Below are 144,179 nucleotides of genomic sequence, written 5' to 3' on the forward strand. Positions count from 1 at the left end.
CGGACTCCAACTGCAAGTACCCAGAGACCCACACACTGATGGGTTATAACAGGAGGGAGGTTACTGAAGCTGTGGCTGCCCCATCCCTGGCAGTGTTCAAGGCCAGGTTGGACACAGGGGCTTGGAGCAAGCTGCTCTAGTGGAAGGGGTCCCTGTCTGTGGCAGGGGCTGGAGCTGGAGGAGCTTTAAGGTCTCTTCCAACCCAAACCACTCTGGGCTCCTATGATTCTCTATATGCAATAATCTCTTCTTCCTGAAATTTCCAGTGTGGTTGTTGAGGCAAAGAAGTCAGTTCTTGTCCGTGCTCCAGCGAATCAGAGATGCTGCATAAATTATCACTTACCTCAGTGCTTAATGCCATGTTGGAGCTAAGCACATATTAAAAACTAGACAGGTGCTAAATGCAGCTTTCATGTTCACACTGATACGATGATCGTCCTTCTCCTCTGATCTCTTCCCTCTCCTATGTCGAGTGAGGAAAGAAGACTTGCTGAAGTGCCTCAGTCACTACTGTCGTTGTTGAAAATCCCCCCTTTGCCTTCCAGGTTAGAGAATAACAGAACCACAGAACAGCTGGGGTTGGAAGGGACCTCTGGAGATCATCCAGTACAACCCCCTGCCAAAGCAGGGCCACCCAAAGCAGGTTACCCAGGAACGTGCCCAGGCATGCCTGAAGACAAAGGGGATGCATTCTGACTAGCATCAATCACCTTTTGACTTCTAATCCTGCATATCCTACATTTTCTACCAAGAAATGGATGCAAACCATGTGCAGCTTGGTATCTCGGATGGGAACAGTTGCTCTTTGCATGCAGAAGAGAGATGGGCTGAAAAATCAATGTGAATTCAGGTTTATGGGTTAGGCTTCTGCTTTTATCCAGCTGGATAAAAGAGGGGCTCTTCATCAGGGACTGGGGCGATAGGACAAGGGGTGATGGGTTCAAACTGAAAGGGGGAAGTTCAGGATGTAAGGTAGATATAAGAAGATCTAAGGAAGAAGCTCTTTACTGTGAGGGTGCTGAGGTGCTGGCACAGGGTGCCCAGAGAAGCTGTGGCTGCCCCATCCCTGGCAGTGTTCAAGGCCAGGTTGGACACAGGGGCTTGGAGCAAGCTGCTCTAGTGGAAGGTGTCCCTGCCCGTGGCAGGGGTTGGAGCTGGAGGAGCTTTAAGCTCCCTTCCAACACAAACCAGGCTGTGGCTCTGTAATAAGGGAGCCCAGAGAACCCTTCCCCGAAGAGAAGCCACGAATTTAACACCAAATTATATTCACCAAAAGACACAAAAAGCCCCACCCCAGACTGATTTCCAAAAGCCAGCTGGAGCAGCTGCTGTAGATAAGCCCTGTAAAGATTAACACCTTAGAGAATAGTTCTTGGAGCTCAATCCAACAGCCCAAGCTGTCAGGATCCAAGACAGTGGCCACAGTGACAAGGGGGCTCTGCACAATGCAGAGGAGGAGTGAATCTGGCAATCATCTTAAAGCAACTGTAGATTCCTGCTACTGCAGACCTGAGGGGCCAACACACAAGAGAAAATAAGCCCTGTGTTACTGGAAAACAAATGGAGAACAGTTTGGAGTATTGTAGGGGTTTCATGCAGTTCACTTTGTGTCCTAAGGCTTTTAGAGAAATGGATTATTCCAGGCATTTTGGGAATGGTAACACACCAGCCTATGGAGTCTCGCAGTAAAGGCTTAATTTGCCATTAAACGCTGTATTTGGCTTTACAAATTCCATAGAAAGGCTCTCACTCAATTCTATTGCTCTCCAGAGAACAACAATTTCATAAAGCACTTTTTGTTCACAGATTCCAGGGCATTTTTGGCTGAAAAGAGATGGGCTGGAGATGCTGGCCTGTGGTACCCAGAGGTGTATGGGCACAGGGTATGTGTGGTGGGGCCATGCCATGTGAAGGATCAACAGAGGAACACTGGCTTCCCGTAGACAAGAAGCCTTCAAGTGGCACAAGCCCAAGGCACAGCACGATGTTCTGATCCTGAAGCACCCCTGACCCAGCAGACATTAACAGAGCAGAAAAGCAATGTGAAACTGGTATCATCCCATTGGAGAACCCAAACTGGACAGATCCGCCTGAAAGCTCTGCACTCCAAAAGCATTTTGGGGGAAAAAAGAATGAATCTGTGTCCCCTGCACAGAGCTGCCTTCCCTGGGGCTGGATGTGAAGCTGGCTGAAGCTGATGTGATGTCTCATTGGGTTCTATGCTTAGGGCAGCCTTTCAGAGGTAACCACTGGAGATGTGCAATATATGATTCATGTAGCAGTGGATTTTGCAGACTTCCACAAATGAACTGGAATAAGATGATAACTTAGCAGTGAAAGTAAATGGGTATTTACAGCTCCTCAAATACAAGAGGGGATGATCCCTTCCTTCCACAACTTAGAATTAGGACTTTTTTCCCACATAGATAGCTGATTTACTAGCTGCAAGTTGTTTTCCCCATCAAAATTGATGAAAACAAAGGGTCTGATGGGCACTTTAGGGCTTTGAAGAGAAAAAGCCTACAGTATCCACATTAATGCTGGCAACACAGAGTGCTTACAGTACCTGTCCCAACGTTAACACTGTTCTTCTACAGCATCCTAACATCAGGGTTAAAAGCAGAAGTTGCCAGATGTTACATGATTTTTCCTTAGTTATGTGTGAAGTTATGGGTTTGTTTTTTTCCAACTTTTTTGTGCATAAGCATTTTTAAAATGGTGAAATCCCCTTAGGAAGAAGAGGCTGCTCTGGAATACCTAGGGAGTCGCTGATGACTGAAGCGAGATTAAGATGCTTTAGATGGCAGGAACGTGACTAACAAATGTGCCCATTTAGTTCGTATCCGTTCTGCTGTCCCCAGCTTTCCAGCTATTCCAGTCTGCAGCTTTCTGTTTGGCAAAGAAACAAACTAAAGCTTTTTGGAGCAGAAAGGCAGACATTCCTCCTTGTCCTCCCCTGCTCGGAGGCAATGGTTGAAGTGAGCCTTTGATAAATAAGCTCAAGTGCTCAACCCCCAGCTGCAGCATTATGTGGGAGTCGCATACAAGGAGCTTTTAGGTCTTGCTGAGAAGGGCCCTGAATTGCTGTCCACTCACAATAGCAGCAACAATCTCACTTTTAAGCTTAGTTCATTGGTTTCTGACCACTGGTAAGATATTGACAATACTGTCAATATTTTATTTTTAGTTATCCTTTCAGGTGCACGTCAAGAGTAATTCCAGGAAAGCAGGGTTTAGAGTCGGGATGCTATTCTTCCACTTCAGATTGCTGAAAGTGCTTGAAAGTTTCTGCCAAAGGGAAAGAAACCCCATTTATTTTCCAGCCGTAACAGTGGCATGAGAAACCCAGCAGTAAGGAACTCCAAAACACAATGGACTTGGTTCACTCAGGCCTTCTCAAAAGGGTACTTAAGAGCATGAGTTTGTGGGTAGCTGAAAGCTTATAGAATAATCACAACATAAGGCACATCTTAACATCCCCAGCCTCTGCATCAAGCACAGAATACGCTGCCAATATCCCAAACACATCCAACCCCAATCACACCTCCCCTTGTCCCCAAAAGACCTTGGCCCACGCACAGCTTCTAAGGATCCAGGCTGGATGGGGCTTGGAGCAAGCTGCTCCAGTGGAAGGTGTCCCTGCCCATGGCAGGGGTTGGGACTGGATGAGCTTTAAGGTCTCTTCCAACCCAAACCACTCTGGGATTCTATGGTCCAATGCTGAGGAGCCTTGCTTTGAATTTGCACCCCTACTTCTGTCACAGCGCTTCCAGGCTTTTACTGCCCATTCCCCATCCCTGGAAGAGAAAGGCAAACACCAGCCCCCGACATCTCCTGTCTAAAGAGCAGCGAGTACTTCGAGCAGATGAAAACACATTGCCTCCACATCACAAAGCCCATGAACCTTCTGAAGCCCAGGCGGGTGTTACAAAAGCCCAAGCCTATCTTTCCCTTCTGACTGGCATATTTCACGTTCCCCCCCTCCTTGCTCCCATTGCCCCTGCAGAGGCAAGGATGACAGGCTGCTGTCACAGCCAGAGTCACAAACGGAGTCGCATTAAGTAATTCCTCAGGTTTTCTCCAGCACAAAAGAAAAATCAAGCTTATGTGTGAAATGGCCCCAACAAAATCTAATACAGGAGAAGCACAAATGAGGCATAGAGGGAGCAAAACCCAAACTATGGAGGGGTTTATTGCTATTTTGTCTTCCGGAGTGAAGAGAAAGAACAGTTCGGCTAGTGAGATGCTGGCAGCATCAGCAGGCAGGAAGAAACAGGGTCTTGGTACATTGCTCCTGACATTGCAAGACCAGATCTCGAGTTTCCTGCCAGAAACAGAGAACTTTTGGGTTTTATAAGAGCAGCGGGGGGCTGTCACATGGCAAACTTTCACATTCAATTGTGCAAACAGAGGGAGGCAGGGGGCCAGGACTTGTGTCTTTGCAGAACGTTTTTGGGGAGGTACCTGTGTATTTTCCACCCCTCATTTGCCCTGGACTCACAATGTTGATTTTTCCATCTCCCATCAGTTTTAGGGAGCTAATGGGCAGATGGAGGCAGGACAATAATGCCAGCTTTTGCTAGTGGACAATGAAATATTCTTCTCTTGAGCACAATCACAGCGTGAAAGGTAGAAGGAGAAAGGATGTGAACTTAGTGCTTCCATACACTCCATCAGTGACCAGCTGTACTGCCAGCAGGAGGTCACCCATGGCTCTGTTCCTGAATTACAAAAGCGTTGCATGCTTTTGTCATTTGCTTTTGTGCTGGAGCTGGTTTCCAGAGATATCCTGGAAACATAAACCTGAGTAAAAGGATCAGAGTGGCTGGAAATCACAGTCCTTGTTCCCTGCAAATGGGTCCTGTGGAGACAGCCCCATGCAGAGAGTGTGGGCCAGCTCGTCACACCGAGAGCACTGCTCCATCTCTGCACCAAGCACTTAAGAGCCTGGCTGCATTGGCCTTGAGGAGCTAAAGAGGAATGGGGTTTATTTTGCTTCACAGAATCACAGAGTCCCAGGTTGGAAGGGACCTCAAGGACCATCTAGTCCAACCTTCCTAGGCAAAGCATGAGCTAGACTGGATGGTCCAGCACCCTGCCCAGGTGGATCTTAACAGTGTCCAACACTGAGATTATTCCAATAGATGGCTGTTCTCATTGGGAAAAACTTTCCTCTTGTGTCCAGTCGGAATCTCCTCAGGGGTACCTTGTGCCCATCACCGCTCGCCTTTTCCTCGTGACTCCTTGTAAAAAGGGAGTCTCCATCTTCTTTGCAGCCACCCTTTAAATCATAGAATCATAGAATAGTTAGGGTTGGAAAGGACTTAAGATCATTCAGTTCCAACCCCCCTGCCATGGGCAGGGACACCTCACACTAAACCATCTCACCCAAGGCTCCGTCCAACCTGGCCTTGAACACCGCCAGGGATGGAGCATTCACAACCTCCCTGGGCAACCCATTCCAGTGCCTCACCACCCTCACAGGAAAGAATTTCCTCCTTATATCCAATCTAAACTTCCCCTGTTTCAGTTTGAACCCGTTACCCCTTGTCCTGTCACTGCAGTCCCTAATGAAGAGTCCCTCCCCAGCATCCCTATAGGCCCCCTTCAGACACTGGAAGGCTGCTATGAGGTCTCCACTCAGCTTCTCTTCTCCAGGCTGAACAGCCCCAACTCTCTCAGCCTGGCTCCATACGGGAGGTGCTCCAGTCCCTGATCATCCTCGTGGCCTCCTCTGCACTTGTTCCAACAGTTCCATGTCCTTTTTATGTTGAGGACACCAGAACTGCACACAATGCTCCAGGTGAGGTCTCACAAGAGCAGAGTGAATGCAGTGATTTTTGGTAGCCTTCTGTCTCAGTATAATGCTCATTTAATTCCTTAAAGCAAGCTTTTAGACTGCTGTGCTGGTGCACATCTGAAACAGTGCCCTGTTCTAAACACAGGTCCTCTGTGTGTGGAGGAGGAACAGTGCTTCATCCTCTCATAATTCCTGCTTTTGTTACTGCAGAAAGAACTTCCTTCGCCCGATTTTGATGGCAATCAGGCTTTTATTTCAGTGGGCACCTCAAACACTGGGCAGTTGTGAGCACCAAAAGGAAGGGACAGGGCAGACAAAGGAGGGTTTGCTAACACTGAATGCTAGCTGGGAAGGGCTGTCAGGTAGACTGAACTGTAACATTTCCCCATGACAGTGATCTAAGAAAAGGAATGACCAGCCTCCAGCTGGCCTGTATCTAAAGATGCCAAAGCACCACACACATTGGCCAAGTTAGTCTCAGGGTCTCCTTTTGTAGTAATGATCAATCCTTTTACCAAGAATGAAACACACTCAAGTCCTAAACAGAGCTAGAAACACCCCCCAAACCTAACAAGCAGTAGTTAGACATGGACTTGGGGTAATGGCTGGACTTGATGATCCCTAAAGGTCTTTTCCAACCTGGTTGATGCTATGATTCTATGCTAAGAAGGATGTCATTTACCCAGCATATTTCCCTTTAACCAGCACAAAGCAAGCACATAACCACAATTCCAGTGCTGAAACATTCTGCAGTTTGCTTTGTACCAGGGATAGCAACACCACAAAGTACCAGCCCGGGAGATTCTTACTGGAATGGAGCATCATCTACTTACACAAGTGTCCCTGTGGAAAGCAGGGTGCATTTCTAAGGGCACAGATGTTTCTTTGTGTTTTGCTCCAGTATTTTCTTCTCTTGAAAGGCACTTACTGTGGGATGGTTAACAAGACGGCCTAATTCATGTGGATCCTTGCAGCAGAGTAGGGCTGTCGCTGGTGGAGAGAGAGGTTTGATGATATTCTTCCCTATTGTCAACACAGGCACTTTATAATAGATTTATGGCTAATAAAATCTTTTAGTAGTAGAGGGTCCTTGAGTTTCAATTTTGAACCTTTGGCCCTTGCTCAAATCACCAGCAGATGCAAGCATTAATAAAACCAAATAGCACGTGGATACTAAAGAGGCATATGGCTGGGTACTCAATAAAGGCAGTAAAACACAGGAGAGGGATCTTTACAATCTGCTTTGACCTAATGGAATCACTCTTTCAATAATAAAATTATTCTTTCCTGACACACGACAGAGCATCCCTCGGAGCAGTGAAGTGATTCCCAGAAAACTCAGGAGCTTGGGGTTGATGCCTCTCAATAGCACACTTCCAGTTGAGCATCTCCAGGTGAATTCACAAACATGGAGCCATGAGGAGAAAACTGAACTACAGCCAAGGAAGCAAGGAGGTGCAAAATGAAGCCAGGGCTTTGTGGAAAGCATCCTTTAGGGAATGGTCTTCTTCCAGCCTGAGATACAGGCTCCAGGATACTCTGCTAGAGTGCATTAGGGATCTATCAAACCTCTTCTTTAATTCAAGCCAGAGATACTTCAATTGCACCCAGATTTTATATTCTGGGTACAGTTTAACCTCATTTTGGGTTCTCTGCCGATCTAGCCTTCTAAATTCAAGCCAGAGACGCTTCAAACCATCAACTCTGGGTGCAGTTTAACCTCAGTTTGGCTTCTCTGCTGATCTATCCTCATCTCCTGTGTTATCAATAAGCTGTGATACCATCGGGCAAAGTAATCAACCAGCTCCTTCACTGACCACCCTCAAATCAGCCACTTTCCCCTAGCAAGGCAGCAGCTCTGGGCACCAGTGCTTGACTCTCTGCAGAGATCAATCCCCTCATTTCCCATATCCAGCAGATCTGCCACTCACAGGGATTCACATTGGGAGCCGGATCCACAGCAGATTTTGCAAGGAAAACTCTGCACAGGCACTGGGCAGCTCAGGACCTGCCCAGCCACTGTTGAGAGCAGTGGGGACTGTATTCCCTCTGCTCACAAGCACACGTCTGTGAGAGCTTTGCTCTCTGTTTTTATAGACTGATTCCCCTTGGCCTGTCCCTACATCCCTTGTCCCAAGCCCCTCTCCAGCTTTCCTGCAGCCCCTTTATGCACTGGAGCTGCTCTCAGGTCTCCCCTTCAGGAGCCTTCTCTTCTCCAGGCTGACCCAGCCCAGCTCTCTCAGCCTGGCTCCAGAGCAGAGCTGCTCCAGCCCTCGCAGCATCTCCATGGCCTCCTCTGGACTCACTCCAACAGCTCCACGTCCCTTTGGTGTTGTTGCCCTGAGCTGGATGCAGGACTGCAGGAGGGATCTCCCCCAGCCTACAGGACATCCATCACACAGCCCAGCGATGGGGAGCAAAGAGACCCCAAAACACAACCCGGTCTTCATGTCTTTATAGAGGCAAGAAGAGATCATGCTGGTGAGAGCCAGACAAAGCGGGAGCACGTGAGGCTGTTTCAGACTAGAGGCTGCCATACACACCCCGTGTACTGCAAGCGAGTTTTGTTGCTAATTAAAGCCTTTCTCCTGATTATTTATAGCCTTCTATTTACTGGCTCATTGATTTTAGAGGCCATGTTAGTTTTCTTTTTTACATGTCTGCCTGAATGGCTAGATTATAACTTATTACACAAAGAACAAGTGAACTGGTGTCAGAGTGATCTATTACACGCACGGTCTGCAAGCAAAGGGGCTCTGTCTTGGACTCTGGCATACTGGGAAAGACACTGAAGCCAGTTCATTGGGTGCAAAGTAAGACTCATCCCTGTCAGTGGCTATTTAGGGGAGTCTGGCTCCATGCTTCTTCTGGTGCTGGCTGAGGGTTGGAGAGGAGACATCTGGGGAGGTGGACACAGAAGTCACCTGAAAATACATGGAAGGGAAGGAGAAAAAGGTGGTTGCTGCCCGTAAGAAGGGAACGATGGGATGTTGACTGAAATTAGCAGGCAGCAGGCTTGAAAACAAGAGGAAGCTGTTCCTACACGTAATGATGTGGAGCTCTGCCACAGGTTGCTGCCGGAGCCACGGATCCGCGTGATTTCAGGACTAGATAAGCCGATGGGAGAAGAAAGCCCCTGAAGAGATCCCAAGCACAAAGTGGTGTTTAGGAAACCCCATGAGTCCCTGTGGGAACCCAGGGCAATCAGCACAACGTGCTGCCCACAGCCTCACCCTCTGCTCTTGGCCGCTGCTGGTGGCCACTGTCAGACAGAGAAGAGCCTGAGCCAGGAGAACTGCTCCAACCTGACCTCAATTGAGTGAAAGCTAAAACCCAACCAGAAGCCATGGAGCACGTTCAACCCTGCCCCTGGGGCAGGCTCCTGAGCACAACCGTCCTGCAGCAGCACTGGAAGCTGCCTCTCAACGTGTGAGCGACCACAGACCCCTCTCAGCCTTACCCATCCCACCCAGGGAGCAGAGATCAAGCACTCAGCCTGCAAGCGCATTAACTCCACTGTGCCAGAGCACGAAGGTTGGCTTCGTACCTAGAAGGCCTTCAGTTTAAAGGATCCAAGTCCATCTCCCAGCTGAACAACCCTTTCCTGGTGTATTTGTGTGGCTCTTTAGCATCAGTACCTTAAGATCAAGCATTTCCAGTTGCTGCACCAGCATGTAGCTGGGAGGGAGTTATTAGCACTCCAGCAGGGAGCTGGAGCTGGGTCGTATGTTGCAGAGCAGGGGTTATTCCTGCCCAAGGATAAAACGGCTGCTGTGGCCTCCCCAAAGTGCCAGTATGTGCCTCACAACCGCAGGGGGTCAGAGATCATGGCTGTCATTACAGCCCTGCAGCAGATGTGATGGGAAAACCAGTTAGCCTTTTCATGCCGGCAGCAGGTCAGGACTATCCAGCACACTGATGTGTTTCAGTGCTGTCTCTCACCATGCTGAAGACAAATCACAGACGTGCAGTGGGAACAGGACTACACAGGAAATCAGGAGAGGGTGGATCTGGAGCCACAACTGTTAAGGGAAGATGCTAAACTGCAGCACACTACAAGAGAGACCTTGAGGTGCTGGAGCGGGGCCAGAGAAGGGCAATGGAGCTGGTGCAGGGCCTGGAGCACAAGTGTGATGGGGAACGGCTGAGGGACCTGGGGGGTTCAGTCTGGAGAAGAGAGGCTCAGGGGGGACCTGATGGCTCCCTACAAGTGCCTGAGAGGAGGATGGAGCCAGGAGGGGCTGGGCTCTGCTCCCAAGGAACAAGGGATGGGACAAGAGGAAACGGCCTCAAGCTGCACCAGGGCAGGTTTAGATGGAGCTGAGGAACAATTCCTGCCCCAGAGGGTGCTCAGGAAGGTTGGACTGGATGAGCTTAAAGGTCTTTTCCAGCCTGGTTGTTTCTATGGTCCCAAGCTGGACTCTCAGCCAGGTCAAGCTCTCCCCCAGGTTTTAGCAGAACTCAGTGCCCCAGCTGTAACACGGCAGCAGGGCTCTTACTGCACCTGATGGCTCTTACGCACATCCTTGCATGTACCAATGCAGTGAAACCTCAAGCCAAACCAAAGCCTTCCTCAGACCCATTAAGGTCTTTATTAGTCCAAAAGCAGACCCAAAAACTTTGTGCTGTTGTGAGGCTGCAAAGCTGACACACTTCACTGCTGTTGTGGGGAGCTCTTCCAAGGGTTCAGTTGCCCACTGGTATGTCAACTTGTGCCTGACCTTTGAATTTACCTTCCTTTCAAGCAAAGAAAACAGGTTCCTTCCCTCTATTCCCCAATTGTTTTGTGCTTAGAGGCAATAAACTTTTGTTTCAATAATCACAAGCACAAAGGGTTCCCCAGGGGGCTGTTTAAGACTCCAAGCTAGTTAAAAAGAACATTTGCATGAATTAAGGAGCAACAACAAGTCACCGCTGATCTAAGCTGCTTTCTAGGGCTTAACTAGTGTCTGTAGGTGGGGGAAAGCAAGACAGAGCGGTAGGAGGTAAAGAAAGACAAAAACTGGGATATTTTGTTCTGTTTTACAGTGTGCTTCCCAAGCAGCAGCAGGGGAACAATACCTGTCCTTCACCGGGCACGTGGTCACTTCATGCCAGTGTCTGTAACAAAGCATGAAGAACAACAAGCCTTGCTACAATGGCTCATCCCTATTGTCTCCTACAAGGCAGCATCAGGATTAAGTGGGGAATAAAGGGAGCTTTCACACTGGCTCCTGTTATTCAGAGCTGCAGCATGACCAAGGACAGCAGAGCTGGCTGTGGAGCACTGAGGGCCACATGGAGCATCTTCTCAGCTTCTCTGGGCACCCTGTGCCAGCGCCTCAGCACCCTCACAGGGAAGAGCTTCTGCCTAAGAGCTCATCTCAGCCTCCCCTCTGGCAGGTTAAAGCCAGTCCCCTAGGCCTGTCCCTCCATCCCTTGTCCCAAGCCCCTCTCCAGCTTTCCTGCAGCCCCTTCAGGCACTGGAGCTGCTCTAAGGTCTCCCCTTAAGCAGCCTTCTCTTCTCCGGCTGATCCAGCCCAGCTCTCTCAGAAGGAGCTACTTTGCCATGAGGGATCACACAAGACAACCCGTGGGCTGTTTTACACACCAGCCCCTGCCCCACGTGCAGACAGGAGTGTCTGCATCGCTCCTCATTGCCCAGCACTGGGAAGGTGATGGATAGGTTGTGTTAACCCACCTAAAGCTTCGTTGAGGCAAGGCGGATGCTACCAGTCACTTAGGACACCCACAGCCACCTTCTCCCCTGCCATCTCCCCCGCCAGGGGTGAGACATGGCCATGTAACACATATATGAACCCCATATGACTCTACAGTCACCAGCGTGTTTGCTTATGTCCCTGCACAGCACAGCCGGGGAGCTGGGAAGATGAGGATAAACTCCTCCTAGGACTAAACCCATTTCTAAAGCCTGCCACACAAAATGGATATGAAACCATGTCCTCTGCAGCCAGGTCTGGAAATACAGACCTTCATCTTTCACTGCAACTAGAAACCCATTTTATTAAATGCCCATGTTCAGACAAGTCAACACATTCTCCATCATCCAAAAGAACCCACTGGAAAGGGACTAAGCTGAATGCCCTCGTATCGCTGCGATCAGCAAAACCTAACAGGAAGGTTTGACAAAGATGAAGCACAGCTTAAGAGCTCCAGTGAGATCAGATACCAAAGAGCCAGGTGCTGCGTGGCTCAGATCTTCCTGATGTTAAAGCCTTGGGTGGGAATGAAACTTCGCAAAGGTCTGCTCCAGTCTGTGAAGCCTGGATGGGTTTGATCAATTATTCAATCACAGCCCAAAGACTCTGTTAATCTACATAAAAACCAGAAGGGACTCGCAGGGGGCTGGGGGTGCAGAGCAGGAGGGGGGTGAGCTGACAGCCCTGGCCCCCCCAGTGGGAGCTCTGTTTTCTGCCTGTTTCAAGGTTTAATCAGAACCCAGGTCTCAGGCCACACACGTTGGCTCTGCTCCCCTCAAGGACCAGTGAGTCCTCGCTTACTGCTTGGTAGAGGAAGGAGACAACCAGTGCAATGAGAGGAGGCTGAAGGGCCAGGCTGGTTTTTGGCTTTGCAGGGCTGAGCTTGTCACAGAAACCATTCCGACAGATAAAGATTTATTACTGTGAACCCCCCCAGTCTTGAGGGTTCAGAGCACAGGCACCCGATGCTGCTCAGCAGCTCACCCTGCCAGGGGAGGAACAGGGCACCAGCCACTTAAGGAGACCACTTCACAAGCCTGAGCATCATTCAGGAGCTTGGTAGGAGGAGGGCTGAGAACTGGGAATCCTTCACAGCCTCTGGGAAGCGGCACAACCCGGAGGGCAGCTCGGGATGGCACACGGCAGCCACCCCCAAGCCAAAGGGTCAGCTTCAGCCCATGGCGTAGGAGCGCTGGGGACACACCGGGACAGCCCTGTCCCCTCCCCATGGGAGCCCCCGTAAGGTCTTTGAGACAGGGAGTACCTACAGCTACATGGCAGGAGGTTGTAGTGGGATGGGGTCGGGATTTAAAACCTCTCTTCATGTGTGCTCCAGTACTTCCAACAGTGCAGTTTCACACCACAGACCTGCTGCGGGGAGAGGAGCTTTGCTCCTGCCACACACCATTTCCTCCAGGGAATTTACCCACAACTGCAGGGAGCTTGGCACAAAGGAAGAAGGCTTTTAGAGTTTGCTCTGGGAGTAGAACAGTCACGCTGGTTAACTGAGAGAGCTCCTTGCTTGGCCAAAATCCACAGAAACGGGACTTGGAATGCGTTGTCCTACTTTTCCTGCAGAGTCCTCTCGCTGCCAGACACAGGCAGCTGCTGGTTGAGCACACAGCAAAGGAAAGCTGGTGCATGCAGCAGTTGCCGTTTCAAGCCTAGAAGCTCAAACCTGATGCCATCAACTTCTCCATAAGGAACAGCAATCCACATAGTGCGTTATCACTGCTTACAACAGAGCGGGATGCAAGGCTGTTTGCTGGCTTCTTCCAGGGCAGGTGGCCAAAGCAGAAAGCTGACTGGTGTGGATGGACATGCCAGTGTGTGGCCACTGGACACCCATCACTATGATGCTGCCAAATGTGCAGGCAAGCACCCACAAACCCAGCAGTTTGACATGGACCAGAGCAGCCCCAGCCTTTATCCTCTCTCTCAGTATATGGTGGATGAAGTATGGCATGATGATGACATCTCTGCCAATCTATCCAATCCCACTTACTGGCTGCTCACGTCCTGCTGGACACTTCCCACTCCTGAAAGTCATTCAGAAAGGCTTAGTTTTATCACAGAATACCAGGCTGGAAGGGACCTCTACCCGACCATCACGGTCCCATGTTCATCCAGGTTTTGATGCAAGTGACTATGTCACCTCCCTGGGGTGAGGAGAGCCAGGTAACTGGGTTGAGCTCTACCTATACATAAAGGCAGTGGTAAAGTGTGAGCTCTGAATAACAGGATCCCACACATGGATCAGAGCTGTTTGCCCGGTCTGGTAGATGACCAGCATTTCAATGAGGAGGTTGGGGCAGGGAGGGATGAGTGCCATGCATGTAAGGTGTAGTCACCAATTAATCCAGTGAATACTGCAAAGGAATGATTTCTCTTTGAGGCAAGCACCTAAATGCCTGGGATTACAAACTCTTCCTGCCTTGAAAAAACAACCATGCTGACAGTTCTTACACTTCCAAACTTGTCTGATCCTTTACAAGACACAGGAAAGGAGAAAGGCCCTGGCAATGTGGGCATCTGATCAATCCACCTAAACCCCACTCCCACTTTGATCTCGCACCAGGCCCTGGTTAGTTTTTGAAATGTAAATAGTGCTTTTGAACACTTAATCCTCCCTTATAGCCTGATTGAAGGGGGAGATTCTGCTGTTCCAAGAGTAGAGGGCAGCTAAGCTATCTCAGACCCAATGGCAGCAAGGTCTGCACTAGGACGTCAACATGCACCCCTGTCCCCACGACCCAGCCGATGCTGGGGGCAGGCTGGAAAGGACAGGGTAGAGCAAGCTCCACCTAATCACTGCTCTTTGAGTGCCTGACTCAGTATGCATGGACCGAACAAAGCCAGGCAAGGACCTGACTCCATGTATGCCACTCCACAGCCACAGATCTCATCCCGCCCAGGCTCAGGCACTTTTGACAACAGGAGGGAGCAAAGTCTTCTGGAAACACTGGGCTTCCACTGGTAGGAAATACAGGAAGACAATCGACAGAGAACCAGAGATCAAGGTGGGAACTACTAACTGCTGGAGGTGGGCAGGCACAGCCTAATGAACTGAGTGAGGGGTCTCTGCCTCCCTGTGCAGGCTGGAAAACTCTTGCTTCTCCCCAACTGCCAGGTACCAAATGGCATCTTTTCCTGACATAATCAGCACCATCTCTGGAGGATTCACCTGAGCTGCCAGGGACAAGCAGGAACCTTTCATTGTTCCAAGATTTGCTGCAGAGCTGCTAACATCCCTAACCCATCGCAGAGAGGACAGGGCATCTCCCCTTGTCTGCGGTGGTCCGACAGCACAAAAGAGCCAAAGCTACTGTGCCACACGTGTGCAGATTGTTCACGCTCCTGCCAGCCCCAAGGCATGGGTAAAACGCACATCAGAGGGCAAGAGCTTACCTGCACGTGGTTGGATTTCATCTGGCACCGACTTCAGTTTGCACCTCACACCCAGGCATCCAGCATTCTTTGGAGGCTGACCTACACAGGCTTTACACACACCAGGTAAAAGCTGATCTCACCCTGAGGCCATCAACCTCAGGAAAAAAAACCCACCTTAATTATGGCTGAAAAGACCTACTTTCCATCATTAAGGAGAGTACCTAAATCAGCTGCAGCTCTGACAACAGGCAGTGATGCATGGGCTGAGTGGAGAACGGAGCCTGGTTTAGCACATTAGTCTTGCTCTAGGTTCCCAAACTGCGCAGCAGACTTCTCCTCATCTACCTCTCTCCATAGACCGAGGGCCTGTCTATCCATCTCCAGAAGCTCATGATCAGGGCAATGAAATATTACCATTCCCTCCACTAGTGAGAGGAAAAATTCATTAGGAAATGGGAGGCTCCCAGACACTTTTGCAAGAAGAGCCTGTATTAAATGAGCCGCTTTAATGAGACAGGCACATTATAATCAGCATCACTAATCTCCTCTGGAGCCTGAGTTACATAGATTAACAATACAGGCCCTGAAAAAGCACTGCTGAGAGATTCCCTTACACATCCTTTTCCAGCAAGCTGCACAAAGCCCTTCCCAATCACTAGTCCCCAGCTATCACAGCTATCCCCAGCTAACACAGGAGCAGCAGCAGCTCCACCCTACAGGCAAACAGCCAGTAAAGCCTGCTCAGGATTTATCCAGCTTGAGAGGGGAGGTGCTGCAGCGATTGGGCTGAGGATTCAGTGAGGGGAATCCATGCGTTAGTGGTTAACCCCGGTACTCACGGATGCATGCGATGGATTAGTAATGTAAGTGATGTAAAAAAGGTTTTCAAAGCCTGCTGGTCTGTTCTCTGCTCCAAGCACATCGGTACCTCCTTGGCTGCAGGACCGGGTGCTCCAAAGAGCTGTGCAACAAGAAGATGTGCTCGTCTCTGCAGCTGGGGCTACTCTGGAGATGGGACCGAGCCTTCTGGCAGCCCTGGCCAGTGCTTGGGAAAGGCGGAGCAGCCAGGGCTGAGTCCCACCATGAGCATCTGCCTGCTGAGAAACCCCAGATTTCATCTGTTCACGTCAGAAAACGAGAGGAAGAATGATAAATGGTGATCAGATAAAGGGAGGAGAAAAAATCCCACCAAAGATTGGAACAGTTTGTGGTGACATTTTAAGCTACTTTTTCTGTTGGATCTGCAGATTCTCTGCCCTTTTATGAGCATTCAGCTGTGTCTGGACTATACCCTGAAAACTGAGAGGTTTTGTTTGTTTTCCTTACTGGAAACTAAGGACATGTCAGGTCCCGATGAAATCATCACTCTTCACTTAAGGGACTCAAGCCCTTTATCCAAGTACAATCAAAGGGCATGGCACAGACTGCCCTGACCTCTGCTTTCAGAGATCTCCAAGAAACATCAGCATTTCAGGCTGGCTGTGGTGTTTATCACCTCAGGAAGGAACAGAAGCCTAGCAACAATATCTATTTATCAGTCCACCTGTCAGACAAATAAAGGAGTCATATTAATCATAATCACACAAACCCTTATCTGCAGCACAATCCTGCACTGAACAAGGCTCCCCAGCACAATGCATGGCCAGTCTTGGCTGGCCTGGTGGGAGGAGAGCAGAAGGAAATGAAAACTTCTCTAGGTCAGAGGCGTGGGCCATCTCTTGAGATTGGTGATAACGTACAGAGCAGAGGAAATGCTCAGGAAAAGGGAACAAAGTCTCCTCAATTTAATCACATTGAGGTTTTGGGAAGAAAGCTGCAATGTTCCCATATTCTCCATCACAACTGATTGCACAGCGCTGCCCATCTTTTGAGTAGGACCCACCTATGAGAAACAGTGAGGTGGTCATTTAACATTGGTCAAATCACCTGGTAGCATCCTTTTACCACCACTTGTTCCAGTGGGGACAACAGCACCACAGGATGCTCCATTCTGGGACACCACAACAGGAGACGGAGCTAAAGAGCAGAGCAGCAGAGGAAACAAAAAGAGGCAGGGTTTGGAGGTACCAGGGATGGTGGCTCTAAGCTGAGCCACAGGTCACCCCATGATGCTGCACGAAGCATGGGCTGATGCTCGTCTGAGTGCCAGGTCTCCCCTCTAAGGTGGCAATGACTGACAGCACAGCGATGGTTTTTAATGTGCTTCCAGTCAATGTTGCAGGAGATGCTACAGCTCATTTCTGTCCAGGCACCTTGTGTGGATGACGAATGATCTTTAATAGCTGCAATATTTAGTGTTTAATGTAAAATCACCTGCTCCAAACGCTTTCACTTGCAAGGTTATGAAGCTCGATTTATGCCTGACTGCAGCGCTGACCAATCCACACCACTCCCCTCCCAGGCTGCTGCATGACAAAGATTGAAGTAGGGACAGTATTTTCCACCTCATCCTACCTTTTATACCTTTCCACCAGGATCTTTCCACTAAACAGCCCTCAGAACAGCTGGGGTTATATTAGTAATAGACTCCCTACCCCTTCCCATAAACATTTGCTCACATGTGCTTAAGCAGCAGCTATAGAAAACGCTCCCATCCAGGAAGGTCCCCCTGTGCAGCAAAGCTCCCTCTGCCTTTCCACCCTTACCACAACCATGGTTTATGCTTTTCCCATCCAAACCTCCAAGGAGCTGACAGGGGGAAAGGACCATTAAAGGGAGGAAGGATGCACCTGCCTAAATAGCAAAGTGAAGTCTATGGGGAGAGTGAAGAGGAAAGGACCACATGGGCTCCCGGCTGACATCCCGGTTGACATCCCAGGCTCTGTGCCAGCATGTGGAGCTCTGTAATTGCAACAAGCACGCTGGAATGGGGCTCAGCTCTTGGAACAAGAACGAATATGATTTCTTGGAGGGATGGCTGCTTAAAATCCAGGGACTAGTGTCGAGAGCACGGCAATCTACTCCCGTTGCTGTCATTTATTCTGTGCTGCTGGTGGTTGCCTAGGGGGAAAAATAGGCTGCGATTTGAAAGACAGTGCTAATTTAATTTGCCAGTATGAATAAAGATAAGACTGTAAAGCATGTTAATGAAGCTACAGTATCACATAATTCACATGCAAGGGAAACACTGCCTTCCTCAGCTCATGATTGTCTTTCCCCCATTCAAAACTGATTAGAACAGAATGAGGGCATTTCATTACACGCCCTCCCATGAAAGGCAGTGTTCTTCCAGGAACACTGGAGCACGTTTAGGAAAAGCTGTAGGAGGAAAGATGGATGCTTCTTGTCATGGTCAGTTAAATGCACAGATTCGAATGCATTCATATCAGCACGCTTTACCTGCTCACCCCTGTTTATCTTAGTTCTGTGCTTCTGCAGGATTCTTTCTCTCTCCCCATCTCCTTTATCAGTTGACAAAACAGCCCGAGTTACGTTAAGAAGAGCAGTGCTACAAACCCCAGGGAGCAAATTGTGCCCCTGCAAGCAGGTCAAAGGTTTTCTTCTCGGTTAAGCAAACCAGAATGTAGGAAACCCAAAGTTCTCAGCAGCAGATGAAAGCCCTTGCTGGCTCCCTGGAGCAGGCAGGAGGGTTCCCAGGCATGAGTTTTCATCAGGTGCTGGCTTCATAAAGTGGGTTTGGTTTGTTCTGTATCTCTGTATGCTTCTAAAGAGAAGATGACTCTGCTCCTTAGAGATAGAAGACTTGTGCTTCTCACTTAGATCAGTGGGAACCTGGTTCTGAACTCCCTAAGAGAATACCAAGCCAGTGTCTGTAAATCAGAAAGAAGCAATCATATTATTATTATAAAAATTAATTCCCTATCAAGCCCCCTTAATCTTGATCAAACTGCATGATAAAAATGGATTTGCTGGTCTAAACAACGAGGTGGAGGAGAATTTGGGGAGATTTTAGTAAAGGAGTAAAAGGAGTTGTTACCCTTTCATTGATACATTGGAAAGCATCAGCAAGGCACGAGGAGCATTGCCCATGATGTCTTGATCTGAAGCCTGCCTTTGTGCCCTGTAGCCTGAGTCGGACTATGGCAGGGCATGTAGTGAGCTGCGTTTTAAGTCTCTTTGTGGCTGTTGTGCACTGTTGGCAGCACAGTGACTCAACCCCAGAGGGATGGCACAACCCAGTCACGCTCTCTGTGCTTCCTCAGCACGGAGGTGTCACTTTGGTGTCTCTCTCAAGCATGGGTGCTTAGATGCCTGCTGGGTTAAACCACGACAGCCCTTAACAGTCAACACTGCCTCGACTGAAAGTGCTCTTTGGGATAGGAAATTCCATCACAAACAACACATACCTGTGCCTTCTCACTTGAACCAGGCAAAGCTAACAGCATGTTCTCATCATCTGCCTCATCTGATCGGAGCAAGCTTTAGGAAAAGCATTGGGAAGAAGGCTTATCCCATCTTGGCTCAGCAGCACCATGCTCTGCTGCACCAGGGCACGAGGACATGGTGAGTGGCACAGGCTGAGAGTGGGTTTAGTAGAAAGGGAGGCAGAAAATTTCCCCTGCTTTCCTTTAACCATCACTGCTATGGATCCCCCAAATCATATCCCAGACTCCCAGACTGGTTTGGGTTGGAAGGGACCTGAGAGCTTATGTTTCAGTCTGGCTCCCACAAACCCTGGGCAAGGCTGGGAAAGAGAAAGGGTGCCAAAGCAAAGTGCTATTTATTGAGTGTGTCAGACATTTATCCCAGCTTTCTCTCCAAGCAGCTTGTGGAAATCTCATCTCTAAGGATTTATGGGTTTGCCTCTTGCCTCAGCTCCCTTTGCCACTCTCCCTCCTTTTTCTTTCTGTACAGCAGCACCCCCTGCACCTTCCTCCATCTAGTAAAGGGCTATGAATCCCGGAAATTCATGAACTCCAAGAAAGTTATAGCTCTTAAAAAGTATTCATTTGCAATGTGAAAAATGGGTCGATGTATATCTAAACCGAGGTGACTTTATGGAGCCATTACAGTGCAGGTTTGAATTGTAACGCTATATATCTGTCTGTAATTACTTGGGTTTAACTGTTGCTCAAACCTTCTGTTTTATACAGAAAAGGCACAAGCAACAAACCCACTCCTGCCCTGCCAGGAGTCTCCAGGGATAAACCTGTGCTGAGGAACCAGGCCAAATACATGAGCCATGTCGGGGTTAATTGCCTGAAATCACGTGAAATGAGCCCAGTTTTACAGCACAGAGGAAGAACTGGACTTCAGAAACCCAGGAAGGATTTGAAACAATGGATGCTGTCTGCTCTCTGCCTTTCTTTTGGTTTCTGAACCTTTGTAAGCCTACTTGAATGAAGTGTTGGGGCTTTTTCAATACACCCACCCAAGAAAGCTTTGCATTTACTGGGTCTTCTTCATTTTCCTTTGAATGAGAGAAGAAATTCTCCTGTAATCACAGGCCTTCAGGAGCAAGTGCTTTATGATATGAGACTTGAAAAACAATTGGGGTACTTAACAGAATGGCACAGCTGCTTTCCCCAGGCCTTGCAGCTTGGAGTTTCACATCCATCTCTCCCAAATAGGTGCAGGCCTGGCACAGACCATCACCAGAACCAGCTGGTGGTTTACACGTGGTTTTCTCCAGGGTAAAATCCCAGTTCCAAACAAAAGAGCATCCTCAGATCCTCACACTCCTTCAGTTTGTATGAAACCCTTTGCTTTCTTATCCTTCTCTATGCTCCTCCAAAAGAGTTTTTCTTGACCATAATGACTTGTATTCTTCACCTGATACAAGATATTAACTCACTGCTCCACTGGGCAGCTGGGGAAACTGAGGCAGTCACTGTGAACATAACAGCAATGCAAAACATCCTGCATCTCCCATGTGTGCTCATGCCAAGAGCTTGCGATGAGCATCTCACCCAGCCTCCTCTACACGTGGAGCCAGCTGCAGACCCTCGGCACTTCTGATCCCAGGCCAAATACTTGCTAAAATAAAAACTACATCTCCACTATTTCGGCAGAGTTCTTATTTCCTGGCAGAAAAATTACCTTCAACGTTGACTAAAACCTCTTGTTTTTAAAGAAAAAAAATGGGCTCTTTCTCCATTGATCTTTGCATCCTCAGAACTCTACCAGTGGTTCCAAACATGCATTTTGGCAGGCATTTTGCCAGGGTCCTTCTCCATTAACCTGCTCCCAGGATATGTGTGCACAGTCCTGCCACATCCCCCAACCCACGCAGAAGCGATGCCTTTCATTCCTCCTTTCTTCAGGTCAGCAGATGCCCACAGCCAGAGGAGCTGGGGACGACATCCAAATGGAGGTGTTTGGTAGACCAGGTACCCTCTGCTACAGCCAGATCTTGGTGAACGTTCATTACACACCAGACACCTTTTCTTTTCAAGAATCTCACAGAGAATCATAGAATCACAGAATAGTTTGGGTTGGAAAGGACCTTAAGATCATCCAGTTCCAACCCCCTGCCATGGGCAGGAACACCTCAGACTAAACCATCTCACCCAAGGCTCTGTCCAACCTGGCCTTGAACACTGCCAGGGATGGTGCATTCACAACCTCCCTGGGCAACCCATTCCAGTGCCTCAGCACCCTCACAGGAAAGAATTTCCTCCTTATATCCAATCTAAACCCGTTTTAACCCGTTACCCCTTGTCCTGTCACTACAGTCTCTAATGAAGAGTCCCTCTCCAGCATCCCTATAGCCCCCCTTCACACACTGGAAGCTGCTCTGAGGTCTCCACTCAGCTTCTCTTCTCCAGGCTGAACAGCCCCAGTGTTCTCAGCCTGGCTCCATACAGGAGGTGCTCCAGCCCCTGATCATCCTCGTGGACTCCTCTGGACTTGTTCCAACAGTTCCATGTCCTTTTTATGTTGAGGACACCAGAACTGCACACAATGCTCCAGGTGAGGTCTCACAAGAGCAGAGCAGAGGGGCAGGATCACCTCCTTCACCCTGCTGGTCACGCTCCTTTTGATGCAGCCCAGGATACGGTTGCTTTCTGGGCTGTGAGCGCACACTGAAGCCAGCTCATGTTCATTTGCTCATCAACCAACACCCCCAAGTCCTTCTCCCGGGGCTGCTCTGAATCTCTTCTCTGCCCCAGGGGTTCAGGTGCCCATGGCCTCACCTCTTCTCCTTCAGCCTCTTTAGCACTCTCCCTGCCACAAACAGGTCTGGTCCAATCCTGACCATGAGAAGAGCATCCGCTGCTAATGGGGTTACCATTCCCACTGCTCCTTGCAGATGAGTGTCCCTGCTGACGGCAGGGGCTTGGAACTAGATGATCTTAACGTCCTTTCCAACACATACCAGTCTGATTCTGTGAGGACTTTACCCAGCTCTTGTGTCTCTGCTGCAAGTGGAAGCAGCAGCTTGGCCCCTTTTTTGCTGTAACTCCAAGCAAATGTTTTCCCTGACTTTTTGCCAATGTAAAGAAAAGCTTTAAGCTTGACAAAACAAACTGCAGCCCCAGTCACTTCAAAAGGATGAGTTTCCCTTTCCCTTCCCTTCCGTTTTGATCATCCAGTTTGTGACACAGAACTTGGGCTGTTTGTCCAAGTCAAAACTCCCTTTGAATCCTGGCCACAGAAAACAACACCAAGCAAAACAAGTGGTTCAGAGGAGGAGTGTTCATGGTGTCTGGAAAGAAACTTGACTATAGGAACACGGCTGACATTCGTGATGCAGTGGGATGCTCCACAACGGAGTAACTACAGCAGGAGGAGGCTTAAAACAAGATAACTTCAGGATAAGTGACTCAGTTCATTCTGCAATGCAAAGAGGCTGAAGCTTCATATTTATAGCTTGTGACATGTAAAAGGAGAAAAGATTGTTATTACTCTTCTTCTAGCTGCTCTCTTGGATTGATGCTGGGACTTATTGGAGAAATCTCCCTTCCCAGCCTCTGCCTCCATCACCTCATCTCAACGTGTCAGACCCACATTATCTTTGCTCACTTGCACAACAGTTCTGCAGAGTTATTAAGGAGTCTTGTGGCATTAATGCTTTTGTGCTTCGAGGCAGTAATCTGGAAGCACTGGGAAGTACGAGAGACAAAGCCCTCGGTGCAGGAACACAAAAAGGAGTTGCAAAGAAGCCAGTACTCATTCTTTAGCTCCTTCTTTTTGTTTTAAATGTACCAATCCTGCTTTTTCTCCAGGAAATAGTTTATAAAGCATGTTTCAATCAGGAAACCCATCTATTCATTCATCCATAGAATCACAGACTAGTTTGGGCTGGAAGGGACCTCCAAAGCTTATCTAGTCCAACCCCCTGCAATGGGCAGGGACATCTTCAACTAAATCAGGTTGCTCACGCTGTGACCAGTTCTGCACGATGACACCTGGGTGACTTCCATGTACATAGCACCATTTTAGGCTGTCTCTGCAAATGGCACCAATGAGTCCAAAGACAAAAGGAAAAGAGTCCTAAGGCAGGTCGGGAATGGCATCCCTGAGTCTCCGTATCTCCATGTCAAATAAGAACTCTGGGCTCTGTATTGACTTGTGTGATGAGCTCTGATCTCAAATGGGAGGAAGAAGGGATGACTTCTTCTCTGCAGCCTGGCTGTGAGCTATGCAGCTGAGCTCAGGCTGAAGTAAGTGAAGGTTTCCAGAGCCTCTGGGCACTCTGAGCAGCTCCCACCACTGGGACAGACCCCAGATCACTGCAGTCCCCACAGTGGCTCTGACGCCCTTTCCATCCTCAGCTTTGGATACCCCACTACAACAGGTTAAGGACCAAGATGGGGGGGGGGGGCTGGACTGTCAATACCCCATTAACTTCTACAGCCAACTGTAATCAATAGGAAACAGCAGTCAGATCAGGTCAGCACACAATGGGCTCAGACCCTGCAGTACTTCCACTGTGGCTCAGCTTTAGTGACAGCACTGTGCTTGCTTGGAAATGTTGGTTTTTCTTGCCCAGATCGCTGCATCTATCTCAGGATAAGCACTCGCTTACGAGGCATGTATAGGAAAGCTGTCCCCATATCTCAGTCTTTCTGCAGATTTCAAAACGTATAAAAGCCTCTTATTCCTTGCATTCATCACCGAGAACAGAAGCCTTGAATTCTTTGATTCCAGTAAACTACCATTTATTAGAGACATTAAATGAAAGACAGTCAAAGGAGAATGCAACAGAAAACTCCGGCACTGGAAAGCCTGCTTCCACCTTGCTTTTCTCATCACCAGCACAAACAGCCTTTCAGCACATCAAAGGTAAGCACTGCTAGATAATAACGCACATTGCAGCCAGTGAGATACGGGTGGATGTAAACGCAGCTAAATAGGAAGATGTGTATTTAGAGATAAATTACATCTCTGAATTCAAATCCCCACTTACTGCCTCTGATAAGTTACTCATTGCATTTAAAGTCAGGACATGGTGTCTGCGTCTGCCTCTCTTCCCCAAGAGATGCATTCACTTCAGGATACTGAGTCAAAATGTTCACTTGTGAAAGCCTCTTACTGGAGCATCCAGGGCACTGCTCTTTGGAGTTACAACATCCCACAGGGATGGAGGCGAAGAGACAAAATACACTCAATATTGGCTGCAAAGACACACAGCTGCTGCTGGCTGACGTGGTAGAGGGGTATTGGACATCACCAGGGGGTTTCTTGAGTCGGAAGTCTTCATCTTAATATTGCCTATCACAGGATTTGACCCGCTGTGAAGAAAGCCTGAGGTGTGATACCTCACGCAAGGTGAGATGCACCATCTAAGCCCTTGAGGGAACAATGGGGAAAAGATGGAGGTCCTGCAAGAAGGCCTGCAGAGGTTGATGCATAAACCACAGCAACTAAAAAGTGTTGGTTGGTTCCTTTGTGCTGGAAGATGAAAACCAGATTGGAGCAAAGAGTAGGAGAATGGGAACATAGAAGATCATGGAAGATCTTCCATGGAAGGACCATAGGCAGCCTTGGAAAAGGAAGGGTTGGCCAATTTACTCACGTGAAACCACTGAGAGGCACAGTGTCCATGGAGTGTTCAGAGGACTGAGTTAGTCTGAGGGTCAAGACAGTGATGTTCCTAACAGCTCCTCAGTATACAGACTCCAGTATTTAAAGGGTGGCTACAGAGAAGATGGGGACTCCCTGTTTACAAGAAGTCCCGTTGGAAAGATGACGGGTGATGGGCACAAGTTGCTCCCAGGAAGATTCTGACTGGACACAAGAGGAAAATTCTTCCCAATGAGAAAAACCATCCACTGGAATAATGTCCCCAGGGAAGGAGTGGATTCCCCAGTGATGGACACTGCTAAGATCCAGCTGGACAGGGTGCTGGGACATGCAGTTTAGGCCATGCTGTGCTACCTTGCCCCAGAGAGGACTAAGCCTTTTGGAGATACTGATCCTTCATTATCAGAGCACAGAGAGCCCTAAACTAAGCAAGACCAGAGCGAGCCCGGTGAATGCAGTTGGCTCAACAGCTTCTGCACCTTCTAATGAATGCATCCCATAGTGTGACAGCTTAGGTGGAGCGCTGATACCCGTGGTTGATTCCCATGATCACGCCCTTCCTGCAAGCCCATCATTCCTGGGTCATTTTCAAGAGGCATCTGACAAACCCCTGTCCCCAGAGAAGCATCCTCTAATCCTCCAAAGTGCTGTCTTTGATAAGCAATAGATGTGCAAAGCCTGTCTCCTAAATGGTGATAAGAGGACCCAGCCTTGCTCAGATCTGTAACATCATGGGCTCACCTATCTTGCTAAGGGCTGTTATCAGCTAATTCAGGACATGATAACTCATACCCAAAGGTATCCCTTTGTAATTACAGCCTCCTCCCCAGCCTGAGCCTTCAGGACTAATAGGGTAATTGTGTTTACAGAATAAATTTCCATTTAATATTGTCACTTGCCTCAATGAGAAGGAGTGAGGATGCAAAGAGGGACCACTAAATGCTGCTGGAGTCCAGGCACAGACACTAACCACACAGGTAAAACTATGGATGCTGGGTGAGTCTCCAACATCTTATTTCTCATTACAGGTTTAGGGCTTTGACACTCCAAATGACTGAGGCACTGAGGCACCCTCACAGGAGTCCAAGGCTGGATTCCCAAGGTCTTGAGACAACGATTGTCTCAGTGGCCAAGGAAGCTGGCAACTGGCGGCATGTGCAACTATTCCTTTGCCATTGATGTTTCTAAACCATCTGAAAAAGGGTAGAAGAGGGGCTTCAAAGTCACTCTGGAAAACGACATTTAAGGGAAATTAGGAACTAAGGGAAATCAGAGGATTAGAAGCTAAAGTGTGCTTTGTATTCTTGCTGTCTCCCTTCTGTGGAAACCAAGGACATCCTGGCATGGTATCCTACTGACCCCAGCCTACTCGGACTGCTGGCAGTCTCAGACCTGTGTCCTGCAACAGAAACTGGGGCGTGTTTGAGAGATCCCTGTCACTTCCATGCTACTCCAGGTACTGTTTTTCCTGGCGTCACTGTGGACATCTCCTTTGTCTTGGCAACTTATTGAATGTAAATACATCGGCCAGCACCTTGCTGACCTTCCCTTCCCATCTTGGCTGGGTCTGACCTGTGTTTTCCATGCAGGAAATGAGACGGGGATGCACACTGCACTTACTATAGTGTAGTCTTCGCTTTCCTATCTAGGGACCAGGTCCAGCCTCGAGACAAATGTCAGTCTAGACATGGTTGAATACCTCCCCCATCTATTTTCACTGACATCTGGAAGATATTAGTCATGTCATTAGATGAGAACCAGCAGAACAAAATAACTCCCCAAACCCCCTTCTCTCCCAGTAAAGATGTCTGACCTGGAGAGTTCTCCGGTAATAAAGCAACAGCAAAAGTTTCCTGAGCAAACCTGGGCTTTGAAGCTGGCTAATAAATCTTTCTGGCTGCTCTCTAGTGTGAGCAGAGCAAGCTGTCAGAGGTTCAGAGGCAGGATGCTTTGTGTGTCCCCGCGACAGTGCTCCTGAATGATGAACGCTCCGCCACGGATGCTCCTTTGAAGGTGAAACCTCATTTAGATGAGAAGCAGCCCCAGCAACCATGCCGTGGTTCCCTTGTTTGGTTGTGCTGGTTTCACCTGAGGAGAGCAGGAATGGAAGGGCAGCCGGGGCATGTGAGAGTGCTGGGACCTTCCCACTCCTCATGAGGGCCCCATCTGTGCAAAGCTGCAGCGGTTCCCGTTCAAAGAAGCCAAGGCCAAGGCAGTAACAACAAGTGCTGTTAAAAACCGGAGCATCACAGAACTCCTTTGTCAAACACTACCCATCCATCCGGCTCTCAGTGCCATTGGGTTTCCTTGGAAACGACAGACATGCCAACAGGCAGCGGGGCTGATATAGCAGGCACACGTTTTGACCATCTCAAGGAACAAGGGATGGGACAAGAGGAAACGGCCTCAAGCTGCACCAGAGCAGGTTTAGATGGAGCTGAGGAACAATTCCTGCCCCAGAGGGTGCTCAGGCATTGGAACAGGCTCTGGGAATGGTTGGACTGGATGAGCTTGAAGGGCTTTTCCAACCCGGCTGAGGGCAACCAGTGAGACAATGAACTACCCCATCCCCAGGGAGAGTGGTGGTGGGAATCTGGATGCCTGAGACACTGAGGCCTCATCACCTCTGAGCACCTTTCTCTTGCAAAGATGGGAATGATAATAATAATGCCCATATTATTCCTATCACTATTATTACACTGACGTAACCCCTCTATCAGCTGCATCTATTTAAGTGGCAAGAAATGGGGAGCAGCACCCCTTGCTGCTTGTTTTGCTCCTGGGAGAACAGCAGCCCCTCTCCCAGAGCAGCATTTCCAGCTGTACCATGTGGAAGCTGCCCCTGCTCATTGCAGGGGGTTGGACTAGACGACCTCTGAAGGTCCCTTCCAACCCAAACCATTCTGTTTCTATGACTCTATGAAGGGCAGATGCCCACCACCCCCCTTTCCCATCACGGGGCTGAGTGAACGCACACGATGGGAATCGCATCTCGGCTGAGGCCTCTGGGCACAGCAGTAATGTGAATAATAGCAATAACTTTTAGTCAGGTTTTTAAGGGCAAAGCAAGCCTCTCTCCCTGGGAAGAATCCTTTAAATGCTCCCTCGCTCTTTATCTTTTGCTTCCTTTAAACTGCGATTGAATTTAGGACTAATGAAAATGTGAGTCTGAGAGCACTTACTGGAAGGCAGCTGCTGTTGCTTTTTCATCTCACTTTCTCTGCTGGCCTTTCGCATCATCTACCTTCTCTGTGTCCACCCAGTGAAAGCACACAAACACATTCCTCTAGGGGAAGCTGGTCTATAATCAGGGTTTCGGCAGGTTTGGGTCATTCGTCTTCATGTGGACAACAAGGTCATGAAGTGGGCACTGCTCGCTTCTTTTCCTTCCTAATACCTTTTCTCCACAGCAAATGGCATCTTAATAAAATGGAAGCTTCCCCTTCTTTTTCGGGGGGGGAAAAAGGGCATGTTGGAAAATCAAAGCCTCAATGTGTTTTACCGGCTCTCCACCGGGCAATCAGCATTTGGCTCTTGTTGTCTGTGGATGGAAACTGAGACTAAACAGCTCCTGAACCTCAAATTCCAGTTGGGATTGCTCCAGCCTTGAGGAGCTGGTCAAATATGGGGAAATATTGACACAGTTTTTCACAACGGAGGAAAAGCAGCAATGTGTCAGAAATTCATTGTTCTAAAAGCTCCTCCACTGTGTCAGTATTTGCCCTGCGAGTTAACCTGCAGCAATCCCACCACCCGACCCAGGAATACAGGTAACGCAGCAATGGAAACCTTTCTCCTCTGTGTCTGGGTAAGACAGAGGTTAATAGCTCTTGCCAGTGGTGCTCCCCTCAGCACAACAGACCCAAGCACATCTTCCTGCCCCAATGCACATCGCACCCAAACTGCTGCGGGCACCATCCACTGTGCTGGGCTGTATCACTGAAGAGATGTGCTGCTATTTCATCTTCCGTTTGGAAACATTAAAAATCAGAGGATAGGAGAGCTTCTTACCATCATAAAACATTATAGATGGGCACCTCGATTTTTCATTGCACCTCTTCCTCTTCTGCCCTTTCTTTCAAGAACACTGAAAAAGAAAAGACAAAGTGCGGTGGAAAACTTCTAGACTAGAAGGTCAGATCACATTGAAGTCCCCAGGGAATTCCCTATCATGCTCTTTATCTTGCCTGGACTGGAGCTAATGAGTTTGGTGACTGCCTTCTGCGGGAGCAGAATCAAGGCATGTCTTTTTAGGCCTGGGATTGTACATCACCAAGCACAGGAGGAGCACAAGTCCTGATCCGTGTTAGGAATCCTGCCTCCCTGCTGCCACCGTCTCCATGAAATTCAGAATAGATGGAGAGAAGAAGGAACCAAGGGAACAACCCCATAATGGTAATGGCCTCAAGCAGCACCAGGGCAGGTTTAGATGGAGCTGAGGAACAATTCCTGCCGCAGAGGGTGCTCAGGCATTGGAACAGGCTGCCCAGGGCAGGGCTGCAGTCACCATCCCTGCAAGTGTTCACACACGGTGGAGACGAGGCCTCAGTGCCATGGGGTAGTGGTGGCCTTGGCAGTGCTGGGCACCGGTTGGACTTCATGATCCTAAAGGCCTTTTCCAACCTAAATGCTTTGATGATTCTATAAATGGCTTTGTTGTAGGTGCAAGGAATGGGGCTGGGAGATGGAGGAAGGCAACACGATCCCTTTGGCATGGAGCAAGAGTTTACATTGACAAAGCTGTTTTGGGAAGAGGAGAGAACTGCTCAGGGAGGTGCTTGCCTGGGCAGAACTCATCACTTCTCTCTGTTTTGTTTTGTTTTGCAAGCACCAGGTACATGGGAATGGGGGACGAAAAGGCTGGAGTTAAAAAGAAGAGTAATGCCAGATCCTGGTCAAATAAACCTGAACAAATTAGAGCACAGGTCATAGGAAAAGGGAGATGCTTTTAATAGTATGAAAACGACCTGTACTGTGAATCTACATTAAGAAGAGCCAGAGCAATTAGAATTTCAGGCTTCCAGTAAAACGGGGATGTGATGTGCCAGGGCTTTTTGTTAAAGACAAATTGTCAAATAGCCTGTGACGGAAACCTGCCCCATCTGAGTGATCAGAGAGGAGCTGGGGAAGTACCTGCTGCTCTCCTGGGGGAGACTGACATTCAGGCAGATGGGAACAGGAACAGCTTGTGGCCCTGCTAGCAGAGAGCTCTGAGAGGTTGTGCTTCTTCCTCCCTTCTGTGCCTGCAGTAAACGCAGAACTTACTTGAAGGCAGACGTGGAGGCTGAAGTCCCAGTCTGCTCCCTCGCAGTGATTTCTGCACGTTGATTCCTGATCCTACCTACACACCAGATGGGCTGTGGGAGATGGACAAGCCCTGGCTTCCTTTCCGTGAAGTTCAGAGCCAAGCCCCAGGGCAACGGGGGAGCTTTGTGCTCCAGCCCTGCAGGCTGCAGGAGCGTGGGAAGGCAATGGCATGGTGAATGTGCTCCCTCGTGGCAGCTCTTGCGCTACAGCGCATCCATCCTGGAGCAGGCTTTGGAAGCATCTAAGGCTGCGCGGTCCCATCCTGCCAGGAGGAAATCTATCCGTCCGCCTATGTAATTACATTGATGTAATTAGGCAGCTCCCTGAGCCCTAGCGCAGACTTCACTCTGACACAGCATCAGCACTTGGCAGGTTTTGCTTAGCCACCTCCGAAAGGATCATCCCCACCACGTTACCTGTGCTGTGCCATCCCGTGTCCCAGCAGTGCACACAGAGCTCTCTGCACACCCGGTGAGATGTGGTCCCTGCCCTGAAGTTTAGATGGGTAAACAGGATTGGTTTCCTGGATTCCCCCAGAATGGCTGCCTATACAGAGCCTGGCATGGGATGGATCAAATCAATCACCCCAAACACAGTAACATCACGGCAGAGTCCAAATCTGAACCCTGTGTAGTTGGATGTTGGGTTTGTGTTTTTATCCTTCAGGTCTAAGAAAACAGTTCCAAAAGTAGAAAGATTCTGTAGAAAGACTTTGGCCAATGTGAATGCTCTAATGCTCAAATAAGGATTTTGTCCCCCCATGTCATCTCCTATGATCACGAGAATCCTGCAGTGGAGGAAAGGAGAATCTGGGTGATTTTATTATAAACCAGGTTGTTAGAACAGCAAAGATGCCTTGGAGTAAGGAGGAAAATTGATACATGTCTTTAGTCTAGTGGTAATCCATGCAGAGATACCTAAGGATCAGGCCCATGTATGGCAGGAAGCATGCTATGCCCTACTGCTCACACAGGCATTTCACCTTCAGTGTGGAGAAACCTTCCTTTTATACACAGTGAATGGGCAGATGAATTGGGACCTACAGACCTCAGAACTTTCTGTGATCATTCAAAACAGGAATCCCCTTTACTGATGAGCTACTGCATGAACACTTCCACTCCCAGACATCAGCTTTAGCCAGCAGACTCACTCCTCCAGGGATGCTGCAGGGACATGCCCAACCTACTTCGACGCATTAGCCGGCTATGAATCTTCTCTGGCTCCAGCAGTGGTTGCCCAAAGGCTTGTTCTGCCCTTCTCCTTTTCAAATCAGACCTCCAAGCCTCTGTGCCCAGTGTGACAGCTTTTACAAAGCCACGCACAAAGGAAAACCTCAGCCTTTTTAATGTGCTTCTCACCCAAGTCAGAGAGATGGTCAGCTGCCTGCACGATGGCTTCTCGATATCCCTGCTCGTCCCTTAACCACACAATGCATCAAGCAAACAGTCCACATCCTTAGCATGACAGTGGCAACGTCTGACTGATTCTCCCATTCACAAAGCAGAGTTATCTCTTCCCGTCTGCAATCGTAAAGCCAACAGTTATTACAGGGCTGATGCCATCATAAAACACTCCCTGTGTCCTCCCTGGCTTCCTTCTCCCTGTTCTCACTTTTACATTCCCACCAAGGGGACTGAGACCTCCTGCCCCTCCTGTCCTCCCCTCTGCCCCTCTCAGAGGGCTGCACAGCATTCACTCATCTCCACTTCTCCCTTCTATTTTCAATGGTAGTGGCTCATCCCACTGACACGTTGCCTCTGGACACCAGTGGGAAGTGGGTGCTGCCCCCTCCCAGCCCTTACAATGCGTTTCCTCTTACTGCACCCAGTATAAATCAGGGATGCTGAAGCATCTTTTATTTGGAGCATCTGCTGGAACAGCAATTAATCACTGTCAGGCTATCTGAAAATAACCATTAGTTTCTGGTTTATTCTTTACTACATAAGCAGAAGCTTATACATCTCCATTCCAGTTATTAATCCTCTTCCTCGCTGGAGGAAGGCCAGACTAAACCTGGGAGCAGACGTCTGCCAGCTGATCCCAGGAAAGAAAAGACCAGAGTTTAGGTGGAAAGGTGGAGCTTTGCTGGAAATAGGGATTGACTGAGAAAAGAGAGGGGAGGCTTTGCTGTGTATGTAGAAGGGATCATATCTGAGGGAGGAAGCCTTGTAGCTCTGCAAACAGATGTTAACACTGAGCAGGACACATAAAAGGAACCACTACAAAGCTTTGAGAAACTGATTTTTCCCTTTGTTTGTTATCTTTGAGCTCTTTAGGCAGTTAATTAAAGGATATTCTTGGAATGCATCTTTCTCACATTGAGGCACACAGTGACCAGAAACATGGCATCCTCGGGCTCTGTTCGTTCCCCTCTGATTCTGGAGTTGTGCAGTGCTTTGCCAAGTTCCTAAGTCACTGAGACACCTGAAAATTACAGAATCCTAGACCCAAACCCAACGGTTTGGCTTGGAAAGGACCTTGAAGCTCCTCCAGCTCCAACCCCTGCTGCTGGCAGGGACACCTTCCACTAGAGCAGCTTGCTCCAAGCCCCTGTGTCCAACCCGGCCTTGAACAGGGATGGGGCAGCCACAGCTTCTCTGGGCACCCTGTGCCAGTGCCTCAGCACCCTCAGCATCATTTGGCATAGAAGATCACAACTTGAGAATGAAGTTCAGCTGCCAGCTGGGAGAACTCTGCTCACTGATACTACAGGTTCTTTATCCCCCCTTCAGCTCAGTTTTCCCATTGCATTGTGCCTCCCTTGTCCACCTAGAAGCAAGCTCCATTGACCAGATTCTCTCTCCTACTCCCAGCCTCTTCCTCATGTCCCACACTTGTGTGGGAGAGATTCCCTAGTGCTCCATGGTGGACGGGAAGGGGGTTCCTGCCGAGCTTTAGGCATTCGCAACCATCCCTCATTGCTCAGGTTGTTCCAGCAAGTGCTCCTCAAACCGCTACAGAAGTAGCATTTAATGAATCATTTCCTCTCATTGATCTCTTTAACTGGAATCACTTATTTACTTAAAAGTCTTAGAATTTGCTACTGTCCCCCAGGTCATTTTGTTTTTAGAGCTGTAGGAAGCTAATTATGAGAAAGTAGCAATTAACTTCTCACAGGCATGAGAAATATCTGACTGAAAAGATGTATCGCTCTTTTGGTGAGCTCCAGCCAACCGGTGTGCTGTTAACTGCAGGGGCACATGCCAGGGAATGAAAGCCTGGCCTGGGATATCAAGGTCTTCGCTTTATTTTTAAGGTATATGCAGTTCCTTTCTGCCCAACCCTATTGCTTTGCCCACATGCATGAAAGAAGAGCGCAGTGACACCACATGTTCTCATGGGGTTTAGGCATTTCAGTCTGACTTTTGCCTAAGATGCAGAAATCTCTTACATCCATTAGACTCAGGGGCTGAGGTGCTGCATCTCTGCCCACATTCATGTCACGTAACATTACCTACGTTGTGGGGTCTAAATGAGGTGCTCAGTCTCCATAGGCTGTCTCACCATGAGCACATGGACAGAATGATACCTCCAGAAGATGTTAGGTGCAGGGCTCACAAGGTGCAGGGCTCTGTGAGCTGTTGGTCCAGCTCCAAGGACTACAGAAAGAGCCAAGGTTTAGGCTCTTCTTAGCATGACAGAGCTCTTAGAGATGAACACCCTGAAGCACTCCAATGACCAAGCTGCTGAGAAAGCTAGGCAAAATCCTTACTTTTGCATGGAACACTGAGTGCCAGTTTTGCAGTCCTTGAGATGATGGCTCCTGGGCTGCATTCTGACTTAGACCCTCAGGTCCCACTTCCACAAACTCCATTGAAATGAGTGGGATAGTGCCAAAGACAACGAGATGGGAGACTTCCCATCAACACCAATGGCCTGGAGCACACCAGTACAACGAGCAGAGAGGAGGCAGGTTCCCAGGTGAAGTAAATGGCTGTAATTCCAGAGGCTTGCTGGTACTGACACAGGAGGATCAGGTTCTCTGCACCAGATTAAAGTGATGCTTGGAAACAATATCTTCCCAAAATCTGGAATGCCTGGGGTGGGTGAGTGGGGGGGAGACCTGGTTTGTTTTTCTAGGTGTGTGTGAAAGAGATTTATAACAGAAGTGTGACACTACTTCACCCCATCAGGCCCATTTCTGATGCCAAATGTTACAGGGTTCATGGCCCACGTGTGCTTCCTGCTCATTGATTTCTACCTGCAATAAAGGTGGAGATGAGCCATTCTTCCTGTCTGTTGTTCCTTCTTGTTGCCAGCAGGAAGTTCAGACCATGATCACGGTGTAAGTGATGGACCCATTTTTCCACCACTTTTCCTGCCTTTTCCCTGCAGAAGTCACCGTGGCCATAAAGTCCTTGTGCTCCCCTGGCTTAATGGGTGACGGACTACCGCAACCGACATGGAAATAACCTGTCTGGATGTTCTGTGCCCATCTCATTGCAAAGAAAAAGTGTTATCTCCATGAACTGTGGCTGAGGCAGCAGTGACTTAGAGGTCACTAAGTCACTTGGGGTGATTTAGAGCTCCTGTGCAGCTCAGCTGCTGGGAGGTAACGCCTTGACCTGTCATGGCTCAACAGCTTTCAGGGATGTGTCAGCTTAAGTCTATCTAAAGTTCATTTGTTCTCTATGTGAAACTGAATTTCACCTTTTGTGAATACAAAATGTCCTGAACAAGCTGCATCTTTACTTCCATTGGCTCCTCTGAGCCATGTGGTTCACTTTTACCCTCTGCAAAGTCAAGGTTACAGAACAGAAGTGTGAAATAATATTGCAGAGAAAGGCAGCATCAAGGAGGAAGAGGAGGATTTGTTCAGACTGGAATCTTATTGAAAACACAATTCAAACCTCGCCAGAGATTCAGAGATGAAAATAATCCTTTACTTTTATTTTGCCTTTATTTTCAGACTGTTTCTTCTATTCTCAGCCCTGGAAGGGCAGGAACACCGGTACAAATGCCATGCCTTTTGTATTTAATTGTTCCAGTTGAACATGTGAACAAGAGCTCGAGATGGAAAAGGCCTAAGGCAGCTAAAATGTCAAACTGAGCAGCTTTGAATTTGGGGAGGAAAAAGCACATTAAGATGTTGGTTAAATCGAACACCTGAATTGCTGGGTGCACCCTCCCCTCTCCTCACCTGGCATGTGCCAGCTCACTCCTCCTTCTAACGGGAACTCTGCAGTAGATGCAGTCAAACCCGTGATGCTCACTAAGACTTGTCTGTCGGAGAATCACCTTGCTTCCTCCTGTATCCTCTCAGCTATCTGCACAAAATGACACTAGTTATCTAAAACACTGCTTCCTCAAAATACCAGTTGGAACAGAAGACACAATTACCATAATTCCCTTGCAGATTTCCCTTCCCATAATCACTCTCCATTACAAGAAGCATCGAAGGTGCCTTTAGCTTCACCAGGGAGATGCTGAAAGCAAAGATTTAACTTCGTTTAACTCTTTTCAGCCGAGTTTAGAAAGACTCAAGGATGTGCTTTGTTGTAGGAAGCCTGTAGGAGCTGCACCCATGGGCTTGCTGAACTTGTGGTGCAGAACTACAAGGTGCTAAAAGTTAAGTATCTTTGGTTTTGCTGTCTCAACTTTCATAATGTCCAGGCAAGAAATACAGTTCCAGAAGGTAGCTAGCTCATCCTATGTATTATATATTCTATATCCTATATATAATCTAATATACATATTATATATTCTATATCCTGTATATACTATCCAGATGGTAGCTATCCATCTGGTGGAATCACCATCCCTGGAAGTGTTCACACCTCAGGTAGATGAAGCCCTCAGTTCCATGGGTTAGTGCTGCCCTTGGCAGTGCTGAGGAACAGTTGGACTTGATGAGCCTAAAGGTCTTTTCCAACCTCACTGATTGTACGATTCTCTCCAACTCAACTCAAGGCTGCATTTAGGATAGGATAAGCTGCCCTCCGAAGGCATGAGTGGCACTGATTCAGTGTAAACCCTGTAACCCTTATCTGCCTTTTCACCTGTGTGGGGAGCACCCAGGGGAGGTCCGTGATGTTATCAGAGCACCCCTACACTGTCCTCATCTGGTCTAGGTCTGAACTCTTCTTGTTGCTGAGATGAGTCAAGCATAGCAGGGTACCCGAGCAGACACACTCCAGCTTGTGAGCTTCAGGGGAAAGACAAACTGAGACCCCCGAAACCCCAGATCACTTTGCATTTGCATGGATCAGGAGCTAACACCAAGAGAGCTGCCCCATCTCAACCATGGGAAAACAACTTCCCACAGAGACTTCTTTAGGAATATAAGTTCCATGGCTTGCCCCAACCCTTCTGCTTCCCTGCTTTTGGCTTCTTTTCTAAGGATATCAGGCAAAAACTTGGCCTTTACTCTCCAGTTCTATTCCTTACCCAGGAGACAACCCCTGAGGCAGTAACAAGGAAATGCCAGGCAGCATTTTATTCAGATCTAAGCAGAAAAATCCCACTCTGGATCTCACCTACCAGCATGGCACAGCAGAACATAGCCCCTGGCGGGAACAAACCCCTATGAAACCTCTCCAGGATGCTGGAAAACCAAAGACAAACCCCCCCTCATCATCAATTCTTCCACCTGGTTGGATGAGGATGCATCAGGTGCTGTGATTGCTGTAACACGCAGCCCTGCAATTACAGCCAGCCACGACACCTCCCAGTTCTGAGTGGCTGATGGATGTGTGAATCGGTACCCGAGGCCGTTGAAAGATGAAGACCAGGATTCTAACAAGCTCAGGAACACTCATTCTCACCACCCTCCAACACATATTCTTTCATTTTCCATTAAAAAAAAGGAAATAGTGCAGCTCTTGTGATATACTTCCCTTAAACCCCTCCTCCTAGCTAGAATTCCCAAGGATTTGCTGATCTTGCAGTGGTGCCATGTGGGCACAAGCAGGGGAGATGGAGATGCTGAACTTCCAGCTTCTGCATGCCACCACCTCCGCAGAGCACCAAGCTTGTCTTTTTAGACCAATGCCTGTGCTCTCCAGAGCTAACCAGAACAGAGCTTGTCCCACTCTGAGGAACTGAACTGCCACTTCCATCAACTCATACACACCAGAGCATATAGAGCTAATAGCTTGGTGGCTGGTAGTCCTCCTCGAACATGGGTGACTCAAGCCAGAGACGATCTAACAGGTTCCTTGGCCTTCACATGCTGCTTGGTCTCACTCTTTGGTCCTGCAAGTCCAAACCATTATCTTTCCCTTAAAATAAGAAGCTGCAATTTCTTTTACCCCTGACGCTGGGAGCCAGCAGCTTCCAGAACATTAACTATTGACGGTCTCTTAACCAAAACACCAGGATGCTTTAATTCCCTCTGTTTTCTCAGAGGTTAAGGATTGTGCTGTATGTTAATGAACAGCTTTCAAGATCCTTCCCCTTTCCCCTCTTGCTGTCTTTCAGGAGTTTATTTTTAAAAGTACCATCCAGGGCATTGGAATAGCAATAAAGAACAGGTTAAAGCCTCTGATGTTTCATTCCAGGAAAGCTGAAAAGATTAATGCACTTGTCTGCAACTTGAGCCTTTGCTATTCCCAGCTCTCCAGAAACCAAACAGCATGTACAGCAATTTCTTTATTACTTAAATCACATTGCACGATTATTACACCGCTTTAGCTGGAAGCAGCAAAATTGCACCGGCCGCCAAGGTGAGAGGTGATGGAAAGAGGCTCAGGCTGCAGCTGATGGGGAAATCTTGCTGGTTTTATTGGACCACATCGGAGGTGAAGTAACATGGGAGGCCAATGTGTGGGAAAGGAAGAGGCCAACCCCTCCCTGTGTCCTGACATTGTTTGTTGTGGCTTTGTCATGGGACAAAGGCTCATTCTGGAAGCTACAGAGGGCAACGGCCTTGGACCTGCTCCAGTGGGTCCAGAGGAGGCCACAGAGATGCTGTGAGGGCTGGAGCAGCTCTGCTCTGGAGCCAGGCTGAGAGAGCTGGGCTGGGTCAGCCTGGAGAAGAGAAGGCTCCTGAAGGGGAGACCTGAGAGCAGCTCCAGTGCCTGAAGGGGCTGATGGATGGATGGATGGATGGATGGATGGATGGATGGATGGATGGATGGATGGATGGATGGATGGAGAGGGTAAACAGTGTCTCACAGCTCCCTTCAATAAAAGGATCCACTACTTGCCTCACCCCAAAGTAGAATCAGAGAAGAGTTAACAGCATCCATATCCATACTCCTTCCAGTGCCTAAAGGGGCTACAAGAAACCTGGAGAGGGGCTTTGGACAAGGGCCTGTAGGGACAGGCCAAGGGGAATGGCTTTAACCTGCCAGAGGGGAGACTGAGATGAATGCACTGAGAGAGCAGTTCAGAAAGACTTGAGGTGAGGTCCTGAGACAGTCAGCACCTCTTTAGCTGTGATTTTATATCAGCTTTTCAGTTATTAACACAGACCTGAAATATCTCATTGTGCTAAAATGCTACCGCTCTCGTAATGATATTATCCACCATGAAAATGGGCAGAAATTGGAGTGCACTGCATTGTTATCATTATTTGCACAGCACAAACATAATTAGGCAGTATATGAGCACAGAGTTAATGGCATTTGCTATCTATTAATATTCATTTCCTGTTACAAAAGATTTGGTTTTTACATTATTCTTCAATTTGGATTTTCTTGCCTTCATCTTTTTTTTCTTTCCCCAGCCCAAACATCTTCTCAAAGGTTCATTATTGCTGCTATTAACGCTTCTCACTGTTCCCAACTTTAGCTATAGCTATTTTTTGACATTATTTACGTGTCGAATATCTTTGTTAATGGTAACCAGACTCTTTGGGATGGTAAAGGCTGAGTGACAGCCACAGAAATCACTTTACCCTGGATCCCTGACACAATATTTTGACAATTGCATTCTAGGCACTGTCAGTTCAGTTACAATGTGGTTGTTGCTCCCTAGTGGAAAAAAAACCCCACCAGAATATTGAAGGAACTTCAATTCCTGCCTAGGTGATTTTTACAGTAAAACATTCAGGTCTAACCCTTGCTTCCCACTGCACGGGAACAAGGCAGGATGCTTGAAATGCATAAAGAGAGAGCGAGCGACTACTGAACATTTAAGAACTCAGGCATACTTTGAATAAGCATCTATACAGGTAATCCATCACTCTTTCTAGGGTGGCAATAGTGTTTTGCCATTTCTGCTCCTTTTCTGCCTAATGCAATGCCCAGAACAAAGCAGGATATTGCTGATGGAAGTGCTTTGGGGATTTCTTTCTATTTTTAAGCCCAAAGCCCCCCAATATCGCACTGAATTGAAAGAGAAAATGTAAGACAGTGCCTGTGCAGAGCTTACCCGGCTGTAATGAGGGCAGGGCAGGTAGGGGGTTGGGAAGAAATGAGGTGGCACTTGGGGGAATTGCTGGGAAAACGTTTATTTCTATGGTAGAAAGAGAAGGGTTGAAAGTGGCAACGTTATGGGAAATTCACCTGGTTTGATAAATCTGCTCCTCTTGCAAAAAGCACTAAATATGGTGCTTTCTGTATCAGTGCTTTTGGACAAGGGGAAGAGGTAAGGCTGGCGCTGGGGCAGGAGCCTTGGATACGCTGGGAGAAAGCAGGTGGGAAAAGTCCGAGTCCTAACTGCTTAATTTAGGGCCCAGGGCTGAACCCTCTATAGTTCTTCAATTCTGAGTTTAGACAGCTTTCCTCTGCTCAAACACATAATGAAAATGCATTCTGAAGCTGTAATTATATCACTGACTGGACTATGTGTTTCCTGGACAACTCGGAATCGTATGCCACAAACCCAAAGGAGGGTTAGGATTAACTGGAGCAGGTCATTGGAGTGTTCTGAAGAGTCACAGGATTAAATTAAGAACAGGAAAATTCAGGCTGAGTATCAGGAAAATCTTGCTGGCAATAAGCTTATTGTTGCTGTGATTTATACAGCCATTACTGCCTCGAAGCTTACATCAGGGCCTCTCTACAGATCTATAAATTAAAGATTGGGCCTCACTTTACAATACACGATGGATGATAAGACACTGAGGTTGCTGCTGGATTAAGTGCTGGACAAATGCATCCTGAGAGTCAGAGCTTTGGCCAAACAATTTGCAATGCAAATACATCAGACACAAAGTCTAGAGCACGAAGAAGAGCCCAAGCTAAATACAAATGATGACACAGGGCACTGTGGACAGAGCCTGGATGAGAAGTCAGGCACCTGCTGATAGCTCTGCCATGGAGCTACTGAACCCCAGTGCCTCCTGCTGTCTTGATGTATTTGTAGTTTGAATTTGACAGAGAGAAATGCAGTCCAACTGATGCAAATCCATACTGCCATAACCAAACAGGATTTCTTTCTTGTGGTCTTGGAGCACTTCCTCGTGTCAGGCCATGCCCATCCAAACCCCTTCCTCTCACAGTGTCCTGTGTACATGTACTCATCCACAGGGATTTGGTGGCTGGGTCCCACGGATTGATTGCTGGTTTGATTCATGGCTACTGAACAAAATCCATGTGCTCCATCTCACAAAGAGTAACTACAGACCTGGGCAGGTCACAGAGAGAAGAACAGATCTCACAGGACAGCGCATCCTCACCCCTGTTCACATGGACACCAACAATGCTGAGATGAGCTCTTGTCAAGAGCAACAGAGCCAGCTCAGGCTGGTGCTTGGTCACATTATCCCACACTGGCACATCAACCCACACTGCCACATCAACTGGGACACCTCAGTGCAACAACCTTCCTTTTACATTGCAGGGTCAGACAGCAACCAAGGGGTCTCTGCCCCATACCCTGCAGCACCAGGCAGATGCTCATCGTGAGCTCCGCATGGCACATGCTGATGTGTCTAACTTGGGCACGTCTCCATCACCCCACTAGCGAATCTGGGGCAATTTCAGACATTCATTTCACTAAGAAATGTGGTGATTTTGGTGCTTGCTTGTGAACTGTCTGGGATTTAAACTCGCCACTGCATCACATTTGATTTCGTATAAAGCAAGGTCACTCCTTATCCTTTCAGTTATTCATGATTAGAAAATTGCAGCCATTTGAACTCTGATGATATTTCTAATTATAATAAGGGCTGGGAAATGGAACTCTAAGAATGGCTTCTTGTTATTAGTTCATAAGAGGTGCTTTTAAGAATTAGCCTAGACGGAGGACGACTCCAGTTTAATCCCAAGATAAAGCAGTCTTCCCAAGCGGCCAGCAAGGCTTAAGGACTTGATATGATTAAGAGACTTAAAGCTGTGCTGGGGGCAAGTTCAAGCCCTCACTAATGATTTTCACTGGATTACAGAGGGATACACAGAACCCTGCCAGCTCTTTCCATCAATGTGTGTTGCAGGTGGTTTTTTAGCTGCTGTATCACAATAGAGACAAACAACAACAAAACCCAACCAAGTCCATCTGATCTTTCCCGTTCTTTGGAGTTGCAGCTTTTCATGTGTCTCCAAGTTCTTTCTGGATGGAAGACATCAGCAGGAGAAAAGAGAGTGAACGGGTTCAAAGAACTCAGTTAAAACTCCTCTCGCTCCTACTCTGTGTATATTTAAGCAGGGAACAGCTTTTTAAGCAAAGTGAGAATTTGAGCAGAAAGCTGTTGTTTGGGTTAAAATAGCTCCAAGTTTGATTCGCTGAACATTTTGATTCCTTGCTTAGCCTTCTCATTTGCTTCCTCCCTCTTGCTTGGCTTTAGGCCAGTGGGAAAAGGCAGGAGTTTGGTTGGGAGCAGGGGGGGAGATTTGCTTATTTGAAGGGGTTTTATGGGGAAAAATAATCTATTTGCAGTCCAAAAGATACCTGTGCGTTTTGAGGTGGTTTTGGGGGATAGAAACCACTCCTCAAACAGCTGGAACACACCAGCTGCTCCTGCGTCTCTTTGCTCATCTGAATTCCTCCTACCTTTCCTCTTCCCTCATTAAATCCCCTCTTTCAACTGGTTCCTTTCATTGTTCAATGATGAACTTCTGGCTGTCGGAGACGCGACCTCTTTAGCTGAGGTCCCAGGAGGAGGTGGAGGGGGCTCTGGGACGGCTGTCTCCTAACCCAGACCACAGGCAGTGCCACAAGCTCTGCTTTCATTTCCCACCTTTCCTCAAACAAAAGTCCCATTGCTGGAGAATCCGTGTTCAGCGTTGTGTAAAACAGGGCTTGCCTTTTGTTCGCCGCTAAGCGTTTTTGTTGTTGGAGAGCTTTTGGATTGGCAACTGTGATGAATGAAGACAGGGACATTGTCAGAAAATGCCTCACTTTCCTTTTGGAAATGCTAACCATGACAAAAATGGGCATTGTTTTGGTGAAAAAAAACCATAATCCCTTTTCTTTCTTTCCCCTAAAGAAGCCAAATGTGGCAGGGTGCATCCCTCCCCCAGAAAGAAGCATGAATTCAGAATTAGCTGGATTTGAGTTGTTTCATCTAAACAGGCTTCTGGAAAAGAAGGAAACAATCTGATCTCTTTGTCCTTCTTTGACAAAACAAACCAAAGTGGATTGAAATTCACGACAGAACAACTTGTTAACAGCAGGGACAGTACGACACTGGCACAGGCAGCCTGGGAAAGTGGAATTTCCCTCTCAGATAGGCTTTTCAGGAAGGTTAAGCAATCCTATGTTGCAGGTAGTATATACATATATATATGCGCATATATACACACACCCCCCCAGTTAATACTCTGAGATAAGGCGTGGATTAAGTGTTAAGCAGCTTTTTCCACAATACCAAGGTTGGGAAAGACCATCAAACCCTGACAAAAAATTGGCAAAACAACTGAAAACTGCTGGAAATGGACAGAAATACTGCATTTTCAGCTGTAAGTTTGCCCATCTCTCTCTTGTCCCATCCCTTGCTCCTTGGGAGTAGAGCCCAGCCCCTCCTGGCTCCATCCTCCTCTCAGGCAGTTGTAGGGAGCAATCCAGTCCCCCCTGAGCCTTCTCTTCTCTACGTCCCTCAGCTGTTCCTCATCACCCTTGTGCTCCAGACCCTTTGCTTCTCTTGCTGTACTGGTTAGTTACGTGCACAGGAGGGAAGCAGACAGGGATGGGTATATGGTGGCTCAACATGCAAGGCTTTCACTAGCAGCTTGTAATTTTAGCTGTCAGCCGAGCTGTTGACATAGTTAAATAAACACAGCCCAGTCTCCCTCCCTCTTATCTCTGGTACACACACAGAGTGGGAACAACTTAGAGAGGCCCCTCTAAGCACACTGCTTACTCACTGCTGGGCTCCAGGTCCGGAGCCCTGAGTTTGCTCCGGCTGCCTCCAGTATTAGACTGGAGCCCCTGCTCTCCCTGCATCTCCTCTCCATGGGAGCAGGCACAGGCTCAGTGTTGGTTACATGGTTTTGTTTTCCAGGAGAGTCCATCTGCTCCTGCCTTGTGTAATCCCATTACAGGGATTCCTGAGTTCAGGCCCTGCTGCTGTGAGTGACATTTTCCATTCCCCCTTTCCCTTGCCAAGGCTCGGTGCCATCACTCTCCGCTTCCAACCTTTCCCTTTGCCACCCACTCACTGATCCACACCAATTCAAACGCTGTCTTGGGCTGATGGGAGAGGCGAAGGCACTGGGTGAAACCTGGCTCACGGATGATCAGAGTCCTCCATCCTCCCAAGGTCAAACCAGAGCTGAAATGCTCTTTTTCCTCCTGCACACATACAACAGCATCCGTTCACTCTGCTCTGTGCTTCTGCCAGCAGCTACACACAGTAAATCAAAGCAAATCAGGCACAGATACCACAGGTTACTAAACTCTTCAGCTGACTTTATTTTAGCTGCGAGGCAGGTGATGTGTCTGACTCTAAAGCATCTTGATCTGAATTTCCTCGTGGGGGAAAACATCAAATCACTCTTGGTGATTCCAGCAGACGTTTTCACCTCCTAAAGGTATCTTATGGTGGCTCCTAAGAGTTGCTTGAGTTGAAAAGTGGTTGGAAATGGGCAAAAGGACTTTTCCAGCCTTTCCCTATGCTATTAAGCAAAATGGGCAGGAATGTAGCCTTAAGAGCTGAGGATACAGAGGGACTGACATGCAAAGTCCCTCTGGAATAAGCATGAGCTGAGTTTGAGGGAAGAGAAGCTGCAGTGAGCTGGATTCGCTTTTATCTAAGCATCATTTTCCAAGTGACCAAAAGAAGCATAGAACTAAGATCCCACCTTGCAAGCCAACAGGGGCCTTTCTAAACTCAAGCTTTGCTTGATGACTGACTTTAATCCGAGTAGTGAGAACCTGCAGAGAGGGAGGGAAGGAGGGGTTAAGAACCAGGCACTGATTTAACCTGCAGAAACACCCACAACACTAAAGGCTTGGGGAGAAGGTTCTCGTTCTGCTTGTATGGCACAACAGCAGAGCAGGACGTCTCTGTTCGTGTTGGTGTAGTGCAGTGTCTGAATTACTACCCTGATGAGAGGAGGCTTGTACCTGAAGGGAAGATGCTGTGTGAAAGGCATGACCTGCCTGGAACAGGGTCGTTGAGTTCATCACATCAATATTGACTCAGCACCTACAGATTGTTTCCAAAGCTCATTATTTCACAGCACTGCCGCACATGCGAGTGAAACTCATTACCTGAGAGGCTTGTTATATTTTCTAGCTGCTGACAAAATGTGGGCATTGCTTCACTGCCTTAATTATTGCACAATTACAAGCTGGAGCATCCCGTTTGTATTTGGATATGGACTTCGCTGCTGGAGCTGCAGCCACTGAAATCCACCTTTCAGAGAAGCCTTCAAAGGCGAAGCAACCTCATCTGACATGGCAATCAAAAGTGGCTTTCCCTTTTGGAGCAGAGAACTTAACTTCAGTGCTCCAGCAAGAGCCCAGGACCAGCTTTGGAAGTGCTGCAGCCTACCCAGAGCTTGCTCCATGGTCATGGTCCTCTGCTCCACAGGGCCTCATTCTGCTGCTACAAGGACAGCAGCTCCCCCTACAACTTGCAAACAGCCTTGTGAGTTATACTTCACGTATTAATCTCTTCTCTGCAACAGCCTGTGCATGTAATACACAACATCCTTTATATGAAAAGAAGCCAGCCGAAATATTTCACTGTAGGTACCAACAGCAACACTTCAAGGATGCCCTTGGGAGTCATACGGATATCTTGGAGGTAAAGCTGAATTTCTGTGTGGATTATCCAAGGATTGGCCTATTGTGGCCCATATCCCTGCACTCCTGAGCAATAACCACCAGTGAGTGGTGAGGATGAGAAGATTTCAGCTAGCAAGCTAAGGGGTTTGGGGTATTTTTTCAGCTTTTAGCTATAACTATGGCTGCAGTATGAAGGGACTCAACACACATCCCAAGCCTCGGAGCCCCAGGGAAGCTGGAGCAGGACAGATGAGCAGCAGAAGGGAAAAGAGATAGGAAGTGATGAATTTGCCCAAGGGCACCCACCAACCTGGTAGTGAGGTTGAGCAGAGAAGTGTGGTCAGCCAGAGGGTTGAGTGAGCATCACTGAAGGTGAGATTTATTGGTCCTAATCTGGTTATCTAAACCCAAGTTGAGCTAGGCTATCTGTACAGGAAACAGAGAAAATCAGGCAGCACTGAGAGCAATTCATCTCCTCTTAGGACAGGTACTTTAGGTAGGCCAGATGGTTCACTAGATGCTGCTGGGTGGAATAAAGCTGAAATTTCCTCGCAGCACCTTAAATCAGCGCTGTAATCAAAGCTGAACTGCATCCAAACCTTGACCTGCTGGAATAAACACGGAAGGCAGTGTGAAGTATGGGCTTTGTTGTGAAAGCAGCATCTGAACTTGAGGGAAGTGTCACGCAGCTGCACTTGAAGCTCTGCCAGAGCTGAAGCAGGGCTTTGGGAAGGGATGCGAGCAGGGTGGCAAAGCCTCGGGGCTTGGGTTTGTGTCACAGGAACAATCCCAAGCTAGCAGTTCTTCGGTAATTGCTTTCAGAAGTAGTTAGCTTCAAACCTGCACACTTGATTGGCAGCTTCCATAGAGTCACTGAATCAACCGGGTTGGAAAAGCCCTTTAAGCTCACCCAGTCCAACCATTCCCAGCAGTGCCAAGGCCACCACTACCCCATGGCACTGAGGCCTCGTCTCCACGCTGTGTGAACACTTGCAGGGACGGTGACTGCAGCCCTGCCCTGGGCAGCCTGTTCCAATGCCTGAGCACCCTCTGGGGCAGGAATTGTTCCTCAGCTCCATCTAAACCTGCCCTGGTGCAGCTTGAGGCCGTCTCCTCTTGTCCCATCCCTTGTTCCTTGGGAGCAGAGCCCAGCCCCTCCTGGCTCCATCCTCCTGTCAGGCAGTTGTAGGGAGCCATCAGGTACCCCCGAGCCTTCTCTTCTCCAGACTGAACCCCCCAGGTCCCTCAGCTGCTCCCCATCACACTTGTGCTCCAGGCCCTGCACCAGCTCCATTCCCTTCTCTGGAAGGGGAGGTTTGGAGAAGCAGGAAAGGCAATTTTTAGTTATGTCTTCTCCAAATTCCTTTACAATTCTTATATTTTGAACATTTTTCACTGGAAGCAGAAGCTCGGGTGTGTGCTCAAGCACTTCAATTCAAAAAGAAAGGTTTTTCCAATCTTGCTGCTGAAGGAAGTACACTGCATGAAATGGTTTTACTTCTGCTGATGGTCTGTTTGTGCAGCGCCCGCTGTAACAGCATTGCCTCAGACACGATGATAACAACAACAATGAATTAACAGTAATTAGAAAACCAGGTCTAAGATTTATTTTCCCTTCAGCTTTCATATAATTACTCTGTTCAGCTTGAAACAGCTCCTTTGCCAGGAGAAATTCCAGCTTCTCATTGAAAGCAGAGGAGTTTTTCTATGGAAGCTGTCAGGATTTAAGAGAAAACTGAAAGGAAAGGAAAAACCCAAATTCCTTTGTTCAAAGCCAGTGCATAAACTGCAAATTACAAACAGCCCCTGGGAGCAAGGTCTAGTGATGAAAGAAGAGGGATGGAAGTCGGGGTACCCGTGTTAAGCCACTGCGTCTCTTTGAATCCTACAGTGTTTAGAAAGGAACAGAGGCTTAGGACTGGGTTTGTGTCAGAGGCACAAGACTTGAGGGCAAACATCTATACACAGAATTTAGCTACTTCTACTATCAGCTACAGCACATTCACCTACTGCTTGTACACAGCAGATACAGGAATTGACTCACTTGTATTTACTACTCCATCCTTCCTGTTGAAGGAAGGTCTATGAGCTGGCTGAAGGGCCTTTTATACAAGGGTTTGTGCACAGCCTGTGGTGCTGCCCTAGGCAGAAGCATTGAAACACCTGTGTTTGCTTCCAATACCCACATTCCCATAAGGTGTTGCTGTGGTAATCCCATCACTTTTATCCACTCTAGTCCCCCAATCAGATTTATGAGCCCAGGTTGGATCTACCATACCAGGGTCAACTGGCTAAATGGTGGCCATGAGATGAAAGCATCTCCAAAGGGTGATTTCCTCCATCCTCAGGTAGATGTCCACCATACACAGGGTGAATGAACTGGCAGAGCTGCCTGTCTGCTCCATTCACCTCTGGGGGGGGGGGAGTGTGAAATGACCACCTATAACACCTAACTTTCAGATAGCTAGAGCTAAATGACACAAACTCTGCGTCCTCAAGGACATGCCAGGATGCCCAGGATGGACTATGGTGGGTAGCCTCAGTAATGTAGGAGTGTGGTGGAGATACCGGCCATGCTCCAAGGCACTGAAGTGGCATTTCTGCTTGGAACCATTTCCAATTTGGATGGATCATTTTTCAATGCTTGATTTTCTGTATGAAAACCAAAAAGTATTTTGAGGGGAGGGAGAAAATCTTTTCTATGTCTTGACACCAGGCACAAGTAGTTTGGCTCAAAGGCTGCTTCTGGGTCTGACTGTGATCCGACAATTCCCTAAGCAGATGCTCCTTGAATCTAGACATCTCTTTCAACAGGCCTACAAAGCTCCCTTTCACTAACAGCTGTATTTTAAACTACAGGGGAAAGGTGCAAGACAAGTGGCTCTTCTTATTGTGTTTCAGGAGCAAGCCAGAGTGAGAGGTCACCTAATGCCAAGCATGTTGGAACAGGGCCCATCAGGATGCTCTAGAGGAGATTAACTTCTAGTCAAGAGAACTTCAAGCTCTCTGGAGGAGAGGGCCTCTAGATGACCCTGCAAGCACAAAGCCAGCATCCCCATCACTCCAATCCATTGTGCTACCTCACAGAAGAGCTCTTCTTGCCAGTGGAGCTCATGGGCATGAATTAACCATAAGCCACGTGGCTGTACCAGCAGCCTGCTGATGCTGACAGTGGACAGGACCTGCAAAGCAAGCCCGGTGCCACCGCAGCCCTGCGGCACAGTAGGACTCCTGAATCCAAAGCAGCTGGACCATGCTATTAAACTGATCTTATGGTGCCCCAGCACAGCAGGGATTAATACATATTTGCATGACTGATGGGATACTCTGGAGGAGACAATCCATCTGCACATCTGGCACAGGACAGCAGGTACTGTGTAGTTCTGCTCTGCAGCCATGCAGGGAGCTTAGGGCAGAGCCTGAAGTCAGAACTGGATGATCTCAAGGTCCTTTCCAACCCAAACTGTTCTATGATCAGGGACTGTAGTGACAGGACAAGGGGTAACGGGCTCAAACTTAAACAGGGGAAGTTTAGATTGGATCTAAGGAGGAAGTTCTTTACTGTAAGGGTGCTGAGGCACTGGAATGGGTTGCCCAGGGAGGTTGCGAATGCTCCATCCCTGGCAGTGTTCAAGGTCAGGTTGGGCAGAGCCTTTGGTGCCATGGTTTAGTGTGAGGTGTCCCTGCCCATGGCAGGGGGGTTGGAACTGGATGATCTTAAGGTCCTTTCCAACCCTAACTATTCTATGGTTCTATGATTCTCACTGAGGTTTGCTGGCCAGGACAGCAACTACATCAGCCAGCTGCAGGCACCTTCCATACCCACCCAGTTCCTTCTCCGGAGGGAACTTCAGAGGAGGATGTCAAAGTGCTCTGAAAACCCCTCTGGACACATCTCTTTCTTCCCCTGGTCTGCTGAAGCAACCTGGGCTGATGAACTCCTCAGCTTCACCATCTCTAAGATGCCCACAGTGCTCTGCCTGCCCCAGGGAGCTCCCAGCTATTTCCAGCTACTGCAGGCTGGGACCACGCTTTTGACCTGGTTTCCTACTTGGGTTCCAGATCCCGTTCCTGCTGGGGTCAAACCCAAGGAAGCTCCAAACACTCCCTCAAGCATTAGCAAGAAAGGCAAAACAAATGCAGATAAAACCAGCCTCTGGTATAAAGCTTCAAAGGAGCACCGAGAACAACGGCTGGACTGGTGAGGAGAGGGGGATTTAGGGCCAGCTCCACCTGCACCACGGTGTCCTGACCCCTCCTCACATCAAAGGACATTTCTCTCCCATGCAGCGTGCTCAGCCCTGCTGAAGGATGGGCAGCAGAACAGCATGAACACGGCTGTTCCTAGGGATCCAGGGCTTCTGGAACAAGCAGTCGGGAAAGGCATCCCAAAGCCCTGCCAGGGCAATGCAACCCTATTCTGGGCACAGCCAGGGCAAGGGAAGGTTTCCTGGGTTATGTTAAGGTCTGCCAAGGGACTTGCTTCCTTATCAAAGTATGACCAGTGTGTTACACTGAGGGGAGCCCCCAAACATATACCCCAAGAAATAAAGGAAGGCAGAGGACAGAGGGAGATGGGAAGAGAGGAGAAGGTGCTGGTATTCTTGTTGAGGGCCAAAGCAAGGAGTGAATGAGCTGCAGAAAGAGCAGGAGAGACTGCACTACTGCTGCGAGGACCATGGTGCTCAGGCATAGATGGGGCTATCCCACTCTGGCCACTCTCCTGGTGCCCAAGAGGCCACCAGACCCCCCACCAGGGCATGAGCTCCTCCACGTGCTCCTGTGGAAACCAAGCAGTGGCTTCCTTTGCTTCCTCCCCTCATGCTGGACCCATCCCAGGGGATATTGCAGCTGCAGGAGCTCTTCTCTTCTGCACTGAGCTGCCCTATCAGCTACTGCATGAAATGGAGAGATGGGAGATGCTGTGGGAGGAAGAGCTCCATTCCCTGCTCCTTCCCTTTGCAAAGCTCTGTCAAGGATAACAACCCCGTATTTAGTGTAAATTACAGTAACTGTGTTTTAATGGATGCTGTGGGATCCTTTGCCTTATTACGAAAATCCTCTTAGGAGCAGCAGCTCCTTTAATAACCTGGGCTGCACAAAGTGTCTCTCTATTTACATCTATTTGCATGCATTTGCATGCAAGTTGCAAACACAAAAATCTAAAAACCTCTGCCGACCTCACGTGTTTCCAATCTATCCGTAATCCAAAGGACTGGGAATGAGATAGAGGGGTTTGGTTCCATGTGCAAGCATTGCCTCTGTGCTAATGAAGGGGAGGGCAGTGAAGAACAGAGCTCCTCTCAAACAACGAGAGGGTCTCCTTAAAGGGAGACCTTAGAGCAGCTCCAGTGCCTAAAGGGGATACAGGAAACCTGGAGAGGGGCTTTGGACAAGGGATGTAGGGACAGGCCAAGGGGAATGGCTTTAACCTGCCCGAGGGGAGATGGAGATGAATGCAAAATCATGGAAAATGAAGTTGTTACAGCAAAAACAAAACCAAAGAGTGCCATCAAAACCTGCAAAGGGCTTCACCATGGAAGGGGCTTGACCACACACCCCCAAGGGACTAGTTGATATCAGGGGAAAGGGGAATGTGCTGCAAGATCCCAAGGATTCAATCACAAGCCTTATTGATACTGAAAGAGAATTCTTCCCTGCAGAACCCCAAACAAACTGTAGGATGAGACAGCAACTGGTTTGAAAACGGGATTTCCGTTGTTTGGGAAGTGTTGCCACTTCCCATTGGAACTTCAGATTCAGGAAAAAAGCTTGAATAATAACAGTGAAATAATTCCAGTGAAGCAGGAATTGTGAACACTTCCTGTATTGGCCACTGCATGGTGGCTCGTTTCCACACAGCCACATCATCTGAGTTCAATCAGTTCAATATGATTCTGATGAAACAGAAGTGTTGTTTAGATGATCCTAAACATTGTGCTAGGAAATCTGAAGTACGAGAGCGTGTGAATTATGCTATAATAAAACTGATCAAAAGAGATGAAAACAATAACATAGGGGGAAAAAAAACGCAGATTTACTGGCTCGAAACAACAGATTTAGGGCACCACTGAAATGAAAGAATTAGGCTTTCCCTAGAAAATGATGGGGAAATTGGCACATTTGCACAATGTCTCAATTCTGCAGGGGAAAACTCCAACTTTTAAGCACAACATAAATATTCAGGGCCAAAAGTATGTGCCCAGAGCTTCCTGCAACCGCCCAGCTTCACATCTAGAATGTATTCGCATAGGTGTGTGTATGCAGCAACACGCTGCAGACCTGGGGAGATCTCATCTGCTTCTCTGACATGGAAACCCCCTTTCCCACCGCCAGATACCTGAAATCCAGCCACTGAAAAGACTTCCATTAACTGCTGGGCATTGCTGCAACTCCTCTGAAGTCTAACTGGGAACACCCCGCAGAATCCATCACAGCCCTGCTACTCTTGGGATCCCCATCCTTGTACTGCCCCTTCCACATAAACCACTGCTAATTCAGCCCTGAACTCCCACAGCTGAATTTAACTAGGAAGAGCCTTGGCTCAATCCCTGCTGATGACTCAGGGCCCAGGCTCATTGCACTGTCTGTCACCTCCTAGTTCTGATCACAAGGAGCACACAAAGTGCAGAGGTTCTCAGGAGAAAGGCTCCTGCCTCTGAGTTTCTAGTCCTGTGTTTTAGGGTCAGAGTTCAGATTTATAGATGCTGGTATGAATTAAGCTCAGTTTTGGAAACTTGGGGGGATTATGGGGTGATCCACTGACACGCAGGAAGGTCCTTGGTACAGTTACTCCTGCACTGGGCTCCTGGTGTGGTTTTCCTGCAGGTGGACACGTTGGTAGCGAAGCTCAGCCCCAGGGAAATAAAGCAAATGAAATCAAGAGGGTGATGTAAGACGCAATAACCACAAACCAGCAAATTTAGAAATTAAATGGAAAAGGATAGCTCTCATCGAGGCAGTATCTCACGGGCAGCATCACTAATCCCACACATTCAGAAAGCTTGTGTCTGCCTTCCAAGTCATCAGAGCTGCTGAAATACCAGGAGAGATGCAGAGATAATAAACAGAGGCTCTCTGTTTGCTGCCTCAGACACTCAGCTCGCTGCAGAGCTGCCCACATGTTCTGGCTTTTCTTCACAAAGGCTGGAAAGGACCAGTTTCTTTTTAAATCCAAGGGAAGAGTGCCAGCATTGTGAGTGCTTCGCTCAGGTTTGGGAACTGGATAGCCTTGTGGAGGAACTTGCAGGTAATAAAAGACTTTCCCATCAGTGGGTGATGACAGGAATCGCCCAGCAGAACAAGTGAGAGGTTAACAAAGAACAAACCCTGTGCCTCCAGGTCCAGACAAGCTGGGACAGTCCGGATCCTGCTCCCACATCTGATAAACACAAAGGTGAGAGTATCTGGATCATCCTCAGAGCTGGCCTGAGGACTCGGATGCCTCTTCTGCCTCCGATATCCTGCATCCAGCCCCTGGGGCTCCATCTCCTCTCCCCAGCCATCAACCTGGCACCATTTGGGAATGGGATAAAAGCTGCCATGACTTTCCTCCCCAGTCCTCTTGGGCCAGCCCAGACCCGACATTATATCCCCACCAACTACCACTATTAGGTTAGGGCCAGCAATCCAGTCCTTGGGCTGGCAGCTTTAGCACTATTAAGACTAAGAAGCAGCATCAGGGCCTCTGCTCATGTTCGCCCCCCCCTTGCAAGTGAAAACCCTTATTGGAACCTTTCAATATTTCATTAATACTCAGACATATGCTCTGGGAATGTCCAAATGTTAGGATCCTCTGGAATGCACTGATAAACAGAACTGACTAGGAATTAAACACTGAATTACCCAGAGAGCAGCATCGTTTCTTTGGTGTATGTTACTATAGCTACAGCCCTCACGCCTCCACCCCCTAACTTCACCTAAAAGCAAGCAAGAAAACAGAAATAAGCCTAAACTGGAATAATCGGAGGCACTGTGCGTGTCCTCTCTGTTATTGAATGGATGTGCCTGGCGTGTACGGCCAGCTGATTCCAGCTAATTATTCGGGGTGTTTGTATTTATTGCCTGTGATTAGTTATGCAACAAAGACCAGGGGAGAACAAATCATGTCAGTGCAGCTCACTGGAGATAACACAAGCCACAGCAAAAGCAGGAATTCTGATATTTTCCGCATGAAGAAGAGACCTGATCCTGCTGCTTGATAATCGATTAGGTGCTGGTGAGGTCTCCACCTGAGGATGTGAACCAAGGGCTGCAAACCAGCACGCTCTGTGAGTTATTGCTGATTTTGGGGCCTCCGTAAAGCTCCTGGGAAACACTGATTTTCATATGGTCACAGGGAGGTTTGGACTGGAGGGACCTTAAAGCTCCTTCAGCTCCAAGCCTTGCCACGGGCAGGGACACCTTCCACTGGAGCAGCTTGCTCCATGTCCCATCCAACCTGGCCTTGAGCACTGCCAGGGATGGGGCATTCATCTGGCATCGGGCAGGGGACAGGTGACAAGTCCTCTCCCAGAGGCACCGGGCTCTTCCCCATGCCCACAGAAGAAGCTGAGAGTGCCCAGCTCTGATTTGGAGGTCTTTTCCCACAGCTGGATCCAGCTGTGATGAATCCAACCTCCGCTGACCCTCCTCATGCTCTGGGGCTGACCCACCGAGCTCAAATGCCCCATCCAACCCCCCCTACTCCATGTCCTATGGACCCCTGAACCTTTGAAGGTATCTCTCTGGCTGGATCCGGCATCCCCTTTCCTCCCCATGGAAACCCCCAGCATTTGCACCCTCCCTTCAATGGGGAGCAAGGAGCCATCTGGCCCTGCGCTGCCTTTTCCCCCCACCAGTGCTGCTTTTGGTGACTTCTGGAGTGCAGACCCTGCTAATTTATGGTAACTGGCATTGCACAGGTAGTTTTCCTCCCCCCTGCCAGGTCTCCCCATATCCTGCTGTGAAATCAAGCTGGCTTTATAATCTCCTACAGCAGCCTGCAGCCTGCTGGAACAACAGGAGCCTTGGCACGCAAAGCATGTTGATGAGTTGCCTTTTATTTCTTCTTCTGTTTTTTTCCCCTTCCTCATGAGGAAGTTTGCCGAGCTGGGTAGTTCTGAAGGCTTGCTGAGCACGACTGAAACTCCCTTCTATTTATTCCTTTAGCAAGGAATCACCACGAAAAGGCTGCTGCCCTGCAGCACCATGAGATGATTCTCCCTCATCCTTTTGCTGCTTTCCCTGCACTGTTCTGGGGAGGAAAACAGGCAGAAGAAGGTATTTGTGCTCCTTTGTGCCTCTGTGCTGGCTGACATCTGTCACTTGGTCCCTGGTTTGAGCTGCAAGGCCAAGGTGTGGCAATGAGGAGGAGCTTTCCCTTTGCCTCTGTCTTTGAGAAAGTGAAAAAGCTCTGCTTGCCCCGCTCTTTTTCAGTTCCCTTAAAGCAGATTTGAAGGGGGAATGCTCCTTTCCCATAGGGACAGCTGGGGATGTGCAGACCGCGCGCTGGGATCCAGGAATTCCTCTCCCAGGAAGGTGAGAGCAGCCTGAATGGGGGAGCTGAGCTCCATCTCACTGCTCTGTTAAGAAGCTTAGGAAATGCAAATCCCAAGAGTCTGGGGGGCTCTGGTTACTAAGGGAGCTTATAAAAACTGGCTTATACCATGAGAGAGTTTGTTTTAGCCACCAGAGACAGCAAGGGCTTTTATCTTCTGTAGGGAATTAGCCCAGATACAGATCACTGTAACAGAGATCAGAACTTGACCACAAATACATCATTAGCTTGCAAAGTTACCTGGTTTCTTTCTGTCCAAAGGATATTTTCCTTGGGTGCTTTCATCTTAAAAACACTAACTTCCAGCAAAGCAAGCTTTAATGTCATGTGTGATTTTGCTTGCTTTGAGGAGTGGGAAATGCCACACGCTGTGGCATATGCATAGGCTTGAGTCACAAGGGAGAAAATCAACAGTCGTCTGTCTTGGTTTGATCTCTGTACATCTGTTTCCTGGGAGAGAGGTGAAATGGGATATTTACTTGGGTAAGTACTGAGAGCCAGATGCACTCCACTGTGAGATAAATAAGAAATGATATGAAAATTAACTATGGAAGAGGGATCTGGAGCTGGGCTTTTCATCGGGAATGGGGTTCTGTGTACAGCATGCATAACAGGATTATGAATATTCTCCCCTCCAAAGTTTCCATCTGAAATGGCAGTCCCACCAGAGCTAAAACAAAACTTCTTGCTTTTAATGAGGCTGGGATTTCCCTCTGTGCCTGACAGGGATGCTCTACACGCTGTTGGTTGTGGGTTAGAGAAGAACCAGACACGTGCAGGCAGCCGGATGCGCTGGCACACAGAAATCAGTGCATCGCATCCCTTCCCTGCTGCCTGGACAAGACGCTCACTGGCTGGCCAAGGACTTCAGATGCAGCCCCAGCACCTCTACATCATATCAAGAGACACTGGCACGTGTGGTCCTCAATGAAGTCATCACTTAGTAACTGTTGCTACTAAGAGTAAATAGGGATTTGATCACCATCCTGACTAAGCTGGAGGAGGATGGTCTCTGTCAGCTGCGTACCCGGGGCTGGTTTGTTGTTGGGCTCGGCAAAGGAATCACCCTGTGACACTGTATGGCAGGAAATCAGACTGGATGGTTGTAATTGTGTTCCTATCTGGCCTTAAAATCTATTGATCTGTGAAAATAATTGCCACAGTTTACTGATTCTCCTGGCTGTTTGACGCTAGATAAGAAATGCTCGTGTCTCCTGTGGCCTGAGCTGCCCTGAAAGAGATTCCTCTTGGCATTGAGCAGGAATGAGAAGAATAAATATTGATTCAGCATAACCAAAGAAATTATTTAAATGGATCTTTGCTTGGTTGTCTGCTATATTTGCCCTATACTTGCTCAATGGGATGTGGCTCTCAGGACAACTCAGCATCACCCCGTGGGTGAGCCTGGAATGCTGGTGTGCAGAGGAACAACAGGCACTTTCCAACTTACTTCACTGCACAGCCACCACATCACTCGTACTCAACTGACACAGCTGAAACTGGGGACATGCAATGGGCTGAAGAGTAAAAACAGAGAGCTCTGATTTTACTTGACATGCAAAGAGCATGGAGAACAGAAGAGGAGATCTCTTCATCGCCCCAGGAAAGAGCCCTGATCCTGCGAGGTGCTCAGCTCCAGGAGGCACCGATCCATGAGCTCTGTGTGCCCACACTGGGCTGGAGCTCCCAACGCCTGGAAAACACACTGAGATACCAGCAAACACAACGGCTGGAGACCTTCTGTGGGTCTGTTTGGTGGTGGGGCTCTGCTCCCAAGGAACAAGGGATGGGACAAGAGGAAACGGCCTCAAGCTGCCCCAGGGCAGGTTTAGATGGAGCTGAGGAACAATTCCTGCCCCAGAGGGTGCTCAGGCATTGGAACAGGCTGCAAGTGTTCACACAGCGTGGAGACGAAGCCTCAGTGCCATGGGTTGGACTTGATGGTCTCAAAGGTCTCTTCCAACCTAAATGATTCCATGATTCCAGTATTCTATAGCTACACGGCAAGTGTTTCTCTCCATAGAACAGGCAACCCCTTCCTAACACTGAAACATCCCCCTTTGCATGTTCCCATTTACAAGGAGAGCCCTTCCCCTCTGTGCACCCCCCTGCTCCTTCCTCTTGCTGAGACCCGTGTGTTTTGTCTTCCCAGTTATCACTGTGCAAACTCAACCATGATTATTAGTTTAATTAGAGATCGACTCCTTTTATGGAATGCAAATGCCCTGTCCCACTAAATCCCCCTTCTGAAGCTGGCAATGCAAATTAAATCCTGTGCACTGAAGTGTAATTCGGCTTTGAACACTCTTAAAGGCCCTCAGTGATTCAGTGGGTGGAGGGGAATTAGTCTTAAGCTGCATTTGTTGCTTTCTCCTCCCTTAATTTGTTTATATGAATGCTACTGAAGCAATATTGAATGTAGACAAATTGCCAAGTGACACACATGAATGAAAGCCAAGGTTTTACTGTTAGGGGTTTGGAGCTGGAAATAACATAGGGCCAAGTGTACCTGAAATAATGGTAAGTAATGGGCTATCTGCCACTTCTTGTCCCATCATGTTCTCAGTGACCAGCCAGCTTGGAAGGGCCAGGCTCCCTCCTGCAGTCACGCAAAGGCAGCAGCCTTGGGAGGTCCTGAGCACTCTGAGAGCCCCATTTGACAGGAAAACACTTTAGTTCTTCCATCCCCAGCCTGATGAGTGCCTTTGGAATCCCTATCCCACTTGGAGAAGCCCTGTGGATGCACTGAGGTGCTTCCTCCAGACACCATCCTTCTCCACTGGGGCTCAGTGAAAACTGGGATCATTCTGGCCGGGATTACAAAAAGAAGCATCACACTGAGGATCTGCAGGAGACTCACAGGAGCTCATCCAGCAAGTTGGCAGTGTTCAAGGCCAGGTTGGATGGGGCTTGGAGCAAGCTGCTCTAGTGGAAGGTGTCCCTGCCCATAGCAGGCGGTGGAGCTGGATGAGCTTTAAGGTCCCTTCCAGCCCAAAGCAGGCTGGGATTCTATGGCTGTTCCTCACCTTTACACGAACAGAAAACACAGACACTTTGCAAAACCCATCCATGACAATCTTCTAGCAGTGATTGGCTTCACGAGCGAAGATTCAGGAAGGGTTTTAACCACGCTTACTACGAGCACGATGACCAAGGGCAAGTAGGACAGGCAAATCTGGTTGGAAAAAAGGCAGCTTAGGCAATCAGGGAGTGCTTGACCAGGACTGCCATCTCCTGAGCGATCTCAAACGACCCATGCACTGGTCCGCCCGCATGCAAGGGTGGATCTGCAGCTTCCCATGCACCGTGTCACCTGCCGTTTCGACCCTCGCCTGTCCATACAGACAAGAGGGAGTGAGCCCTTCCAGCCCATGCAGTGGATTTTTTAGGTGAGGCAGACCCTTGACACCTGAGGTTTGACTGCCACAGCCTAGCTAGCTAGGATGGTGACAGCAAAGTCCTCAGGTCGTAGGTTTTGTAAGAGTATCCTTCTCTGCGATGGAAGACCACACAAGGCTAGACGAGCTCCATCAGCACCGGGTCTGAAGATAGGAGTTCTCCTTCTCCTATGAGGAAGGCCTGTCTTTGCTAAGGGAGATTGAGGAAGGGCTTTAACCCCCACATTCTGAACAACAATGTCATTTCCTGGGTCAATCTCGAGTGACTGACACAACAGCACAACATCAAGCCTCTAGACTGCAATTTGACTTAGAGGCGTGCAGTCATAAGCCCGCAGATGGTAGCCTCGTGTCAGTGGCTCCTCAGCCAAGTGCAAGCACCAGGGGTCTGAACCTGCGGCTCCTCTCGTACTGAGCAGCATTACTATTGCAACAACACACCATCAGTAGGGTAAATCTAACCCGTCTCACGACGGGTGGCACGAGGGCTGTCACACACAGCCAGCACATAGGTACCGCTTCAAATGCTCCCTTTTATTTTCCTTCACTGCATTTACTTCCAAGCAGATGCCTGTGATTTTGCAGGCCAAAGACCATAATGTGAGTCTAATCACACTGTATCAGTCTGATCAATCCTCTTACTCCATACACTGCAATTTAAGCACGAGATATTTCAAGCCAGCCCCAACAGATTAATTACAGACCATAGTCAGCGTTTTTCTTCATGGCTCTTAGAGCAGGCAGGGATACAGCCCAAGGAGTTTTTTTCTTTCACTGCAATGTTTCTACAGCTTTTATTTTAGAGCCTCTGTTTCCTCCCATGCTCTTCCCATCTCTCATGATTTATTCTTGGGTCTGAATTCAAAGTATATGCTCATCTCACCAGCGGGCGTATTATCACACGGCAGAAAGTGCTTGTGTCCCACACTCACCAAATGGCTTTCATCCAGTACCTTCAGTTTTGTTTCTTTCTTTCTTTTTCCTTGTCACGAACGATTTTAAAGCCTCCCATGTGCTATTTTGTGGAAACGAATCAAACAGGAGAGTCGGTAGGTAACAGGCACTTCAATCCCTGTTTTAACATTTGAACAACTGAGCAAGTAAGTGCCTTTCAATTACATGCTTGTGGCAGACACTCCCTGCTTATGTTTTATAACAATGATTTTGGATCAAGAGGTTTGCAGCTAAAGGGATAAACATTTAGCCCAGATAAGCAGATTTGTAGAAATTATTGTTATCCACAGCTGCTTTGATTCATTAGGAACCAGCAGTGGACAGCTCTTGAAATCCGACGGGGATAAATTTATCCCACCAAAGTGAAATCTGCTAAGGGATGAGTCTGAATTATGGGATATTCGTAATAGCATCTCCTTCTGTTATTTAAGACGGCAAAAATAACCATGGGAGAGAAATGATTTTCCTCACCAATCTCCCTGACCTCAACAGAGGAGATTGGTGGGGTCCTCCCAGCAGCAGAAATGGGGCAGCGAGGATCCGGAACCAAAGCGCTGTGACACCCTGGACATGTACTTGTGTGGGATGCAGGGATAAGCAACAGGAAAAGAGCCATATAAACCTGTAGGTGATACTGATCCCAAACCACTGATTTCCTCAGTGCCTTTGGCAGCAGACGTAACACTTCACGGCAACCCACATTTGCACAGAGGCTCCTCTGACCCTGGAGATGGACTCCCTGTACCTTGTCTGCAGACTTCTACCTTTCACTATTCTGACCTAGCAGCTATTCTTCCTTATCTTTCTTTCTCTGTCTCTCAGTCCTCCTCTGCTCTCTACCACCTTTCCTTCCTTCCATTTTCATAAGCCATGGTTTTTGCATAGAGGAATGTCATTTGGGGAGATGGTATTTCCCTGTCCTACACAGCAGAGTGCCCAGCTCCCTGGGCAGAAAGTCACCTAGAAAGACCTCATACATCATGTTCCCATCTTTTATCCCATGAATCGTCCAGGGAAGAAGGCCACTGAAATAAAGCACAGACAAGGGTGGGCAGCAAAGCATGCACTTATCACAGTATTACTGCCAGAAATATATGGGTGATCAATCAAAGTTATGGCATGCTCTCCTTGTGCTTAGTTGATATATAATACCCCTAATCAATAACTAAAGAGAGGGGAGAGAAGAAAGGGATTTGATTTAATATTTGCCTAGGCTTTGTAGAAAAGGAAGATTTATTGCAACATAAAAACCCCTAAATTTAGCCCCTAGCTTAATAGCCAATTGGTCCCTGTGATATTGCTGGAATCATATTTACTGTGCATCCTAATACAAAGACATTAATATCTGTACACCTGCTCAGCCATGTCATGCTGGATATTAGCCAGTGTGAAGCATACATCTGGTCTTGACTGGTGAACAGCTTGCTAAAGGAAACAGTTTCTTTATTGCATTTAACATTTGGAATCTGTAACAGGTTTACAAACTAGCACTGACGGCAGCAAGGAGATCTCGGGTCCTCATTTGACTTGGCCCTGCATTATTGGGTCTGTATGTGGCAGCCTGAATCAAAGGCAAGGTTGCAAAGTGCATCTGGTAGTCCAGAACTAGCAAAAACCATCAGATGTTCCTGCTGGTCCTGCACTGTTGTATTGGAGACATTGAGTTATGAAATCACACAGGACATTTCCTTTTCTCTTGCCTTCCTGGGTCCCTTAGATCCAGGCTGCCTGTTCTGGAGGGCTTCTGGCCCGTGTGCTGTGGCACAAGCTTCACACCCAGGTCTCACATCTCATACTACATGAAATGATGCTACATTAAGAGAAGGCGAATGATCCAGATCCAAAGGTTGAGCAGAGCCTTGCTGAAGGTTTACACTGTGCCTTTTTACACGTGATCAACTAAGGCTGGAAATAACCAAGCACAGCCTTTAACTACTAATCCCTCCTCTTAGCCCAAAAAAGCCAGGAAAAGGTGTAAATGTTAGTGAATTCAGACCTTATTTATGGCGGTTATGGCAAATCCTGACACAGAACATAGTACCAGGTGGTTTGAGGCTGTTTTCAGCAATTAGAGTATTTAGCCAGAAGCATAACAACCCTCGCATCATGTTTGCTTTCAGCTCAGTGCGAGACTACTCCAACTCCTATCCGTATTCTCCACAGATGAGCTCAATTGGCAGGATCTGAGCAGGATGCACAGCTCTGAGGGTTTTGGTTACTTTTAAGTTAGACACAGGTAGAAGTAAAGGAAAAGGTGACAACCCTGAGAGCATTCCACACTTGTATTGACAATATCCATCACAATTCCAACAAAAACGCGTGAGGAGAGCAGCAGCAGGCATCCCCTATTTGCAAGAAAACCAATAATCACCATCCTCTCAGCCCTGTATCCCCCATGGACGTTTCAGGGGGTTGGAACTGGGTGATCTTAAGGTCCTTTCCAACCCAAACCATTCGATGGTTCCATGATTCATGTTCTCCTAAAACCCCTGGAAGTCTGGCTCAGAGAAAGGAACAGGCTCTAGTATGGAGGAGAACACTCAGATTTATGACACATGCACACAGTTCACAGAAGTATTCGTGCAAGACCCAAATACATCCTCCCTCCCTGGGCAGGACACATGAATTTTGCCAAACAGCTAACCTTATGAAGGGTACACCTTGAGTAATGGGAAACCTGATGTCCTCCAGCTTAGGAATTACTCCATGTGTGACCTGAGCCATGGAGGACATCATCTGAATAATTCCTGTGATGTCTTCTGGCCTTCAACTCCATTGCCCGAGATTTATGTCACCAATTTGCAGCAAAGTGCAAGGTGAGCGCAGACCATCAGGGCTCTCATTTCATAGCTTTTTATACCAAATTTGTTAAAGTACAGGTAAAAATGTAAAAGGAAGAGCAATGGCATCTCAGGCAGAATCTGCAACTTGGCTGGAATTTCACAGACTTACTCTTAGTTCACTGGCAAGAAACAAATCCATCCACAACAGGAAAGTTACTGAGGACAGTCAACAATAACAATGATCTGGGTCACCATGGGCCGCTGATACATCCCTCCCACCAAGGAAAATCACCCCATTTTTCATCCCAGCGAACTTCAGATGCTTTAGGAATGGTTTATTCTGCTGATTATTTCTGTCAAATCACTCCTATTATAATTCTGAAGGCTGTGATCTGGAGTTAATCCCTGGCTCCAGTCCCCCCAGCGCTTGAAAAGATCTGATCTCAATCTTGGCATGAACCATTGTGCTCTGTCTCCTAATAATTCAACTCAGGGTAGACAAAGCTCCATAAACGTTCCTAAGGTCGGAAATGAATGCATATTTACTGCAACAATAGCTGTATTACCAACCATTCACAGCTCCAAGAGCAAAGCACGGGAGTGTCTTTGGAAATAAACCCAAACAGATGTCTCCAGTGTGCGCAGTTATCGCATCGGCAGAACACTGCTTTCAGTCATCTCCCTAGTAATTAATTTTTCTCTTATCACTAAAGCCATTTTAAAGACTGGGAAGAAAAAAAACCAACAACCCTTCTTTTCTCACCAGCCTCTATGCAGATCCCAGGATCTCATCCACAGATGGTTCCGAACGGAGAAGTCACTTGAGACACCCTACTGCTGCCTCCACCATCGGATCCCGGCAGCCCCTGTTGTCTTCCTGCAGAGAGAGAGATAACAATGCAGTTTTCCCCCCATAAAAGCCAGTGCAAAAAAAGCATTTACCTGTAACAACAAAAGCAAGCAGATAAATAAGAAGAAAGCCCACGTGGTGCTGAGGATAACAAGCAATTAAAGGATTTTAAATGCATAATTTTGCTGGGAAACACCATTGGAATGGGTGAGCCGTTAATGACTCGGAATGAAAGGGGGGGGCTCATCTCTTGTTCAGGACCAAGACAGACCTTTTATCATTGGTGACTCTTTCATCCCTGGCACGCTGGAGATGTGTGCCTACCACAGGAGTTTTTGTCATTCCAATGATGGAAAGAAACTTTCCCAAGCTTGCTGTTGCTGCCTTGGATGCTGGAACTGCCTCAGGAGGATGAGGCAGGGGGATGAAGACCATTGATGTCTTTCAGCCTGAGCTGGATGGAGAGTGTAAGCCCAGACTCATACAGACAGGCCTGACCTGGAGATATTTAGTCCTAACTGAGCATGGGGTTGGACTAGATGACCTTTGAGAAGGTCCCTTCCAACACAAACTATGATTCTATAGGATGGCACCCACCATCCTGTGCCCTAAGCTCACCTGGCTGAGCCTTTCCTTTTACTAGGCGCAGTTCACCCCTTTCAACAGGGCCAGCACTAAACCTAAGCCCCTTCTGGTCCTCACAGAAAGGCTCGAACAAGATTTATGAGCTGCAGAGCTTTCTGCTGAGTGATTGTCACCCTTTCTACACTCCTTTTTAAGCACATCTATTATGTTTAGAAAGACAGACAATCAGCTAGCTGGGTGGACAGGCATAAATAGATATACTGGATAAAGAGCCATTCAGGGCAGCATCTTGCTGCCTATCTCTCTTTAAGCAGCAGCGGTTTAAACATTACTCTTTTCACAGCCCGAAAGACAAGAGGACTGATTGGTTTTTTAAAACAAGCTGAATCCCATCTGACCACGCAAATGGCATGGAGCTCCAAGGAAAAACCCAGCTCTTGGGAGAACTGCACCAGAACTCTAACTGGATGATACCCATTCGCAATACAGATAAGGCTGAGAGATGCGACACAAGACATTAGCACTGGGGAGCTCTATTTTCATCATGTCAGAAAAGTGGCCTCATTTTTCTCATTTCTGGAAGATGATGGGGACATTTGCTTTGGAATTTTGCCATTCTGTTGATGATTCTTTCTTCTATAATTGTGACCAGAAACGGCAAAAAGGATTTTGCTTACAGAATTCAAAGACACAAACCATACAAACCCCACAAGAAATCATCTAATGAAAGGGATCGACCAGTTATAATTATAGCCTGAAAAGATGAAAACTACGGGAAGCAATGGAGGTGTCAAAGGAGGAAATTGGGAAGAGTTTTCCGAGCTTAACATCTGGTCAGATAACACATTCCCTGATAAGCACCAGATAAGTTTCGCTCTTTACAGGGATGAGAATTACCCACCACTAGTGTTTGCTGTGGGTTCCCTCAGTGCCCAGCATGAAGAGAGCCATTCCTACTGCTACAGCGCTGCCTTTTGTCCTGTTTGGAGGGCTTTGAGTGTGATTTGAATGGGGTTTTCCCCCCTTGTTTTCATCTTGTGTTGCTGGTATGGATGAACGAGTCCCAGAACTATGTAAATCTGTGTAAAGAAGCATGGTCTTAATGAGCAAAGAGTTACACTGGCTTCTGCAAGCCACAGACCTTTCTCTGCAGCTTAGCATTGCGAAGGGCACAACTGGGACCTGCTGGCTCTGACCTGTGCTCTTACCTAAAAGCTCTTGTCCATTAAGCTCATCCCATGGAAACTCTTACAACTGAGGCCTGAGCTCAAAAGGAGCAGTGCCACTTGGAGATGGGGCCACCACGGTCGTAACTTCCGTGGCTGCTGAATGAAGCCCATTTGTTTTTGCTGGATTTTAACATGCAGACGTAGGATGCCTCTGTTAGTTCTCCATTTGCAGTAGGAAAATACCAAGAGGTGAATTTCTTTAAATTACTTTCTTTATTGGCATTTTCATTTTTTAAATATAAGCATCATCTGGTTCACATTACTCAGGCAGCCACACAGGAAACGGTAATAAGTTTTGCTGATATTATTTTTCTCTGAGGGATTAACAAGGATAATATTTATATACGTATTAAGAGATTGGTGCATACCCTCGGGCAGCAGCGAAGAGAAGCAGCAATATCAGCCGCATCAAAACAAGCTGCAGGTGGCTGTGATTGCATTGCAGTGGTACGGCAGGACTGAGGGCACAGAAAGGACATCACTTTGGGTACTGGCACCAAACGACTCTAAGCTAAATCATCTTGTGGTGCTCACCAGAAAGGGGATGATTTTCCAAGACAGATTCCAACAGTTTCTGTCTGATCAGCTATCACGGGCTGAGGATTTGGGGCCAAGTCTATCGGCTGTGTTTCCTTAGGGAGGAAAAGGGGGAAGTTGCCATCTACAGAAAAGACTTGTTTTTTATACTCTAATCCTCCTGCAAACATTTATGATGAAGATCAGCGTTGTGGTCCTGTTTGGGGATCCCAACTCCAACCAAAGGCTGGGTATGACCTGTACATAGAATACACTCGCTCTTCAAGGTGCAACTTTGGCACTTACCTAAACTGTCTAAATGAAGAACAAGTATTATACAAGGGCCTGTAGGGACAGGCCAAGGGGAATGGCTTTAACCTGCCCGAGGGGAGACTGAGATGAGCTCTTAGGCAGAAGCTCTTCCCTGTAAGGGTGCTGAGGTGCTGGCACAGGGTGCCCAGAGAAGCTGTGGCTGCCCCATCCCTGGCAGTGTTCAAGGCCAGGTTGGACACAGGGGCTTGGAGCAAGCTGCTCTAGTGGAAGGGGTCCCTGCCCGTGGCAGGGGTTGGAGCTGGAGGAGCTTTAAGGTCCCTTCCAACCCAAACCAGGCTGGGATTCTAAGTCAGTCCAGTTGGCCTCTGTAGTCATGAGCAAGACGTGGGTATCTTCAGACAGGGTCAGACTATTTGAAGACCCTCTGTTTGCACTGGCTGAAGAGTGGGATCCCACACTGGGTGGGATTTGTTATTTCTTAATATGTTATCCAAGCCTGACATAGCTACGCATCCCCTTTCACTATAGACATCTACACAAAACATACTTCCAACCATTTACAATCAGGGAGAATCGTAACCAAAAAGAGGGAATAAAGGGGATGGAGTACAACGACTGGGTGCAATGTGCTGGCAGAGCCCAGCAGTACCGAGTCCCTGTCCTCTGCCTGCCCTAGTCAAACCTGTGAAGATAACCACAAGATGATATTCAGATCATAACCGCACAATCTGACATATTTTGCTCTTTAGTGCACCCATTTCACACCAGAGCTCGAATCATTTCATGTTGTTTTGTCCTTTCAGCTCCTCCACGAGCAACTGCCTCTTTAATCCACACTAGGATGGAAAGCAGTGAAGGAAAGAAACCTTGTGGCATTAGAGATGGAAGGGAAAAAGGCAAGCTGTGATTGATGTCTGTAATACCAACCACACAAATCACAGCGCTCAGTGAAACTCCTATAATTTAAGGCAGAAATAAGAAGTGAAACATTATGCCCATGTCAAATATGATAGCTCTTGGAATAAGACAAACACTGTGCAATCAGTTTAGACAGCAGGACACAGAAGAGAGGCCACAGGCTGAGAATATAAATAGTATGGATCCAAAATTGCCCATTCCCAAGTCTGGGTGTCTGGCATGACAGCACTGATCTGAGCAGACTGCAGCATCTCCTCCTCGAGAATACAGTGAAAGGCAACGCATCTCTCTCTGATTTCACTGCTTTGAAATGTTTTCCAGCCTTCCTGTACAAGGATTTTATCTGAGCCAACCTCCTTCCAGGTCAGCAGGACATAAACTTGGCAACTGACTTTAATGAGACTTTGCTCACACTTTGAAAAGTAGAGCCTGCACTGAGTAAAGCCTGAATGCTCCCAACTCCCATTGACTCTCGCTTATTCCAATGCAGGTCCAGCCCCTTGAGAGGAATTCCTACCATGTGCTGAGCAGCATTCTGGCCAGTGGAACTAGGGATGGAAAAGGGTACAATTGTCCTGGTCCCACCTCTAGAGCTTGGATACCCACATGCCTCCCAGATGAGACCCAGCAGGAGAAATGCTGCATTTCTAATTCCTACCAGACCCAAACTTGAGTTTTACTGTGTTTGCCAGCAGCATCTCAAAGCATTGAAGCTTAACAACATTGCCCCCTCTCCCCTACCACGTGCAAAGTGAAACCTCACACAGAAATACAGCTTCCAGGAGGTGCGCATGGGATGGGCTCTTCCTTTCCCAGTGCAGTGGTGCGGGTATGGGAGAGGACATAAGCTTGGAAAGGCTGTGGTGGAGAGAGGTCACTGCCCTAAGGCAGGCGAGGGGAGATGCTGCTCTGCAGGACATGGAGCTGTGCTGGCCCTGCTCCCTCTGGCGCCATCCCACCCCTGCTCTGTTGGGTGCAAGGGGGACATGGGGCAGCTCCCAGTGATGCTGCAGCAAAGTAACTGTGCAAACACCCTGGCAGGCAGCAGCCTGGAAGCAGCATGGAGTAATGGTGGTGTTAGGAGCCTCGGGGGCTGGCTGCTCTATCTGTCAACCCACTGTATGCAAACCTCTGGGGTCAAATCATGGAGGACAAGCCCATGCTGCTTCTTTGCACTTTCCACCTTTCTAGCCATTTTAGCCTTCCTTCCCACAAAATCAGCTCGTTTTGGCCTGACCTTGCAATGTGACAGCTCTGCTAAGCTCTGGCAAAATTAACATGATTTGTCCCCCTTCACGTTGCTGCATTTGCTTTCACTGTGCTCCTCCAATCTGTTTGCTTCCAGCTCAAGGGCTCCCTAATTGTATTCCAACGGAGAGAAAGCTCGTGATTAAAACTCAAAGGCGAGCCTGTGCAGGTGTCAGGGACCTTGATCCTGCAAACTCAATCTTCCTGATGGATTTAATCCCGGGATCTGCTTTGTAACCCTTGTGCTGGGTGTAACAGCAACCCCCACTCCCCTGCCCCTTCTCCTCTCACCCCTACAGCAGTTTCCTCATTGCTTAAAAACACCCAGTGAGGCTACATCAAAGTGAATATTGAGACTTGTATTATTGTTGCCAGGGGTGACATTAGATGAGAATTGTATGAAACAATAAGGGCGCTGGAGTATAATCCATTTGACATTTGGAACATGTTCCCAGCGCTCTGTGCTCCTCGAAACGTTCACGCAACACAACTGTCTTCATTTCCATCACGCTGTTTGGGTGCGTGAGGAGATTCATCGCTCCCTTTATTTCCCTCCCTGGGCATTCTCTGCGAGGCCAACAAAAAGCAAAACCTCATTTCTGAGGCCGCTGCCCTGTCCAAGCATCATCTTTGCTTGTTTAGACCCAGAGCATGCACCTACAAAGCTGACTGCTAACATGGATTCATTCTGCTCCAGCAGAATGGGGTGATGATAGCGTGGCACAAACACTGTGTTCTGACCTTAACCATGTGGAGCACAGCCCAAGTTTGCTTCTACCACCCAAACACGTGAAGGCACAACTACAGAATAAGCCCCTGGCTCCTTAGAACTTTTCCAGCTTCACGGCCAGAGCGCATAGAGAAGGGATTATTTTACACTATAAATCCCATGTGCATCCCCATGATCCCAGGAATTCGCAAAGGAACCAGAGCAACTCACGAGCCTTGTTCCCACTGTGTGATGCTGACCCGTGGGCACTCAGCCTTGCTCCTTCCTGCAGTGCACCTTCGTTGCTGCTCTTTCTCCCGTTTTACATCCAAAGGCTCACCTTTTCAGGAAGAAAAGCCTGGCCCCCTTCAAAGCATCACCACCGAGTTCAACTGGTCCCAAAGCGCAAGCAGTGAGTCAGCTCAAACACCCATGTATCCCCACAAACACGTGAAGAGCCGCATCAGCAGCTCCTCCTCCACAGACCCGATATCCATATTCCAAGTAATAACCTCAATTACAGATTCAACAGGATCATCTCATTTCCTTGCTAGGTTCCCCATGCACAGCCTCCCTCCTCCCAAAGCCAGATGCTCATCCCTGCCCATTGCACTGGCTTGCAAGGGAACTGTTATTCCTTACGACCACTGAGCGATTTAGCTGGGAAATTACCCCATACAGCAGCGGATCACTTTTCAGCTGGAAAATGTGCAACACTGCAGCTGAAAGAGATTCACCACAAAGCATACAGCTGGGCTGTGCAGAGGTCTGGAAGCACTTGGGCTTACTGTTAATTCCGATGGGAATCGGAGGCTTTGGCTCCTTGTCATGTTTGAGCGGGGAGAGTCAGAGCGGTCAGAGCTGGCGAATTCACATTCCAAGATTACCACAGCAAATTCTTCAGCAGAACTGCATTAAAGACGTGTTTATCCTATAGAACATCTCTGCTTTATGGCATTTTCACTTCAGGAATCATTCTCCTGCCCTCTGAGCTGCATGTTGTGAGTTATTTCTTATGGGAACCCTGCTTCAAGCCTGGAGATTCAGCCCAGGCTCGTTCAGAGTCTCGATGAACTTGTTAGGATGCCGGGCTGACTGATGGGGCTGACGTGAACACAGGTGAGACACATTGATGTGAACACACCAGCCTCTGCTTGAGATTCTGGGCTCATTCTTCCTTAAGTGAAGCTTAAGGAACATGAACCTCCCTAACTGCCAATGGATCAAATGTCTGTGACACGTTCTGCAAGCTGGAACAGGGACAGATCCCTGCCCTGAGGATGTGCCCAGCCTGGAAGACAGCAGTGGAAATGATTCTGCTCCAGGTTCCCACCACTGAAGAACTGGAAACCATGGTTTTGGTTCTTCAGGCTCTGTTTTTACCCCGCTGCAAGTGTTGGTTTCATCAGCAGGGCCCAGGGAATCGTGCTGCCTGCTCTGCTTCCCTGGGAGCTGCTGTGGTCCCTCTGAGCACCTCTGGCCAGCATCCGCACAGCCACTAACTTATGGGTTGCTTCCGGGCAAGGAGGAAAAGACATCCTGACCTGATGTATGAATGGGGTCCTACACAGGCTGACAACAAAATGGCAAAAGTATGTGTATATAGACAATACAAAGTGAAATAAAAAGTCCTTTGGGAGAAAAGGATTGACACTTTCTACTTTGGAAAGCCCACACAACAACTTGAGTGATGCTAAAAGGTATTAAGTACTTGTATTAAGAATGAAGCCTAATGATACACCATATTGGCAGAAAATATTGGTGGGATCCACCAGTGACACTAAGAACCATGGAACTGTTTGGGTTGGAAGGGACCTTAAAGCTCCTCCAGCTCCAACCCCTGCCACAGGCAGGGACCCCTTCCACTGGAGCAGCTTGCTCCAAGCCCCTGTGTCCAACCTGGCCTTGAACACTGCCAGGGATGGGGCAGCCACAGCTTCTCTGGGCTCCCTGTGCCAGCGCCTCAGCACCCTCACAGGGAAGAGCTTCTGCCTAAGAGCTCATCTCAGTCTCCCCTCTGGCAGGTTAAAGCCATTCCCCTTGGCCTGTCCCTACATCCCTTGTCCCAAGCCCCTCTCCAGGTTTCCTGCAGCCCCTTCAGGCACTGGAGCTGCTCCAAGGTCTCCCCTTCAGGAGCCTTCTCTTCTCCAGGCTGAACAATAATGTGAAAGATTTTCTCACTGAAAAGTGCACTTTGGGCTTTTTACTTGGCATTTGTGGAAATGACTCCACACGTTATGGGGCAGGGCAAGGGTTGGCTTGCTGAGATGGCATTAGCAGAAGCAGCTCCCAACCCTGCCAGCCCTTGCACAAGGTCCTGGTTGTGAAACCTTTGGACTGTCCTTTTAACAAAGTAGGAAGATAATTAAATTTTGCAGTGTGGTTATACCTCAGTAAATATTGTCTATAAAAATCAATTGGCATTTTACTGTACTTAATGTATAATAACGATTCTTATAAATCTAAATTATCCTTATAAATCTAAATTAAATGCCTCGGTTTAAATGTATTTAGGACATTTAATTAATAAGTGTTACCAAATAACCATTACTAATCTGTTTACTTCAAGCCTGATTTCCATTTCCAAAGGATTTATTTCTCAGCAGTGTGTGTGGGAGGGTGAAAGTGAATGGATGTGAATGGGCTTTGAAAAGCTGCTGCAGGTACAAGGAATTCTCACAGATTGCCCAAGAAATTCCCTCATCTTTCCCCCCCCCTCCACATGTGCTGGAGCCAGACCTTTGCAAAGGAAAAGCTCCATTCCGACCCATCTGCAAGTGCTCAAAAAGTCCCGACGTCTGGAACATCCTGTTTTGACATTTCCTCATTGCAAGCTCTGCCTTGCTCTCCACGTTCATTTTCCAATTCAAAACTTAGAGAAAACAAGGAAGGATGAAAAGGTCAAAATCCCAAAGAACTGACTGAAATGAGATCTTTGGGTCCAACACAAGCCCCATACGGATGTGCCATTTGTGAAGGACACGGAGTTGTACTTTTCTTCCCCATAACTTGCCTTAAATCTGCCCTTCACCGAGGTCTAAAGGGCAAAATGGCTCATTTAAGGTCCATCACAGAGCCTGGGATGGGCCAGGACTTGAGCTCCTCCATGTACAGCTGGGCTCAGCTGGTCTACGTTCAAAAGCCCCAGATTCTGGTCACTATGGGACGAGCTCGTGCTGAGTTCATCCACTCCAGCTCACTGGGCCCCTTCCCTCGCTTCAAATTCCCTTTCCAAAACACTGTGATGCTTGGGTTTGGAATGGGATTTTATTATCCACTTGCTCAAGCGGGAAGGAGGTCTCGTTTAGTCTCTTTTTTTTTGCTAAAAAAGCTGGAGAAAACCCAATGTGCCTCAAGCCAACCCCCAAGTTCTTCCCAACAGCCACAAGCACAACTGCCCGGCAGCTCTGCTCCAAAGCCCCAGCTGGACTTGCACCAATGGATTAGTCCTTCCTCCCACCCACAATTAACACCCATGGACTTTGCCCGCAGCAAGCCAGAGGGTCAAATTCAGAGGATGTGGAGCGTGGTGTAATTCTGTTGAACCAAAACACTGCATCTACTCCAGTGATTAATTTAGCTAAAACCATGTAATTATGAGCAATAAAAACGTATTCCTTCTGCTGCTGGGAACTGGCTGAGACCGTTTGCCTGTCTAACAGCAACATTAGGCCTAGTAGCAATCCTAACCCAGTTCACACTGCCTTAAAGCATTAGTCTTCAACCTATTCAGTGCCCCATAAGCTACAAACGGATGATCACAGAGCAGTGGGAGGCTACCGGAGCGAGCTGTGGGCATCCTCCTTGGGAGGCTGAAGAGATAAGTCGAAGCTCATTAAATCCCCTCCCTCGCACAGGGTTGATGTACTAACTAAGCCAGAGCTGAAGGTTACAGTCAGACATCCAATTACGATCATTCTAGCGCGTTTTAATTAGTTAATGACTGGAACAAGCTGGTTTCCCACTGCCGGCGCAGGCAGGGTGACTCCTTCCAGGCGCGCTCCTGGTGTCTGACCGTGCAGACAGCAACTGCTTTCCCGGTGGGAGACACCCCGACAGCCACAGGCAGTTCCCACCTCCCTCCTGTAGCACTGCAGCTCCAACCCAGCTCACAGCGATGGACACTGCTTTGCCCTTACACACTGAGTCCCAGGTGCAGCACAAACACACGCTGGGGGAGACTGGATGAGAAGAGAAGGATGTGGAGTGTTGGACAAGAAGCTCCCCGTGACCTGGCTTCAGTGTGTGCTCAGGGAGGGGATTCTGCCCCTTTAGTGCACTCTGGTGCTTTGAGGAACCTGCTCCAGTGGAAGGTGTCCCTGCCCGTGGCAGGGGGTTGGAACTGGGTGAGCTTTAAGGTCTTTTCCAACACAAACCAAGCTGGGATTCTATCAGTCCTTGAAATTGGGCCCATGCTACAGACCTCACTCCTACAGCTCCCCTTCCAAGCCACCGTCAGCAGAGAGATAACTTCAGGATCGCAGCACATGCAGCTCCCAAAGGGAATTTTTAGCCACTGTTGAATTCGCTATGGAAGAGTGATACAAAGGCAAATACCTTCTAGGAAGATGAGGTATTTCAGAGGCTGTCTGTCTTTTCCTACTTGATTCAGACTGAGCTTGGCAGATGGAAGCAAGCCCAATCCTAAAGAGGGAAAAGAGGTTGAGAAAATGCTTTGAGAGGCAGCCTGGCATCTCCGCTTTAACAACTGCTCATCTCTTGGAGTGACATTTGACTTCATCTGTCTAACGAGGCTGATGGTCTCTCAGTGTGTTTCTTCTGATTGGGCTAATTTATTTGTTTTCATGCTAAGCTTTATTGCTTATTGATTTCCCAAGTCATTCTCAACCTATGTCAGCTCTTATCTGCTCCAAGTAATAGAAATCCTTCTACTGAAGATACACCGTGTAAAATCTCATTGCCAGCCACACTAAACTCTACCAATACTGCTAACTACTGTGATAACAATCCCTCTAGATGACAAACTCAGACCTATTGTCCCTCCCCAGTCCCCACTATAAGGAATTCAAGTACTCCACATGCAATGAGGGCATAAATCACACACCAAGGACAAGGAGTGAGTAGCATCCAAGCTGTCACTTCCAGAGAGGCCAACTCCAGATTCCCCCAGCAGTCCACTCATGCAGTCTGAAGAAACACGACAGACTCTTCATGCCATGATCCTGCTCAGATTGCTCCAACATCCTTTTTTTATGGTTTCCAATTATTTCAACCTGATCAGAACCGAAAAAGCCAACTAACAACAAAATCCAACCCCAGGGAGAGGAATGAGTGCGTCCTTCATGGGCTGCTTATCACAGCTTCAGGTCACTTTGTGTTTTTCCAGCATGAGATGCTATGACTGCCAAATGAGAAACTGCTCTTAGTAACTATTTCCAGGAAGCAGCTCTTGAAGCCCTGCATCTCTGTGCGAGGCAGACCACACAGTTCCTTATGGAGATGCTGGAGCTCACCCTCTACAGCCTGTCCTCCATGGCAGATGAGGTGTGCCTCTCACTTGACCAACAAGACACCATTCCTTCTGCACGATGGGTCTGCTTCTGGCCACAGAATCAAACATGCAGTTGCTACTCACCATAAAGCATCCCCTCCTGCTGCTGTTTGCATGCTGGCAGCCAAACAAAGGGAAAGACCACGCTATTTTGTTCCTCCTCTAGCCCTGGTTATTCACTGAGGTTCAATGTCCATGCACTCCTCTGGCTGCTGGGGCTCAGTGTGTCCCCTCAGTTGCCACAACCCCTTTGACAATGCTACTGCTCTTATCTGCACACCAATCTGCAGATGAGAAAGGATGCATGTCCAGATGAGCCAAAGTCACAAAGATTTACTGTCTGATGCTACCTATGCCGGGGAGAGTGCTACCTTAATGGGGAGAGTGAGTGATCACACAGCATAATAAACGGCCCCTGCCCTTCTGCTGGGGTGTTGATGGGACAACATTCCTGTGGCTGGGAATGAGGTGGAGATTGAGGGATGCAGAAGAGGACATATGGGAAGAATTTTATTCTGGTCCGTATTGGTCAGAGATGGTCCAATCCTCTCAAAGGTGGTAACAGGAGAGAGGTTGCAAGAAAGACCTGGTGTTTAGTCACTGCTCCATAGAATCACCATAGAAACCTACACTGGTTTAGGCTGGAAGGGACCTTAAAGCTCATCCAGTTCCAACCCCTGCCACAGCACTGGAGCTGCTCTCAGGTCTCCCCTTCAGGAGCCTTCTCTTCCCCAGGCTGACCCAGCCCAGCTCTCTCAGCCTGGCTCCAGAGCAGAGCTGCTCCAGCCCTTGCAGCATCCCCATGGCCTCTGGCCTCGCTCCAACAGCTCCAAGTCCCTCTTGTGCTGTTGCCCCAGGGCTGCAGGGGGGTCTAATGTCCATCTCATCCTGTTCTCCTCTGTTCACTAAGCAGGGCAGAAACCCACTCTCCTCACCCAGATGGAACTGCAGGTCCTGTGTTGAGCTCCAAACCTTGCCTGGCACCGAGCATCCTTCCCAGGCTGGGAAGTGCTGAAGCTGCACCATTGGAATGGCATGGCATGTGTGGGGCGGAGGAGGAAAGAGGAGGGAGGCAAAGGGAGGAGAGGAAGCTTCTCAATTTAGATAGAAATAATGCAGCTTAATTGTAGCAGCAGCTGCAGTGCGAGGCGGAGCGAGGTGAGGCCTAAATACTACACTTGGCAGCTGTCTGCTCTGCTGAGCATGTTGATGGGAGAAGATTCCTTCCAGCACAGAGGCTGGGATAGGGAAGGGTGAGGGATGCCATCCTCACACCCACCGCCATGGTGGCTGAGATTGGAGAGGGGAGGCACATGTTGCTCAAGAGCATCAGGCGGGATTTACTCCAAAAGGAAGGCTGAGAAAGAAGACAGCTCTGTGTGCTCCTGATGGGGGAAAAAGGCATGAGAAGAAAGACATACCTAGGCATGGAGTCCAGTCCAGACACTGTAAGAGAGATGGGGAACTGGTGGGGGGTGAGACCTGCCAGCCACATCCCAGGCTGAGGTTCCTGACCTTCCAGCAGCCCTCGCCCCTGCAGCCAGCTTCTGCCCCCAGCAGTTCATGCTTCCAGCTCCAGAGTTCTCCAAGTTACCTTCTGAGGCTGCTGAGGGCCCCTGACGGGACACGACCTTGGGGACTTGTGCTTAGCAAAGATTAATGCATACAGCTTAATGCATTCTCTTCTCCTGTCTGTTTTTATCCTCTTCCAACACTTAGCAGGGGGAAGGGCAAATGCGATTGGGATGGTTTCCATTTCCATACGAAGAACTGAGCTTGATTTTCATTAGCACTAAGGTCCCTTTCACTATTTAGGCTACGGAAAAGGTCTTGAAAACAAAGCAAAAATAATATACATCTGCTTTAAAACTCCTTCACACTGTCAGAGAGATTCCACATAAGCGCAAAGAAAACCCTTCCTGCTCCCATTCCTAAGCTCAGCACCACGCAATGATGCTGAAATGGTTGATTAGCTGCCATCCGCCACTTAAACGTTACAAGCCTTTATTATTTATTCCTTGGGCAGAGAATTACCACCACGTGCTATTTTTATTTTACAGATCTGAAACTACTTAAAAAGCTTTCCATCAAAGATGTACAGTGGTGCTGACAGAACACAGCAGAGTTTGCACTGGGGAAAGCCATCATTAATTATCAGACTGTAAGTAGCACTGATAGTGCAAGCATTTGATTTTGATTTAATGTCTAAATAAGCTCGCTTACAATGGCAAAGTGCTTCTTGTTTAATTGAAAAGCACTAAGTTTTCGATCTCCCCTTCTCGTTTTTCATTCTGGCCACGATCCAGGTGCAGAAATAGAAAGAAACATGAACAGAATGCAAGAAGTCAGTGCGAAAAAGCATCAGAGCCCCCGGAGCCTGCTGAGCCTTCTGCCAACACCACCGCTGAGCTGCTTGCACCATCTTGTCTCTTCAAGGCTGCCCTTGCCCTTCAGCTTCCCTGCCATTCCAGCCTGGTGCCTGTCCTTCCTTCCATCCACCCACGCATCCATCCATCCACTAATCCATCCCCTCTTTTTCCATGTCTGCCCTTACACCGCACTTTCTGCAATCACGTCACCACACTTTCCTCCCGTGCTCCCCCCAACAGGGGGTTTTCATCTTCATGCAAAGACAACTACATTGCTCTACAACGGACACTGAGGAGGAGGAGAGACCCTGGAGACCCTCACTTTGCCTGGTGCGCAGGGGTGCCCCGTGCTCCTGCAGCCTAACAGTCAGCAGTGCTGCCAGACACTCGATCCCTGCCAAGGTCACAGCGTGACGACAGTGATGACAAGCCAGCATGGCAGCGGGTGCCATCCCCATCACTTCCCGGCAGCCGGCTTGAATCGGGTGCAGCCACTTGCCAGGGAGAGGCACGGATCAGGTAGGGACGGCCGTGGTGGATGCTGCCTCTGCTTGGCGTGCCAGGTGCGTGCAGATGCTGCTCAACCATTTGTGCTGATGAGGACTGGGATTTGTGGAAGAATAGCTGCTGCCTCCAGGTGGGATAGAGCATAAGCCCATCGGTCATTTCACTGATAGGGATTCAAACACCAGGCTCTCGCTCTGCCTCTTTAGGCAGATAAAAACCTGTCTGCAGCTTTCAAGCCAGCCCAGATGATTCTGGGTAGCTCAAAGAGTGGGAGTTTCTGGGTAGCTCAAGAGTGGGAGTTCCATCCATGTCCATGCTCAGACACTGCAAAAGGCAGGGTGCAAATGGAGGTGACAGTTTCATGGGAAGCAGTCAACTGGCATGACAGCTCTTCTCCACTGCCCAAATGGTACGCTCAGAACTGATTTTCCACTTGAGGTGCCTTCTACAGGTGTTAATGAACTAACCCTCATGATAGCTCTCTGAAGCAAGGGCGCTGTGCACGGGGACAGTCACGGAATCACAAACTCCTCTGTGTTGGAAGGGACCTCAAAGCTCATCCAGTTCCAACCCTTGCCACAGCCACGGACACCTTCCACTAGAGCAGCTTGCTGCAAGCCCCGTCTTCCTAAGAGCTCATCTCAGTTCCCCTATGGCAGGTTAAAGCCATTCCCCTTGTCCTGTCCCTACAGGCCCTTGTCCAAAGCCCCTCTCCAGAAGATGAAGCTCAGGCTTGTCTGAGCTCCCAGGTGGAGTCTCCACCAGGCAGCAGAGCCACAAGCATCACCTTCTCCTTGTAGGCTGGTGTGTGTGTGTGCTGGTGTGTGCTTGCACATGGGCGGCTTTGCTCACATGAAAAAGCCTCCATGGCTCAAACAATTGCCAACAGTTAGTGCATTGCTACTTGAAACAGAAAAGGTGAGAAGAACACAGCTCTATTTTAAATGAAATTAGGTAAGAAAGGTAAACTGAGGCACAGACTCATCACAGTGAGATCTTAAAGCCTGAAGTGAGTGTCAGACCATGAAAGCTGAAGTGGCGCACACCAGACAGTTCCACCCAGCTGCAGACTAATGTCTTTGCTAAATGACTTTAAACCTAATGGCATGTGACATGCAAAGATCAGGCTGCTCAGCATGGCAGAAAGATAGAGGTAATGATGGCTTAACTGCACAGGGACCCAGTGCCACCCAGCACAACTATGACTTTGGATGGGAAGGAATGCAAGGGCAACCTTGTCAACAGGCACAAGTTGGTCTGCCTATTTGGGAAGAAGTACTAGTACCAGTGTATCGAGACAAGGGTTGCACTGACTGAAGAAGATTTAGACATTGAAAAGGTGACCATTTCAAGATGAAACTACAGATTTCTGTCTCAGCTCTCGTTTTCTTCTTAGTGTATGACTGTGAACATCCGACATGCAGCAAAGCTCCAAACTGGGGCAGTTTGGTTATGAAAAGTGTTAGTTTGACTTGCTGACTAACAAGCCTTGAGTTCTGACAATGACTGCCCAATTCCTTCCTCTAAAGCCATCTGGATGGTGAGGTGGAAGTGTTGAGGCCAAGAATTCAAAGTGCAGCCAGAAGCATCTGCAGCTACAGATAAAGAACGTGGAGAGTGGTGAACACTGGTGTGAACGACAGCATCCTGGCACATTCTTGCACCTAAGCCCAGGAAGGAAACGAGTGGGTCTTCTCAAACACACCTGAGATGCTGAGATGGACCTGGAGGGTGGAAGAACCTTTCTGACAGGCTACACACTCAAAGAGACTCACAGGCAAAACCCAGGCTTGAAGGGCAGAGCCCTGGGCTCCCTGCTGCTCACCGCCACGGGCTGGGTTCCCTCTGGCAATGCGCTGAGCATTGCAGCACTGTGAGCAGGGCAGCTGCTGACAGAGCTCTGAAAAGCTGCTCTGGAAGCCCCAGCTGATGCTGATGCCTGCAATCCTGTCTGTTCATCTCTCTGTCACTGGGTATTTATTGACTGGGGTGGGCAGCTGTAACCACCTGCCAGAAATCCCTTTTTCTCCTAGAAAACAGGCGCCCATCACAATGCCACCACATCTCCTCCAAGAGCAGTGGCTGAGCTGGGCAGCACTGGTGGCTCCCGAGGTCAGAGGGACCGGATGGGGAGCAGGGCAGAGCAAGGCAAGCAGAAGCACACACAAACCTGGGGAGGAGGGCCCCAAATGCTGCTTGACCCAGGGTACCCAACACAAGAAGATCAGTAAGGAGGGGGCAAGCATGAGGCAAAAGAGGGGGGAGTGAGCAAGCAGCTGTGGGGTTCTGAGTTACCGGCTGGGCTTAAATCACAGCAGTCCTTTAGTGTGGGAGAAAGCAAAGACCTGTCAGAGTAAGTGGTTTCCAAGCTCTTTGGTAATGCTGCATGATTTCAAACAGGAAAGAAAAGATTGTGTTTAACCTTTTTTTTTTTTTTTTTTTCTAAAACCCTTTTCTTTAAGAAATTGGAGACAAAAAACCACAACCCTAATTGCAGACCCAAGGGAAAGTTTGATTTCCAGCTTGAGCAGCCTCAAAAGTGCTCATAAAAATAATGGTGCATTCTAAGCAAGGCTGCTTTAGACTGGGAAACGTAAAAGCTTCCTTTTAGCCCTTTCCAAGAGGCCACATCTAACTCCTCCTGAGCACAGCCAGCAAGTGCCAACTACTGGGGAGAAGAGGGAGAAGTTTGCTAAGGAGTTCAATCAGGGACTCTGTGTTTTGCAGGGGGAAGGAAGGTTTTACTCCATCAAATCATCACCAAACAACCTGTCACGTCCCTGCAGAGGCACGGCTGCTGCGATGTGCCATGGTACAGGACTCTACCTCCACCTCATGTCAAGAGATGCGCCTGATCTACTTACGGGAGATGGAGATCAAGCTTGCCTTTTCCAGCCGCATTCCCTAAGCTACCACTGAGCCCATTTCCCTGCGGGATGGGAGGAATTTCGTGCTCAGCAATAAAGAGCAGGACCGAGGCAACGAGAGGAAACCAGCAGCTTTTCTGGGGCATCGTCCTCCTCCTTAATATAATGTAAAACACAGTGTCATTATTTTCCTTTAATAAAGTGGAACAAACTTAAGATGCTTAAACACTGATTAAAGGCTTTGATCTCTGAAAGCGCGATTAGTGTCCTTCTGTCGAGGAAAGTCACTTTGAGAAACGTATGTGCTGATTTCGCATAATCCCCCCATTAATTCCGTGTCAGATACGGTGTTTACTGGAAGCACATGACAAGGCTTTTCTTCTGCCTTTTTTCCCCCCTCCTGAACTGTTTTGGACCCAGTAGTCTTGTGCCACTTGCCCCAGCCCTGCTGTTCCTCCCCATCCCCTCATCCTCTTGGTTAGAGACAGGGAGGGAAGGAGGTGGCAACCAACAGCTCTGGCTGGGAGATGCAGGGAGCTGAGCTCGATGACATCTAACAGCCCAGAGGCTGCAACAGCTCCTCTGTAGCCTCGCTAAAACTGACTCTCGTGGCTGTGCAGAGGAAAGGGAGGCCAGCATCAAACACTCAGCTTCAGGTCTGGGGTTTCATAGGATAACAGAGCCCAGCCTGGTTTGGGTTGGAAGGGACCTTAAAGCTCCTCCAGCTCCAACCCCAACACCTTCCACTGCAGCAGCTTGCTCCAAGCCCCTGTGTCCAACCTGGCCTTGAGCACTGCCAGGGATGGGGCAGCCACAGCTTCTCTGGGCACCCTGTGCCAGCGCCTCAGCACCCTCACAGGGAAGAGCTTCTGCCTAAGAGCTCATCTCAGTCTCCCCTCGGGCAGGTTAAAGCCATTCCCCTTGGCCTGTCCCTACAGGCCCTTGTCCAAAGCCCCTCTCCAGGTTTCCTGCAGCCCCTTTAGGCACTGGAGCTGCTCTAAGGCTGAACAAGCAACTGCTGGGATAGGAAGAACAAAAGCACTATGTGGTTACACCAGGGTTTTCTTTGCTCACATCAGGACCTGCACTGTACAGACACCTCCACAAACTCTTGCTCCAAGACACAACTGCCAGTTTGCTTGGAAGCTCCAGTTCATTTTGGCATCAGCATCTCTGCTTGGAGGGCTTCAGAGCCACCCAGCTGAGCAGCCACCAGCAAAGTGCTGAGCTGCTGGTGCAGTGAGGAGCGACCTGAAATGAGCTGTGACCCGGCTGTGAGCAAACAGCACAGCCACAAACGCTGCCAAGTGGCCTCAGCAGCAGCAGCTCCCGTTGGATTCACTCTTCTTATGCATCACAACCGTCTTCATCCAGGAGATGGGTAACTAGAAACCTAAAGTCACCTGGAACAGACCCCACATCACAGCACCCCGAAGGCCTGGTCCAGCTCATCCTCTGGATTCTGGCCTTTATGGCTGTTTTCATTCAGTTAAAACATTTGCATTTGGGATCAAACCAGCTTCATTTCAGTTTTCTAAGTAAAAACTGCGCCGGATAAAGCATGCATAGAAAGCTGGCCCTACCTCTGACAGAAGATAAGAACTAAATGGATTCCAAGATTTATCTCACTGCAGCAAGCTCTCTGTGGCACAGAGAACATCTGGGTTTATTGTTCCACATCACATTCTATTATTTATTTCGGATTTGAAGAGTCCTTTAGCAGGAAGCAGACCCTCCATTGCAGCCTCTGGGGAGCATGGAGGCATGGGGCTCATATTCTTTGGGTTTTGCTGATGGTTCTCTATAAAAACAGGGGAAAATTGAACCAAAAAGGGGGTTCAGAAATGCCTTTCCCCTGGGGAGAGGGGACTGGTCTCTGAGCAGAGGTGTCCTGGGCTGGTGCCCAAAGCCAGGGCCAGAAGGCAAAGGTCTATGGCGACCTCAGCAGAGCAAGTCTCTCTATAGGAACTATGCTGAATTATATGCTATTTTATATATATATAGATATATATATCTATATGTCCCTACCTTGTAACAGCCCTCACTGAGGAGTCCACCTCCCTTTGTGTCTTCTGCTGTTCTTAAGAGACTAATGAGGACATTTTCCCATGATTGCCTCACTTACATGTGCTCTCTCGCTCTCTCTCCACACTGAGTAGCTAATGGTAGGAAGATTTAATAGCGTGATATCACTTTAATGTGAACACCATAAATAAAGCTCTTATAACTCTGTAATTACGTCTGCATTGCACTTATTCACCATTCATCTGCATACAGGGCTCTGCACAGTGACAGGGTGATTTCAAAGGTTTTTCCATACTACAAACTAAAACCTGGGTTACAAAGTGGAAGAGGAAAGAAAAGGAGAGAGGCAGGAAGGGAGGTCTGAAACCCTGGCTCCGGACCTGCACATCTCTTGGGTATCGAGTGCATGATCCAGAAGCAATCCTGATGTTGTGATGCTACACTGAGAGCAGCCTGGTGTCTGGGATTTCATTGTAGGAGATAGAATCCCAGAGTGGTTTGCGTTGGAAGGGACCTCAAAGCTCATCCAGTTCCAACCCCTGCCACGGGCAGGGACCCCTTCCACTAGAGCAGCTTGCTCCAAGCCCCTGTGTCCAACCTGGCCTTGAGCAGTGCCAGGGATGGGGCAGCCACAGCTTCTCTGGGCACCCTGTGCCAGCGCCTCAGCACCCTCACAGGGAAGAGCTTCTGCCTAAGAGCTCATCTCAGTCTCCCCTCTGGCAGGTTAAAGCCATTCCCCTTGGCCTGTCCCTACAGGCCCTTGTCCAAAGCCTCTGTCCAGGTTTCCTGGAGCCCCTTCAGGCACTGGAGCTGCTCCAAGGTCTCCCCTTCAGGAGCCTTCTCTTCTCCAGGCTGACCCAGCCCAGCTCTCTCAGCCTGGCTCCAGAGCAGAGCTGCTCCAGCCCTCGCAGCATCTCCATGGCCTCCTCTGGCCTCGCTCCAACAGCTCCACGTCCCTCTTGTGCTGCTGCCCCAAGTCCTCCTCAGGATTGCTCCATCTGGTCTCTGCCCAGCCTGTGTCTGATTGTCCTGACCCACATGCAGGAACGTGTATTTAAGAAATAAGTAATCAAAGGTCCCCCCATTCCCAAGGATCCCCCATGTCTATGGCATCACAAGGCAGACAAGAGCGATCTCTCAGACACCAAAGCTTGTTTGAGATCAGCTTCAGCACTGGGGAGCACAGCCAGCTTACGGAGTAATCTGAGCTCTAAACAGCCCCTGAGTGTGCGCCAAATCAAAATCAACTCAGTCAGAGCAAACAACAGCAGCATGGATTTGATGGCTTTAACTCTGCACAGTCAAGAGTACAAGTACTCCCAGTCCCCGCTGCCCTGAGCGCATCACGTACATCAGACAGAGCGATGCTAACAGGCGAGTGTGCTAAAGCTCTTCCTAAGTTTCTCTGCTGTTAAAGCTCTGTGTCTGCCCAGAGGTCTCTATTTTCACACTGGTTTCATTCGGTGTCAGGGAGAGAACAACCCCCCAAACGCTGACACTCCGGTTGGGATGCAGAGCTCGCTTTCTGATGATGCAATGCGTTATCACTTGCCAGGCAAAAATAATCATCCTGAATGGAAAGTCATGTCGAAAAGTGAGATGCTGGGTTTAAAAATACCAGCGTTTTGACTTGGTCTGAACTTTGCTCCAGTTCTCCCCAACGACAACATTCAGGGGAAATTGGGATAAGTCTGGAAACATGTTCATGTCAACAAGTGCTAAGAGAACACGAGCTGTCAGAGCTCCCCCGAGCCAGCCCTGGAGGTCTGCTTTAGTTAAAGGTTGGGAAGGCCGCGATGCGAACCACACTCCTGGAAGCAAAAGGGGAACACAGCCTTCGGTCTTTGGGGATAATGATGCTGCACGATGCATAGCGTGATGGAAATCTCTCCTCCACGGCTCACTTCAGAAGAAGGATAAGGGTGAGCATTCTGCCATGCTCGCATCCACCACTGCCACAGGAAACTGCTGAGTGTAGTGAAGGAGAGGCTGTCAATGAGCTACGCAGCACAAGAGGTTATAACGCAGACTGTCACTCTTGACACAGTCTTCTCAATACAATGGGATCTCTTGCACTGTAGTATCTCACTACAAGAGAGACATTGAGGTGCTGGAGTGGGGCTAAAGAAGGGCACAGGAGCTGGTGCAGGGCCTGGAGCACAAGTGTGATGGGGAACGGCTGAAGGACCTGGGGGGTTCAATCTGGAGAAGAGAAGGCTCAGGGGGGACCTGATGGCTCCCTACTATGATTCTCAAACAGCTTTTGAGCTCCTACTGGTGCACAAAGCACCCTGAGACTAAAACCCACGCTGAAGCCGCAGCAAACAGGGAATTACACCACAGTCAGCTCTCAGGACCAATGTTCCATCTTAACTAGCACCACTGAAGCTGGATGCAGCTCATTTCCAACACCAGAAAAAGGGGAGATGGGGAGAAAATGAAGGGATTGTAAGCATACAGCCAACAAAATTAAACTAAGAATTAATTTCATCCATTATAACTGATTGCTGTAAATTAAAACTAGAGGAAAATAATTGGTAGCGTGTAGCTTTTAGTGTTCCGTACAGATTAGAGGAATTAGATTTTCTTATTAGGAACACTAAACTCATCTGCCATGCTCCTGTGTCTGTAGCAATATGCATTTTTCCTGATTACAGCACAGAGCCTGTAGTCACAGTGGGGTTTGCAGCCATGAGCATTTGCTTCATTAAGACCTAAATCCACATCCATTCCTGCAGTCGAGGAAGCTAAACTGCGCTTTGCCTGAGCTCCCCAGTGAGCAGGACCACAGAGGTGTTTGCTGTTCCTGTGGCATCTGCAGAGCAGTATCAGTATTTCAGCTGTGCTCCCTCCAAGCTGGGGCAACGAGATACCCACTCCAGTGCTGGATATGTTCAGCATCCAGGAAAGCTAATACCTTTCACCTGGAAAGGAAGGAGAGCTCCTTGAACCCTATTTTCTGCAGTGGGAGCTATGGGCAAGCTAGGATAACCATGTTGGTCTGCTCTAATTGCTGCTGCTCCGTACCATGCAGCAGTCCCAGGCCTTTGCTATGGAGCTATGCCTGCTGGGAGCAGGCAGGGTTTGGGGGTTAATCCATCCTGTTGATGCAGCTTCTCTTTGGGAAAATCATAGCAGTCTTCCAGTATCTGAAGGGGAGCTATAGGGATGCTGGGGAGGGACTCTTCATTAGGGACTGTAGTGACAGGACAAGGGGTAACAGGTTAAAACTTAAACTGGGGAAGTTTAGATTGGATATAAGGAGGAAGTTCTTTACTGTGAGGGTGGTGAGGGACTGGAATGGGTTGCCCAGGGAGGTTGTGAATGCTCCATCCCTGGCAGTGTTCAAGGCCAGGTTGGACGAGGTCTTGGGTGAGATGGTTTAGTGTGAGATGTCCCTGCCCATGGCAGGGGGGTTGGAACTGAATGATCTTAAGGTCCTTTCCAACCCTAACTATTCTATGGTTCTATGAAATCCTTTGGGTCTGATTCCTCATTAATTTAACCTCACACAAGACTCGTTCCCCTCAAGCAGTGTAAGTGATGCTGGGATGGAGCACGGTGTCCCAGGACACCAGCAGTGCTGCCCTCACCTTCATGTCCTGGATCAGCAGAGCCTATGATGAGTCAGTGTTGATCCCTTGAAGCTTGTTGCTACATCATGTACAGCGTGCAGGACATCCTGTAAGGTGCAGGACTGGGCACAGCACCCTCGGGGGCTGAGGCTCCCTCTACTTCTATCCACATTCCTTAAAAATGAAGAGGATGAAGCTGTCACCCTCACAAGAAAAGAGGCCAGAGTTTGAGGGGTTAAACTCCCTGCTGCTTCTTTATCTGAAGAGATTTTCTCCCAAGCTAAAAAGCATGAGAAAGACCTGGCTTTGTGCTGTAGCAGACTTTAGAGAGTGGCAGGAAATTAAGTTATACGTGAGCTGTTCTGTTTTTCCTGAGAGGTTATTTTTATGCATTTATTTAATTAATTCCATTGGCTTATATAAGGGTAACAGAATTTTACATGTCTGCAGCGCTCCCTTGCTCAGGAAGCTCAAAAAACCATGTCACAGAAACAGAAATAGTCCCTCACAGCTGCCCCTGTGCAGAGCCAGAGCACAGTGGCAGCCACTTCCCACCAGGGAAGGGCACGTGGTACCTTCCTAAACCCACAAGAGGAGGTGACCTGCACTAATTAAAGTGAGATCGATCCAGTTGGAAATGAGCCCTGGTGTTGAGTTTTACACCTTGGGATGGGCGCTCTGGGATGCTGGGTGAGGGAGTGAGTGAGTTCAAGGAGCCTGTTTCCCATCACTAGTGAGAGGTAGCACCCTCAGGAAGGCAACATCCTTCTCCTCATGCCGTGGAGCAAGAGGGAGGAGTGCCACCTACTGCATCACCCAACACTTGGCTTGCTTTGAACATCCCTGCGCCAACGAAAATAGCAACTTCTTGTTTTGTAGTTGGAAATATAAAGGAAAGGGGAAAATCGGGGGGGGGGGGGGGGGGTGGAGGGAAGAAGCAACCTAAAAAAAGGAATTTGCTGAATGGCATTTTGTGCCAGCATCGGGGTTATAAATAGCCCAAGTGACACTGCTCGTTACGAGATGAATTTCTGAGTGTTTCTGAGCAGCAAAGAGTTCGAGCTGCAAATAACAATAAATGGGGGGGAGGGGGGGATGTATATAAATAAAAGGCATTAAAGCCCCTTTCTGTGGGGGATCAGCATCGCATCTTGAAGCTTACATCAAAGGGACTCAATTAGGAGGCACATTTTCTAATCACATGTTCTAATTCACAACAAATCTGGGTTTCTAATGAAGCTTTGATTATTGGTCCAGATGGTAAGAATCAGACCTGACGCTCTGCAGCACACAGAAGCACGCTCTACAGTGCCAAGGCGACCACTTGATGCTCGAGAACCAGCTTCATCCCCTGGTTTTGCCCAGCCACCTTCCTGTATTCAGTTCCTTAGGAAAGCCCCTTTGCCCACATACACCCGAGTGAGCAACTGGGGAAAGCAGATGCAAGATAACTGCTACTAGAGAATGAACCAGCAACCAACCCACCTCCCAGCCACTCAATCCTTTGGCTATTAATACTTTCCCTTCACAATCCCAACCCGCACATGCTGAGGCAGGGAATAGGACTTCTTGTCACAGAACCCACAGGTGGTCGCCCAGGCATTACTTTTAATTACAGAAAATGGTCCCTGTAAACCCTACCAGGGCATAACCTGTGGTTTTCAGACTTAATCGCTCCACATGAGATGAAGGCAGGGCTGGAGGGTTATTTCCTAGCTGGCAGCTGGGGCACGGCTCAGAGGGAAGCAAAGAGCCATTCCCAGGAGAAAATGGCTGGGCATCCGGATCTCACATCCTTTTGATGCAGCCCAGGATGCGGTTGGCTTTCTGGGTCAGCCCCGTGTACTGGGCTGCATCCTCAGAGTGCGAGCAGCAGGTCGAGGAGAGGGGATTCTCCCCCTCTGCTTTGTTCTGTTGGATGTAAGGCAGAAGCTCTTCCCTGGGAGGGTGCTGAGGCGCTGGCACAGGGTGCCCAGAGAAGCTGTGGCTGCCCCATCCCTGGCAGTGTTCAAGGCCAGGTTGGACACAGGGGCTTGGAGCAAGCTGCTCCAGTGGAAGGGGTCCCTGCCCGTGGCAGGGGTTGGAGCTGGAGGAGCTTCAAGGTCCCTTCAATCCAAACCAGGCTGGGATTCCGTGAATCTCCATAGCCAGAGGCTGAGAGGAGGCAACATAAATACCCGATGGATTCAAACTGCTGTGCCATCTGCATGCCCCCAGCAAGACCAGGGTACCATTACCCTCCTCTAAATCCCTCTAAGAGACCAACTTTGCCCTGGAAGTCTTTCAGTCTGAACAGACATGACAAAATGATGGAGAAAGAGGGACTGAGGCTTGGAGAGAGCACAGACAACGCAGCTCCCTGTGACAACAGCATTCCCTTCATCACGATGCAAACAAAAGACATTCTTTCTTTCTAGGGCTTTTTTTGTTTCTCCTTTCTTTTCCTTTAAGATACTATTATGACACTAAGTGAGTGATGCTCCCTTTGCCATGGCTGGGTAGCTGTGTGCGGTCTTGGATCTAACTCCTGAATCCCATTAGCTTTCAGATGTGCTAAACCAAACATTCAGCTCGCATCTCAACCTCCCCAGCACATCACACCAGGGCCTGCAGACCCACTCCTGGTCTCCTCCACCCTTGGAGCTCAGCCCGTGCTTTGTGCACAGCCAGGGGTGAGCCCTTCCCAAAATACCAGTGTTACAGCCTGTGTATTTATGTATTATTAATGCTTTATGGAGTGGGACAATGCCCCTGAGGAGCAGAGAACAGACTGCACTGACAGAAGAGCTACACTTTTCTTTATAGATGAGTCCAGGAGGTCTGGATTGAGGTAAAAGCAAAACCCCTGCAAGACCCTATTGGTTTTTCCTGCCCACTCCAAGAGCCCTTTTAGATTTCGTTATTGGCTTTTTACCAACACAGCCCTAAAAAGCACAGGAATCCAGAGTGCACCTGAACAGAATCAAACTGCAGTGAGAAATACCTGAGCAGATCGGCTGCTGTTGAATCCCCTTCTCCCGTGTTGCTGCAGCCTTGGACATAAAGAGAGAGCTTCAGAGGAACTTAGACATGTCTGATATTGCTGCTTGCCTTGGAAACAGCTCTGAGGGAAGTTTCCTTCCAGCATCAGAGCTGGTTGGACTTAACTGACACAAACAAAACCCCAGTGTCAATGTAGGATTAACTTTCAATCTGAGCACCTGACAGACAGCGGGAGTCCCGTCTGCTCATCTTCCCCCTAAGACAAGATGTGTTTCTAAGGCACGTGGATAAGGCTGTGCTTGTTTCTCTCTACAGTCTATAAAGGGCTTAAAGTAGATACTTCACTTGTAGATGGCTTCAGCTAAGTAGGATGAAGTGCCTGCTGCGGAAAGCTTCACAAAATAAAGGTCAAGTAGGAAAACCTGCAAACGTGGTTGAGCGTCGTGGGTTTGAAACAAATCCCAGGACTTCCTAGGACCTTGCTTTAACTTTTGGAAGCTGAACGGCATTTATATGCCTTTGCCAGCATGGTATTTCCCTTCGTTTAACAAGTGGTCCCTTTTCTCCCATCATCTGGAATCCAAGCCCTGCACAGTGAGCTTGCACTGCTAGTGAGGCTGAGCCTCGTGCTTCCTTGGAAAAGAAGCAGTTACTGAAAGACCACCAGTGGGGAATCCTACAAGCCTTAAAGAAGATTAAAAGGGAAAGAAGAGATGGGACACTCATTCGTGTGACTGCAGGGGCTGAGGTCTCTCAGTAGCTGACTGCCCACTCTCACAACTATAGATGCTGCAACAGCTTTTAGAGGAGATTTTGGTTTATTTATTTGTTTTACAGATAATAATTACTCGAAAAGACTCCAAAGAAAGGGACCATTAGCACAGGGTAAGAGCAGCCTGTTAGGTGCATGCCTAACACACGCCAGCCTGGCCTAGTGTGACTGAGATGGGTTCGACAGCTCTCTCCTTGCCAGGGGATTTCAGAGAGCAGAAAGCTCTGGACCAGATGTGCACCAAGGTCTGGGTTTGCTTCTTTCAGCAGCAGAGTCAAAGCAGAGGACAGACCAGTGAGAACCGGCCCTGCAGTGAGGCACAGTGGGACCACTCTTTTTCAATCCATTGGAACCACAAGGGTTTGGATCTCCTTGTGCTCTCCGCCCTGATTCAGGGCTGACCGAGCCATGGAGCTCGGATGGGATATCCAGATGGAACAGGCTGGGTGTACGGATCAGGGTGCTGCTGGCCCTTCATCCCTCCTGCGGACACTGATCCCATCACCACAGCTCCCTTCTCCTTGGCCCATTCTGGCACTGGCATCCCAGAGCAGAGGCCCAACACTAGTGCTCATCAGTGCCAGCTGTTGTGCAGCTTTTCCTCCTCCAGGAGCTGGGCTGAGAACATCAACTCATTTACCTCAGGTCTCTCTTCAGCTGCTGACAGGGCTTGGATTTAAAGCTAGGGAATTACATTTGAAAAGCTCCACATCTCACTAATAATGCTCCACAACTAATAAAGCTCCACAACTCACTAATAATCAGTCGGGCCATTAAGTGCACTCAATAGAGATTTTACCACCATTTTCTTCCCATTGCAGAAGCGAATTACGTGACCTTCTTCCCAGCCTTGTGGCTAAGGGTACAAGTGGTTTTTTCCTGCAGTTAGCTAAGGAAACAGCCACGTATCCCATGCCAAGGGCATCATTTAAGAAACAATTATGGGAGAGGAGATGAGAAAGCTTTTTTATCTTTGGCCTTGATTGCATTTCAAAACTGGTACCTCTTTCCTCCCATCGTTTCATTTACATATCAAAATAATTGCCTTCTGAATTCAACAGATTGCTGGAGTTCTGCAGGAAATCTGCCTTGCAAAGCTGGTCACACTCATTGGATGAGGCCCGGGCACAGTGAACTCCATGGTAAATACTTGAGCAAAGCCTGTGCTGAAGCAGCATCTCTGTAGAGAAGCTGGTGGTGCAACGTGGATGTCGCTGCTATAGCGACACGAACCCCTAAAATATCCTTTGCTTTTTATTACCCCAGATCGATAGGTAAATAAAACCCAAATCAAACCAGCTTTCCCCTTCGCTCGGGACGGAAAGTCTGTTTTGATGTGTTTGTCACAGTGAAAACCTGACTTGGGCTTTGCCTGCCCAGCTCAGGAGAGGCCTGCTTCATGTGGTTTTAAGTCTCCAGTGCCACCGGGTGAGCAGCGACACTGCTGTATCAATAGTGTCACACAGCCAGCATGCCCGAGGGCAGGGAGAGGAGCTTCAATCCCATTTGAAGAATCACTTGGGAGTTACAACACTTCAACCCTTGGTTTACTCTGTCTTCACTTCTACGTTGTACAGAAATAGAGGATGCAGGAGGACAGGGAGAAAACACAAGGGAAGGTGGATGAAGTATGTGAGAAGAGAGGGGGATACGGGCATTTTGCACCACTTATCACTTCTGTTTGATTTCACAAGTTTTCCATAAACAGAAAGATTCACAAAAGCTGAAGCAATCAACACAGGAGCCTGAAGCCCCACAAGGATTAACCTGTTGGTGTCTTGTGCAATAACAGGAAAAGAAACTTATATAAATCTTCTATTAAAAAAGCCCCCTAAAACCAAACACCAAACCCAACCCACAATCTAAACCCCACAGAAATCACGTGCTACATCTCCTTAGCCCCAATGATTTGCCTGTCTCCTTCAGATCTAATGGGAAACTTAATGACCCCGGACTTTTGCTCCTGCACAAAATGCTCCTGAAGTACCTGGTAAGTGTTCAGAAATGATGAAGCTCAGCCACTCTTGGCCAAACCTCTTGACATGGATTGCATTCGAGGCCATTAGGCAAGCACGGGTGAGGAGCTTTGCTAACTACAGCAAGTTAACCCCAGCGTGTCCTGGCTGGGTTCATCCCTGATCCCGCAGTCAAATGGCAGGTATTTTCTGGATCAAGGCTGGATGTTCTCTCTTTGCCAGTGTCAAGCAAGGCAGGGGGATGGATTATCTCTAAGGTCCCTTCCAATCCAAACCATTCCATGATGATGCTATGAATCCTATCAAAGCATGGCAATCAAAAGGCAGGACTGAGCCCATTGGTTGCTTGAGAAAGGAGCAGAGATCCAAAACGCTGGTGCAACCTGACAGAGCCTTGCAAGAAGTTGCCCAAGTGCTTGGTGAGATCTAAGGACCAAGGAGAAAGACAGATGTGCCAACTCCAGCCAACACTGACCAGTATTATTGCCTCAGGACAGTTACTACTCCTACATGGCCCAATTTATCCCTTCAATAGTATGGAAATCACGTCTTCCTCCAAGACGTTTTAAGCTTTCAGCACAAGAATTTACTAAGGGGGAAATACCTTATGATGAGGGGAAAGGGAGGTTTAGGAGATACCAGATTTTCCATAAATTAGCACTTTCTCACCTCTGGCTTCTCTCCTTAGTTCTACCCCATTCCTATTCTCTGCATCTGAGGGCAATCTGGACACCTAGCTCAGATACAAGCATCCACACCACAGACATGTGTGATAGCTCCTGCCTGAGCACGAGTCCCTCAGTCCATATCCTCTAGTTGCTGGATACACTTTGAACTGAGGATGAGCTCAAGCTTAGGCCTAACACAGTCTATAGATATATGTAATCTCTGTGCCTTTTATCCCTAAAGGAAGCAGAAGTAATAATAGTTCATAATTTCGAAGGCTACTGAGGAAATACCCTGGTGCTGTAGACAAAATGCTCACATTTTCCTCATCATCTCTAGAGCAACTTGTGAGTAATTGACTGTTCTGCAGCCTGCTGAACACCACGGGCTTCTAATGTCCAGCAGCTAATGAAATCCTACTGCGTTGTTTAGTGAGTTGCTGTTGTGCCAGACCTCTGTGGAGTTACCGGAGTCAGTGATAGCCTTGCCCAAACAATATCTCCATCAGCATAAATTCAAATGAAACATTTTATCTACATTCCCTTCCAGGAGAAAAACACCAAACCAAACCCAAAAAGGCTCCAGAATAAGCTACAGCCCATACGAGAGATAGTATCAGCAGCAGTTCAGCTCATACACATACACTTCCTCCCTCCAGCTGCGCTGCTGCAGGACTGACAAGGAGAGATGACCCAAATGACAGATTCCCTTGATAGCAAAAGCTCTTGTAATAAAATGAAGAAAGGAGAAATCTCACTCTCTATTCATTTTTAAAAGTGTTTCCCCTCCCTCTCCATGAGCTCTGTGAAACAAATTGAAGCTGAAGCATATACTTGCTGGATGGGTCTCCACGCTAGTGTCACCATAAATCACAGCCCATCACTGCCACTTCCAGCCCGGCATGGTAAGGGAGCCATGGACAATTTCATGTCTGTCCCTATGCTGGGACCCACTGCGCCCTCCCACCTCACCCCAAAAAGTCCTCAGCTGGTAATAGTACATTCCTCCCATCAGCAGCAATGCTCATCTGATGGAACTGAACATCTAAGAAGCTCTGCTATGAGTTTTTAAGGGCTTCCTTCACTAAAAAACCCCATATGATTGGGATATTCAGGTTGGATGGGGCTTGGAGCAAGCTGCTCTAGTGGAAGGGGTCCCTGCCCGTGGCAGGGGGTTGGAACTGGATGAGCTTTAAGGTCCCTTCCAACACAAACCACTCTGTGATTCTACAGTTCTATATCCTAAAAGCTCCTTGCTGCAGTCCCCAAAATCTAGCTGGAATGGCAGCAGAGATCTTCCACCTTAGCTAGCACACACTTAAGACTGACTTAAGACTAAAGACACATCGGTCACAAAGTTGTACCCTGAATGTGCATCCTACTGCAAAAAAATAAGATTAACTAAAGTAATACAAAGAGAAACTTGTGCTTCACGCCACTGGTGCAGGTGGTTGTGAATGCTGTTCCTGGGACCAAAGTAGAACGCTCCATAATCCCTACCACAGCTCGCTTTGCACGGAAATGTGTCAATTCTACAGCTGCTTGATCGGGATATGACCTGATTTTCTTTCTATTCCTTAATTGCTCCCTTTTAAGAGGTGGCAGTAAAAGTTGAATGCAGTTTATTGCATAAATTGGCTGTTGCGGCCTAAATCAAATGCTAAGTGCTTTTAGATCTCTCACTAGAAGAAAACCATCTTCTGGTGGTAGCTGGGGACAGCATAAGGACCTCCTTACCTTGTTCCCAAGCCATCAGTAACACTGCAACACTGCACAGGTTTACAAGCAAGCCCCTGGTGCTGGTGTCTCATGTTGGAAAAGAAAGCCAATATTCCCAGCAAAGAGGGCTGGTTTTTCTCCTGGCAAGCAGAGCAACACCTATAAAAGAAAGTGTTAAGTTGCAGAGCTGAATATAAATAGCCCAGATAAGAGTGAGGCAATAGCTTTGCCTCCAGCTGCCACACAGCCAAACCCATTGCCTTTGAAGAACCTGCGACTACATATGTTCTAATTTGATGGAAAATAATCCTGTGACCTATTAGAGATAGGAAAGCTGAAGGGCTGCGAGGTCACCAGATAAATGTGAGGCAGAGCTATGGATATAATCATTTCAGACTCGACAGTGGAAGTAATGGATGAACACTGGATTTCAATTATCCTGAGATAATTCAAATTACTTTAAATAGATAACTGCCCTACTAAAAACTGCCTGGGCTCCAGCCCTGCCTTTGCCGGCCAATTCACATAATGACTGTTTGATCCCTATTCTTCTTCCTCTTTCACGGAACACTAAAGTTGTTAATAGCACTGAGTTTCTCTCGGAGCTGAACTGGCAGTAACCCACTGTTCACATCTCCCCACGTCCAGTTCAGCTGTTACACCACTGCCATTTGCACCTTGGGAAGTGAAGGCTGTAGTGGTGGTGTTTTCCCTGCGAACAAGCAGGCTCGGTTACAGCACGGGCTGAAGGAAGGAGCTGGACCTTGTCCTTCAGGACTGTTTTGTATCCCCATTTCCGATCGTCTTGTTGGCCGTTTGAAAATGAACCTCGTGCAATCTCAAAGGAGGAAGAGGGTAAAGAAAAAAAAAAGGTTTAATTGCATGGCTAATGAACGCCAGGATCCAGGCAGGATGCGCACGCCTGCTGTGTTACAAGCCGTTGCTGGAGGTTAGGGCAATTACGTTATTGCTGTCATTTGTATTATGTTAAGATACAGGAGTTTGACTCGTGTACTGAAGTCCTGCTGTGTGAGGCAAGAGACAGCAAAAAGATCAGCTGCAATCTGAGAGGCAAAGGGGGGGTTTATTGCACTCAGGTTGCTGGCTTGGAAGTGAAAACGTCAGCTCTCCAGTGAGCCCAGTGCCTGGTGCTGGTGCAGGCAGAAGGGTGCTTCTGGGGGGTGAGTAATAGAATCATAGAATGGTTTGTGTTGGAAGGGGCCTTAAAGCTCATCCAGCTCCAAGCCCTGCCACAGGCAGGGACCCCTTCCACTGGAGCAGCTTGCTCCAAGCCCCTGTGTCCAACCTGCCCTTGAACACTGCCAGGGATGGGGCAGCCACAGCTTCTCTGGGCACCCTGTGCCAGCGCCTCAGCACCCTCACAGGGAAGAGCTTCTGCCTTATCTCCAACCTCATCTTCCCCTGTTTCAGTCTGAACCCATCACCTCTTGTCCTATCGCTACGGTCCCTGACTAAGAGCCCCTCTCCAGCATCCAAATCATGATCCTGCCTAAATCATACACCTATCTTAGACCAGCATCACACCACAGCCAGTGAAGCATGAACAGGGAGGCTGGATTAGATGACTAACAGCTGAAGCTCAATGAGATATGTTTCCCTCTCCTTTACAATCTAAAGATTACTGTCAACATTAGAGCACCTAATGGGTATTCTGAGACACATATACCGTGTATTCAAGCAGCAAGGTGGACAAAATGATGGGTGAAAGAAGACATTCATGGCTAGACAGGGAGCCAAAAACACAGGTGTCTGGATTTATTCCATGTAATCTATTTGAGAGTAAGTTGGGAGCACAGTTGCCCAACATGCCCTCTGTAGCCAATGGATACAGACAGCTATTTCCAGAGGGTGGCCCGGATCGGGTGATTGTTAAACTGACCTGATCTCTGGAGCTGTCCCTCAATTAAATGCCTAAACCCTCATTTGACAGATGTCCATGCAATGAACTCTCTGCTGGAGCTGGGCAGAATCCATAGGAATTGAAGTAGCTACATCTGATCTAAACCTGGCAGTTCCTATCTGCATAGGAACATCCCAGATAGGGGAACTGAGGCCACTCATCACCTTGTTCAACAGTCTACAGTTGAAAGCAGTGATGTGAATCTCTTCCTCTATGTGCCCAATTCTTCCCATGGTCTGTAAAGAGACCCCACAGTGGCCAGTTCAGCTGTAGATGTTCATACTGCTGCTATCTCACATCAGTCCTTGCCACACAAGATGCTAAACCCCAAGCTAAGCCCTCTAAACTCTTCCCCAGCCTTGCCTAAGCTCACACAGCAGTTTAACCTCCATCGGTGAGGTTCTGCAGATGGCACTGGGTATGCACACAGCCACAAAATCAGAACATCCAAACCTCCCCAAATCCTCCCCACAGCCACACAAGGTGGCATTCCATCTGCCTGGGGGTTCTCAAGTACTTCATTTTCCCCATTCATTGTACACTGAACCCAAGCGCACAGATACAAACAGGAAACCACCCAAAACATGACACCGACTGCATCTCTCTTTTGGGCACGTGTCCCTATGGGTCCCTATAAGTTCAATGTAGTCCCTATGGGTTAGCAGGAGATAGTCATGTCAGACCCAGCATTCACAAGGATTCCAGTCACTTTCCAATGTATTCCCAGGCACACAGAGCACACACCTGTGTTAGAGCTGGAGCATCTTAGTGCATTGTAAAGTCAAGCATTTAGGAGTAAGAAGATGCCATTCAGAAATGAGAAGATGGGCTGCACCTGCTGATGACTCTTCCAGCTCCATCTGCTGCTCTGGTAAATGTCCCAACAGTTTGCTAACAGACGATTGATTCGAGCAGTTTACAGAGGCAAGGGAGATGTATGGAGACAAGATGCGACTTCTCCGCCTTTATTCATCACTCCTAATTGCTGAGCAAACGATGAGCGGAGAAATAGCCTCAATATTCATTCTCTCCTGTGAGCAGCTGGTTCCTGAAGTTACACATTTTATTTGCTGAGGGAAAGGGGAGGTGGTGAAAGGTGAAGACCCAAACTGCAGGAAACACTGAGGCTGGTTGCTGTTCTAGTCTGTTCTAGCCAATGCTGGAAGTCTGGCACTGAAGCTCACAGTTAAGCCAGCGCTAGTTTTGGACTGGGCACGTCAGGTTTCAGTAAGAGCATTAAAAAGGCTTCCCAGAGAGAAGCAAATTCTTTTATAAATACCAAAAAGTTGCCACATTTTGCTGCTTATATTAAGATGGGGATTAATGTAATTGCATTGTTACTGATCTCAAGGCTTGCATGCCTAACGAGACATCTGACAAGCTTCCATTAGGGACATTACATCAAGTTGCTAGAATCCCAGAGTCTGCTTTATACTCAACCCTGGTTATCCCATTTAACCCTATTTTGAGGGAAAGAGGCTGTGAACTGAAGATCTGGCTATGTGACTCTGGTCTGGCCTTCCCATGCAGCCCACATTAGCCATGAGGGCTTGAACAGGGTCTTTGGTCAGACAGGACTGACAACATCCATATTGAACTGCAGAACAGACACATACTATTGCACTGAGTAAACCAGAAAACCTCACTCACATTAAAATCACATAGAAAGGAACTTCAGAGCAGCTTCTTCTTGAATTACCAATGAAGGTCTCAACCTTTGCCCACGAGGGTTATTGCTAGAACAAAACCCAGCATTACCATTTCCAATGAGGCAAGGGCAGCTTTTATGCATATATTTGCTGTGTGAAGAGGGAGAAGACCCAAAGAACCCAAGCAGGTTTTACCCAGAAACTACATGGAATGATCAGAAGCTATCAAAAACGTGGCCAGCTCTCTTCACAGCCCCACAGGTCTGTACAGGGGCTGTCTGGAGCACTTGATTTCACTCTGGTACCCAAGGATGCTCAGCGCCCCTGCAAACAGCCTCTAGGTTCAACCCCACGTAGACAGCACCCAAGTTTCCAAACCCAAGGCAGTTGGATGTTGAAAACAAGTCATGCTTTAATTAACCAGTTCTAATTATACTACAAATTGCTCTGAAATTGCATGTAATCATTTAAAACCAAAACCACAAGTATATGCTCTCAATTGCTCAGTTTGGGAGCATCTGGTGCCCTTTGAAAGATGATGAAGAGTACCATTCTGATCATCTCTTTACTAAATAGAGGAGCTCCCAGGCTTGTATTGGTTAATATTAATAGCAGAGTTTTCTGTTAATTGACTAAGAAAAAGATGAATTAAATTAGTTCTGTAAGAGAGAGAACGATTCTCAGTGCTTCCACTGGGGTACCCACGTGGCTGCATCCATTAAGTTACATATAACTGTGTGTAGCAACCCATCCTTGCAAACATTAAGTCTGCTGACTGCAAATACTTCCCAAATCCAGCTGAAAACCTGGCTTTTTTTTTTTTTTACACAGCCTCTGAGATATTTATTCTGGTACAACTCCAGTAATTTAATGATCATTTCCTTTCCTGTTCATGCCTCAGAAGAAACAGTTCCTGGATTTTTCCTGCATTCCTGTTGCAAGATTAAGTATATATAAACAGCAGAGGAGGCTTCAGATGGTTCTGACTTCACGGCACAATGATGCAGAGAAATAACAACTGAAAATGGGCAGGGAAAGGGATACAGCAGAGATTTGCCTAAACTAAAACTTGATTCTCACCGTCCTCTTACGCAACCCAGGGCAAATCTGCACCATCTCCCCTTATTAAAGAAGGAGAGACTCAGAATGGCATGGGTTGGAAGGGACCTTAATGCTCATCAAGTTCCAAACCCCTGCCACGGGCAGGGACACCTTCCACTAGAGCAGCTTGCTCCAAGACCCTGTGTCCAACCTGGCCTTGAGCACTGCCAGGGATGGGGCAGCCACACATTCTTCCTTGACTGCTGCAGTGGGTAGAGGGAGCAAGCAGCTTCCCATTAAGAGAATAATCTGTGGCCATGCTGCTCTCACCTGCAGAGCCTTTCTCTAGGTCAGACCTAGAGCCTCAAGACACACAGATCAGCAGGGCAAAGAGCAGTGAGGCAGCTACTCTGACCTAAGAGAAGATGCAGGAGTCTGCCCTTGATTCCTCCATCTATATCTTTCCCAAGCAGGAAGGGGAGGGATCCCAGCTGAAGGGTTTTGTTGGTTTTCCTGTTTCTGGGGTGACCTTTGGAAAGGGCTCGATTTGCTTCATATCTTTACAGAGCAGCTCAATGGGAGGAAACATGAGCCTTTCACAGCTCACTGACCCCAGGAACCCTTTCCTACCTGAGCTGTCAGGAGACACATCGTTCTCACTGGCCTGTTCTGTTTAAAGAGGGTGTTTAACAGCTTTTTTACATTTCATATGGAGCAGTCTCAGAGCCGGTGTTTCCAGCCTGCACTCACATACTTCCATTAAATGAATTCACCACTGAGATTCTTATTCAGAGTATTTAAACCTCAGACACCTGGTATGATGCTCTGAGGGGATGGAGACTTCTCAGAGCCTCATCCTCCGGCTGCACTGCTCTCCAGGTGATTGCATTCCACTATTAACTCACCCTCTGGATGGATGGGGACATCCAGACCTCTCCACCAGCCAGGCAGAGCTCTGTGGATGCCATGGTGATCTCCTGCTAACCCTTCCCTTTGCAACCAGGAAAACATATTCCCTGTGAGGGTGCTGAGGCGCTGGCACAGGGTGCCCAGAGAAGCTGTGACTCTGTATGATTTTATCAGGAAAAACTACTTGGTTTTGTAGTTTTTATAGAGATTTTAGGCATAAGGCAGTCTTGCCCCAGAATGCTTTCAGGCCAAGGTTTTTTTTCAGGTACACAAGCTACGATGAGTGCCGACTGATGCTGCTTTAGGGTCTCAGCTGATCTTGAGCTGGGATGTAGGAGGAAGCCTCATCGCCCCAATAACACAGCATTGCAAAGATATTGAAAATTTCCACTGTTAAATTCATAGGGGAAATAACCCTCCCTTCATCCTTACCCTGAAGACACAAAATCACTCGTTATCCCAAGCTGGAAAAAGCCAAACTAAAGACAGAACACTGCTCATTTAACCCTCCGATTCACAAGAAGTGGTAAAGAGGTTTGCAACCTTAAGAATTAAGATTTAAGAGGTGAGTTTTTACCCTTTTGCAGCTCTGTGAAATATTCACAGCAAAAATCAGCAAGCCCTGTCAGAAGCAGCTTTTGCATCTCTTATTGGATTTTGTAGAAGCAGCACTGCGAGGCTCCTCAGCTCTTCTTTGGCTAAAGGAAGATTCCTTTCAAGCCAGCTCTCTCAGCTTCAGCTAAAATACCCTCTTCATTCAAGTCCTCTGAACTGAGCCCTTCATCTCCTGCGTGACTTCTCCTGCTCCGGGTTTGAACTGAACCAACCCCTGGATCAGGGTACTTCAACTCCTTCTCAGACTCAGACTTGAAACTCCCACTGGAACCGAGCACTATGGAGTGCGGCACAAGCTTCTCATGAAGTCCATGTGCTCTTCCTCCCTCCAGCCTCTTGCTCGGAGGTGGACATCCCTCCACCCAAAGGGATGCAGGAGGAACACCTATCCCAGTAGCAGTTACACATAGGACACGCTGAGCAAAACATGTGAAGTCCCTGACAACAATCTAATCTCAGTCCTGGATGCATCAACTCAAGCACTCTCTTTTGCAGACGAATGTTTCTTCCCACAAAAAAGCAATTTTATTTCACTGCCGTATCAAGCTGCTGCCTCTGATACTAGCACAGGGCTTCTCAAGAACTTTCTCAGCTAGAACATTTCTGTTCTGGCAGATCCTATCAGAGAAGTGGGAAAATATGATGCCTATAGACCTATGCCTCGGCTAATATGAATAAAGATAGAGATATGGAGAGGAGGAGAGAGAACACACAAGGCAATGGTACAAACAAACAAACAAACCACAGAGCTCAGGGCACAGTCTCATGGCCCTTCCCCCTTCATTTTCCCCCTACCTTGAGCTACTGATCTGCTCTCCAGCCAGCCAACGCTCTCTGCTCTATGGAGAACAAGGGGATCAGTGAAGTGGTGTTAACGGCACAGAGACAGGGGCAAGAGACTGAGCAAAAGGCAGGAATGACTTGAAAACCTAAAGGGAGGGAAGCCAGCGACAGAAACCCCTGTCTGTTAAACACAATCAATGCCTGTTGGTATCAATCACTGCTGAGCTCTGGGCACTGACTGATTCCTCCCTGTCTGCACCCAAGATAAATAGGAATGAGAAGGGAAAGGCTTGGCCACTGCACAGGAGGTAAAGGAGGAGCTCCTCCAGCTGGGAGAAATCAAAGCACCATTGCTCCCATGGCTCCTGAGATTGAGCCATCATTTATTAGATACTTTCTTAATTAATTTGTTGAATATAGATGACTGCTGGAGAAAAGATGACTTGTCAAAAGCAGCCCCCTTGGTGGGAACAGACCTTTTCCAGTGCGAGCTCCAGGCATTTCCTGAGCTCCAGGAAGGACTTTGACCAGTGGATCCAGGCTCCCTAATAAGCCTCTCGTGGCACTTTCCCCAGGAATCAGCATGGTCCAGGTTGAAAAACCTCTTATCTGCATAAGAACTCCACAGCAGGAGCACACAGCGCATCCCCGCACAAGGTACCTCACCCTGACTTGTTAGCAATGGTTCACTTCGCATTAAAAAATACATTTTCATCACAGCAGCCTTCCAGTGTCCAAAGGGGGACTACAAGGATGACAGAGAAGGGCTCTCCCTCATGGACTATAGTGACAGGACAAGGGGGAATGGGTTTAAACTTATATCTAACCTAAATCTCCCTATTTAAGGAAGCAATTCTTCCCTGTGAGGGTGCTGAGGCGCTGGCACAGGGTGCCCAGAGAAGCTGTGGCTGCCCCATCCCTGGCAGTGTTCAAGGGCAGGTTGGACACAGGGGCTTGGAGCAAGCTGCTCCAGTGGAAGGTGTCCCTGCCCGTGGCAGGGGTTGGAGCTGGGTGAGCTTTAAGGTCCCTTCCAACCCAACCCAGGCTGGGATTCTATGGTTGGGGCATGCTTGAACCTGAAGCTATGGGGCAAGTAAACCCATCTGCCCGTTTACTCAAAACCCAACCAAACCCCAAGCTGAGATCAGATCTCCAATGCAAACACATTAAAGAAAACCTCAGGGGTATTTGTTTCCCTAGGAGTGCAAGATAAATGAATGAACCTCCTTCCCTCCCTCCTTCATCCACCCTGTGATTTATCTGAGCTCATGGCGACAGTCAGGAATGCCCCAGAGGCACCTACCCATCCAACGAATCAGAACCTGAAGTAAAACACAGTTTTCATGTTTGGGACCCTGGTTCTAACAATCTTTCTTCCAGGCCAAATAAATTCCTAACATTAGAGCCCAAGGGACTGAAACACTGCAGTTCCCCCACATTGCCAGGCAGGAGAGCATAGATCTCCAGTTGAAGACACACAGACCTGTCCTGGCTGAGCTCCTCAGCAAATCTCATCTCTAGGATTTCGGTGTTTGCTTAGCACAAGTAGGAGCTAATTTCTCTGCTTCAGATTTAAAGCCTTCGATGATTTCTTGAAGGTGAGTTTCTAACCTTCACTGTCCAAAGCAAGACACTAACTCATTTTCTCCTGGAGACAAACAGCTGCAATGGGATGGAGGCACCTGTTAAACAGGGTTCGGTATGAGCCCAGTTGTGTTTCGAAGGGTGCAAGATTTAGACTTCGTCCCCTTGTCAGTGCAAAAATCTCTCTGCAGCTCTAACTCGGCCACTTGAGGCCACTCTCCCTCCCCAGGGCTGCCAGCTCTCTGGAAGACTTCACAGCTAACTTCCTAGTACCAGGCGAGAAGGATGGCTAAACACAGGAACCACGGAGCCTGGAGAAGAATTTAGGTTTCCCCACGACGTAACATCTGGAGTCCAAATCAATGGCTAGAATGAAAAGAGAAATACAGAGGGCTACAGGGAATCAACCAAACAGGTGTATGAGAAGTCTTCCTTATCACTTCAGAGTGAGCAAATCTGATTGCGAGTGCATCTCTGCTGACATGAATGGGCTGGACAGCCCTTAGGGCTGATGGCGACCAGCACCACTGCTGCTGCTGTGATGGGGATGGGCAGCGTGGCAGGGATGGGTGGATGGATGGATGGATGGGAGAGGGTAGACAGTGCTTCACAGCTCCCTTCAGTAAAGGGATTCACTCTTTGCTAAAGAAAACTTGCTTCACCCCAAAGCAGAACTGGAGAAGAGTTAACAGCATCCATATCCATATTCCTTCCAGTGCCTAAAGAAACCTGGAGAGGGGCTTTGGACAAGGGCCTGTAGGGACAGACCAAGGGGAATGGCTTGAACCTGCCAGAGGGGAGACTGAGATGAGCTCTTAGGCAGAAGCTCTTCCCTGTGAGGGTGCTGAGGCGCTGGCACAGGGTGCCCAGAGAAGCTGTGGCTGCCCCATCCCTGGCAGTGCTCAAGGCCAGGTTGGACACAGGGGCTTGGAGCAAGCTGCTCTAGTGGAAAGCATCCTGCCTGTAGCAGGGGTTGGAGCTGGAGGAGCTTAAGGTCCCTTCCAACACAAACCATTTCGTGATATCAACCAAGGGAAACAGCAGGCTGTAACAGACAAGAACTCCCATTGCTCCAGCTCAGCCCCACTGAGCACATTCAGCCCCATCCTGTGCACTCAGCAAGCAATATTCCCTTTGCATTCCTCCGTCCTGTTGCTCCTGCAGCACCACCCAGCCACCAGCTCACGCAGGGGCCACACTGGTTTATGATTGAAGCATTGTGACTGCAGTCCATCACCCTGCTGGAACACCTCCGCAGACCTCCCGGAGCCCTGTCACTCCTGCAGATGCCACAGGAGGATGACTGACATTGAACAATTCTCTCTCGGAGGAAATTTGTCTGTTCCTGCCCAGAATGAACCTGCAATTTGTTTGGAGCTGAAGCCACGTAATTCAGGTGCTTTGATTCCAAAGCAAGCACAAAACTCTTCATTCTGCAGTGGAGAAGGAGGGCAGGGCAGAAGCTGCTCTGATGACAGGCTGTCCCTTCTGCAACAGGGCTTGTACCTTCGTTTTAATCAGCATCTGCCCTCTTCTCTTGTTTCATTTCTAGCTGCTCAAGGCAAAAGCTAAAGTCAATTTACTGTACATACAGATTACCTGCTCTTTCAGTTCTGCACAGGATAACTGATAGAAGAGGTCTCAGGCAGCGATGAAAGGAGATGGCAGAGAGGATTACCACCACCAGCAGCTCACTCAGGTTAGAGAGTAGACACAAGAGCTGGGTCTCACGTATGTGGCATTTGGAAGGCCCATGGCAAGCGCTGCACACAGGTTTTGTGCCTTAGGACAAAGGCTGGGACTCAACCAAGGCTCTTCCCATGGGAAACTGTGGGGACCTGGTGGCAGGGACTCGCCTCGCTCCACCTCAAAACCTCTGCCAAGTGAATGGGAAGATTTCACTGTGCTCTCAGGGATGAAAGCTTCAAAAGCTGGGTTTGGATCTACCACAGTGCTTAGGTCAGCTAAAGGCAGGACCTTGATTTAAGGACTTTGGCTGTACCCCCAAATTTATCTGCATGTTCCACATCCTTCCAGGGAATGCCTTTCCCCTGCCCTGGACATTCGGAGTTGGAACAGGGCAATGCTGTGACCACAATTACCTCCACCTGATTATGGTAAGTTATGAGAGGGCCTCTGCATCAAAGACCCCAAAGACACACCGATACTACAGCGACAAGACCCCGTTAGTCAGATCCTGTACCCAATTCCCTGATGGAGCTGGCCAAAGAGGGACCACACTTAGCAGCAGACTGATCTCTGGGATCAGCTGGATATTAAATCCTCCTTTGAAGGAGAAGGATAGCTTTGAAGCAGCTGGACATTATGTTCTCCTGGGGTCCCACCTCTACATGGGCAGCCATGGAGAAGACCCTCGCCTGCATCCGGCTCCTTTGCAAGAGGCACACAAGAGCTGCTGAGGCTCCTGCACGCTGTGATACTGCAGCTACAGCAGTGCTGCTGGGCTTGCTGGAGGCAGCCCGCTGTTCCCAGCAAAGCCTGACATGCCAGAGAAAGGTTTCCACAGGTCTGGAGAAACAAAAGAGGCTCTGAAGTCCCTGTGAGCTGCCTGCAGTCAAAAGCCTTCAGACGAAAAGGAAAAGGATAAAGGAACAAACGTGAACTCGGAGCCTCTGTTGAATTCACCCCCTTCTGCAACGGATTCCAGCCTTTCCCAGACCACAGCCTGCTCAATGCTTTCCAGAACTGCTGGATTTCAGCCTCCAGGCCTTCCCCATGTCCCCTCTGCCCGCTCAGGGAAGCCCTAGCACCCGCTGCCCGCCGTGCCATGACCGCTGCTCCAGACCTGAGCTCTCCATGGGGTTGGAGGTGGCTGGTGATCCCCATGGCCCTGCGGGTCCGGGGAGCTCTCTGGGCTGAGGCAAACAGGGATGCACAGAGGGATGGAGGGGGCAGGAGTCCACCCAGGCTGCTTTCCAACCCCAGTTAACAGTGTGAGCAGGAAGCAACGTGCTCGTGTTCCTTAAGCATGGTGAGAAGCCAGCGAGCGGCTCCCATCCCTCCTGCTGCCTGTAGGACTGGCCCCACTAGAGCATGGGGAGCAGGTACTTAAACCAGAGCGTGTGGGAGGAGATGAAGGTATTCCAGAGCCGTGTGTGTACAGGGCAGCAGCTTCCCTCGCCTGTCTCCCTCCATTCCTCCCCGGATTTACCCGGGATAAATCCTGCAAACCACTCCTGTGACGCTGCTCTCCCCTTGCAAACAGCCCCTGCGTAACTGCAGATGACAGAGCACAAGCCCTGCTCCCCAGCCTTCAGCTCAACACCCACTATGCAGGTCTATTTCCCTGCTTTCCTTGGATTTTTCAGTATTTGCCTGCCTATTTCTGACTCCTTTTCCCCAGCTGCAGGGCAATGCCCCCTCTGCCCGCACCGCACAGCATCCGCAAAACCAACCAGCAACTGCTGCAAGCCTCGGAAGGGTCCACACTGCTTTGATTTTACCATTTAAATCATTACAGCCAGTGGGAATTTCCTTTCTTTCCCCTTCTTCTCCAGCACATCCCTGTTTTCTTTCAAGTTGGGAATGCTGGAGCCACAGCCGGCAGACACAAGCAGCAGCGGAGGCAGAGGAACGGAGCCAGGTGGTACCCGTGATGGATTCAGCCTCCTTACAGGAACCAAGCACTTCAGCATCCCACCCATGGCAAAGCATTCAGGCCTTAGGGGGAGGAGGAAGCACCAGCTCAGCCCAATTCCCTGGCTTTATCCAATCTTCTCCGGCTTTTCCTTTCCACACTGAAGACCTCTGCACAGCTCACGTCCAAGCCCCCCGCCTTCACTTCCCGCACTGCTCCCCAGCTCATGCATGTCTCTGGCTGCTGTTTCCAGTTCAGCTCCCAGTCCCTGTGATCATTAGGGCTGGAAGGAGCCGGTGCGAGATGCCGATACGCGGGATTCGGCTTGTGAGATGCTGCAGTGCCATCTTCAGACAGAGCGGCAGCCAGCGCAGCCGGGATAGCCAGTGCAAACAGGAGGGGAAAGAGGACCCAAACCCCCTCCGAATCCCGATCTTTACAGAGGGAACATGGAACCCGAGGGCAGGAAAACACTGGCACTTGGAGCTGGGAATCAAAGAGCTCCTTCGCACCGCTGTCACTTGCGGATCCCAACGGAAGCAGCAAGAGCGACTTCACCTCCGCAGAGCCCTGGGAAGCCTGAACCTCTTTGCACTGCGCTAAAGCTCAGAGATTATGGGATTCGGCTGCATTAAATAGCTAAGGGGTTTTATGAAAAGCAAAACCAGGTCCTCTCCTCTCTGCGATTCCATATGCCGGGTGGAATGTTGTACTGCACGCTTTAGCAGCTCCTGCCTCTCCCTCCCAGCTAGCTCAGTAATGTTAGCTTATCCCAATGGCTTGTTCTGTAGTAGCAAATAAACCAGGCTGAGACCTCTCGCACCCTCTGCTCTGGGATCCTGCAGCACCACACAGCCTCAGCCCCTGCAGGATTCATCCCCCCATCATCCATCCATCCGTCCGTCCGTCCTGCCCCGGAAGCAGGATCCTAAACCCAGCTTCACCCTTTTATTGAGGAAGGTAAATGACGACAGGGAGCAATGAGGGTGCTTAAAGAACTGGGGTAACCGGGACAAGTCTTAGGTCTATATCCCGTTTAATTTAGTAGCACATTACAAGGGGGACATCTCCTCTAACCCCACTCCAGCTGCAGCCCATCATTATCCCACTTGTTACCCGTACATCCATCCCACAGGCACATCCCTCACCAGTACCCCCAGCCTTAATGAATAGCACCAAGCTGTGTACACACAGGCAAAGCTCGCTCAACGTTCTGTTGCAACAGATACAAAACCGTCCCAGCTCTGGCAAGTGAGAGCAGTGAAGAAGCAATCCCAGACCTCAGCCTGAACAAACAACTCGCCTCCCAGACCACCTTCATTCTGCCACCATGGCAACTTTTAGCAGCCTTAATTGCTTCCTATTTTAACACCTGAGGAAGAAAACCTTTGTGATCTTCTCCCACTTTATTATTAACACTCATTAGAAGGAAAATAAAAAGCAGACGAGCACAACTTGATGTGTGCATATTTGCAGCCTGCATTTTACCTCTAAACCCTGCGTATCCATCTTTGCTCTCTTCCAGCGCCAGACAGGAGGTTGTAAGAAATACCTGTACATTTGCTTACTCATGGCTCTATCCTCTCCAGGCTCTCTCGTTACAGGTCCAACCAGAATAAACAGCTCTCCAGGCTGCACACAAGCCAGCACGGAGCAGCCAGCACTGAAACTGCTCTCTCCTGGCACAATTTCTCCCTTGGAAACTCAGCTGCAGAGAACTGCTCTCAGGTGCACACTCACACACCTACAGTGCACCCACAGACAGGGAGAAGCACAGCATGGGATTTGCCTCCACGTTCATCTTACGTAGTCACCAAGTTGTGACCAAATCCTTCCCAGGTCATAGAATCACAGCATGGCTTGGGTGCAAGCTCATCCAGTTCCAACCTCTTTACGCACTGGAGCTGCTCTCAGGTCTCCCCTTCAGGAGCCTTCTCTTCTCCAGGCTGCCCCAGCCCAGCTCTCTCAGCCTGGCTCCAGAGCAGAGCTGCTCCAGCCCTCGCAGCATCTCCATGGCCTCCTCTGGACTCTCTCCAACAGCTCCATGTCCCTCTTGTGCTGCTGCCCCAGAGCTGGATCAGGGCTGCAGGGGGGTTCTCCCCAGAGCACAGCAGAGGGGCAGGATCCCCTCCCTGAGCTGCTGCTCACGCTCTGGGGGTGCAGCCCAGCACACGGGGGAGTTCTGGGCTGTGAGCACACAAGCACAGCACCATGCCCTTGGCCTTCCCACTTCCAACTGCAATTGTGACCTGAAGGGCCAAACTGGTGTGGGTTTACCCTACCTTGCCCCACCCCACTCAAGAGACAAGCCCGGTGGAAGCACCTGTGTGTTTGGAGGGGCAGCTGAGATTTACAGTGCCCAATGAACTGCTGGGCCACCACAGGATGCAGTTGAGGATAACGGCAGCAGCACAGTTCAGCTGAGAAGTCCATGGAGCTGCAGAGGGTATGAAACTGGTCCAAGGTGACCTGAAGGTCTATCTCATCCCCACGACACCTCCCCTGCTATGACACACCGAATCCAGGCTGGAGCAGCCCTGCGTCTCCTCCTTTTCCTTGACAGCAGCTCATTTCTGGATCTTGGCAGAGCACTTGTCTCTTCCCTGGGAACGCAAAGCAATAAAGGCAGTGACCTCCTTGCTGCAAAGCTCTCACCTGCATGAATCTCAATCAGGATGGCCGGTATTTCACAATCTGCTCCCTATTCATTAACAGTTGCTCAATACAATAAAGCTGCCACGGGCCCAGCCACTCGTGGAGCTCTCGAGTCACGCTGAGAAAGATCATTCCATTGCAGCGAGGTTTGTAAACAGCCCCAGCCTTGTTTATTGTAAACCCCTCTCGAAAATCCAATCAGATTAATTTTATGTGCAACTTAAGCGGCTGCTGCTGCTAATTTGGGGTAATGGGCTTGATGTATTTCATTGCTGCTTGATGTATTTCATTGCTGTGCTGCATGAAATGCAGAAGCACATCTCGGGAAGGTGGCTGACTCTGTGTGTAGTGGTTTGAGGGTTTGGAGCGCTGGGATGATACACAGGCAACCAGAGCTCCCCATTCCCTGCCCTGAGCCTGACACCCCAGGGTGCTCCCCACCTCTCTGCAAGGGCAATGCTCCTCAGAGGGATGCAGTAGCTGTGGGGCACTAACATGGGCTCGCATCCCCATGCCTGGCTGGGGAGATCACTGCCTTGCCAAGGCTGGAGATGCAGAGATTGAGGCAGCAGAGGAGCTGAAGGGTGAGACACACACAGCTCACCCTGCAGGAGGGCAGAACCACAGAATCAATTTGCTAAGACCAGAGCAGAAGAAACCACGTTTCTTACATCCTGGGTCTGTGATGGAGCCATGAGGTTTTGCTTCACTGTCCCCTCCGTTGCTCTCTTTAGTCCCCAAAGGATGACTTTGCACCCAAGATCTCCCTCAACTGGGAACTCTGTTCCGTTCTCTCCTTGCCCTAAGCTTGCTGCTGGTTTTGCTGCAGCACACGGGCCATCATTTGGTATGATGCAAGCCCAACATTCTGGCACCTGCTCTCAGTTCAGACCTGACTCAATAGTGCAGGATGCAACAGTGATTACAGTAAGGGAAGGGGCTGCCAAATACACAAGTGGATTTGTACTTCTCCTTAAGCACAAGACCTTTCAGTTTCTTAAAGCATTGAGAGGGGAGAAAAAGCAAGATTAAGTGAATTTAGCAAGGAGCCGGTCAATCCGTTAATACCAGGAGGTCAGAGCCATCCCACATGGATCATCAGCTTGCCTTCGGTTCCTCCTTGGTGGGTTGCTGCTTTGAAAAATCTCATTTCAAGACACAGAATCAGGTCAAGAAAGTCACAGCTCCTAATTATGTGCAGAGAAGTGGGATGCAGTGGATGCGAAGCAATCTTGGCTGGAGGCATCGGTGGGAAAGTTTCCCAAAGCTGCCTTAAAAGTACAGATTGGATCGCATCTAAGCTATGGGGGCTCAAGGATGGCTAAAGGATGACACAGAGAAACCTCCTTCCCCTCCAACCACCAGGGCAAAGCCCGCTCCAGCCTTCATATGTTTGTTGCAGGGAAGCAGCAATTGAAAGACCTTGTTCTATAGCATCATGTAGAAACAGAGGGCTTTAAACAGAGCTGAAGAAATTCATCACTGGACAGACTTTTTGGCCCTGGATAGGGCTGCCCTTCCTGGCTTCTTCCTCTTCCTTACAAAAGAGGATGCTCTCCATCAGGAACAAGCAGATATAACTGAAGAGGGAAGAACACATGGAGTACTCACAGTTACGGTGGTGTGCCATGCTCACTCTTTATCTTACTACCAAGAAACTGCAGCCTAGCAGCTTGTTAATGGATTATAAGGAGCTTTCCCTTATTCAAACACACAGACTTCAATTCTACATGCTGGCAAACAGTTATCTTCTAAGTGCAATGAACAGGTTTGGGATGCTTTGCAGCCAGAACTTCAGCTGCGGATGCAGGCAGAATATTGTTAGGAAATGAGGAATTACAGCCTCTGTTGGGCTTGCTTAGGGGTGGAAGTGGGAGCTGCAATGCCTCCTATCAGCAGGAGCTCAGAGTCAACTGCAACGTTACCACCCCCCATTGGGGATGATCCTGGCTTTCTGGTTCAGTGCTGCTCCTAGAGCAGAATTTGGCCATGACTGGACTGAGATTGGATGTAATGAAGCTCTTCCCTGGGAGGGTGCTGAGGCGCTGGCCCAGGGTGCCCAGAGAAGCTGTGGCTGCCCCATCCCTGGCAGTGCTCAAGGCCAGGTTGGACACAGGGGCTTGGAGCAAGCTGCTCTAGTGGAAGGGGTCCCTGCCCGTGGCAGGGGTTGGAACTGGATGAGCTTTAAGCTCCTTTCCAACCCAAACCATTCCATGATTCTATGATTCCAGCCCTTTCAGTGCATGCAAACTACCAGAAACGAACTCTTTATGAGAGGTAAAAAGCACAGTTTAGGAGCCTGTGTGTTCACAAAACATGGTTACGAGCCTCACAATCAAGAAATAAGCTTAGAATCAAACACTTCAGAAAAATTGTTATCTTCTGCTTTTAAGGCTTTCACAGCACATTCATATGTATATGTACATACACCAAGTTCTCCTCTGCAGTCGCTTAGACCAGAAATGCTAACACTTCATTTTGCTTTAATGAGAAACTCGAAACTCCAGAAATCAAGAAAACACCCTAAAGCGATTTCAAATCCAACCTGACAGCACCACAAACCCAACCCGCACCCAAGCTTTTTCCCCATCACAAACGCTGGGTGGACAAGCTTTTAAGCACCTTAGAAACTCAACTGAACTGAAGGTGTAAATTGGAAGTGGTTACTCACGCTGCATTAAGGCCCCTCACAGGCACTTACTTATTCAGAATCAGAACAGCACTGATTTGATTTAGTTTAATTGATGCTGAGCCTAAAGAGACACTGGATTAGAGCACTCTGAAAAGCGCCTACCCTGCGCTTTAATGCAATCTAACCTGGTCCCACAGCAGGAAACTCAGGCCGGGCTTAATGCACTGGTCTTGGGTGCCCAAGCCTGAAGGCAGCTTCATTGCAATGGCCATGCAACAAACCCTGCTGGGAAGCTAAAACCCCCAGGCAGCTGAAAAGTGCTGACCCTGCCATTGGGGTGGGCTCTAGTCTGCACCCAGCCACTTGCTGCTCCCCAAACCCCCCAGTCTGTGGCAGTTTTGGGTTACTCTCCTCCCAGCATCCCAGTTGCAATTCGCTTCTGTGCTCCCAAGACACATGTCAGAGCCACCACGCTGAGCAAGCCTGGCTCACAGTGAGCTGGTTGCAGGCCAGCTGCCCAGCAGTCCCCAGTAAGGAGGAAGGGATTGGCAGCGCCTGCAGCAGCGCTCCCCAACACCGGACCCTGCACAAACACACAGGTTTATGCCCCAGGTTCATCCTGCATCTGATCACGGTATTTGTCTTCCCCTCCTGGGGTCAGGAGAAAGGGCTCTCAGGGTAAGCCCATGTGCAGAGAGGTGGGAAAGGGCTGCAGAGCTGCATCTGTAATTGTCAGTTTTAATAAGGACTAATAAGTCCTCATTAATAAGGATGCAAGAAGTCCAAAGGTGTTTCTTTAATAGGTTTATGGGGGATACTGAGGTCAAGAGTGGCTGCAATCACTTCCAAAGCTAAAATTATGTGGATTATTATATGTATAGGTACAACAAGGCTGGGTTGGCCAGGGCTTGGAGCAAGCTGCTCTAGTGGAAGGTGTCCCTGCCCATGGCAGGGGGTTGGAACTGGAAAAGCTTTAAGTTCCCTTCCAACACAAACCAGGCTGGGATTGTATTATAATAAATATTACATACCTTCAATATATTTTAATATATATTTAGTACAGTGAGGAAACTTTGGGTGAGATACACCAGCACATGTTGGATCTTATCCGGTTTGATATTAAAAGATAATAAAGAAATTCCAGAAGGAAGGAAACCCCCCAAGCACCATTTCTTCCAACAGCACCCTGCCTGCCCCAGCCTCTGCCCACCTTGGCGATGGGATGTGGCATTGATCACTCAGTTTGGACCCAGGAACAGCAGCTCCCAGATCCTATGACAAACAACCACGTTATCCAAAACCATCATTCTCTTTTCTTTCTTCATTTCTTGCCTTTTCCCCCCCTTTTATCCAGAGGAGAGCAAAAGCCCGTGGGTCAGCAGCAGCTCATTCAGTATCACACACAGGAAGCTTTTTAGGCTCTCTTGCAGGGTTTAGGTCTTTGCCTACATTCAGATGAGCAGCGATGCGCTGAGGAAATGCAAGCAGGCTGCTGCTAGGTAAGATACAGCTCATGTCTCCCATCCCTGTGGCTGGTGGCCCAGAGCCAGCACAGGTACCCAAGAGCCACTGGCACTCACTGGTAGATGCCCAGCTGGAATCTCACAAGGGATTAAGGGTGACATGGACAGTAATTCAAAGGGAAGAGGGGAAAAGTCAGGAGCCCTTTGAGCGCTAAGACTTCAATTTGCCTTTTTCTGCAAGTGCTTTCTTCATCTTCCAAAAAGCTTCCTGGGCTGCTCCTACTTTTATTCATGCTAGGAGAAATACACTTGAGGCCCTGTGCTGGACCTGATCAGCTGCTCGTGGTGTCCCATCCCTGTTCATCTGCAGGGAGCAACCAGGAGATGGTGCAACCCAGAGAGAAGAGCATGAGACCCACCAAATCTGGGCTCTCCAGTTCTCCTCCTTCCAGCCCCAGGCTGGGTCAGGCTCTACTAGGTGCCAGAGCTGGCTCCAGCCTCATCCCCCACCACAGTGAGACTTCCAGGTCCCCACACTGCTCCCTCACTTATCTCCACTGATTCTATGGGGAAGGACTTGGCCCCCGTACCCCAAGAGGCGCAGATGATGACCCCTTTGAGATGTTCACTCCTGACTGACTCTCATGGACTGCCAGCACCTCAACATCCTCAAAGGGAAGAGCTTCTGCCCAAGAGCTCATCTCAATCCCCCCTCTGGCAGATTAAAGCCATTCCCCTTGGCCTGTCCCCCTCCTTGTCCAAAGCCCCTCTCCAGGTCTCCTATAGCCCCTTTAGGTATTATAAGGCTGCTGTAAGGTCTCCTCTGTTCCTTCCCTTCTCCAAGGCAGCAGATTTGCATGGTCCAGGCTACCAGAGCAGGGTTGCAGAGGCTGGTGGGGCAGGAGGGGGACAAGACACCTTCTCGAGGTCCCAACTCAATACACATGTGAGAACAAGAGATGCTGATTAGTGAAGATTTCTTACCCCAGTGCCTAAAGCTCATTAGGACACTAATGGAAGACCTTATTTTAGGGACTCACTTTCTAGGCCAGCATCATCCCCCCTGCAGACAAGCCCGGCTAAGACAGGTTCACACAGGAACAGGTTTATGATCATGATTTTCTGCTTAATTAAAAAGCCTCCTCTTGAATCACTGCAACTTAATCTGGGTGCACCAGACTTTAAGTGGCACGAGCTGAGGACGCAGCCCTGAGCCGATTTAACAAGTGACAGTGATTTAGGCCCTGGATGGCTTTTTCTTGTCTTGCTTCCAAGCAAAGGAAGAGCTTTCCCTTTTCTCATGGTCCTTGTGCCTGCAGCTGGCTTTCACAGCACGCTGTGACCGACAGCTCCCTTATGTGGGAATGGGATTGGCTTTATATTGGGTTTAAAGTCCTCAAACACTGCAAAGAGCTGGTGTTTTCCCCATAGTGCCATACGGAAACAACTCACAGCAGAAGCACTAAGCCTCATGGACTGAGTGACCACGCTGGCAGCAAAGCGGGCTCCTGCAGCTCCACGCTACAACCTGAGCAAACACACACGGAAGCCACAATAAATCCATACTTATAGTATTCTTCCAGCTGGAGATCAAGCTTAAAAGCCTGTTCCTAGAGTTATTAATCCCACTGTAAAGTAAAAATAAGATGCTGTGGGTTATCCTGAATTTAAGACCTTATACCAAGCCCTTTAATGCAGCCAGTAGAGCTCCTTAGGAGCTGTACTGCAGTGACGTGTGGTTTCCATGTTCATAGTGACACTCAAATGCTTTATATGGGGTTTCTTCTGCCCCAACTCAGATGTGACCGCTCCGTATCCCATCACCTATTCCCTAGCAACATATTTAAGCAGGAAACTCCGGGTACTCAAGCTAGGATGAGGAGACTGGAGTTGGGAGAACTCTATTCCAGTTTAAAGCTCAGCTCCCCACCCCAACAAGTAAAAAGGACTTTGACTGCAGTTCTCTCTTAGGACCAGCCACTTTTACAGTAACTCTACAGGTAATTAATGCCCATGTCAGGCCTGCTCTGCATGCCCAGAGTGCTGCGCTGTGGTTTGCTATAAATTAAAGCATCTCAGGTTTTAGCGGATTCTTGTACCATCGGTGACTTACAAAGGACAAGTCTCAGAAAGCTCCAAAAATCACCTCTCCGTGTCTTCCAGGGCAGCGATTCAGATCCTATAAATTACAGTCTTAATATGGATTAAAGCAGTAAGGAAAGACAGACATCATGGTGTGACCACAGAGGTAAAGGGGGTTTCAGACACAGCTTTTATGTTCGTTAAAAGCACTGGCTACATCTGGATTTATTACTATTTTGTCAACTAAATAGTTCTGGCACCTAAAAGCACCTCAGACCATCTGAAACCCTTGTGCAATAATAGCACAAAGCCTCGCCGTGATACAGCCTGTGACATCTTTATGAAGCAGTGACAACATGTAATAGTCTCTCTAAGGCTGGAACTTCCAAAGGCAGCAGCAGTGGGAAGACGGGAGCAGTAATACCCTCTGTGGAACATCCAGCAGCTTCCAGGTCTCACCAAGGTCGGGTGGGTGAGGGTATGGGCAGCACAGAGGAAACTGTGGCTCGTGGCAGCTGTTTTGGCAGGGGTGGGAGCTGTCGGGGTTTGAGTGTGATCCACACTGCTTTGATGGGGCTTTTCTGCAGCAGGGGTAATAACAGATGGGTTCATGGGCAGCTTCAGGTGCTGAGTGAGCTTACAGCCAGCCTTTCCTTAGCTGGGAAATACACAGGGCCCCTCTTCTCAGCTATTGCTACAGAGCTTAGAGGGGTCTCATTGCCGCTAAGGCAGACACTTCATCTCTAGCAAGGGGGACTAGAGAATGGGATCGATCCTTTCACCGGCTGAACCAAGAGCGCAGGCATCGCTCTTCATCCTGCCACAGGGCAGAGAAATAAGAGGAACAAGTTGCTGAGCTGTTTGCATCCTGTTCCCACCCTCGCAGGGGATATAACTGCTACAACTCGGTGGCAAAATGAAGTTATAAGCAGGTAAATGAGAGTTCTTAACAGTTGAGCTTAGCTCACTACAGGTTCCTGCAATGTCTCATCTCACCGAGAGCATGGAGCAAATGTCCTGATTAAATAATAATAAAGCCTGCCTCATTTAATCATTGGGTTTTATAGTTAATAATAAGGTTTGAAACGCCTGGCTGTCACTTGTAAAAAGAGCACAGAAAACATGAAGCAGTGGAACAGGCTTCATCTGAGGAATAGGATCCCTTTCTCATAGGGACGAAACAGGCTCAAAGTGCTTGAGGATGACTCAGGTTAGGGAGAAAAGACCATGTTGGATCCAAGGGGAATTCCAACATGTCTGCATGGACATTGAGGCTTCCCTGGCTCCTAAAGATGCACTGGGAACACGGGCACATAGAGAACCGGGATTGTAGCCAAAGCTGACCAGCTGCCATGGCCAAAAGCCACACAGGAGATGGGGTATAAGAGAGGTGACCCCAGCTCAGGCTCCAGCTTGACGCCTGCAGCCTTGGCCATCCTCTTTAGAATCACATCATACCCTTCTTTGATAGCAGGACAGCGGAATAAACCAGAATCAAGATCCTGACAGTCACCTCTGCTAGAGAGGAATAACTGCTCATACTGCAGGCCCACCCCACCAGGGAAAACTGGCTTTTGGAATCAAAGCTAACAGAGAATTAATGTTCTATGTAGAGGTGTCCATTATGCTAAGCAGATATTTTAATGACAAGAACCATGGCCTTTTCCCACCCATAATTAACAAGGTTTCCAGAGCTTTTCCATCAATCATTTAGGGGTTACTCAATAAAAACCTCCCTCTTTGCTTTGCCTGTTTAACACCTGAAATTTCTCCTTTGTTTTCCGGCTGACGGATTCCTATCGAAACGGTCCCGTTTTTATCGCAGCCTGAAGCCCATTTGCGGCACAGAATAAAACTCCCCACCCTCACGAGGGCCAAGTTAAAGCACACCCAGAGAGAGGCAGAAATTCTCTTTACAAATTACCAAATAAAATCAAGAGGAATCCAATTTGCTTCCCTTGCAAGGTGGAAGTACTCGAGGTTAAAAGTGCTTTCAGTGCCGCGGAACGGCACGAATTAAGCTTGACATTCAACTTGCCAATTCAGGGGGTATTTGGGAGCCTCCAGCAGATTCTGTCCTGCTGGGATACGGCAAAATGGATCCTTAAGTGTCCCAAACACCAACTGGCCATTTGTCCCAGTTTGAAAAGACCACTGCTGCAAATTGCACCACGTTAAAGAGGTGATCTATATTTTGCCTTCCATTGAGAGTAAAGGTCACAGCATACACAATATTTGCCAGGGAAATTACAAACTCTACTCCTGACTGATGCAAAACTACAGCTGCAATCAGGCTGCTCGACAGGACCTTAAGTTAAGCCTGAAGTTTTGCTTTTCTTTTGGAAAAGAACCTGGTAAATGCACTGGAAAAAGCATTGCTCTGCATTAAACCTGCCTGAACTGGGGGTCATTTATGTTGACTGAGAGTAGGCTTGAGTAACTTGTCCAAGCTGGAGCAGATGGATACAACCCTTTGGAATTAAGCATGAGCCAGCTCCCATTAAAGGCAGTTGATGGTGAGAAATACCCAGCCCCAGGGAATGATGCTCTGAGTGGTGAAGGCCAAATGTGGTGCTCCAAGAGACACCTCCAGCCTTGAAGGTTGGAATGAGACCTGTAAGGAAGAGAAGTGTGCCACCTGCAGCAGTGTCTTTGAGATGATATGGAAAATAAGAGACTTCAGAGGACAGAAGGTATGCTATAAGGAGGCAATTTCATCATGATCACAGCCTCAAAGGGGGCAGAGGGATGGTGCCTGGAGAATGGAAGCAAAAGGGTGGATGATCATGGCACCGCAGTACCAGAGACAGAGATCTCCACTGTCCCATCATTAGAACAAGGAATGCAATTAAGAAAGCCTCATATGGCCTTGGGTTATCTTCCATAATTCCTCTCAGTTTGCATTTTAACTACCTTGTAAATGACTTTCTATCACTCCTTGTATCTTCTAGCTTTTAACCCTTGGATATCAGCAGAGAATGGTTTGGGTTGGAAAGGACCTTAAGACCATGCAGTTCCAACCCCCTGCCATGGGCAGGGATGCCCCACACTACAAGTTGTCACCCAAGGCTCTGTTAAGTTCTTTAGACCCTTCAGTTTCCCTAAGGGGCATGGCTTCCCCCCCAACTCTTACAAGCACCCAGCACTGCTGTTTAACCCCACTGCTGCTCTCTTTGCAGTATTTTAGCTGTGGCTTTGGTAGGTGGTAAAACATTTACTCTGAACCTCTCACACAATGTCTTTAAACAGTCTCCAAGCCTTCCACCCTCTGCCCTCAGCCCCAGTTAACCAACTTCTTCCACTTCAAAAGGGAAAAGCCCATCAACAGTGTTGCCTTAATATGGATTTTGTGGCTGTTTCATTACTGTAAAGCACTGGATCTCAATAGAGTCCATTTGGTCTCCACACCAGATGCTGTTCAGTTGCCTCTCGAGCTAGGTCCTGTATGCAGCTTACAGTAACTAGCAGAGTTACACATCCCTTGTGGGTTTTGGGTTCGGCTGCCCCAAGGAGCTGTCAATCCTGGTGCCAGACTGAAACAAACGGGCATGGCATTTCCTCAGTCCATGGGGGGCAAACTGGAGCCTCCTGTTCGCACTGAGAGCGAGTTCAGAGTGAGAGCTTGGTGGAACCGCAGTGGTGACCTCCCACCCAGCCAAGGAACCTCCCTGCCTTTAAATCAGGTGGCATCTCTGGACTCAGACTGCCTCTTCCTCCCTGTGCTGTGTCATCACAGAACGGCTCAAGCTGGAAGGGACCACCTAGGGTCACCCAGTCCAACCTCCCTACTCAGGCAGGGTCACCCAGAGCACATTGCATATGAACACTGAATATGCCCAGGGAAGGACAACCTGTTCCGCTCCTCAATCACACATATCATAAAGAAGTCCTTCCTCATGTTCAGGTGGAATCACTGTGTTTTAATTTATGCCCACTACCTCTCATCTCCTGGCACCACCAAGAAGAGTCTGGCCCCATCCTCTTGCCACCCTCCCCTCAGACACTTACACTGATCAGATCTCCCAGACCCTTCATCTTCTCCAGCTCCTCAGCCTTCCCTCAGAGAAGGGATGCTCCAGACCCTTCATCATTCTAGTAGCCAAAACAACATCTAGGGCTAAAATCCCAATTCTCTCTCTTCCCCCTCTATCTCCCAATGAAAGAACACTTTGAACCCAAGCAGACGCACTACGGTGCTCTTAAAGACAAGCCACGTTTGTTAACACCCTGCAAACCTGCTTACATCTTCCTGCTTGTTCTCCTGATCTCATTAGCGGTGCAGAGAATTAAACCTCAGCCTTGTAGCCCATCATCTCCCCAGGAGAGCAATCCAGCTATAACACTAGTTAAATATGAAACAGCTCCTGTCCTCAGCTAGAGTTGAGGAGGCAGAAACCAGAGGAGTTGTAATTACCAGCAGTGATTAAGAACTGCAAGTTACCGTCAGGAAGCACAGAGCTGCTTTATGCAATCCTCATGAGACAGAAAGAACATCTCCATGGTCAGAGAAGGGGGAACTGGTTCTGGAAAATGGGATTTAACAGACTTGCTAACACAGCCATGCACCAGTGGTCCCTACAGCAAGAAAGGGAACAACCCAACGTGCACGGGGTGTCACAACCACATTCACACATCACCCATACTACAGTCCTTTGGGAAGGACTGAGGCATAAACTCTGGGCTGAGTGGATCCTAAATGGATCTTCCTCCAAATGCTGTCCTCCAGCCCGTGGCAGCCACGGAATCCAACATCCGTAACCCAAAATCCACGAGCCATGAAGCTCACCATCACTTGAAGGCAGCAGCAGAGCCAGACCCTGAATCCCCAGTTCCCAGCTTCACTTCTGCCTCTGGAGTCAGGACCAGCCCAGCACTTACATGGATATAATCCAGGTAAGACAGGGAATGGCTGGATGGCATAAACCATTACGTGGATATAAACCAGGGAATGGCTGGATGGCATAAACCAGTCTCTAGGTGAACTGCCTGCTCTTAAGCTATTTTGCAACCTGTGCCTGCAACACAGCAATACCCAAGTGAGAATTAAACTAACAACCCTGCAAAGCTGCCACACAACCCCATATAAACTCCTGGCTTGCTTGGTTCCAGATTTCCACCTGTAGATCAAGGCTAATCCTTCCAGATTTAGTTCCATCACAGCCTTCCGAGGCTGAGGAATTGCTTACAGTGAGTATTTACAGAGACCAGCACAATAGGTTCACCTCCTGGGTACTGACAGAAGCAAAAGGAAATCCCTAGCAAAGACTGGAGCCCAGATGGGATTTGTAACTGGGGTTTGAGGGGGATCTACAGCCAGCAAGATGCTGTGGGTATGTTCACAGTCAAGTCAATGTAGAAACACAGTGGCACCTTCAGGTGTTGTTTCAAAGCTTAGGTCAGGAGAGAGCCATAAGAGCCGGGAAAGAGAGAATGTGCTCATGTCACACTCATGAGAGCAGGCACAATACACCCAGATTCCAGAGGATTTGCATCTTTAGGTGACTCAGCCAGTAAATGCAATTTAATGCAGACAAGTATAAAATGCCAAGTCCAGAGGGACAAATGCTAGCCGAGCAAGTGCAGCTTAGGTAGCGCAGGGATGCAGCATGACGGTGGCCAAAGAAGGGATTTATGGTTCAGTACAGAAAAACCCCTGCAGTCGGGACACCCTTCCCTTATCACTGCACTTCAAATGGAAACCAGAGTGGCAGAGCATGAACTGAGCCAGCCACCCCTGCAGCAGCTCTGCAGAGCTAGCTGCTTCTTACAGCTCTCCTCCAACCAGGACAGCTTGCATTAGAGGTAAGTCTCCATGGATGGTTAATAGTGTGCTCATAGAATGGTTTGGGTTGGAAGGGACCTTAAAGCTCCTCCAGCTCCAAACCCTTGCCACAGGCAGGGATGCCTCCCACTAGAGCAGCTTGCTCCAAGCCCCTGTGTCCAGCCTGGCCTTATGAACAAAACATCCAGCCCATCAGGAAAGAAATCAACTCTTGAAGTGTCAGAGCCTCTCATTGAAGCCAAGGAGTTGATTTCTAGTGTGACAGATCGCTGCCACTACCTGCAATGCACTGTGCTGGCTCTCCACATGGCACATGTGGACACATCCCATAAAGCCCACTTAGGCCATAATCACCCCCTGGCCATTCAAGGCTCTAACCCAGCTGCCAGTAAGGCATCCTTGAGGCTGAATTTTAAGCTGATGAAATGATTGGAATCACTGATTTAACTAAATAGCTGGAGCCCATCAGTCTTGTGCCTTGGAGGCAGATCCTGAGCTCAGCAGGTATTACTCTGCACAGGCAGCCTGTGCAAAGGAGCTCACAATGGGGACAAGGGATTGTTTGATGGACCGAGGGCACCACATTCTACTCCATCAGCACTCCCACTACAGATGCAGCAGTTAACACCTGCCTGGAGAGGAAATAATTGAGTCCTGTTGCCTACTGCTTGTCACTCAATGACTGATGAGCAGTATGGGGTGAAGGGAACCCACAGCCACCTATTTCTTGCCATGTCCTTCATGATCTCCAAAGGAAGATGAAGTTAAGCCATACTCAGTCACAGGCTTTTGAACAGAGATGGATTTGTGCTAAGAGGGCCATTAGCTTCCACACAGCTGAAGCACCAGCAGGTACCCTCTGTGAATTTACCTCCACAAATCCTGTTACCATGAATAAGGGTCCTCATGTGTTCAGAAAAGAGCCACATCAACTACTTACCATCACTTCAGCGCCCCAAGTGGCACTCGAAACTCAAGCTTTGATACAGTCTCCTTAAAGGCTTTTCTGACACTTGATTTCTTAAGAAATCTCCAATTAATAAAGAACTACCCAACAACAAAAAGCCACTCCAAGCACTAATTCTCATTACCTTTCCTTTAATGAAAAGAACATGTGTTGCTCTAAAAGCTGCTGCTTGTCACCAAGCCAGGCCTCCACCGCTTTGCTTCTGTGATGAACACACACCTCTGTGCTACCCAGCCTGGCCCATGCCAGCTCCCTACCCCACACAGGGTCAGGATGCCCTGAACTGGTGGTACCACCTCTCCACTCCACTGGCCAGCCTGGGAGAGAGCACCAAACCCAACCTGGAACTCCTTCAAAGCAGGGTCTTAGTGGTACCTGCATCAGATCACATCCTACTCAGCGTCATAAGGGTGGAAAGCAGCAGAAAATTCACACCATGCCTTAGTCTTTGCATATGGAGAGGGTTTCCCAGTGGGATTGGATCCCTCCCTCTGCTCCCGCAGGGAGGTTCAGCAACCACCAGAGAGCCCAGACAGTGCCAGATTCCTGCTTTCCTGGTGCAAAGGAAGAAGCCTCCCGATGCTTCAGTCTGCTCCGAGACATCTCTTTGTGTGAGTTTCCATGCTACAGGAATCCCTGCATCCTCATAGCCTCCACTGTAGAAAGTTTGGTTTCTCCTTCCTCCCCACCCCTGAAATCCATTCTCTGATGCTTTATTCACAGCTGGCTGGTTCTAGGCAAGTTAAACTTCAGGCTCTTTGCCATACATGTTTATCCCCACTTATATCCAAGCCCTTCAAGGCAGTGATTTATTAACCCCTTCACTCTCTCACATTAAACACTATACCTGGAATTATTGCTACAGCTGATACTCCATCCTCTAGCTAAGAAACCAGCAGGTAGAAATAACCTTCTTATCTCTGCCTTATCCCAAGGGTAGGGAAAGGGAGGTGGTAGCACTGCATTGTACTTTTCAGTCTGTATTCTTCCTCCTCCTTCACAAAGGATGTTGACAAATGACATGTGTTGCACTCAGGGACAATTCCATAGGATAAAACCACCCCAAATCCCACGAAATCAGAGATCTCCATAGTGGGGACCTCTTTTGTTAAATTGCCAGTTATCTTCACACAATAACGATACCTATTGACTGGCTGTTTTCTATAAGCAGCTGCAGGCAATACTCTTAAGTATTGTGATAAGCAAAACTGTTTCACCAGGGCTAAATTGGCATCTTCATCGCAGCACTGCAATTTGAAGCCAAAGGGCTGCTTGATGTCCAGGTGCCTTTTATTCCATGATGAAGGTTACAGCTGCTGAACTGAACTTCACACTTGCAGAGCGTGCAATGCACCATGTGAATGCTATTAGCACTTCCCATTGACCTGCTGTAGGTCTCAAAACCCAGTCAAGCAACGAAAACACAGATGAAAGAGTTACTGCAGCTTAACAAGTCACCGTGCACCAACTGATGCTTTGTATGTGCTAATTCCCCCAAGCAAAAATGAGGTAAAACATCCTCAGTGACAAGGGCCTTGTGCTGATGCACTTTGCCTACACCAGCCTCAGGCCTGGCTCCTGCTGCTAGCAGGGCTCCTGTAGTGCAAGGCACCCCAGGAGCTCAGGATTCATAGGGTTGTTTTAGGGGGACAGCTTTGCACTTCACACTGGAGGAGTCTGCGCTGTAGTGGTACCCAGAGAACCCTCAAGAGCTGTACAGCTCCTGTGGGAAATGCCAGGGCTGCCCTGAGGGTACATGACCCTGAATGTCTGCACTTCAACACCATCTCCTTTCCCTCCCACAGTCAGGCTAAGCAGAATTCCATTTGGGAAAAGAACACAAAGGACCAAACAACCCCCACTCCTGTATGAACCCAAGCATCCCTGCACAGTTGAGGGACAGCCTTTTGCTATTCCCTGAGGAACTGATGCTTCCTGGGAGCATCTTATTCCATTTTTAGCTGGGTGACCAGGGAGTGTTTGAGCTATGAAACCGCTTGCCAGACTCAGTATTTATAGCTGCACCCACACCATCTGCTGTAGCTATTTTCAACCCCTCACCAACTTCAACTTGAAGTAGTTCTATGCCAATTGTCCCCTCCTGACATCTCTAGCCAAGGTTCCACTGCTGTTAGATCAACCGGCCTTCCTGAGAGAGAGCTTAAACCCCACACGAGGATTTGTCCCAACTGCATGAATCATCTAGAAGCTTTCTTACTCCAGAAGGCAACACAGGGCCCACAGTCATGGGTCAGCAGCTCCATCCTTACCTTAGATCTCCAGCAGTAGGGGGTAGCTCCTTCCTCTGCTGTAGTATATGAGCAGGCCACACAGATTAAAACTCCTGGGTTTTATAAGATGGGTGCTGCAGCACAGAGCTTTGAGCAGCCATCCTCCAGAGCCCTGAGTGAAAACCTGCCTCCCTTTTAACACCTCTTGGTGCCCTGGGTGGAGTAACTCCAGCAGCATCACTCCCCCAATACCACTCACAGCTGAACTTACTCTGCTTTAATTTGCTGCTTCTCTCACAAACAAGGGAGAGAAGTTCCAGTGGTTTCCAGAAGGAGCTTTAGCTGCTTGTTTCTTCCTGCTCACCTGTCTTTACCCAGCATTTATTACGTACAGCTCAGCTATTCAAAGCCAGTTTCATTTACCTGCCCATCATATTACCTAGCCCACATTTTCAGATGTATATCTCAAACGGTTTCTTCTTGCCCTGCATCATTCTGTGAATGGAACACGCTGCTCTGATGGATGGACCTCAGGCGGTTGTGGCTCAACTGAATAAGAGAATCACCAAAAACACAGTGGTTTTTTCCTTCTATGTAATTGCCCAAACCCACAGAACTCTACCAATCTTGTTGGAGCATCAGATCCACAGATGGCTTCCTCACATACTCAAAAGTAAGGAAGTATTCTTCTCTTTGACTCCAGATAAAGAAAGCCTGGTCTAATACCAGCAGCACAAGCAACTCTCAAAGCATGGAACAGAGCCATGATATTCAACATCTTCTATCTGCCTATTTCCTGCACTTCTGCAGGATTCAAAGGAGTGTGTCAGCTCAATGGGAGCATCTTCTTTCAGAGAATGGAAGGGAGAAATGCAAACGAGTTCCTTATTTTATCAGTAGCGATGTGATTGAAGTTCTCCCATCCCCATTCTCACTGCATGACTTTTATCCCAGAGCTCGCACAAGACCCAGCCATTGAAATCCTGCTGGTTTTATAACTGAATTTGTAACAATTATTATAACTCTATTATGCTGAATGGAACTGCTTAAAAATGGATCGTGTGCATCTATGTCAGTGCCTGCATCAGGAACTGAAGGGCTTCTGGTGATGCTGGTGAGCTTCAGGGCTGCTTTCAAGGGCACAGAATTTAGTTTACACGTTTCAGAGAGAGAAACTGGGCCTCAATGAATGAATGAATTTCAGCTACAGATGCTCACGTTATTCATTAGCTCAGAGCTTTCTCACACAGGTTTCATCTGCCTGGTAAGAGCGGCAGGGTCACCCCCACTGAAGCTGGCACTGGAGGGAAAGGGAGCCCAAGTCAAAAGCCAGCCCCGCCGCTGCCCTCCTGTGCAAGCCGGGGAGCATCACCCTGCTCTGCTCTCTGATCGCAGGCTCCTGCAGGGATTTCCTCCCCATTACAATACATCCACATCGGGCTCCATACACCAGGATTCCTGGGTTTATTCAGGACCACTAATGTTCAGATAACACAGGGAACAATGCACTGAATTTGGATGAAACCTGCCCCACTGCAGCTGCTGTTGCCAGCCTCTGCCACCAGTTTTACGTTCAGAGAGTGGTTTGGGTTGGAGGCTGGTCCCCCCCAGATAGCCCTGTCCAAGCCATGCCCACAGAGGGCACATGATAGAGGAGCCTGGACGTGTGAGCAGTCTGTCACAGTTTGCTTTTGCCCTTTGCAAACGAGTGAATCTGTAACCTATGAAGTATGATTCATTTACAGCCACTGCTGGTACCGCTCACTGCAGTGTTCATACAGCAGCACAGGTCTTTAGGATGTCTCAATTCATTTTCCCTACCATCATGAGATACATATACACACACCTTGAAAACCACGTTTTTATGCACCATTTCAGATAAACAGCATAATTAACCCAACAAAGCCCACGTTTTAAATCCCATGGAGCACTCTGTTAAGAAAGCCACCAGCGCGGGTCCTGCTTGTGTGTCCTGATTGGAGATGCCTGGTCTGAGGCGGTTAAAGCTGGTGTGAGGCAGTTAAAGCTAAGTGCTTTCTGTGATTTTCTTTCATCTGAAGGAGGAGGATGAAATCAAATAAGAGATTATAGCCAGTATCGCAAACCAGTGAAACGCACCCTGCCAATCACAGCAACGGATGCTCCATCGTTATAAAATGCCTCTTTTCTGTCTCTAAGAGCAATTTTCTCCTCCTGTAGAGTCTTCACGTACAAATAAGACCAGGGGAAGAAATAATACTGGGAAAAGGTTCAGGGAGATGAACACAGAGACTGGAGAACTTCAGTACAACACTGCTGTCAAGAAAAGTGTGTGTATAAGAGGGAAAAATGAAGTTAAATGCAAGTTTTCTGGGGTTCTCAAGGCGTAACTCCCAGAGGATGGATTTCGACACAAGCTCATTCTTAGAACAAGTCTGCCAGAGATTTCACAGCATTCTCCCTAAAAAGGAAGCTTTCTGTTCAGGTTACAGCCTGGGAAGAAGATGAGGGAATTCAGCTGGAGGGGCAAAGGGCTCTGGGAGGTTCCTCTGAGCAGGATTCCGTCTCATCTAGACTACATAAATGGAAGCCCCTTGGGAAACCTGAAGTTGCCAGGGAACGGGAATCTCGAACCATCCCACTCATTGAATCATACAATCATGGAGTGGTTTGGGTTGGAAGGGACCTTAAAGCTCACCCAGTTCCAACCCCTGCCACGGGCAGGGACCCCTTCCACTGGAGCAGCTTGCTCCAAGCCCCTGTATCCAACCTGGCCTTGAACACTGCCAGGGATGGGGCAGCCACAGCTTCTCTGGGCACCCTGGGCCAGAGCCTCAGCACCCTCACAGGGAAGAGCTTCTGCCTAAGAGCTCATCTCAGTCTCCCCTCGGGCAGGTTAAAGCCATTCCCCTTGGCCTGGCCCTACAGGCCCTTGTCCAAAGCCCCTCTCCAGCTTTCTTGTAGCCCCTTTAGGCACTGGAGCTGCCCTAAGGTCTCCCCGGAGCCCTCTCCAGGCTTGAACATCCCTGGCGGTGTTCAAGGCCAGGTTCTTTGATTCTGTGACTGTCAGTTTTCAGCTGTCCTGTGACACACCCAGAGCTGGTGAGACACTCGTTAGCTGGAATCTGGTTATCTGTGCTAGACTGAAAACCCCATTAATTGTCTGTGCTTCAGCGTCACTGTGGCATCTTGACAACAGCATCTCAAACCACATCTTGAACTAATGATTTGCAGCAGGTTTTTATCTACCAATAGATCCACGCTGCAGAAATTGAAGTTTTTATGTGTTTTAATTTTCATCCTTCTTTATAGATGGGACAAAACAATAATGAAAAATTGGAAAAATGATTGAGAAATACAGAAGCTGTTCTGAAAAGTTAGCAGAGGTTTTGACAGTTAACAGAAAAAGTTGCTATTGTACTCAATGCATGGAGCAGAATATAGACTGCCTGATTTTCACATCGTTTCTGTAATTTGGCTCAGCATGATACAAACAACGGTAAAAATAAGGCCTTAAATTATATTTCCCATTATTTCCTCTACCCAAATCACAGGGGTTAGGAACAAAAGGGGTTAAGTTTGCTGAACCACATTCCCTTTGGGATCCATGACCTCCACTGTCTGCCTTTAGATGGGCCAAGGCACCAAAAGTGATGTTTCCCAGAGAAGCTGTGGCTGCCCCATCCCTGGCAGTGTTCAAGGCCAGTTTGGAGAGGGCTTGGAGAAAGCTGCTCTAGTGGAAGGTGTTCCTGCCTGTGGCAGGGGCTGGAACTGGATGAGCTTTAAGGTCCCTTCCAACCCAAACCAGTCTGATTCTCTGCTGCTCCCATACATCCCAGTTTAGGTGTCATCTAGGAAGAGACAGCAGGACTGACTAGCATGCAGGGAAGCTCAACAGCAGTGATAAAAACCCAACCAGGTTTTGCCTGCTTCATGTAAGGCTTTTAAGGCATCAGATTCCAGCGCTGTGATTACATGCAAGTCATAGCACAGCCAAGAAATTAAATTTCAAGTTCATGTGGCTATAAAAAAAATTGGAGGGGATCTAAATACATCCTAAAACCACCAAAAACAAGGAGAGACAATGACAAGCATTTGATTAAAAAGCTGTGGATGAATCAGAAATGGAAGATAAGAGCGTATTTTGGAAGGTGTGTAATCAGGAAACAACCGTGAGCTCACTGTAGCGTGCTTAGGCAAGGCATTTACTACAGAGCAAGCACTCTTGTAGGGCCAGAGTATTTGCTTTAATAAGATTCTCTCCTCGTGGCATCCTCTGAGACACCATCCTTCTGTCTGATGAAGCACTTCAATGCTTACGTTTTGCTTAAGGTTACAGCTTCTCTCGATAATTCTAATCTGAGGAAGGGTGGAAAGAGATAGAAAGGAAATCACAGTGCAGCTTTGTAGGTGCTGGTCCATGGTTTCACGCTACGTGCTCAAAAGAGGGCTCTGCCTTGTCTCCTGAGATTACACCAAGCAAGAAAGGCAGCTGAGGATCCTTCTGCCACATCCCTTGTTAAAAAGTGGTTTAAAAATACCTTATTGAATAGGGCCTGAGGTTCCCCTCCTTTCTCTTTGCCACTGCACACTGCAGACACTTCTACTTTGCCCCCAGGGCATACTCCCTGGAGTAAACCTACACTCCAGGCCCTCTGTCCTGATGTACCCATGCCAACCTGCTTGGGTAAGGTGCATTGTAAGGCTGCAACATCCCAAAATTCAGCAAAGTTTCTGAATCACCCCAAAAACCAGAGGGAACAGGGGACAATTAGCTGACACTGAGTTCCATAGAGTCAGATTGATTTGGGTTGGAAGGGACCTTAAAGCTCACCCAGTTCCAACCCCTGCCACGGGCAGGGACCCCTTCCACTGGAGCAGCTTGCTCCAAGCCCCTGTGTCCAACCTGGCCTTGAACACTGCCAGGGATGGGGCAGCCACAGCTTCTCTGGGCACCCTGTGCCAGCGCCTCAGCCCCTTGCCCGTAACTGTACTCAGGTTAACAAACGTGATGACCAGCACATGGAAGCAAGTCATATAGGGAGGCTCACTACAGCTTGGTGGTTATCTGTGGAAGTGAAGTGTGGAATAACAGCTAGAACCTCCACAGGGTGTGAAGAGAAAGACTTTATCTTCACCTGATGCAGGAGGGACAAAAACCCACAGTGGATTTCCAGGCAACAGAGCCAGCAGGCTGTTCTACCTTGACTCTGCCCTGGATTCAGTCTGACTGCAGGGATGTGCTCTTTATTCAGCACCTTGCAGGCAGCAATGCGTTTGGAAAGGCTCCTGCTTCTCCACAACTGCTCCTGGCTTTCTGCTTCCCTCGGAGAAGCACCTGGGAGAGGAGCAATTCCTTTGGGCAAAGCTCTACCAGCTCCCAAGCTGTCGGTGTCATTTTATAGCCTCTGCTCAGGGTGAGATTGCAGCATGTGGGAGGCAGCCTTGCTCACCTCCTCTGCCTCACAGCTCTGCTCTATTTACGTGGCCTAAGGTCTATAAGTGCTTACTCAAAGCACCACAGTTCTGACAGTCCCCTCTCAGCCCGGGGAAGTGGAGAGTCAGTCCTGAGCAGCCTTTGCACTAGAAACAACAGATGAGTCTCTTTGCTGTCATTGATTCGTGATGCCACAGAACCCGGCATTAACTAAAAGCGCTGCTGGGATACAGAGCACATTTAAGGTATTTAATACATTTCTGGTTTATTAACTGTATTTAAGTTATTTCATGTCTGTTATACTTGGTAGTTCATTCGCTGCTCTTTGTATTGTATTTATTTTAATAAGCGTTGGAGTGATTGATACTGCAAATCCTGCACACAATAGGGCAGCCTGGGTCAGAATGGACAATTAGTTTTGATGCTCTTGGTAGTGTTTCATCAAAGGTTTTTGGGTATCTGGAATTTCCTAAATGCTGCTGTTGGAGTCATTTTCCTTTGTTCTTGTACATCTGTGGTTCGCTGTTTAACAACTTCCATCCTGTATGAATGCAGGAAAGGAGAGAGGGAAAGCTTCGCTGCTCAAACAGAGACAAAAAGGAGAGCGAAAACAGAGTCAGGTTGAGTGAAAAGAGGTCTGAACTTCAAGGACTTGGTACAATCTGGTTTGGAACAGAGCTACTGAACAAGTGGCGCTGCTGTTTGGTGTCAAACACAGCTGCTGGCAGAGGGAATGGCCAAGGTCACGTCTTGCATCCCCCAACAGAGGCCCAGTATCTATGTGGAGGTCCAGCTACGCAACCCCTTCACATCTCTGTCTTACACTGAACACTTGACATAGCAAGTTTATGATCCAAAGGTTTCAAGCCTTGTGACAGCCAGTGGAATGTCAGCTTGGGAATTTGCTTGAAAAGCATCAGGAATGGCAGAGAAGGATCCTCTGCTGGCTCTCAGCACCCACTGCTATCAGTAGGGGTGTTCTGTACCCTCTTTCCTGTTTTGTTGCTTAACAACTTCCCCAGTGCATGGACACAGGAAAGGAAGGAGATAACGGTTCATTGATTAATCATAGCAAAAGAGAGAGAACCTAACCAAGATTTAATGGGAAAACACAGTAATCACTGCAGATCTTGGCCGTGCAGAAACGGATCAGGTGTAAAAGGTCTGAACTTGTACAAACGAAGTCTTTTTGCAGCGGTACACAACTCATCTCACTGTCATGTCAGACACGCTCTTAACCTGTCCTAAGAGATGCACAGCTATCGTGGAGAACTTGGAGAAATCATTACTGATTACCAGCACCATCAAACTCAAGGACTTCCTCCCAGCTTGCTCGTTTCTCCTCTGACACGAGCAAGAGATCAAAAAATGAAAGAGGATGCCACTTCTTAATAGTCTCCCAAGTCAGGCCAGGCTATTAGGATATAAATATATGGTCTTTATTTGCAAAGAAGCGTGAAAGAAATTGCTACAAAGGCAAGCACAAGTAATACCCACATATATCCGTCAAATGAGGGATGTGGAGCCAGACAAAAGCATCTCAAAGAAGAGAGATCTCTAGCCTGAGGACAAAGCTCCATTTGCTGAGATAGAGTGATGTAGGATATTATTTACCCCAACTACGACAGCTGCATGTTGGACAATCAATTTGAGCCCATGTGACAAGAGCAGCAAGCAACAAAACCTTGCTCCGAGGAAAGGCTAATCATAGAATCATAGAACAGGGTTGGAAAGGACCTTAAGATCATCCAGTTCCAACCCCCCTGCCACGGGCAGGGACACCTCACACTAAACCATGGCACCCAAAGCTCTGTCCAGCCCCCACAGGGGTGTTCAGGCTGCTGTGCTCAGTTGTTTGAGGAGGGTTTCCTCTCTCCCCAGCTGGCTTTTTCCATCAATTGGCACTGCAAAGGTACTCAAAGACTTGTGTGAACCAAGGGCAGCAGGGGCGGTACTAAAGAGCGGTCCTCAGGCTGGAAGAGGTGAAGCCATTCAGAGGTGGGGCTTAGCACAGGGAGACAGGAAGGATAAACCTGGAAGAACAGGAGGCCACCCCAGTCCTGGAGACAGGTGAGAAAATGCAGTGGAGCTGAGCTATTGCTCTCTATGGGATATTAAGGGAGAAGAAATGAAGCAGAGGTCTGCTCCACACACACTGTGAATCCCTGATGGCTTTAAGGAGCTGTTTTCTGCTGGGAGACAGGCTTGTGCAAGCCACATCTCAGCTATCGCTTCCTTGTTCCGCAGGGACATTTAGCCAGCTACACATTTCACCCATGTCTATGGGAGGTAACTTCACTCGATCACATCCAGAAGTGGAAGATGGCAAAGTCTGCAGCTCCTTCACTCTCTCCTGGCCACAGTCAGGTCTGAAGTCCTCGATGTCGAGGTGGGCCGAAGTGTAGCCTCCAGAACTGCTGAGTGAGCAATGCAATCAGCAGTTACTGTACTGAGGGATGGGAAGGCAGGCACCAAAGCTGTGTGTGCAGTGCAGCCTTTGTTACTGCTGCTGTTAATCAGAACACGAGTAAATTATTTCTTCCATCTGTGAGTCCCACAAATAAGACCTCCCTGCTGCTATTTCCTCACTGCTCCACTCATCAAGCCCCTTTGTTCTACATGTCACACTGGCCATTTACGACGGAGTAAAATGGATTTGCCTTCCAGCAGTGTTTTTATTTTCCATTTGATTTGGGGTGTAAACGCATCGAACATGAGAACTTTCAAAACTTCCCGATGCTGAATGCTTAAAGCCCTCATTAAACATTTAGTGCGTGAAGGGAGGAAAAAACCAGGCAAACATAGCAACAACCAAAACCCCACATGCAGTATAAAACAGGGGAGCAGAGTTCAAGGCAAACTTTCTTCAGGGGTAGGTTTCATCCCCTGCTCCAGGATGAAGGAACATTTGCTTTTCCACATTCAGTGGTTGCTGCGACCTGGCAAACTCCAGTACCACTCAGGGCTGGTTTCAATTGCTACCCTTGTACAAAGGCATCTGCAGTGATTTGAAAGCATAGGGAATAACATGAATACAGAGCACCCTCCGGTTCCAAAGAGCCTCTGCCTCGCTCTGGCATGCCTCCACCTCGGGGCAGGATAGTTTCTATGTGCTTGCTCTGTGCTGGTGCAGGAGTGGCTGCACAACATCTGGGCACAGCAACAGGGACAACCTGACCTGGAGCAGCATGTGCAGCACTGGGACGAACCCAGCTGGTGGCTTGGGACAGGGGGAAGTGGTGCATGGAGACCCCAGGAGCTGCCTGAAGGTGCAAATGGAGAATGAACACCTAATGGGGATTTACAGGAGAAACGGTGCTATCCCAGGAGAGGCAGAAAGGCACTTTTAATTCAGCTGCTGTGTACAGTTTAAAGGGAGGGTGTAAACGCACAGGTTTCCTCCACGGCCTGAATCCCAATTGCTGTAACATCCCTGACCTCAATGCAGTTGGGCTTTTGCCATCCTGGGCCCATGCAGTTTCTGTTAGTGGCTCTAGAGGTGAAAACCAGAGTGTGAGACAAGTGGGGCAGATCCCGTGCTCAATCTGGCACAGTTGGAAGTTTAACCACAACACAGATCCCTGTGGCCAGAGCTCTCTGCATAGAGGTAGTGTCTGGCTCCTCTGAGCAGATCAATAGCAGTGCCTGTTGAGGGAACACAGCGTTTCAAGTCACGGCTCTGGATGGGTTCAACTGCCTCTCCTTTATTAAAGGGAGCTGCAAGTACCAAATGGAGAGGAAAATTTGGATTGGGAGCACTACTGACAAAGTCTCCCAGTCTCACCCCATGTTTAGGGTCACTGAAGACAGCTGTGTGAGAGCAAAACTCACCTGAGTGCTAGACAGGCTGCTCTTCTGGCCTCGTAAGAGTTAATCTGTGGGGATGTCAGAAGTGGGAAGCTGCTCCATGGCTTTGCACAGGACAGCAGCTCAGCCCCGTACACAACGGATTTACTTCCACAGCCAGGCTCTGTTCGTTCATCCCACAATGAGATTCCCCCTCCTGGCTCCAGCCCTGCTTTAGGCTGCTGGGACCTCCTCGATAACATCTGTAGCCCCTCAGCAATCCAACAGCTGTAAGAAGACCTAATCTGCCAGAAGGATAACGAATTTGAGAATTCCCAATGGAATTTACTGAAGCCAAGGCAAAGGCAAAGCCAGCAGCCCATGGTGAAGGGCCCAACCCTTCACACTTTGGCTATCTGATCAGTGCTGGAGTCCTGAGTTCAGCAGAAGGGAGCTCAATACCAGAGGCCTTCAGAGTAGCTTTAAGACACAGCTGCACCTTCCTACCCATTGGATCAGCCAAACATGGAAACGGTTTCCTGCCTAATTCAAATCCACACGGAGTAACTCACATTGTTTGGCAAAGGCACCGATGCAACCGCTGACCACCACGGGGCAGGCTGCTCTAATCCAACATTCATACAACCGTTCCAACCCAAACCAGTCTGGGGTTCTATGGCTGGGAGCAGTGGAGGCATCTACATCTGATGAGAGCAATCGCAGTGGTCATTGTGGCTGCACCATCTTCTGGGAATCCTCCGTAAGACTTGGATGATGAGAAGGATAACTGAGATTCTATCCCCAGATCCTTCCTACTACGAGCACTCTTTGTTAAGTGAACAGTATGGATGTAGTGGATTAAATCCACCATTCAAATTACGTGTTAAGCATGAAAATGTCTGAGCCTATAATGATGAAGTCAACACAGAGCTGGGTTTCAAGGCTGCAGCCTTCAGTGAGGGATTTAACCCAGTGATTCCAAATAGAATTCCCTGTATTTGCAAGGGCTGAAATCATTTTGCAGCCTGAATGGCAGGTTATGGGTCATCATCCATCAACGTCATGGGTAAGCAATGAACAAGGCTGAAGATGGGTATTTAATAACAAACAAATAGATAAAGTACCCATTCTTATGGAGCACAGATATTATTTCATTTGCTGTTTACTGTCAGTATCTCCATGATAAACAGTCCTTCATAACTTGGATTCCCACACACTGCAGTTATTAACCTTAATTGTGTTCCCCCCATGTTATATTATGGCAGGGATGAATTTCTGTGATTCATCCAACATTCAGATTTAGTTACAATCTCATTGTTTTGCTCTCTGTCTCGGCGGCTCTAATATTAACCTAGGTCAATAATTCTGTCAAGTGGCACCGATGATAACCTCAAATAGGGAATTTAAAGCATGGGAATTACATCTCATCTCAAAGATGCACAAATGAAAATCTCAAATAACCACTGGATGAGGGCGTTGAGAGCAGCTGGGTCCATGCAGCCAAGGAATATTTGCCTACTGTATACTTAGTATATGCTTCTCGGATGCAATGTCCTCTTCCTTTAGCCTTTGCTTGGTGATGACTGAACACTAGAAGCACTTTTTCCCTCCCACTTGTAGTTCCCATCTAACAGAATGTGCTGAATTACCTGAAGAAGCATCTTGAAATACCACCAGCTTTTGGAAGCATTTCAGGGCAACTCGGAGAGAACTCCAACAATCGTGGCCTGAGATCAAGTGCACGGATTCACACAGCTGAAAGCCACAAGCTTGGCCACTTTAAATGCTTCAATTTGCTCCTGTCATGATTTACACATTCAGTTCTTTCCGATGGCTGAGATACCATCATGGACATCCATGCACCCCAGGGAATCCAAATAGGAATGCCCAAAACCTATGCCTGCAAAGTAACTTCAGAGCATTAACTGCTGGAATGTGGCTCAGCTGAAGGGAACTCACTTCCAGGAGACAACTGAGCATGGCTGCCTGCCCAGCTTCAACAAAAGCTGGATTTTGTAAAGCCAACTAAAACTATGCCGTTCATTAGGAGAACTACAAAGCAGAACATTTGGAAAGTTAATTGGGTTTGCAATTAAAAGACATACACAACATGTGATGCAATTAATTTTACATCAACTTGGTCAGCAATGAAACCTAAAAGCACTTGGTTACTTCTTTAAACGAAGCATATGTTGGTTTAGACCACCACCAGCTCTTTGCACACCAAGCAGGAGGCACTGAAGCACTTGCAACTGCAGCAGGGATCTCTCACACTGGTGTGCTTTATCAAAGGCGTTGCTGGTTTGGAGATTAACTCCACCTAAAGCACAAAGTCCAGCTTGGAAAGGCAGCAGAACTACACATGGAGATGAAGCTGCCTCCTGCCCCCTTGCACAGTGCGGCTCAACACGGTTCAGTTGTTAATCCAGGGCAACGTGTGGCTCGCAGCTGATAAAACACGTGCAGTTGTTCAGGGCTCAGCAGCCAACTGCCTTGAACACACGTTCAGCTGCTGAAAACGCTCCGAGTCGGGATCTTCCCTTCTTCCCGAGATCCCACCCCGTGGGATTTCTGCCTCAGGTGTGCTGCCTTACACACAGCAAGAGATCCTTTGTATGCTGGGGAACTGCATGGATCTGGAAACTCGTGTCTGCAAGCTGCTTCTCACTAAGTACCATGCCTAGTCCTAGGGCCAGGGCAGCGGAAACAGGGCACAGGTCTGACTCTCTGCCCTACAGCAAACCTATTGCTAGACTTACCTGTGTTTCTGCCTGGTTTTAACCTACACTTAGAAAACGCAGGGTGGTTTGGTGTCTGCACAGCACCATACACCCCCGGGGTCTCATTCTGATCGTGGCTTTTCATAAAGGAAAAAACCCATCAAAGTCAGGACTGGTAAGGATGTGGCAGGGCAGGTCTCTAACTGCATTAAAGCTGTCTGCTCCAAAGAGCACAGGCCTGGGCTGGTGGTGAGATGATGCTCCCCTAGCACAGGCTCAGCAGGTTACAGGCAGCAGCCTCTTCTACAAAGAACCTGGGGCTGTTTTTAAACCCAACCCCTGTAAGGGGAAAATGAGACCCCAAGGACCCACTTTACAATGCTCTGCAAGACCTCCAGCCCTGTTAGTGGGGTCGGAACCTCCCTGAGGAGGTGCTGTGTGTACCTGTGAGCAAGAGCTCTTGGGCAGAGATAACCATCCTGCTCTAACAGCCCCACAAGTGTGCTCAGCTCAGCCCTGCAGCTTTGCAGAGGTTGGATAAACATTTCCTTCCCTGTGGATTAGAGCCCAGCAGTTCCTGCACAGGCTGGAATGGCAACACATGCCCGGGCTGGAGGCAATATCCCATTCATCAGTCAGACAGAAGAGCTTGATTCTGAAGGGCCCTGAAACTCATCTTTCCATTCCTCCAGCTACTGATGCCTTCTTCTTCCATTCACTCCCACAATAGCAGAATTAGGCCCAATATTCTTGCTATTGTGTGGGCAAATTGGGGTTTTATTGCAGATTCAATGCCAGTGCCAGAATCTGTCTTCCATAAAGAGAGGATTTCAGGGAATGTTTTCAGGGCTATGGGGGAGTAATTGGAAGGGAAGCATTAGCACATCAACATTCTTCATGCTCTATATGTGCATGAAGTGTTAGGGGATGCAAACATTGGAAGATTTGTCTCTTATTTAAAGCATGTTAAATAGGAATAAAACCGGATAAATTGGGTTTGTGCAACAGAAAATTATGGAAGTTTCAGGGGAATTGTGATTATTCACACACATGGATCACACATCAGGCAACAATGAGGCAGAAAACCTCTAGTGGCAGATGAAGTTCAACCTTAACACCAGAAAACATGCTGCCTTTTAGAAACAGGCCTAACATTCCCTAAACTGTTCCAAAAAGGTTAAAATCGCAACAGCAAACTTCATTTTGCACAGAAAGAAACCTTCTGGATCTCATTTGGTTTCAAAGCCCAGGCATTTGTTCATAAATCACATTGAAAACTATTATTTCTAGGAAGGTGTTTCGAAAATGGGTCCCTACCTGTGGAAGGCAAGGGGATGAGGCGAGGAAGCTGTGCGCACATGGCCTGCAGGGGCTGGAAGGGCAAGAGGTGTTTGGGCAATGGGTTGTAATGAGAGCATCCCACCAGCAGCATGGAGACAGCGGATCTAAATTGATTGCCAGGATTCAAATGCTATCATCAGACTGCTGGGAAGTACTAAAACACCCTCGGAGACAGCATTCATCCCACAAAAGCTGCCTATCATCACCCAAGAGGCTGCTCTCACGTCAGCATCATTAAGGAGGGATGTGCAGGGAGTAACTGCAGCTCCCTCTGACGTTCAGCTCTTGGTTTGCCCTTGGCTTGGTGGGGCTTTGGGGCAAGCACTCCCTCGTTTTCGCACCCTCCAAGATGCTTTTGTCTATCAAGGAGGTTTCAACAGCAGCTGACAGAGAGGCTTTTCTCTCCTTTGAATTGTGCCAACCCCTGCCATGGGCAGGGACACCTTCCACGAGAGCAGCTTGCTGCAGCCTGGCCTTGAACACTGCCAGGGATGGGGCAGCCACAGCTTCTCTGGGCACCCTGTGCCAGCGCCTCAGCACCCTCACAGGGAAGAGCTTCTGCCTAAGAGCTCATCTCAGTCTCCCCTCGGGCAGGTGAAAGCCATTCCCCTTGGCCTGTCCCTACAGGCCCTTGTCCAGAGCCCCTCTCCAGGTTTCCTGGAGCCCCTTTAGGCACTGGAAGCTGCTCTAAGGTCTCCCTGGTCCCAGTGAGCAGAGCAGTGGGCATGTTCTATCAAACAGAAATTTTCCCATTTCCAAGCTGGAGAATATTGCCACAGGTTCTCCCAGAACCCGGTTTTATACTCAGTAAATCCATCCGGAATCCAATGCACTTGGCAGAACGGGCAGCCGCAGCCTTCAGGAAAGGTAAAAATTAAGCTAGAAAAGATCTTTCTTCACCAGCACAAGTAACCGAGCACTGGAACAACTTCCCAGGAATGCTCTCAATTTGCCATCAGTGGAGCTGTTCACTCAGGGCACCGTCACACACATTCAAATCTGTATGAATGACAAGGTCATTTTGGACTGATTGTCTCTCCCCATCCCACCTCTGAGCTGCACCAAAAGTAAAGGCAGCGTTGGTTGAAATAAATACTTGATGTCCTCACTTTTTAAGGATTAATTGGGGAGGGGGGGGAGAAAGAAAGGAAATTTGAGAACAAGATTAACTGAAAATGTTTTTTTCTGGAGAAAGAGATCGTTTTAAATCAATAGTTTCACAAAACTAACACAAAACATCATGTTCCGAATGGCCACTACAGCTCCTTCTTCCCCTCCTGCAAGGAGAAGTGGACATAAAAGCATCACAAGTAATCTTGGAAACCAGCCCTTGTGCTTAACGATGCCACTCACTCCCAGAGGCCCCAGGGCATGATGCAGAAATGATGGGCTGAAGCTCCTGGGACCTGCTGTGCCAGGAAACATGTGATGGCATCGTCCAGCATTGTTCTGGGTTAGCAATGGGCCTCCTGCATTGCACAGCGGTTGCAAGGGGTGATGTCCTTCTAAATAGCAAAGATAGACACCTTTTGAACTGGAAATAAGGCAGAGGAAAGCTGGTTTGGGAGGGGAGCAGGAAGAGCAGGACTCTGCAGGCTGGGCTTTGGAATGCTCCCAGCACTGTGGTACACTCTCTGCTTCCCTTACATTGCAGCTGCCATTGGAATGCTTTTATTCCAGCTTTGCTGAGAGCTTCATCACTCCCAGGCCTCAGGACTAGAGGTCCCTGAGCATGATGGCTGTGACACGGACTCTTCAGACCAAGAGCCAAATGTGTTCATACCTGGCCACTGGGAAATGAGATGATGAAGGATTTATGCATTCAGAAAAATGCTGTCCGAAGAGAAAAGGAACTTTCTGGAAGGTGGCAAAACTACTTGGATGCACCTGAGTTTAAATGGAGTTCTCCATGAAGAATTCTTGCCTTTGGTTGGATTATAGCTCCAAGCACTTTTCAGCCTCCTCCTTCCCCTTTCTCTCTTCATTTTCTCCTGCTCTTTCTTTGATTTAAGAGCCTTCCCTTGCAGGAGGATGAACTGTCACTTCTTCATTGCAATTCAGGAGACAGACAAGCATTAATTCTTTAGCCTTTGTCTCTTTGACTTAATCTCTAATCCCCTTCCATGACAAGGCTGCCTGATGAGACTCTTCTTTCCCTTCCTCTGCTTCAAGTGAAAGAGGGAATTCTTGATGGGGGAAGACTTGTTTCTGTTGAAATCTTCTGGGCTTATGCTGGGACTCCAACAGAGCCAGGCTGGATGAGAAGGGCTTGGGCCACCAAATGGATGGTGCTGAACTGCTCTCCTTCCCGCCAGCTCCAGCCACTGGAACACAAACCGCTCAGTACTTGAAGCTGGAGGCATTGTATGAGAAGTTTCTCCTTCATCTTCCCAAAACAGGAGCGTACTCCAGCCCCAAGCGCGCAGCCACGCTCCTGCAGTATTTGCTTGTCTTAACACTTGCAGACATACAAGGATTAAAGTGTCAGTGCAAAAACAAGCTTCATTACAAACCCCACCACTTCCAACATAAAAAACAACCTAAGAGATAGCAAGTAGCTGAGAGAGAGAACAATCCTCTCCTGCTTAGCCAGGCAATGCTGTACCTGATGAGAATGAAATGCATGCTTATGAAAGCAGTTCTCCAGAAGCCATCCCCTTCCTGGTTTTGCACTGCAAGCATTCAAACCATTCCGAGCAAAGCAAATACCTAGCAGCAAGGTGAATTCGAGCAGCCAAAGCTTCCCCAAACCCACCTCTTTTGTCTGCTTCAGAACAAGCTGCAGTGGCTGTACCCTCGGGCTGAACCAGGATTTGTGGGTGCAAATCCCACGTTCAGTCCCGGTTATCAGCAGGCAGCACGAGGCCCGGGAATGCTTGAGAGGAGCAAGTCAGACAGTCCAATGTATGTGTGAATTTGACAGTGTGCTTGTAGACCATCAGCAAACAGAGAAGGGGAGGGATTGAAAACCAAAGCAACACTTTTCTTCTGTGTGGATTTGCCATCGCCTTTGGACCTTGCCCTGCCAGCAGGTAAGGTGAGGCTCCTGTTGGCTAAGAGAAACCTGGGGTGGTGTGGAGCTTCTAGCCCCCACATTGGAATTCAGAGCCTCAGCTCAATTAAACCAGAGCCGTACGAGCAGGCTGCTGCTGGAGACACCAGCCTTCATTATGGATTGCCTTCCTTTAACACGCCGCTTCTCCTTAGAACATGGAAAATGCTTTGAAACTGTAAATTCATCCTGCATTTCCAGTGTCGTGTGCTCCTCTTATCTGTGTGTTACAGTTATCACAGTAAATACGAGAAGACAAGTCCTCGGAGAGCTCCGCTCTGTGCATGAGCTGAGTGCTGCAACCAGGAGCTAATCCGGGAAAGGCGTTTCAAAACATGGATTATTCTATTAATTGCAAGAGATAACTGGAGCCTGGTGAGCACAGAATGGGGGGGGGGGGGGGGGCAGCTGCTGCTCCCAGGAGGATGAACAAGGAATTGGGGCTGCTCAGCCTGGAGAAGAGAAGGCTCTGGGAAGACCTCAGAGCGGCTTCCAGTGTCTGACAAAGGCTACAAGGATGCTGGAGAGGGGCTCTTCATCAGGGACTGCAGGGACAGGACAAGGGGTGATGGGTTCAAACTGAAACAGGGGAAGTTCAGGTTAGAGGGTGCTGAGGCGCTGGCACAGGGTGCCCAGAGAAGCTGTGGCTGCCCCATCCCTGGCAGTGTTCAAGGCCAGGTTGGACACAGGGGCTTGGAGCAAGCTGCTCCAGTTGAAGGGGTCCCTGCCCGTGGCAAGGGTTGGAGCTGGAGGAGCTTTAAGGTCCCTTCCAACACAAACCACTGGGATTCTGTGATTCTCCAATGAAGATTCAAGCTACCCATCTAAAACAGTCACCCTCAAGGGTCAAGAGAAGGAAGTGACCTTCAGCATCACACAGCCCGAAGGGAAGGTGAACACAGATCTTACACAGCATTTGTGTGGACTTCAGCTGCCCATGTCCCAAGTGACAACCCTGAAACCCCCTTGAATTTCAATACAAATTGTACGTTGAGAAATCCTGCTCTTTTCTTTTCTTGGATCTAACAGGGTTTCAGTAGGGGTGAGGGACTCCACACCAGCGAGCATCTCCTCCATGAGTTTGGCCCTATAGATATCAATATATGCCTACTTATGCCTTTGCATTGGTCACTGTGGGCTTGGACAGCCCTGGCTTGTTCTGCTGGAGCCTTTGCCCTGGCAGCATGTCTAACCCCAAAGACATTCCAGCTGAATTACAGTTGTTGGCTTCCTGATCCATCCTAAATAACAGGAAAAGCTGGCAAACTCCACAGCAGTTTGGTTTAGTCCTGTCAGAGTTTTGCTTTCCGGCCACTGTCCAGCAGAGAAAGGCCTGGGAACACGGTGTAAAATGAGCATTCTCTTTACATTTAACCAGCCCATTATATTAATGAAGTAGGAATTGATTGTAAAGGCCATTAATTGAGATTTAAAAGAGATACATTTAGGCACCCATGTAATTAACTCGAAATAACAGAGGCACTGAACGGGGAAGCTTTTTAATACAATCCCCTCGCAGGGATCGTTGGGAGTGTTTCCTCCCACTCCACATCACTGCTGAGCACTGGCTAGCACCAGTTACACACCAGTTAACACAGGCTCAGAAGATAATACACAGTTTCAATTAGCTGGTCTTTCACTTGCTGGTTCTCACAGGGGTTCTGCCTTTGAGTGGCTCTACCTTTTCCCTCTCTGTATCCCAGTATTGCTCAGCTCTGTGAGTCTCCTGCTGCTTCCTGCTTCCATGCTCTTTTGATCTGTGCAAGTTGTGAAAGGCTTCAAGTGCTGAGCTCCTTCAGAAATGCAACAGAGGAGAACATCAGGTTGGGAACAGGCACAAATGAGTTGGATTATCAGCCCCAGACTCACTGGTCAAACAAATCAGTTCTTCTCCTCTGCCTTCCTGTACACAGTAAATCATTCAGGGCATTCCAGCCTGCTCCTGCTTGCCACACAGTCCCCCATGGGCAGAACTGCGGAAGGGAAGGCAGGAAACATGCACACGGAGCACTCAGAAGCTTCTTTCTGAAGCAAAAGGCCTTTTTTTCCCCCTTTAATCAGTATCTTTTTCCAGCATGAAAGTCCCTCTTTGAAGCAGAATTGCCCGTGTGGCCCTTTGGGGCTAATTACCAGATGCTCATCTGGATGTTCCTTGTTCCAGGGAATGAGGAAGGGAAACTGCTAAGTCAAGGCAGTGTGTTAACACTCTGGAAAACACACACAGCATTCATCTCCCAGCGAGATGAGGTTTGAAGTGCTGTTAATGAACGCTGGCCATTCTGCCCATTAGAGAGCCTGCTTGCATCAGAGGCAGGTGAAATTATTGCTGATCAGAAAAATGGGTTTCCCATCCCAAAATAGTTCTAAGGATTTCCACGCTGCTCTTACTTTGAAGAGGGGGAAAAAAGCTTAAATCTTATACATTGTTGTGACCTGATCCTCCTGAATCACAGCGTTTGTGTTGGCTCACAGAGAACATAAGCATTCCCTAAGTGTATAATTGTAATGTTTGTTAATGTAAATGAATACTTCCAGGAGTAAATGGTATTAAAATAAGAAATATTAAAGTAGCCACGTTTTCAGTACTGCACACAAAGGAACAGTTTGATGTCCACCAAGTAACACCACCAGTGGTCTTTTCAGACAAGGTAGAATATTCCATGTGCTTAATCAACTGTAATTATGTTTTGCTACTGCTTGAGACCTCCTGAAATGATGCAGACACAAAGAATACCAAGAGCAAAGGATATATGAAGGGGAATCTTAAACCAGGTATGTTTTATCATGGTGGTAACAACTTGTGACTCCAACAGATGCCTTCATGGGGAGAGCCAGGTTTTCTGGTACAGGGCACTGCCCAGGCCCTGAAATCCTAGGGAAGAGGGATGGAAACAGAGATTGGTTTGGGTTGGAAGAGATCTTAAAGTTCATCCAGTTTCAACCCCCTGCCATAAGCAGGGACACCTTCCACTGGAGCAGGCAGGGGCTGGAGCTGGAAGAGCTTTAAGGTCCCTTCCAACCCAAACCAGTCTGGGATGCTATGATTCTATGACCAGTGCAAAGCCCACATGAACCCCAAACACTGCAGGCTCACTCAGGAGTCTCCCTGCGCCATCCTGGGGTCTTGCTGTGGGCACAGACTGAACATGGACAAAGAAAGGGAAAGAAGCAAAGGAGCAGAGCCCAGGCAGGGCAGCAGGGGAGGAATGGCTCACGCTGTGCTCTTCCATGGCTCCAGCTGTTTGGAAGTGTGTGTTGCTCACAAATGATGTCTGCAAATCCAATTACTGCATCTCATTGTACAGATGGAGCCCAGGCAAGAGCTGGGCCCACTCCAGGCCAGCACGAGCCAACACTGCTGCCAAACCCTGGGATGCATTCCCACCCTGCAACACTCCACTCATTAGCAAAGCCAGTGCCAGGATAAGATGCGTTTCCTCCCCATCCGATTCCTCCCTTGCAGTACAGTTCCACTGAAGCCTATTGGTATGAATCAACTCTGCAAGGACCTATACATTACAGTAAGAAAGCTGAAATGGAGAACAACTAAAGATCAACAACCACCACCACAAAATAAGAACCACAGACCCACTGAGATGCAACCTCTCTCTCCCTGAAGCCTTTACTGCCTCACCTTGAGTTTGCTTCGAAGAAATAAGCAAGATGCGATGAAAGTCAAAGCAAAATGTTGATGTTTCCAAAAACCTTTTCCTTACATTTTTAAGCACTGACAGTAGCATTTAGTCCAATTTCACTGACATTCTCGGTTCCTTCAAAATCTAAGTTTGAGGTAAAGTTACCATTTGCTGGGGTTTGCGGGATGAGGATGCTGTCCTGCTGCCTCCCTGGGATGACAAGTGTGCTGCCTAAGTCCCAGCCTGTTGTTAACTCTGTAGTATTGGAAGACCTGCCTTTAGAAGTACATCCTCCCAGCTTGTTTTTATGTTGGCTTTATCGTGTTGTACTCTGCCTTGAGCTCCTGACTCCGCCATTTGCTTGCTAAGCAAGGCACATCTTCCACCCAGGAGCAATTATCCAGGAACCCAATAGCAGCAGGTCAATGTCTGGCACCAGCCTCAAGTCTTAAGAGTATCATTCACTTGGCTCTGGCATGCTCCAGTCAGCCAAGCACCATTCTGGGCTGGGCACAGCAGGTCATGCTGGACCAAGCATCTCTCCCTGGTCAGCCTTGGGCAGAGACACTCACCATTTGTCCTCACATGCCACAGCCCTGCGATGGGGATGCCAACGGCTCCTCTTTCCATGTGCAGTTGTACACTCCTGCTGTCCTGCTCTTCCCGTGTATGCAGCACCCATGCTCCTCCACATGAGGTACATTCTCATCCTCATGGGAAGTGCTGCCTGACCCCCATTCCATCTGGATGATGTCTTAAGGAAGAGGCACCTGTCTGGCTCCCGTGCATTGCAGGAAGCCTTTGGCTGCTCCAGGAACTCGTTAACCAAGCTGGAATGAGAAATGCCAGGATCAGCTTGGTGCTCTGGTTCAAAGCCTAGGAAAGCTGGGGAGTGTTTTGGATGCTGCCGTGAAACACAGATTCATAGCTCTTTTTTATTGCTATCCAATTTAATACATTTTGGGCTGGCTTTCTCCTTTGACACAAGCAAAGTCAGGACTGTGCTGAACTTGGATGACAAACCAATGCTTTAGAAAGACCAACCCTAGAAAAAGCTATTAAAGGGTTTGGTAGTTCAATGGGTAAAAAAAAAAACCAAATCTCACTAACACAGCAGGTGATGACACGATCCTCATCACTGAGTTTTAATGATGGCATATATTC

The sequence above is a fragment of the Pezoporus flaviventris genome, unplaced genomic scaffold (genome assembly GCF_033815535.1).
Source record: "Pezoporus flaviventris isolate CSIRO_AGI_PZ_B2104156 unplaced genomic scaffold, CSIRO_AGI_Pfla_v1 ptg000008l, whole genome shotgun sequence".
Lineage (NCBI taxonomy): Eukaryota > Metazoa > Chordata > Aves > Psittaciformes > Psittacidae > Pezoporus > Pezoporus flaviventris.